The 144179-nt window shown below is 38.7% G+C and overlaps 6 protein-coding genes across 12 annotated transcripts; 3 read left to right on the top strand and 3 right to left on the bottom strand.

The window, feature by feature from the left end:
* Positions 1-35646: 35646 nt before the first annotated feature.
* Positions 35647-38141, top strand: LOC113121769 (C-C chemokine receptor type 1-like). 3 transcript variants are annotated; one of them, XM_026292537.1, is made up of 4 exons: positions 35647-35714; positions 35840-35865; positions 35950-36146; positions 37289-38141. In XM_026292537.1, exons 3-4 carry the CDS (start codon positions 35965-35967, stop codon positions 38139-38141), a joined length of 1035 nt encoding a protein of 344 aa, XP_026148322.1. In that variant the 5' UTR covers positions 35647-35714; positions 35840-35865; positions 35950-35964. The 3 variants fall into 3 exon arrangements, with proteins under 3 accessions (XP_026148322.1, XP_026148320.1, XP_026148321.1); XM_026292535.1 differs by having other exon boundaries at positions 35698-35714; positions 35947-36146; XM_026292536.1 differs by lacking the exon at positions 35647-35714 and having other exon boundaries at positions 35786-35865.
* Positions 38142-46870: 8729 nt separating this feature from the next.
* LOC113121710 (collagen alpha-1(XXI) chain) lies at positions 46871-84598 on the bottom strand. The gene is made up of 28 exons (XM_026292431.1): positions 84478-84598; positions 84096-84232; positions 83665-83784; positions 82400-82516; positions 82099-82285; positions 78784-78949; positions 78481-78703; positions 75886-76059; positions 75538-75615; positions 75417-75428; positions 75223-75309; positions 74573-74602; positions 74449-74484; positions 74098-74142; positions 73722-73775; positions 66740-66784; positions 63343-63387; positions 61413-61466; positions 59797-59841; positions 58347-58418; positions 58090-58125; positions 55132-55176; positions 50986-51018; positions 49946-50092; positions 49665-49719; positions 49103-49297; positions 48469-48546; positions 46871-47968 (listed from the first exon to the last, which is right to left on the bottom strand). Exons 1-28 carry the CDS (start codon positions 84557-84559, stop codon positions 47781-47783), a joined length of 2586 nt encoding a protein of 861 aa, XP_026148216.1. The 5' UTR covers positions 84560-84598; the 3' UTR covers positions 46871-47780.
* Positions 84599-90763: 6165 nt separating this feature from the next.
* Positions 90764-112822, top strand: zcchc2 (zinc finger, CCHC domain containing 2). 4 transcript variants are annotated; one of them, XR_003294718.2, is made up of 15 exons: positions 90764-91759; positions 94767-94887; positions 95357-95427; positions 96210-96269; positions 97915-98009; positions 100540-100643; positions 104302-104364; positions 105629-105689; positions 105905-106031; positions 106790-106857; positions 107120-107187; positions 107878-108012; positions 108167-109792; positions 110517-110686; positions 111427-112822. XR_003294718.2 is itself a non-coding variant. In XM_026291780.2 (14 exons), exons 1-14 carry the CDS (start codon positions 90956-90958, stop codon positions 110576-110578), a joined length of 3426 nt encoding a protein of 1141 aa, XP_026147565.1. In that variant the 5' UTR covers positions 90764-90955; the 3' UTR covers positions 110579-112822. The 4 variants fall into 4 exon arrangements, 2 of the variants coding, with proteins under 2 accessions (XP_026147565.1, XP_026147564.1); XR_003294719.2 differs by having other exon boundaries at positions 108167-110015; positions 110517-112822; XM_026291780.2 differs by having other exon boundaries at positions 107878-107973; positions 110517-112822.
* Positions 112823-114663: 1841 nt separating this feature from the next.
* Positions 114664-126834, bottom strand: ift74 (intraflagellar transport 74). 2 transcript variants are annotated; one of them, XM_026291782.1, is made up of 20 exons: positions 126725-126834; positions 125755-125888; positions 125444-125585; positions 125236-125284; positions 124574-124672; positions 124435-124495; positions 124121-124180; positions 123871-123932; positions 118581-118719; positions 118229-118291; positions 117750-117893; positions 117491-117531; positions 117340-117419; positions 116990-117043; positions 116462-116559; positions 116145-116271; positions 115893-116056; positions 115593-115718; positions 115383-115443; positions 114976-115091 (listed from the first exon to the last, which is right to left on the bottom strand). In XM_026291782.1, the coding sequence occupies exons 2-20, from the start codon at positions 125881-125883 to the stop codon at positions 114976-114978; spliced, it is 1815 nt and encodes a 604-aa protein (XP_026147567.1). In that variant the 5' UTR covers positions 125884-125888; positions 126725-126834. The 2 variants fall into 2 exon arrangements, with proteins under 2 accessions (XP_026147566.1, XP_026147567.1); XM_026291781.1 differs by lacking the exon at positions 126725-126834 and having other exon boundaries at positions 114664-115091; positions 125755-125883.
* On the top strand, positions 119100-123314 carry LOC113121386 (leucine-rich repeat-containing protein 19-like). The gene is made up of 7 exons (XM_026291783.1): positions 119100-119156; positions 119651-119748; positions 119854-120095; positions 120224-120335; positions 120683-120770; positions 121469-121660; positions 122282-123314. Exons 2-7 carry the CDS (start codon positions 119659-119661, stop codon positions 122578-122580), a joined length of 1023 nt encoding a protein of 340 aa, XP_026147568.1. The 5' UTR covers positions 119100-119156; positions 119651-119658; the 3' UTR covers positions 122581-123314.
* Positions 126835-131064: 4230 nt separating the features above from the next.
* palmdb (palmdelphin b) lies at positions 131065-139605 on the bottom strand. Its single transcript, XM_026292846.1, has 4 exons — positions 139570-139605; positions 133355-135707; positions 133147-133238; positions 131065-131586 (listed from the first exon to the last, which is right to left on the bottom strand). Exons 1-4 carry the CDS (start codon positions 139603-139605, stop codon positions 131503-131505), a joined length of 2565 nt encoding a protein of 854 aa, XP_026148631.1. The 3' UTR covers positions 131065-131502.
* Positions 139606-144179: the final 4574 nt, after the last annotated feature.

The following is a 144179-nucleotide window of genomic DNA, read 5'->3' as shown; positions in this document are numbered from 1 at the left end:
ACTTACTTCCTAAGGATATCATTATCTGTGATGTCCATTGTGAATAAATGGCCATGAGCTTAGAAATCTTATGATATGCTGGTGTAGTGAACATAAAAATGTTTGTCTGGTTTATGAATTAAAATAATGTTCATAATTTCAAGGCACCAGATCCCTTGATGATGGATCAACCAATCATTTAATAAATAATAAAGAATATTGATCTTTAATCTGAGTGGCAGTTCTCCAAATCAGTGACGAGTTTACTTTGTGAAATAAACATAATGAGCCAGCTTCAGAGTCCAGGGATTGGGTCATCAAGGCCCCCGCCTTCAACTACTGCCCAATCCACAAAGCACCGGGCCCTTATGGATCCTCCTGCAGGTGGTGGGCCCACAGAAGGGTGGCCCCATGTCACTGTTTCGGGCTTTGCCTAGCTGGGCCTCATCGAGGGAGACCCAGCCACCACGTGCTTTCCTTCGAGCCCCAACCCCAGGCCTGGCTCCAGAGTTGGGGCCCCAGGCTTCACTGTACCGGGCGACGTCACTGTCCTTGTTTTCTTCTTCTTTATAAGGGGACCATTGAACCGCTCTTGGTCTGGTCCTTCACCTAGGAGCTGTTTGCCTTGGCAGACCCTACTAGGGGCATATAGCCCCTGGCATAGCTCCTAAGATCATCAAACTCAGACCCCTCCACCACGATAAGGTGGCGGTTCAGGGAGGGTGCATCGGCAGCATCAATGTACCGGTCCATTGTGATGAAGAAGGAGCTCAGACGAAGCTCTCGATTTACCAGTCAATCTATGTTCCTACAAGATCTTGGACACAAGCGGCTGAAATAAGCCTCCTCCACAGGTTGGCTGGGCGCTCCCTTAGAGATAGGGTGAGGAGCTCCACATCGAGAGGAGTACTACTGGGAGGAGACCCCAGGGAAGACTCAGGACACGCTGGAGGGACTATGTCACTCATCTGGCCTGGGAATGCCAGAAGAGCTGGAGGAAGTGTCTAGGGAGAGGGAAGCTTGGGCATCCCTGCTTAGGCTACTGCCCCTGCGACCCGGCCCTGGATAAGCGGAAGAAGATGGATGGATGGATAAACATAATGATGCCAGTCACAGATGTATGCTAAACATTTTGCAGCGGTGGAAAAAGGGATTTTGAAATCAGTTTATGTTCAGGTTTGAGTCTGAGGTCTAAACAGCGATTTAGGGGGAAGATAAACTAACTGGTAATTAAGGAGACTAACTAAGGTAGGTTTGATACAAGTCACAGTTACTTATATGACCGCCAGGATCAAGTTTACTGAGGACCAGGCTGTTCGGGCTGGTCTGACTGCAGCGTGTCTGAAGTCTTTTTGCTGCAGGACTAGGCCGTCCATTTGCTGCCATTTGTTGCTTCTCTTCTCTATCTGTTTGCTGAGCGTTGGCTCTGTCCCGTGGAGCTCCGCTGATGACTGTCAGCTGTATGAGATTTATATCACAGTCCAGTGCAGGTAAATTAAAATGCTTTAAATGCAACTTGACTAGTGTATTTATTTTCAGACACACACACAATAGCCACAGAAAGGTTTCAGACCCCTTCAGTTTTTGTGCACTTTACTCATCAACCTATGATCATCTTTAAGACAATGACCCCCTGTGGGGCTCCATATTGGAAGAAAACAAGTCTGTGCCTTCACTGGACAGTGAGGCAGTATGAGGCAGACTGATGGCCCAGGTCCACTTTGATCTAAGTGAATAAGTTATTTGACAGAATTTAGACAGAAAACAGATGCAAATGTGTGTCTCATCCCTCCTGCTGAGGCAAAGACATGCAATGGATGTCTCAACACTCCAACATGACCTGTGCCCATTGCCAGCACTCAGAAACCACATGGTGAGCAAAAGATTTTATGTGAGTGTGTATATGCAAGTGCAGGCATGCACCTTTTTCTTACGTTGTACCTTGCTGTCTTTCCACTCCAGCTTCTCAGGGATTACTTGGTATTCCACTTTAATCTTTCCTGTAACATGTCGATCATGAAATTTAAAACAAAACAATGCACACTTACTGTTAATGGCAGGACTCTTCAACTAATATTTTCTTTCTGCTTCCGTAAAACATTTCCCAGTAGATAAATTACTCTTTCAACTGAGCAGATGGATCTTTTTAGAAAGCCTTTCTCAATCATTCCTAAATTGTTATTCCAATCTCACTTAGAGCAGTTGGCATTCACTTGTTAAACACATTTTTTTGTTTTAACCCTGTGGGCCAGCAAACATTGTGACAAATGTCTTAAAGGCTGTATTTGTTCAATTCACAAGGCCATTAATCTTAAATGATTCTCCATTGCAGTCTCTAGCATTTGCTAAAGATTCCGGTATTTTGCAATGCTGAGGGCAATCAGTCTCTCTGTGAAACGTGAGAGTTGTTATTGAAACATACTTTATTACTTCGCACACAAAAATGTCTTTTTTAACTGTTAATAAGAAATGCTAAGAAAACTGAGGAAAGTGAGAATATTTCAGAGGACACAGTCACTTTGGGACCTCCATCTGGTGGAGCAGATGCTCAGTGTGCACCTGTCTGCATGGAAAACAAGCCAGACCACCAAAAAAAAAAAAAGTGCAAGTAATAGTTCGGAAAATATGTTACATTTACATTTACAAAGCCTGCTAAATAAAATCAGGAAAGGCCCTCTGATAAAAGTATGTTACTAAGAGATTTAAAAGATGTCACTTGCTTTGCTGACCTGATTTCCTCAGGCAGTTCATTCAAAGCTTTCGAATCTAACTGCAAATCTCTATCACCTCTACCCAGATATCTAAAATTATAGACAACTAGGATGAGATATATATATATTTATATATATATATATATATATATATATATATGCATGTTCTCCCCGTGCTTGTGTGGGTTTACTCCCACAGTCCAAAAACATGCATGTTAGGTTGATTGGTGAATCTAAATTGCCCGTAGGAGTGAGTGTGAGTGTGTGAGGTTGTTTGTCTCTATGTGGCCGTGTGATTGACTGGTGACCTGTCCAGGGTGTACCCCTGCCTTTCACCCGAGAGAGAGCTGGGATAGGCTCCAGAAGATCCCTGTGACCCTGGCTTTCAGGAAAAAGCGGGTATAGAAGATGGATGGATGGATATATATATATAGCAAGAAAAGAGGCCACAGTGAACTTCAAATATCAACAGTAATATTTTTTTTTCGATTGTAAAACATACTGGGACTCAGTGTTAGGTGGCTAAAGCAGGTGTAATACGGCCACATCTCTTAATCCTAAAAGACTTAAGGCTTTCCAAAGCATTGAATTCTGTACCACAATATACTGAAGCCAATTAATGAAATTTAAACTAATGCAAATGAATAGACTGTTGCAATAATCTATCATGAAGAGGTGAAGGCATGTAGAATGGTCTCGTTTTCTGTAAATAAAATTACATTTATATCAAACTAAACTCCTAAATTCTTTGCAATACACTTCATGTGTTCCAAAAGAGGTAATCAGATGGCAGGATTTGTTTTATCAATTTCAGTTTGACTAGAATTAAGCTGCAGAAAACTTTGAGCCATCCTAACCATATAGAGAATTCAGCATACCATGATCACATGATCACGATCAGCAAACAACTGCATGTCATCAGCATAACGGTGAAAGCAAACATGTCGATGGATGATACGTCAAAAAGGAATCATGTATAGAGAAAACAAAACTGGTCCTAAGACTTATCCCCGAGAGACACTAAACTTTACCATAGAAAAGTCATAGGCCTATAGTTGAAAATGGGAGACATTGTATATACTATACACAAAATACCAATGTATATATTAATATATGTGTGTCATTGTTAGGTATTCTGTAAAAGTGAGTTGGCCAGTTGCAGCCTTGATGAATTTACTTCTGCTGAAACAATCTAAATGTAAATTGGACCACTCTATCTGTGTCTACCAGACTATAATGAGAAGAGAATATAAATGAACTGGTTGCTTTACATCCATTCTGACACAAAGTTGAAATTTCTGTGTAAGCAAAAAGAAATTATGTATTGGAAAGGGAAAACAATTCACCTTTTTTTTACTGAAGATGGTGCAGTATAGATTTGCCTGGATGGTGGTGCATAGAAAGCACCTGATAATAGTTTGAGTAGAGATGTTTATTGGTCAGCTGTCTCTGAAGTTCATGTTTCTCATTCAATGCAGTTTTTTTTTATTATTTTGGTGCCTAAATATAGAGATGTCAGACAGTGTGTCAGTACCTGAGCTGGTATGTTACTCTGGGTGGGGGCACACCGCAGAACTAACTGCGTATTGTAAAATCTTCTGAGGAAAGTCATAATTTCCAAATGATGGATCATTTCCACATTTAGTCCTCTTTAGACTGGCTAAAAATCACAATTTTATTAATAATAATATGTCAGAATGACAATGTGAAAACAATGTGACAGTGTGAAAGAGGTTGCTGGTAGTGATGAACCTTCAGTGAATTATAACCCCTTTATCTGCAGCTCCCCTCACTTTTATGGAGTTCTATAAATTTGTCTGGAGCACAATTTTATTGTTTGGTGCTGAGCAGAAAATGCAGGAGAAAGGGGAGAGTGAACCAAACAGCAGCCAGGTAGTGGGGCATTTAACAGATAGCCAGAAACTCCCTCAAGATTAGGATGGAGACCAAAAAGATAAAAGTGAGCTAATATTAGTCTTACGTTCAGCAGGTGGATGCACACACCATGCCAAGTGGATGCTAAATGCTCTGTAGCTGCTTGACGTGTTAATAAACTGTCACTAATATGTTTGTCATATCATCTTAAAAGCTTTTTTGCACAGTCTCCAAATAGACAAAAAATAATTTAATGCAGGTTAAATGTTTCTGTTGTGCCCTGACCTGAACTCACCACAACTTACACTTCCCTTGACCTTCAGACCCTGAACCCCCTGAACCACTGCTCTATATAAAGCATCTGTTAGGTCCTGTAAAAGCTACAGCCTGTCCTGTTAACAACAGGCCCTTTCTCCCTGCGCTCACTGAAGACAGGAGTTGTGCACCTGCTGCATTTAGGAAGGGATGAATACTTTGTTCAATACATTTTGAACAACATAATTTAGTGATATTTATTTCATATTTTACCTTTTTAAATAATTTCTTCTGATTGATATGAGATTGCATTCCAAGCAAATGTAAAGTTGATTATGTTGCTCATAGTGATGCATCCAAACAGAATTATCACACAATTCCCATGAAAATGTTTCAGCTCTATGAAGCCTTTTAGTAATTTTCATGCCATTAATTGCATTAGTGACAGGTTCAAGAGTTAATTCCATAAGAACCGGTACATGTCCTAAAAAAAAGCTCTTAAGCTTTTGTGGACATGAGATGAGATGGTAATGTGACATCTACAATCAGTATATAAAAAGGCATATCATTTGAAAACATTCTACACCTGCATCTACTGGGTAAATTGTTTATTCTCTGGACAGAATCCATAAAATTTCCTCACGTCATTTCAAAATAAAGTTTCCCAGATATTTGCTTTGCTATTATATACCATGAAAATATGAGCTGGACAAACATATTGCCATCTGTTCAGTGCTTTCTGAATATACTGACCTGTGATTTCCTCAACTGGGGGAACTTCATCCTCACTGTGTAATGGCAAAACCTCCCCATCAGTTCTCTGAGCTCCGTTCAAGGGGTAATGCCTTCAAAACAGATAGTAGCTAATGCCAGGTAAGTCAGATCAGTCTTCTTTGTCACCATTTCTGCACTATTTAGTTATTCTTTCAAGTTTAACTTCAAAGTTAGGTTTAGGGTTTGCCATTTGGTTGAGATGTTTAAGGTTATGGTAAGGATCTAGGAAATAGATAGAAGTACAAGTAAATGTGTGCGTGTAAATGACTGCAATCATTTTTTCTTGATCACTATCATTCCTTGTACTGCTTCAATTAAGGGTAACATTGTATCTCTATCAGTAATCATTAGGGATATTTATTACTTTGGATAGACATTTACATTTTCTTTACCTACTTTCCTTATGTTTTCTAGTTCTTGATTTTCTAAAATCCAGACTAATTCCTATAGGAATGCTTGGGGAAGTTGCTGTCTGCAACTCTTTATTACAGATGAGAGAGGTAACTTGAAGGTACAATTTTCCAAACCAGCTATTTAGACTTCCTTTGTCCTCAAGTCTGTTGTCCTATAAAACAAAAACTACAGCTTGAAAACACTTAATAATATAGCATTAATGTCACATTCTCACTCAAGTAAGTGTGCTGCTTTCTTCACCTCATTGTGGTGTGCCAGATCTTAATGGCTAGAGGGCAGAAAACTCTTTGGTTCTTGCCGGAAAACTACAATTGTGGGTGATAGCTTCTCTCATGAAATTAGTGAATTGGTCTGATGAGTCTGAATCTAAGCTGAGGAGGTCTGTTTCAACCAACAGCTCACACAACAGACACATTGCTCAGGTTGAGGTTCAGCTGGTGGATTTAAAGGTTGGAGGATGTTCATTTAATTTCCCTGAAATCATTCTCTCTACTCTCAGTCTGTGGTTCAGTGATTGAGACAGGCAACCCTCATATTCACTCAATAAAATACGACAGTTGGTATGAGGCTTCCCTTTGACAAGAGAGGCAAATAATGAAAAGGTCGTGGTTATATCAGCTATCTTTTCTAATTTATCCACAGTAAGACTGTCAGATGCCCTTTGAGGTCCAGCATTTTTATTTTATTACATTATATCCCCTTGTATTGATCCTGTAAAACAACTTGAGCTTCTTGACCTCATTTCACAAACAGATGCTGTGACACTAATAGCAAATTAAAATTCAAATCAATCCCCCCTGTGTAAAATGGAAAAAGAGCTAAGAGAGGGAACACAACAGAAAGAGAGCGAAAGACACAGAAGGGGGAGGGAAAGAACAGGAGACCTTAAATAAAAGGTGTCATCCTCCCTAGTGGGAGTTTAATGAACTGAATTCATAGTCTCTTCACACAGAGAAATGAACAGCACTTGCAATTTATCACAAACCCAGAGTCCAACATCATTGGTCAGAGGAGAAAGAGACCTCTCATCAGCGTTTTAAAATTACAGCACAGGGAGTTTTTTTTTTTCCATCTGTCAAAAATGTCACAGGTTGTCATGGTCAACTTGAGGGATTCCTCCTTGCCTCACAATCCCGATTCAGTGTCCAGAAGCGTTCTTGTACAACCAGCCCCAGCCCCAGCCCTGAGTTCTAGTACATTCTGCCTATTCAACACCTGTTCTGCATCATTAGCTGTGCATTTATGTCCATTCTTATGAAGCCAAGTGTTTGGTGAGTAGACTATAGTTCACTTTTCACTTAGTAAAAATTATAATGTTTTGTTGGTGAAGTCTAGCTTTTTTTTGCCTGGCAGTGGTAGCAGGTAAATGATACAATTTCAAGTTAGAGCCATTGGATTTGGGCACCCAAAAATACAGATTGCATTTCTAGTAGGTGATTTTCCTTGCAGTCATGATAGGCAGTAAAAGGTCTATACAGATTACATTTAAAGGTTTTGAACATTTTGAACTGAGTTAAAGTGAGAAATTTAAATAAATCTGTAATAAAACTAGTTTTTTTTTAAATACTGCAATTTGAAAACTCTGAGATGAAGACCTTCCTGTAGTTTATGCTGGATGAAAAAAAAAAATTATCAAGAACTTCCACATATGGCTGTGCTAAAAATTTACATATTTGTAAGATGTGTTGTGGATGAATAAAAAACAAATGAACAAATATTTGTGTGTATATCTTCTAATCAAAGTTTAGAGCTTGCTCAAAGTTTGTTGTCTAGAAATAGAAAATAGAAATAGTCTCCCAAGATGGAAAACTTTCTCCTGTTTGAGTAACACTAAAAACCACAGCGACTTAGAACAGAGCTTTGAGGTATCCCAATAGTAATAATGTGATGATCAGAGACACTGCTATGATTGTGTTGGCGATGGCACAAGTGTTACCAGTTACATAGAAACAGAAGCTTTGTAGTACAGTACCAGTGATGCCAACTTCATTTTCATGTTCATTTTCAATGTGAAAGCAACTCAATAGGGGAAGACTTTTTCACAAAACTAAAGACATATTACTTTCATTTAGGACTTTTCTACCAGTTCATAGCTTGGAAATATAATTCACAAAAACATTTATGTCATAATTATGGTAACAAATTTTCCTGTAAGTTCCAATATGCCAACTTCTGGCTAACTAAAACATGCTATCTCTCTTCAGTGAGGAGAGACACTTTACTTGATCTCTCATATCCCAATCAATAATATGCTCCTGCAGCAAGTGTAACAGACCTTTGCAGTCTGCACTAGTTGCCTATTAATGTTCATATCTTACTGATACATTATCCTCACCAGGTTGACACCTACTGACATGAGTGACAACATAAACACTAGTTGATATACCCATGTTCTGTTGGAAAAATAAAAAAGGTCTGCTATGTTGAGCTTGTGTCTCTGACTCTAAGTTAGTGTTGTGTTCAATATAAGGTTATAAGTTATAGTTATAAGTTAAGGTAATAGAGAACACAACAAAAAGTGGTGACAAGGATTAATGACGTTTGCATGTCCCTATCTGAGTTTGAGTATCACGGAAAATTTCAGACTAGAAAAAGTTGGAAGCTGTCAAGGTAACCAGGTAGCCTTGCTGTTAGGAGATACTAAAAGGCTGCATGGAGGCAAAAAACAAAAGAAGCTGTGAGTAAACTAAGCTAACTGAGCTGCTATTTTGAGATAACCAACTTGTTATAAAACCCAAATGGCAGGAATTATTAGGCGTATTGGTCCCTTTGATGAAAATAATGGAGCTCCTACACTGAGCATTTGCCTTATTTATTTGGAAGCTATTGGCACTGAAATGGAAAAGCTTGTGCCAACTTTCTTCAGCATAATGGGAGCAAAGACTTTTAACCAGGTTCATTTCCTCGTGCAGCCTGACAAGCCGGGAACTAAAACCCTTGAGAAGATGTCGGCTCACTTCTCATCAGAGCTCTTGGTAAGAGTGCCCATAATCCATTTCCTAGGGGTTCACATAGGTTCACTGAGGACTTTGCTGGATAACAAACACCACTGCATGGATGAAAAAAGCACAGCAAGTTGTTTATCCTGAGAACACTGAAAAAAGCTGGATTGTCACAACAACTGCTGGTAATCTTTTACTCGTACTCTATAGGAAGCATCCTGACATACAGCATCTCACTGTAGTATCTCAGTTGCACAGCAGCAGACAGGAGGGCACTTTAACGCGTCATCTCCAGCGCACAAAGGATGCAATGCGCAGCACTGAAGCAAATATACAGCACACGGTGTCTCAGGTGTCACAGATGCCAACTAGCATCTGTGAAGATTCTACACACCCAAGCCATCACCTCCTTGAACTGCTGCCATTAGGCAAGTGTTACAAACCCATCTACTCCTGCACAACCAGACTTAAGAAATGTTTTTTTTTCCCCAGAGCTGTGGCTGCTCTGAATCGAACTTTAACATTATGATCATTATTTCAATTCACAAAGATATGTGCAACCCTCAGCCTGTTTTTATCACTGCTATTTTCACATTACTCTTTATTTGGCTTTTTGCACTACTGTTTATTTAGATCTTTAAAAAAAATAGTAGGCATCTGAAAGAGCTGTTAACTCTGTTTGTTTTGTTCCACTGTGTGAATACAATGACAATAAAAATTCAATTCAATTCAATGATACTATCAGACAGTTTAGTGTGTGGTCTGAGGAGTGAGGCTATCCAAAACTGCCTGTTAACTGAAAGTGCACTTACCTTGGAGAAAGCTACTGAGATAACTGTATCAGTGGAGTGAGCTGTAAAGGAGCTCATCAGCTCAGCACTGGTGGAAAACTGTCCATGGCCTCAACTGAGAAAGGGGTGCAAAATAAATGCTACATGTGAAAAAACTGGACGTCTTGTCGCTGAATGCTGGAGATCTTGATCAGAAAATATAGCCAAGGAAAAAGCGGCATTTTGAAAGTGCTCGTGAAACCAAAAAACTAAGCAAACCCCAAAATGAAAATAGTTTTAAATATAGAATAAAACCTAAGAATTCTATACATAATGTGCAACTGGGCAAAGAAAACCCTGCAAGTACCTGCTACACAACAGTGTAAGGACTCAGTCAGGGCAGTTCCAGAGGGAGACTGGGCTGTACCACTACTGGATGGGACACCTGTACTAATGAAAATGTTGTTGTCTGGTGGTGACACACAGACCAGTTACTGCATGGACCTTCTGTGCCTGTGGACCCTCCAGTGGTTTGTAGTGAATGAGGAGTCCCTTAGTTTAGGGAATACAGAGACTTTGTTTTTATTTGTTTTATTAATGTGAAGACAGTTGAAATTTGTTAGGAAGCAGCTTTGGGTAGTGAGTCCTTCATAAAACAGTAAAGGTTAATCATGATGTTTACATGGTTGTTTACCATAATGTTTTGGTGGCATGTTAACTACGTGCGGAGGAATATGTTATGTATCAGAATTCATAACACATCACAACACAAGTTGAGATAATACATAGAGAATACACCAGCTGTTTTTTTAGTAAGATAAAAGTAAAGGTAAAATAAACCTAAACACGCTCAAATAATAAATACTTTTAGAAAGCAGCTCCCACCCCCTCTTCGTTTGTCCCCAGTGTCCACACTAGGCTAGGCTTCAATTGCTATCACTGAGTGATTGACAAATGTATGATGTAAACATTGAACATATACTTTTCAGATTGTTAACCACAGTGGAGACTGACCTGAACAGGGAAATATCCTGCAGTCTGCTGTTTGATCTTCACAAACCAGAAACAATGTCTTATTTAAATCCAACTACAACCATCACTACTATGTTGGCCAGAACCTTACTGTAGTTAAAAACGTGATCTCTGTCCTGAGGCTGGTGCTACATAAAAGAAACTGGGGTCATTAAAATCAAAAGCTTCACATGAAAGTATGAATATGCCGTGGAAGTGGAACAAGGAAACGACACTAAACACACACAACGGAACAGATTCATGTGCTAATGGAAGAGCTCTGGCATTTGAAAGGCATGAGGATGGATGCAGAGGTTGCTATTTTCTGCTGGACAGGTCAGTAAAGTCTTTTATTGGGGAGGAAACATGCTGTGTGTTGGTCTGAAAAAGATGTTGTGTGCTATGTTCCACTGAAAAACATTATGGCCTGTATGATGTTCATAGATAATATTTGTGGTAACATCATGATGGCAAATTACATTACCTGCATGACATTAGTTCAGTAAATAAACTTCTTCAAGGACATTCATCTAAATTTGCAGAAAACCATAGTGCAATATGCCCTGGGGATTTTAAATGCCCTGCAGCAATACACTTAGTGGAAGCAAAACATTCTCTGGCTACATCGATACAACATATCAGAAACAAATTTGGGCGTAAAATCAAACGCACAACACTCTATCGGCCAGAGTGCAAAGATTTATTTAGAATATGAAGCAGCTTATTAGCTGACGCAGCAGCAGGGTAGAGACCTCACTGGCTGAGGTTCAGGGAACTCTGCTTGGTGAAGTCAGATCTTCTGAAATATACAGGCAGTTAGAATTGATGCAGAATACAATTGGACAGAGATTAATGGGGGTAGATGGCTAGTACACTTAGAGATGAATCCGTTTATTCTGCATGTGAACAGAGAGAAGACTGAGTCACAGACCCACACTGGCACACCATGGAGAGGAGAAAGTCAAGCGACAACACAGAGAAGGGCCTAAATTGCTGAGCCTGGTGGCTGATTGTTTTCTGCAGGGAGAGAGTAGACTGAGAGGTGAACAGAAGAGAGAGGCAGGTATGTGGAGCAGCAGGGGTGAGTGTTTAGGGGTTGAGCAAATCAGAAACTTAATCCCACTCAGGTGTGAGTGTATATCCACTGAAATATACACCCACAGAGTTAAGAAGCAATAGATGGAGATAATTAGCAGCTTCACTTGATGATTTACACTGATAAGGGATACTATTCCACAGAGGAAGAGCTGTAGATTACAGAGCACAGGCAGAGATCGGGCCAATCGGAGTACACATCAGATCTGAGGTTCAACAAACTCTGGCAACTGTACTCATAGGGAGCAGGCTAAACACAATCCAAAAACAGGCAGAGATCAGAATCAAATCACAGCAAAGCAGTCAAGTCAGGTCACAGAGTAGATGGTTGGAAAGAACAGCATGAAGCATGTTACAATCTGGAGCTGAATGAAAGGAAAAGACAGTTTTTACAGCAGGAGCAACAGAACTACAGTAATTGGACGCAGGTCCATCAAATTCAGATAATGATCATCACTTGAAGCCGGACACAAAAACAGGTAAGACCAGAGACAGGAGGTGTATTCCAGAAAGCAGGTTAACAGACTCCAGGATCTTGACATTTCTTCCCCATATACAAAAGGGTGACACTGGAAAATCTCTTCTCCAAAGGGAAGTCTACTGGATTAATAACCTACACGCCAGGGAACCCTCACATTTGAATGTACTCCTCTGTTAAAAGTTTTAAGGGAACACTTTATCCCAGTGGATGTGACTGAGTTGCACCTGCTGTAGTGCAAAATAAGGTCAGAGGGTGACTATCATTCTTGCCTGTTGCTCCGATAACGTGACTGTGTTTAATCCTGCTTGATAAAGGATGAAAATCTAAAGTGACTGAACAAATAAAGTTCTAAAGGCTTGTATCCTCATTGTGCTGTACCTGATTGATCAAACTGAGGACTTTCTGTATGTCTCCTAGACAAAACGCTGTAGAAGACTGGAGTAATCTGAGGTGATGTGATTAAAGTATCTTTCTGTTTTGGAAACCAACCCAGAGGGAAAAAAATTGCTCTACTCTAAGACCAGCATCATGCTTTGATGATTTGTAGGCTTAAACAGCAAAGAGAATAAAATCCTACGTCAGAGAGTTTCTGTAGTATTCCTTTATCATAGGAATCAGGGGTCATTAGTACTATTGGACCTCCTTTATCTGCTGTTTTGTTACTATGCCCGAATTCTATGAGAGCTTTTCTTTCTTGATGGGGATTTAGATTTGTATATAGAGGTTTTTAAAAGGTGTCTGTTCTGTTATCAAACTGTGCATCTGCATGAGATGCAACATTTCTATGGACTGACTGAGCATTAGGTGGGTAGTAGCATGAAAAATATTTGACAGATATTTTATATAAAAACATAAAGGAATCAACTTTAAGAGTGAAGGTTATAAAAAGGAGAAAAGCTAATCCATTGGTACACACAGAAATGTAGAACTTAAACAAAATGATGAAATTTTTATTGCAATATTTTTTTTGCTGTGGTTGCAGTCTGATCTGGTTCCCCTTCTTGTCTTTTTTGAGGACACACATTGCTACAGGAGGTGTCAGAGTCACTGCCAAGTGTATGTGTGTCCTGACAGTCAGGTCAGTTGTCTCTGATGTCTGTGAAAATTAATTTAGCCCTTGTCCTTGGGTCACAGACTTTTAAATAGAAGACAATTAAAAATTAACTTTTTAAAGTTGTAGGTTAAAAATCTTTGTTTATTTCTGTGACATTTAAGTTAGTTTATTATCAGTATGTAACAGGTCAACGTGGCTAATGAATAGTTAGATGGATCAGTCTGTGGAGCTTTTTATAGTGTTTTATAGTGTTCAAAACGTTCAACCACAACAGCTGCCATTCATTGTGAATGAGATCTGGCTTTACAGTCCTGCATGCCCATTGGAGCTTAACAGATTCACTGTTGGGGAAGTCACTCTCAACTTCATGCAGATATCCTCTGATGCAGTGCAGTAACAGACAGTTACTTTGATTCCAGCAGGAACTGAGGCACAGAGTTGTTTCCTACTCCATTTGATGAAGGAATTAAGAAAGAGGTTTTGACATGTTGCTGACATACCACAAGTCTGCAGCTTCAAGATCACAGTGAACAATACCAGCACCTAATCTAAACTCTCAGCTAACCGAGGCAAGGACACCCACACTCACCTTTCTCTTTCTCTAATGTCTAGTGAACCTCCAAACAATGATAAAGGGAAATGCATGTCCTTGTTGTTTTGACAACTGTCTAGCAAGGTACAAGATTTAAATAAGGGTGACATGTCAAGATTGTAAGTTGTGGTGACAGAATAAGACAGACTGCATGGGAAGAAGTGCCTTTGGTACTGAAGTTCCTGTGTGTAGACCCTAAAGGAACATGTGACATTTCCACACTGTACAGATCTCCCCGAGCCAGTAACATGATGTACACGCTGTGGGGTCATTCACTGCCACAGTATCAGAAAAACAAAAAGACATTTGAACAAAAGACACAATGGTCAAATTAATACTTACTCTCCTTGTTGTTGACTACAAAATATGTTTAGTCAACAGCAACCTTTGCAATAAAGGTCACATACAACACCAAAGACATCAACGCTCTCTGCAGCAACAGTGGAGGCAGTTAAATCCTCTAGTGGATTGACTGGATCCATTAAGATTCTTATCCTGTAGATGTTACCTGCAACCTTTTTAAGGCAAAGTTACTTTTATTTAAATGGTCCTCATAGTTGCTTCCTCCTGCATAAATGGTATTGGCAACTTGTAAAAGTTGTTGTAGGATGTAAAAGTTTTATTGGGCCTGGGAACTTTTTTAAGATTTTAAGGAAACGTAGAAGCGACTTTCCTTATCTTTGGCCATGGTGAACCAGACTAAGATTGTGAGGTCTACAATGGTAGGATCAATCGGTTTGCTTAGTAGCTCTGTATATCATCATAATCTGGTGATAGTTTTCTCCAAAGTAAAGATCGCCCTAACACTGTACAAATTTTGCAATTCTTGATACTGTGTTTTCTGACCACCTGCCATGTAGTCTCATTATGGGACATCCATTGGCCTGGTGTGCCCCGATGGCTACATCGTCTGGAGCAGCCAAGAGTATCTAGGTCCTCATATTCTTTATTATATTCTATGTCTGTCTCTCCCATTTTTGCAGAGACAGGCTGTGACAAATGTGGGCTCATCCTGTTTTAATGAGGTATGATAGTTAGGCTTCAATTTTCTGTGTTTTGGTTATGATGACCTCTTAGATTAAATGCCTCATTGCTCCCATTGTAGAATTTTATGAATGGTAGCCTTGGTACTAGGAGGTAGATTGGAGTTGGTATTTGATGAATAGAGTACATATTCAGTGGAATTAATGTGTGATGTGTTCGTTTGAACTAGTGCCATTCTCCCTTAGGCGTAATCGTTTTTTTCTCAAGGAAGTTCAATCTTTATCAGCTGGACTCTACTGTAATTGATGGAGTGAATTGCAAAAGAGGCCTGATTAAAAACCCCAAAATGCAGCGGGTCCACCAGACCCACGGACACTGGCTGAATAACAAAAATATGAAGACCACACAAGGGTTAATTAGCTTTGCTGTGTATATGTGTGTGACTAGCTGTAATGATGTACTATATGTAATTTGTATATATCTATATATGTAATTGGTTCATGGGGCTGTCTATAACTTGATCTCTAATGAAATAAAATATTAAACCAGTAAAGCAGTGCAGCGTCAGAGATGCAGCAGCGTGTCACTGACACTACAGCTAAAAAAATAATAATAATAATAAAAGAAAAGAGTTGAAGAGGCATGTAGACTGGGGTTTCATTGTCCTGTGCTTATGAACTGAACAAAATGATAACACCTGAGAATGACCTTCCTTATTCATAAAACTGCAAACACACCATGATGTTACATTTTTGTTTGAATGTGGTAGCTGCCTGCACCAAACTGTCTCTTTACTGCTTTTGTGTATCCCCTGTTGTATTTGTTTTGTTACTTGGGAATACATTACGTATTCACATTTCTGCGGCAAGAGAATCCTTTGAATATTAGCGAGGCATGGAGCTGTCTGACTTGATCAAATATTACCCTGCAGTTGTTTTTAATACAAGCCAGGGTTTTATTTCAGATTCACTCTGTGTCTTCAAGAGAAGAGCAGAAAGAATATCTGCTGTATGTCTGTGTGTGTGTGTGTACATGTACATATTTGAACTTTAGCAGGGGGTAAATGGAAATCTTTTATCTGGTGAATGTATAATTAATGTTCTGAATGTTTGCAGTAATTATTGTGCCCTGGCTGAAAGTAGATCTATTTGCCCTTCCGTCCAGTGTCTGCTGGTGTAGATGTCTGGCACTTAATGCATTGTCTACATGTTTTGTCACTGTTAAATCAAAGTTGTTATCTCAAATAAATCTCACACCAAATAAGAGGAATGTAGGAATTTATTTTTTTTTTTACATTTCAGCAGCAATATTGGCCCAAAAGGATACTTTCTGTAACATTAGTCAACAGCAGTGACCTGAAAATGTTTTATGTATAGAACGGTACTCATCATCAAATACTTTCTGATGAGTGCAGGAATTTTCCAACCAATGTCACGCAGGTCTACTCCTGGAAAGAACTCAGCAGGCAGCACAATAAGGCATTTCACTACATGCCTCACTATTGGCTCCCCTACAGCAAGGCTACCGGCCAATAAGTATGATAGTTTAATTTAGCCTATTACCAGTCACCCCAAATAGGAAAAGTGAATAGATAAAGTTTAACTAAGTGGCAGAAAATTCAAAGAGTAATGTGCAGAAGCACAAATATTTTTGGAACAAACTCTACATCATGATAAAGTCAACCTGATTTGTAACTATTAGTACTTTAGCACAATCAGGAACAAGTGGGATCCAGTGGAATAATGTCTCCTAATAACATGCATCATTAGTTATTTTTACCAAATAAAGAACTTCATCGTTACAACTGCTGACATTGATGCAGTTTGTATACTACCTTAATGAAAGTTTATAGTGATGTTTTTATCTTCCTTACTTCCAGCAAATTCCTTTTTTCCCCTGGTCATTTTATTTTACTGTTTTGGGACGATGCTATAGGTGGAAAGATTAGGAAGAATATTATCCCCATTTGTTGCAAGCTCCTAAAATCTATCACATTGATAGAATCCAAGATTAATCGTAGTCATAGCAGGTGATCTGTCTTTGCCGCTCCACTTTTTGTCCTTTAATTCCCATTTCGTCTTCCCTACTAGCATTAATGCAGGCCCCTGCTTCTATCTCACATTTAGGGGTTTGTGACTGTGATGTGGAGTCTTGTTAGTGCTTGACCTCAGGGAAGCCATCAACATGAATCAACAGCAACAACAGCAAGCACATACAGTATCTGTATACCTGCTTTCAATTTCCATCTGCTCCCTGTTACTCTCCAAGCCAGGGAACATAATGAGCACAAACAAATGAGAGGAAAATGAGATAAATGAAGGCTACAATTGTGTTTGGTATTGGAATTACTTCTTTCACAGCCTTTTGTCGCAGAGATTTAGTGTATCTAGATGTGTAATTGGGAAAGACTGGCATTGTTTGAGTGGACTGGATCAACACTACCCTGAACTTCCAGCTCTGTCAACTTTGAATTATTGATTTGATTTGACCATTGATCAATCCTGTCTACCAGTCTGCATAAATAGTTTGCGAATTTTGTAAAGATAAAGATGAGAAATGACTTTGGTTTGAATTTACACAGACCTCCATCAAGCTGAATGTCTGCCGCTTTCAAACAGAGACAATTTGATGTGACGGGGCTTGATGTGAAATTAACCAACCTTTGGACAGACATTTTGTCACCCCAAAAAGGGATTAAGATGCCTCGTTGACATAAAGAACAAACAACCTGCCAACTTATGGCCATCAATAGAAACTCCTTTCAAATTAATTTCTTTTCTTCTGAGAATGGAAAAGACGCCTTCAAGATGAAAAACTGCTCCTGCTGCTTTCTGGTTAAAACTGAACACTACACCTATTTGAAGTGATTAAATGAAAGCTTTAAAAGTCACACTAGCCTGTACAAACTCAACTTACTGACAGTATTGCTACCAAAGTATTATATTAGATGTAAGTTCTTGTTGTCTATTACCTTGTGCATATAACAAATTTCTGTCCGTGTGTTTTATTCAAATTAAACTCAGTGATGCTTTTTGCTGTAATGCTGTTCAGTGCTAGAAATCTTGTATTTGTACCTTGTGTATTATAAAAAACACTAGTGTCATATAGTCTAAGAACTTATATTTCTGTGTCACTGAGGTGCAGCCCTCAACTATCACTATGGGTCATATCCCTTTTTTCGCTCCAGCACACTAGAGAGAAAATTGTCTAAGCCCACCTGTGGTGTGTCCCCCTCCGCCAAAATTGAGTGTCTCAATCATGTCTGCAACCCCCACATAGAAGTGGCAGGTCGGATGAGCTCTTCCCATCCCAGATCTTGGGTTACAATATGTAACCCAAGATCTGTCCTTTTCCCCAAAGGTATGAAAAAAAATCCAAATCCAATGTGCCACTGTGGTCAGTCCAATCACACCACTGCTACGGCTAGTTTATTCAGACTAATTTTTCACATACACGGAGAGAAAGGAGAAAGGAGAGAAATAAAAATCTAAATCTATATTAGAGCTGATAGTTCTTAGAAATCTGTTCTCCAAATTATAGTTTGGAAATCAAAACCCAAATTGATTTCAAACCTCTTTTTTTTCCACCAGTGTAAAGTCACCTACTGTTCAGCTCTTGTCCTTACCTGGCTCTGTGTTACTCTTATTCCATTACATCTCCTTTTCCTTTGTAAATACTTTGACTAAATCTCTCCAAGTTGTACAGATTCAGTTTAATATTTCTTTTTCTTGACAAACATCACTGACTTTAAAAACTACTTCTTCATATTATGAAGATTTAATATCAATAATCATTTATCATTTTTGATGGTTCCCATCAAGAGCCAGATGCTCCAAGGTGCTGAAATATTGTTTATGACAAATTAACATTTATAAAGAGACTTTCTTTGTTTCATCAGGGAGTACTGAATAATTTACTCCTTCAGCAAAAAGTCGGACATAAAAATAAAAATGTATCAGTTTTCATTTGTTTGGAGGTGTCAAACTTATGTTATTTCATGGGCCATGTATAACCCATCCATCCATCCATCCATCCATCCATCCATCCATCCATCCATCCATCCATCCATCCATCCATCATCTATACCCCCTTATTCCTTAACCAGGGTCCCAGGGTTCTGCTGGAGCCTATCCCAGCTCTCTTTGGGTCAAAGGCAGGGGTCCACCCTGGACAGGTCACCAGTCCATCACAGGGCCACATAGAGACAAACAACCTCACACACTCACACTCACTCCTATGGGCAATTTAGAGTCACCAATCAACCTGACATACAGGTTTTTGGACTGTGGGAGGAAACCAGAGTACCTGGAGAAAACCCACACAAGCACAGGGAGAACATGCAAACTCCACACAGAAAGGCCCCAGACGGGTTTCAAACCAGGAACCTTCTTGCTGTGAGGCAACAGTGCTAACCACTCAATCACCATGCTGCCCCTGTATAACTCAATTAAATCAAAATTAATGAAGCGTTTATTTGTAAAACAGATGAACAGCCTGAGGTATTTTATAAAAATAATGCAATTTCATCTCAGGAGCTCTTCTTTTCATGACTTTGAAATTTTTTCTCTCCATTACTCTCAGTGTGGGAGGAGGTGTATGCATAAGAAGAAGGTGTAGTTGTATTGTGATACTGAGGTAATTAATCTGTCATCAACTAAGGCTGAGGCTTAAATTTGCTACATTCTGATAGTAATCTGGCATTTAACTCACTATACAGTAAAACCCCAAAATCCACGGGGGTTACATTCCTAGATCACCTGTGAAATGTGAAAAACTGGATGTGGTGCCTATTTTTAAAGCTTAAACCCTAAATATGCTCCCAAAACACTAATTTCATTTCAAAGTCAGCTTAATACACTGTTAGTAAATAGATTAGTGACCTAAATTAGTAAACTATATTGTTCTTAATAATTTAGCATTAAAACGCGTGAAAAATTATATATTGTCATGAAAAACGCCATAAAAATTGCAGAGGATATTTGCAGTTTCCACAAACAATTATCAGTTAGGTTCTAAGGAAAAATTTGCAAATGACTGAGGCCGTGAACTCTGAACCGTGACTTTGTCGGTGTCGACTGTAAGACAAAACAGAGCATTAGTTGAATTACTAAATGGAATTTAATTTTCAATCCTTTATTATTGAAAAAAGTAATTACATTAGTAAAGCATGACCTCCAATACTTCATGTAATGTTAATGTTAATCCATCACTGTCACTGGAGTCTGTGTAGGTGCTTCTCTCCAAATCCAATATTTACCCTAAGCTAAGATAATCACCTCCTGACTGTAGCTTCACATTCAGTAGTACTGATCTTCTCAAAAGAATAATGTTTTCCCCACTATGTGTAACTGTTTAACTCCTGTTTAAGCAGCCTTGATTCATTAATTAAAATGCTTCCACTTGGTATTTAAATTTTCACTGCTGGCCCCAAATGTGACAGAGGCAGACCTAATTAAGCCTTAAGTAAACTTTCTTGTTGTCCTTAAACCTCAAATATTATTCAGGTTTCTTGTCATTTTAAAACTCAAAATGAAATAAAATCAAAGCCCAGCCTAATTAAAGCAGTCATTTAGTTGTCACATAGTGAGCTGCACAACATGAATAATAAGATGATTAATAACATCATAATCTTTGTGTATGAAAATGTAACAAAAGTGCAACAAAAATACAGTTGCCGTCCACAGGATGGAGGGTGTGTATAGCAACTCCCAGCATATGGTCCTGGTACTCACACACTTTACAAAGAGCTGACCCATATCATTAATGAAGCACCGGGAGGAAGAGAATGATTCTCCAGAGATTACAAATTCTCTCTGAAGCTGCTGGGAGGGTCGGCCATCCAACTCCACTAACAGGGTGCCAGAGAGGACCTTTCTGGGTTTTTAATAAAGATCCACCTTTACTACACACACGCATGCACGCACACACACACACACACACACACACACATGCACATACACACTTCCATGACGAAAGCTTTTAGGGAAAATGTTTCATCTCCCTGTGCCTTCAGTCAGGTAGGGAGAACAGGGGTAAAAGTTTGAAGATATCTTTTTGTGAGGTCTGTGTGAAGTGTATGTGTGTGTGTGCGTGTGCGTGTATTTGTCTGGATTCCTGAAGGCCCTGAGCGGCTCCTCACTACAGCATGCATTTCACATACATTTCATTTCCTGCAGTCAGCATCAGTTCAACCCTCCAAGGAATTAACTCTATAGACCTGGTTGTTGTTTTCTCCTGTCACACTACACACACACACACACACACACCGAAACATCCTCCTATTTCTATGTTTGTAAGGACACTGACTGACATAATGCATTCCCTAAACCCTTACACTAAGCCTAACCCTAATCTAACTCTAAAGTTAATCCTAAAACCAAGTCTTAACCCTCAAACTGGAGTCTGAAAAACGTCCTCACTCAGATGGAATAAATACTGAAAATGGCAAAGATATACAAGTACACATACACGGACATTTCCCTCTTCTCAGATGAGAGAAGAGTACTCACTGTGATGGACTGTTTGTACATATTACATTATAGATACATTTATTGAATAATGCCTGACACTTTCCTACTGTATATGTGAGTAGCCACACACACAATCCTGCCTCGTGCCACAGTCACATGCTACCACTAGCAACTGACACTATTTAGCCTCCTAAGGGTTACTATATCATGGTGTTTAAAATAGCTTGGCCGATGTGGGAGTTGCACCCCAGACCCTACAAATCTAAGACCACCTAAGGGTGAGAATCTGATGGCAGTAGAAATGCCCTCTGACACCTCAAAACTTCAGCTCAGCGCTAGTTTTAAAACTCACGAATCAAATATGATTCATATCTCTGACTGAGAATAGTTATGAACATTTAACCAAATCTCAGGCGAATAATATTTATGACAGAGATTTAAAGTCCGGTAAAAGGAACAAAACATAATTCTAACCGGTATTTGCAGCACTCCCCTTTGTCCTTATAACCAGCAATTCTCTGGTTTCAACTGGGCACAGCTTTAGTAAAAATGACTCATGCACTAAATTTCAAATCTACTTGAATTTACATAAAGATTCAAAAGAGATTAAATAATAATCATTGCTTCATACAAACTGTAGGTCATGCATTGAATATTATCTGGTAATTATATTTATTAGGTTCAAACATGTTGTGAACTAACAGATAAAAGATAGATAGATGGATGAGAAAGACCTAATGTTTTTTTTGTTAAATTTAATTAATTTGTGTAATTTATTTTATAGTTGTATCATGTTCATATTTGTAAGTCAGTACGGCATTAAATGTTTTTCAGCCAATTGCTCTTAAGACGAGAGAAGTGTCTGGAGTCAAAGGTCAACCCAGTACAGACTTGTTTCCTCTGTTGGAAGAAATTGCTAATTTCATAGTCTTTGCTGCTGCAGTGATAATGTTTCCTTTCCCACTTAACAACTAGATATTTGAGCATGCAGAGAGAAAGAGTATAGCTGGCATTTCCATTATGAGCACTGTGAGCTGGAAGTAGAACACGACAAGAGGGAAAAGTCTAGGGCCAACACTGCCAGGTTCAAACCAGCTGATTTATCCCCTCTCCTGAAGGGAGAAAGCAAATGGGATTGTGGCGTGTTTGTGACAACAGGGAGGAAGAAACACAGAGTGCGAATGGGTGTGTATGCCACCGAGACGTACTGTAGTTGATGTTGCCTAAATCAGAAGCTCCCAGAGTGGCATCCTGGATTTCCAGGGGTTCTTGCAGAACTGAATTTAAGTTGTTTACGACTTGTATGTGTGTGGAGGGAGGGAAGGATATGTAGCAAACCAAAGCAGAATGATCCCTAATTTTATAACTTTACAATCCAAGGTAACTAAGACAGATCTAAAACAGGACCAGTGACCCACTGTACTCAATGTGAACACCACATGCTGTGCTGTACAGTATTGTGTTGTGTGTCAGTGCACCTGTGTTTATTTCATGTCCTCTGTGTACAACCTTTGGCTGTGTAGAATAAAAGTAAGGTAGCTGACTGTCAGTCTGTATGTTTCAGTCCTTTCTCACTTGCAGTAAATCATAATGAATCCTCAAAAACAAACAATTCAACAGAGAGGTAGAGGGAAGTGTGTGTTACCAAGGCGATGGCTTTCCATCTGAAAGGTGTAAATACCTTTTGACGACTGAATTTAAATATAAATGAAAAGCTCCAGCTTCGTTCTGTTTCCATAGGGGACAACAATATAATAGTCACACAGTCTTAAACATGGCATGACCCTGTTCATCTACTTCAGCTGCTGTCCATAGACCACCATGTTTAAACATACCTGATCTCCCTCTCAGCCTGTCTGGCCCTTGCTTCTTACAATATTCTGATTCACTCATGTCTAACAGCTTGGGCTCTGCTACAATATGATGTCAAGTGATCATGCACAGCTTTTCTGGCAAAAGACATTTTGTTCTGGGTGCACTTTTAACTTGTTCCAGCTCCTGAGCCCAACTGGTCTTGCTAGCCAATTTCATCTGGCTCAATTGCCACTCATCAGTTTATTTATTTGCTGGATGCTGCTGCTTAAGTCTCTCACTGTACTGAGTCAGTTTAGACTGCAAAATCTGAAATCTTATTTTCTGCATCACACAGTGAATAGGTTTTCTTTCTGCAGCTAACTGAGAACTAACTGTTCTCCCTGTACTAACACAGAAGGTCAAACTCTGTCTGCATCTTTCTTTTATCAGCTGTTTTCTCAGATCGTCAACAATTATTGGTAGTTTAAAGCATAGTGTTTTCAACTTGGTCAAACATGTCTGAGGAGGCACACTATTTCTCATGTTCTGTTCTCTGTTATGCACGGTCATCACTTCTGTAACCAACATAGCTTTGTTGGTTACAGACTTCATAGTCATAATGCATGCAATGCACCCACAAAATATTTAAAAAGCTTTTCATGAGAACAGCTGTCTGCTGTGACTAAAAACACCAACATTAGTGAGAATTCACTAAAATGGAAAACTGGACAAAAATCTGCATCTCTATGAAGCCACCACCACTACTACAACAACAACTACTAGATCATGGAAATCAAGTTTTTAATATAAAAGCAAAAAGAAACTTTAAGATAAAAGTCCAATAAACTTGATTTATTGTATATTAAACCTATTGATTATTGCATCTTTGCATTATAAAACACAGGTTGAATGATGAATCGTAATGGATACAATTATGGATATAATTAAAGACAATGCATGTTATTTCCCACCACAACTGACTGACAAGCTTTTTCTAAAGGTATTCTTTGAAAAGTGGAATAGAATCACTGAACAGCAAAGGTCAGTATCAAAGCACATCTTATGCATACATACACATTGTGAATTTCCATTCTGTATGTGCCATCCAAAGCAGGTAATTTATATGTATTCAAACAGAGAGAATGCTGTCTGACAACGGTGCACGAGAGAGAAGCCTGAGACAAATGAAATGAAAGCAGTGAAAGGAATAGAGTTATTTTCTCTGCATTTATTTATAGTAGACAGATGTATATGTTACATAAGTAGAGACACCTGACGAGTCAGTGCTGAAGGGTAGCTGTTATAAAATATGGATTAGAGCCTTGAAACTGTGCAATACATTTACAAGCACTACACCTGCAGTATGACACAGGAGATGTGCATACTGATAACACATACATTTGTTATGTGTCTGCCCAGTGGTACCTAGCTGTGCATGAATAACTGGGTTGTAAGTTGTAAATGAGTAAATTATATTATCAAGATTCAGAACATCAGATAAACAAACTACATTCAGAACTAATATTTACACATGTAAAATGGTTCATCTTTCATTTATATCATTTATACTTGCCTTCTGGATATAAACCACAAGGGCTGGCATACCAACAAATAGGTTAAAGTTTGTTTCCTTAAATACTGTAAAAATAATTCAGGAAACAAGAAATGTTTGTTTATCTGCTCAAGCTAAAATACTAATGGCACTTTAGAGACACCACAGTTTATGCAGTTTGTAATATAGTACACTGCCCTTAGTATTACTGTACCAACACATGAGTAAAAAGATAATTCTTATCTTATCTTATCTTATCTTCCATAATCTTCTATAATAATGTTGACATGTTCTGACAGTGTGTTTTTGAGGTCTGAGAGAATGCCTGTGGACGGGCAGACCAGGATGGGTCCCATATTTAAAAAGGGGCACCAGTGGTCCAACTCTCAGGGTCTCACACTAATCAGCCTCCCAGGGAAAGCTTATTAGGATTGCCCAGAAGGAGCTAGAAAATGTTTCTGGGGAGATGAGTATCTGTAATGTCTGGCTTAATCTGCTGCCATTGGCAAAAAAAACTTAGTTTGTGTCACCTGGGTTAAGATATGGAACAAAAGCTGTAAGACCTTAGCAAAGACCTGAAGGCTCTGATGTCTTTTATGTTAGAGTTTTATGTTAGACTGTCATAATGGTGTATTGTGCAGAGATATTGAGTAGTAAAATATTGTGAATGTGGTGAGTTATGCTTGGTCAAAGATACATTAAAGTCCCAGCTAAATTCAGAAACACAGTAAAAGATTTAAAGTCTGATTATTATCCTGATTTTGCAAAGATTAAGTGTGTGCATTGGTCTTTGTAAAATAGGCTGTGCTATCCTGTCGTGTGATAGAGATTAACATTTAGTTTTTTGACCTCTAACCGTATCAGACTAGCCTTGTTAGTTACTTGAAAATCACAGAAATTCTTAGACCGTATGTGAAATATCCCATATTCCAATTCAGTTCTAATTCAAATCAAACATACATTACATGAGAAACAGCGGAGAGGGGAACATGCTGATCGCTTGAAGCACAAGAGAAAAGAGAAGTGAAGGATATGAAAGAGAAATAAAGTTACAACTTTATCAAGAACCTATAGCAACAGTTCCAATGATATGATCACAGTAGCAGTTACGTATTACAGGGTTCCTTGATTACACAAGTAGTGCACATGCTTGTACACAGCCAACAAAGTCTAATTTCATAACTGGAAAGCTAACTGCTGCTGTGCTTTGACAAAACGTATATTCTAGGAATAAACAGTAAAATGAAAGAAACGATTCTTATATTTTAAAGTGAGATCACTGTCTTGAGAGCGTAACAGCAAAAAAGTGAGACAGAAAAAGCAAGAGCAGCAGCAGGTATAGGTGGGGAGGACAGGGGGATATAAATGAAATGAAAACAAAGTGTGAGAGGAGGAGAGCGTGGATTGATTGTTGCCCTGGAGCTCAGGAAACAATCATGGAGCAGCTGCGTTCATGACCTCCTGCAGAAGGCTTTATTACGGAGCGTTATCAGCTGTAGAGAGGACGTCCTGATGCAGCTGCTGAGGTCACCCTGTTCATTTCTACAGACTGTAGTTGGCTAAATGTAGTACAACCACAATCGAAGTGACAGTTAAAGGAACGATTTGATTTACTTGTAGTGTAGTTGTAGCGCCTGTAGTCCATTAATCAATAGGTATCATTAATGAGTTCACAACTAATAGTATGCCATAAACATTTTCTATTGGATACAGATATGCAATGACCTTTACCCACAGTTTATACATTCACAAACAGTCTGTTCACATCATCTTAATCCAACCAGTCAAAATGTGACAGATCAGGTCTAATTTACACCTCATGTGCCTCGTGCACCATATGAATGAAATCCAAACGTTTACACACAGTCTACACTGGCCAGGTCACAAGCTGTCTTGTTTGTTTTATAAAAAAGGGTTAGTGCAAAATCAGCCCTTGAAATTTGGCAACTTGCATAAAACAGCTCAAGATTAATGTAGTACTTTAGCAGTTACAACACTTTAATTAGCTGGCAACCGTATCAACACAAACACATGAATAACAAACACAATATCAAGCTAAAGCTTAATGTGTCATTAAGAGGTTAAACTGATCAGTTTTAATATGATCAAGTCTCTTCAAATCAGTCGTTGATATTAGGTGATTTTCAACCATACTGAACTATTTATATTCTAATAGGGTCTAATAAATCTATATACAGTATATATATATATATATATATATACTGTATATATTTATATATGTACTCAGTGTAAAGGCTTCTAGAAAACATAACATAAAAACATAAACATGTGAACATAAAAAAATATGAATGTCATTCTTCTGGTATCTTGTGGGGAATGTGATTTACTAGCCAGCCACCATTTCCCGCAAACAACTTAAAAGAGTTTTGGAGTTTGCCTATTTCTTCAGGCACTTTTTCGCAGGTGCAGCAACACTGCTCATCTTTGTGCTTGGCCTTTTCCTTAGGTCAAGTATTTCTGACATTGGGGAAGGAGCAGTGTTGTGCCAACGTGCCACGCATAATAATAGGTTGCATCCCCCTGCCTTTTTCTCTTGCAAACTGTCTTCCACAGAGTAAAATCAGCTCATGGCTGTTAAGTTTGCACTATATGAGTGGGAACACAGCTGGATAGAGCAAAATAGACATTTTTGTGTGGACAGATGAGGAAAATCTGGGTTTTACTCCTGTCAAGACAAGTCATGTCTTTTATTAAGCTTAATCATCTCCTACAGCCCTGGTTCTATAAATATAAAACCAAATGCCTTGTCTCACATCCTCCAGGCAGAGAAACGTTCCAGGGAAGCTAATGAGATTCTGCCATCTTCCTACTTCCACCAGCCATCAGTTCAGAAATTATAAAAAGTGAGAATTTTAATTGTCATTGGACATAATACAGGGATTTTCAGTATTGTCTCTTATGTTTGTTCCTTTCTGAAAAATAAGGATGTTTTAAAAAGCTGTCATTTGTTTTTGCAAGAGGACAATTTTCCCATGCGAACAGGCTTGTCATTCTGGTCTAAAGTAGTGCTGCCCAAACTTTTTCTGCAGATAAAAAAAAAAAAAAAAAAAATCTAATTTATTTTAAACATTATAATTCATTCAAAACTGCAACTTCTTATTGAACAAAACAAAATAAATACATGGGATGATAACTTGTTTACTTTCAAACAGTCAGAAGCTAACATTAATATTTTCAGACACACATCACTGTGGTCTCTCCTCTCCTCATTGCCCATCACTGTATTGATGAAGCTGAGGGCGATATAGTGTCTGCCTCTTCATATTTTATTGTCTTTGCTTTGGAAGCTGTGCTCTGAGTTGATAAAGACTCATTCTGTTTTGTAGCACGATGCTTAGCTCTTAGTTCGGAGTCCTCTCACAAAACTGTCCATGTTAGACTATCAGTGCTAAACCATGGTAGCTCCACAACCCCCACAGGGGTCTGGATCCTCCATCTTATAGACCAGTGGTTTAAAGGATGAGACAAAATCTTCTTTCCTTGCTGCCTTTTTCCTGCACCTACCTGTGTCTGCCTTCACTTACCTTCTCCCTCTATGAACACTGTCTCAACAAGGAGACATCAAGAGTGAAGAACCTTTTTGTATCGATGATAATGAGTCCAACTGCCCTGGTGAGCATGCAAGCACACACAGTCCATGAAATAGCTCACCCCACAGTCAGGGACTACAGATCATATCAGGTCCGTTGGAGCGTCTCCTCGTTCGCTTTCACTGAGAGTTTTCAAATTGAGAGCATTATCTGCTGGTGATGGAGCTGTAATTAACAGAGCCTTAGAAGACACCCCAGAGAAAGGCCCACACTGTTTCATCATGATTACAAGACCAGACACTGCCAAGGTGCATTAGTGCAAAAGAAACAATTACTGTTGAAGCCCTATTGATAGTTGTAGGTCTATACACTCAAATGTAACAATGTAACAAAATACTTACGAAGCAACAGTGAATTATCTTATCTTATCTTAATCTTATCTTATCATATCTTAATCTTATCTTATCTTATCTTATCTTAATCTTATCTTATTGTATCTTAATCTTATCTTATCTTATTTTATCTTATCTTAATCTTATTTTAGCTTATCTTAATCTATCTTTGTGCCATGGAGCTGGAGCATTTGTCCTTCTATGTTTCATAACCTTAGGGGCTACGCTGTCAAGAAGGGATGTTACTGCAGATGAGAGGTCACTAGCGAGCTGTTCAGGAGAACTTATTGCTGTGGCGAATGGGGCTAGAAGAAAATGGCACAGTAGATGGAAGGGGTTTGTGTGCTTTGTAGCTGGACACAGGTGGTTTAGCAGGCTGAACTATTTCTGTCTTAAATTTAATTAGGTAGTGATCTGAGATGACCGTTGATAGTGCAGCAATGTTAACGTTGGAGACAGATAAACACCGAGCTGAGACCATATCTAGGGCAGCGTGTTTCTCTCCTGAACAATCTGTGAGAACATCAATAAGGGCAGAATCAGTCGGTTTATTAATGTTAACGTTAAAATCCCCTATAATAAAATTAGGAATGATAAAAAGTCACTGAAGTCATCCAAAAGCAGCGAGTACAGTCCTGGAGTGTGGTAAAGAACACATAAATACAGAGGAGTTGAGGTATTTACTAAAACTTTGAAAGACGTTCATGAGGAGGAAAGAGTGGGACACATATTAATATAAGAGTTAAACAGCAAGACCACTGCCACATCTAGCAGCCCTAGGAACATGGATAAATGAATAATTTGGGCAGGAAGCTTCAATTAGAGGTTGATCAAAGTCCAGAAAAATCCCGGTCACATCTTTCTTCAGTTTTGCATCATTAAATCAATGGCTTCTGGATTTAACAAGATAAGGATTAGAATAATTTTCTTTTTTATTACACAAAGTCAACAATAACAAAAGGGAGTTTTGCTTCACAATGATTCTGGGTGACTGACTGTGGAAGTACATGGATGCCAGAAAAAACAAAGAAAGCCATAAATTATAAGGTCCATGTTTACCCTGTTTTTGTTGGCACATCATGTAATGATGCAGCACAATAAAAATGCTCCTAGAATAGTAAATATAGGAACAGATCTTTGTTTTACTGCTACTGCTTTACAGCTTTATTTTATTGGTCCTTGGACACTTAATATGAAATGAAACGAGGGTATCATGCTGAATACTGGTCAAAAACATCTTCACTCCACTTTCATGTCTTGGGTTTAAAGCATGAAACCAAAGCAAGTAAAGGTATATTACTTCTGGACACCAAAGCACAGTCATTGTGCTACCTGAATAAGAATCCTTAAACATAGAAATTATACTTGTTGGAAGTTGTATGACCAAAGTGAGCTCTCAGGCATGATTTGGAAATATTGCAGTGGCAGTGATGATATAGTCCTAAGTGCATAAATAAGAGAATAAAACCGTCTAACATTGCATTTGAGCTGGTAATTGCAGGTTTCTGACCAGTGAAAAAAGCTTTCAAGACATACTGTGTGGCAGAAGCAAAATCAATTTTTATAGGCTTGGGTTTATAGATGGCTTGTGCTTTGTGCCAGTAAATGGTGCTCTAAATCTCATCATTGCATGGAAAAAAAAGCAAGTAAACATAAAATCACAACCTGTCCAAAAAAGATTCAGATTGCATAAAAGCATGTTACTTCAGTCACTATTACAGTTCAATTTCTCTCTTCATTTCGCTTGATCTTCCCCACTGGTTGACATCACAATAATTTGTGATGTAACAATTTCCACCTACACTGCACCTGGAACACCACAGTTGTATTATCTAAATCATTGTTTGGGCACTTAGAAAGGACATTGCTCTGAGTTGTTGGATCAGATTCATATACAGTAGAGCCTTCAGAATTTTCTCTAAATACATGAATGCACGATCGAAGAGAAAGCAGTAATGCAATGTGAAGTTTATGTTGTCTGGAATAGCAGCAGCAAAGTAGTTTCAGTTTAGTTGCAGTATTTATTTAGATATTTTCAATAGATTATGTTTGGGTTGGTTCTGTTGGTCATGCAGACAAGAAATATGAACATGTGCCATTCATTAGGTAAGTGTTGAGATGTTTCACAAGAAATGAAAACTGATATCTGAGGAAAATTCTTTCATGTACCGTGAATCATGGATATCAGTATGTACGATAGTCTGTAGCGCCTACCACAGGGGAGGAGTCTGAACAGTTTGTATCCAGGGTGTGAGGGGTCTGTAGTGTAGTCTATGCGGGAGGTTCACGTCAGGTCCCAAGAAATAGTGGATCCCAGAAACCCAAAGGTCTCCACAATAGACACAGTGATGTTGAGGATGATGAGAGGGTGTTCAGGGAGGCTTCTCATGAAATCCATTTCCATCTCTAAAGTCTTGAGCAGGTTCTGCTCCAGATGGTTCTGACTGCAACAGTGGACCAGCTGTTCCACTTTCCGCCTGAAGGGTCTCCTGAAGTGCAGTCATTAGTGTAGAGAGAAAAGAGCAGTGGGAAGAGAACACACCCATGGAGGACATCATTGCTGATGGTCTGGGTCCTGGATGTGATGTTCCCCTTCCACACCTGCTGTCTGGTGTCAGTCAGGAACAGGTGGAGGAACAACTAACAGGTGGAGGTGTGCACTGTGAGCTATAACAGTCTAAAACATTGTGGTTAAATTGTGTTAGGCCCCAAATAATTCCCAGTGACCTCTAGTTTTCAAAGCCAGACTTTTTCAGGTGACCTTATTTCAGCAAAAACAGGTCTCTCTGCATGTAGCTTGTTTCTGGTGGAATTTTCAAAGATAACCACATTTTTGGGGTTTTATTTGTTTCATACAGCTCGATGAACAGAATGTCCCATCATGTCCATGCAGGCAGGCAGAACAGTTTTACCGCCCACCTAAGAGTAACAGAGCTGCACAAGATTAGCAACTCCCCAAATAGAAAACAGTTCTAGATGAAAAAAATTGTTCTAAACACCAGAAATATGCTGTATGCTTGTTTCCTTTCTTTCCTTGTCTTTATACTCCATGCCTCCAACTTCCTTGTTTTCTTTACTACCTTCCTCACAAACTTTTTTCTTATCATTCCCTCATATTTAGCTGTACCGCTGTCAGAACTGTATAGCATACAACTGGGGGATGCAGACAAATCACCTCCTCAGGCACAGTAATTATTTGGTTCCTTTATTGTTGAATGTGCTGCTGTTGGCCTGAGGGGAGTCAAATATCTTTTTCTTGGAGGAAACTCAACACCTGCTTGGGGCTGCCAACACTTTCCAAAATTGTTTCAGGTGCTGGAAGGACACAAGCATTCTGAGATTGTCAAATTCAGAGGACAATGCAAGTTTATATCTATTTTGATGCATTCCTGCAATGTGCAATGAAGAAAGAACTTGAAATCTTCACTCAAGTATTTATGGGTACATGATATGTTTGCAGACAAAAACTGTTACATGACAAAAATGTCTTCATATGTGGTTACAACTACATCATGCTCTGTTAAAAACATTCAAGATATACATACTGCTTGCAAATACTAAATACTATTACTAAGTGTGGTTTTATTTCACTATAACGCAATCTAAATTTATTACAATACATCACAGCACACTGATGTGTGATGAGATTTGTTGGACTGGGCTGATACACATTTTGAATATAATTCACCTTATTCACCTAGCTCCATGTGAAAAACCAAAACAAGGATAGGGATCATGGCATCATGTCCATATTATGTTACAGTTTTATAGTTTTGTGCTTAACATAGTCTAGTTTAACAATGGTTATTATAAACAGACAAAGATCCCCCCTCGTGTTTTCATGTTGTTTTAAGAGCAGGCTAGCCACTGACAGGCTAGCTGGGCTAATTTGAAGTGTTAAAACAATTTCAACCAAATAATGAGAAATATTCCTAAAGGTTTTATAGAAACAGCCAGCCAGGATAGAAAAATATTTACTCAAATGGGGCAGGTACAGTACAATTAAAAATGTAAAACTGAAAACACCAGGTGGAAGCACAACAAAGATTGTACTGTTCTTACACTATTTATTCATTTATTTGCATTAATTGGTCTAATCCAGTATCCAGTTTTTATGTTGTTTTGTTTTTCTTTTGCTAAGCCACTGGGTATGAAGGACCCATTTGGATTTCTGTGTGGAGGTGGTTAAATCGGGGGAGTACTGGATTTTTATGTCATATAGATTTGATGATATGTAAATAAAACAGGCTGTGAGTCACAAAGAAGATTGTGACATAGGTGAATAGGGCGAATGGACAGTGAAGTAGAATTTATTGGCCAAGATGATTTGAAGCTGGACTGCAACTAAAAAAAAATGTAATCGCAGTGAACAGTTACTGTGAAAATGGTCAATATTAATACTTTTTTTTTCCTTGGGAATAGTCGATCCTCGTAAAGATGCCAGAGACTGAACACTGCATGTAAGATCTTTATTGATTGTCCTCCTTTTTAGAGTGTTACACCTCCACAACAAGTAAATTGGTGTCTCCTTTCCAGATACAATCTGAGTGTGTGAAGCTGAGATTGCTGAAGGCCGTGCACCATTCAGCTCTCAGGGTTTTGCATCTCTAGTGAATATGGATGAAGAGGTGTTAAAATACTGAGATATTTTAGTAGCTTCAATACTTTTATTCAGGGGTGAGTCTTGTGTTTCTCTCCACAGTTAGTTAAAGCAAGCTGTATTCCTGTTAGAGGAACAGGTCTAAATGGCATTTTAGGAGGCAGGTCAGGAGACCTAAGGACCTTAAGGAGACCAAGTGAGGTAGGTCTGAGAACATTAGCAAAACCACAGTTACTTATCTGGCCCCCGGGATCGAGTTTACTCAGGTTCAGGCTATCACACTGTGGTCTGGTCCTGGCCGGCAGGTTTCCAGGAGCTGCGACACTGTTCCTCTGACGTCTGTCAACCGAAGGCCTAGTGTGTCCGTTTGTCGTTGAGCTACTCTCGTCATTTGGTTGCTGACCTTTGGCTCTGCTGGATTATTCTGTGGAGCTTCACTGATGTTTCCTCTTGTGGATATTCACGCCAAACTCATAATGTTAAACTTCTCTGCACTGTGAGTGTCAGCTTAAGTTGAGCTATTTACTACAAACTCGAACTTAGCACCTCCACCCTCTTGTGGTTACTCGATTTTTTTCCTCTAAGTGGGAAAACGGGAGCAGGTCTCTGGGTCTGGGTCAGAGCAGATGTGTTAACTCTGCAGGGTCTGTTCATGATCCAGGAGAGCCTGGAAATCCAGCATCTCTAAACCTGAGTGGCCAAGACATGTCATATCAATAGTGATAATATTTATCATTCATTGTTATTGACTTCTAATTTATATAATTATATGTATACCACTCTGAATACATTTGTAGACAGTATATAAAAATGTTTTTTACTAGTAACTCATTCAAGAGCGGTTTGTTGTTGCCTCATCGGGTTCAAACTTTGGTCAACCTGACTCCAGCTTCCTGTCATGGTCTAAACACATGCTCTTTGGTTAATTAGTGACCTTAAATTGTCCATAGGTGTGAACATGAATGTGAGTGTTTGTCTCCTTGTATCAGCCCTGTGATTGACTGGCGAACTAAAAGTTGTTAGCCATGAGGGAAAATGCTGGCAATTGAACTTGCTAGCCGTAGGCTAATGTTAGCTTGAAGCCCCATTGTTTCAAACTGTTTCCTTCTTTTATAGTTAGCTCTGACATTTTTAATTCAACATACTGCATTTTATTAACATTTTGTAATGAATGGACGATGTACATGCCAAGTATCTATATTTTTATGTGTCTGTTCCTTGTAAAAACTGAGTCATCAACACATTTAACTGCAGTGGACTGTGTCATTTCTTACAGCAAATGTTTTTGTAACTCCAATGTGTAAAGAAAAAGGAGGAAGGGATACTCCCTTGTGTTTTGCCAATAAATAACTGAAACTGGAAGATATCACTTACCCTCATACATAAGTAGTTGGTTGTAATTTACACTTCCCAGTAAACATTGTGACATGCATGCACTGTAGTTTAATATCAATGTTAAGTATTCTGCTGATACTGTAGAAACGTATCAACACTGACATCTGTAAGAGTGAGACAAGTATCTTCCTCTTTGTTTAGATAGCCTGACAGATGACTTGATAAATCCTGTTATACTCTTGCTTTATTCATGCTATATGAAGAATAATGCATAGTGATGATAATCATTGTGTTGTAAGTTTGTGTCTTCTGAGTTAACATTGTTTCCACTGTAAATCTGATCTTTTTCTTGTTTTAGTCATCTAACCTTTATTATTTTTTAAAGCAAAGAACATTTTGAATTTGAGATTTAATAAAAAATTTCATTGCACTTTAATCCACACTTTACCTGACAACCCCTTAGAAATAAGATAAAATGATTGGTGCCATGGTATTTTTTTTACAGTTGTAAACTCTTGTCTCAGGCTATTATGAATTGCATTGCAGCATTTTAGCATTTGGCAACCCTTCAACTTCATGGATCTGTCTTTGTGGATCATATTTATTATTTTATTGATGTTCCTGAAGCTACACATCCCCTCTCATTCAACCCTTTTGTTTTTTAAATAGATTGATGTTTTTGTTCTGGACACATTGATTAGTTCAAGTAGAACAATATGTTGGAAATAGCTATGGGAGCATTGCAGAGGAGTTTTTACTACTCAAGTGAGTTTCTTTAGCACTCAGCTGTGTTCCCAAGGCCATAATATCTTCTGGGACACATTTGGACTTATATCATGACTCTTGTAGGTCTTTCTCAGATGCTCATGATAATTGATTAAATATGATTTGCATGTCATATTCACATGTGACAGGTGGTCTGTGATCCAGAGGGAGTGTTCCTATGTGCTGTGGCCTTTTAATGAGCCCATCCCACTTATATGCACACAGACTTCTGTTATTCTTGCTAGATGACTTATAATACAGTGACTTGAACTCACTGTGAGTCAGACGACAAGCAGAAGCCTCTCTGCTGGCCAGACGGTAAGTCAGCTCAAATTAGCAGGATACTCATTCCCAGAAACAGCTGCTTTTATTCATTGGTTCCTCAGAGGTTCACAGTCAAACGTTGTTTAACATTATTTTCTGGCTGTTTGCATGTTTTGCAGGGGAACACTTGCATCATTTAATAGCTGTAAGTGATCATTTTATAATTTCTAATTCTTACTGAGAATATTGTGAATATTTTGTTTATTGACTGCATTTCTGTTTCCAGCAGATTTTCCTGTTGGAGATGAAGATGGCAACTACAACATTTGATTACGACTATAATGACATTAATGAGACGTACACGACAGCCACACTATGTAGCAGGGACAGCGATAACAAATTAGGAGCTCAGCTATCCATCCTTTACTACTTTATGTTTCTCTTCAGTGTCTTTGGCAATGGGCTGGTCCTGGTCATCATCCATCGGTGAGCTGATTAACAAAAACTCTAAGCTTAAAAGTTTAAAGCAGCATGCATGGTTGAACAACATGAACAACACAGTGCCTATTTAGATTTGAGAGATTTATGTTGTACAATGTACTGTACACGATAACCTGCAAGAGGTTTAATAGTACAGAGAACAGTTCTTGTGCAGCTATCCTAAAAGTAGAACAAAAGCTTACACTGCTAAACAAACTACACAACTAGTTGCTCATCAGTGATCTGCCTTTTTTCTATTACTCCATGAGTGATCTATTTTTACAGCGCATACAGCACTGACAATAGATGTCTTGTATTTTGTGGACACATTTTTCATACTCCATCAGTGACAGCAGGTGCCACTACTGCAAAAGTACCACAGTGTAAAGTCCTACAATTAAAAATGTTACTTAAAGGTGCATTGAGTAAAATGTGAATTATTTAAAGAGCAATCTGACCACTGCTGCATATCCCACCCCCCATTTCCAGGTGTGAGGGAGAGTACAGAAGAAGAAGCAGTAGCAGCAGGAGCGGCAAATGAGCTTCACATACATAGATAACATACATATACCTCAAACTTGTACTTGAGTGTAGTGTTTCAATAGTACTTTCCACAGATGTATAAAATAGATGTGGGAGAGTGCACATTAAGCAGTGAGGTTTATATTACCAACAGTAGCAATGAACTACAAGCCTCCATGATTTCCAGCAAGAATGTGAAGACAATTTTAATCCAGTGCAGGGACAGAGCTGAAGCTGGGAATGTGTGACTAATATTTGCTCTTGCCGGTTTGTAGTCTAGAAAAATATTTTTGAGGGGAGTGGTTGGAAATCTGAGATTCCTTTTTACTTTGTTGTACATTTAATTCGAAATAATCTTTTACCCAGTCAAGACCATTTATTACACTGTGAAACAACAAAACCATCTCTAAAGCTAAGTTTCAAAGCAGCTGTACTTTTGTCAACACCCTGTTCATATGGCATGTTACTAAGCTAAGGATCTGCAAATTCACTCCAGTGCCACCAACCAATCTACAGATGCAGAGATTCCACTGAAACAATAAAATAGTGTGAAACGTCATTGTCAAAATGCTTGAACATATAGTTTGTTGTTATCTAATAGTTTTTTTTAAACGACCACCGTCTAGGTTTGAGAAGCTGACCACCGTGACCAACATCTTCCTGCTGAACCTGGTGATGTCCTCCCTGATCTTCATGAGCAGCCTTCCTTTCATGGGAGTTTACATGCAGATCTCCAACTGGATCTTTGGCACAGTTATGTGCAAGATTGTGGGCAGTGTCTACTACCTGGGCTTCTATAGTTCTGTCCTCTTTCTGACTCTTCTGAGCTTTGACCGACACCTTGCGGTCGTGTACTCGTTGGGCGCACCAAGAGTGAGGAACACCAGGTACGCCGTAATCTCCTGCGCTGTTGTGTGGCTGGTCAGTGGCCTTGCATGCATCAAGCCGATGATTCTACACACCACTTTTTTTAATTATCTTGAAAACAAAACGCACTGTCAGGAGTATCCTCGTGAATTAGATTTTATTAATGTGCAACAGCTGAGAAAATCTGGATTTTACATTGAGCTTTTTGTTTTTTTGATCTTCCCTCTGGTCGTTATTATTTGCTGCTATGTTAGGATTGCAGTCACTGTCGTTTCATCCAAGATAATCACTAAGTTTAAGACAGTCCGGCTGATATTCATAATTGTTCTGTTGTTTTTTATTTGCTGGACACCATTTAATATTGTCCTCCTGATACACAATGAAAGCTCTACCTGTGAGGATGCACAGAAAAAAGGTTATGCACTTCAAATCACTCGCATCCTTGCCTACATTTACTTTTGCATCAGTCCGATCTTCTACACATTTGTTGGGAAAAAGTTTCAGAACTATTTCAGACAGCTGCTGGTGAAACACTTCCCGGGGTTAAGAAGGTGCATTTCTACCAGTCAGTGCAACAATATTTCTACAAAAAGTACACCAAATGATTTTTAGGAATTGAAAGTCCTTAGTTTCTTAGGACTGTCATGTGTTAAACAAGCCACAGTTCTACAAACAACTTATTCTGTTTCCTTTAAAGACTTTTGTCATTTAGTGAATCTTTCATTTCTAGTTCTTGTATCACATTATTACATTTTAATAAGTTCTTTTACAAAATAGCTTAGGTGTCTTTCTGTCATCTGCTAATCAATAATGATCTTTTAAACCCCAGATCCTGATCTCTTCATCATAATTAATTTCAGAGAATCATGGTTATTGCAAACAAAATTAAGATATTGCAAAAGGTCACCGATCAAATTAGGGAAAGATGGTGATTACAGTTTGAAAAGGTAAATATTAAGTATTGGATTAGGACAGGATGTAAACTCTGCTCACCAGTCCAAAACCTCTACACCTTTACTTTCATTGATCGTAACCATGTTTATGCTGGACTAAACTGAGTTGTGTTATTTTTTTTTTAATAGTTTCAATCATATCTGTTTATATATAATTGATCTTAATTCAATAATAATATAATTGGATGCTTAGTTGTCTCGTTAGTCAAGTTATATATGGATCACATTTTAGATGGAAGGAAAACAAATAAGTCATGGGCAGTTTTCATTTAGCTTAGCTCTTGTGTTTTTCTTGTGTGAACTGTAGAATTAAATCAACATTTTTAATAAGCAGGTTGCATCTTTCACATACGGGATATTTCAAGAACATGACCTTATAAAAGGGCTAATCCTAGTTGTTGTGGTTGTTTAGATACCATGCTTAAATTCTGAGATATAGCTGAGGGGTCTGTCTTATGTACATGTACAGTGGCATTCTGTGTATTATCAGGAGGAGCAGGATTGTGATTGTGGAGAGAGATGCTGTTTGAGTTTTATGCTTGTGGGTAGTCGACTGTATGAAAGACAGTTGTTCCAACACACTAGAAAAGGATGAAATTGCTTCTAAATTGTATCTCATGAATGAAATATTAACTACTGGACAGACTGTTATATGCAGACATCCATGTTCCTGAGATGTTAGTGAACCCTTGATTTTTCCTCTAGTGCAAGATTGAAGTATATAATGTTTTGGATGAATGGATTGCAATGATATTCAGTACACATGTCACATTCCCCTTAGGATGAACTGAATGTACATATATATTATGTATATGTACTTTTTTATCAGCCAAATAACCTCCAAAACAATTACTGGACTGAAATATCTGAAACACTGCAAAGTGCTTGCAACGTAACAATTACTCCCAATCACACTGCGTACACTGCGTTTTGGTCTTCCTTATGGAAACAATTATCTGGATTATTTCAAAAGGTCTTTCAGTACTTTGCCTGCCATGCACCTTTTTATTATAAAATGGAAGCATGCTTACGTCCTACAACAGCCTTGCACTGACGTCTGTCTTTAGACGTTCATAATGTTCAGTTGTTTTGGCTGTTGTTGGAAATGTGCAAATTCAATTACCCAGGATGTTTATTACTGAGGTCAAAGATGGTGTGGTAGCCTACAGGGCTACATTATAGTGACAAGTGTTTTTAATTTCCCCCTTCCTATTTGCATACACAAGGAAACATAATATTATATTATCCAATTCAAAACCATAAACTTTGAGTTCAGTTCCACATACTGTCATTAAATTCACACCTCTACAACAGTGTCAACAAAATTCAACATTATATGTGTTGAAAGTAAAGTCAGAACAGCTTTTCTGACTTGTATTTGATTGTACAGGTACACCTGTCTGGCTACTGAGTGAATAGCGGGCCTTGATGATAAATCGTTATTCAGGATTAAATTTCTGACATTTTTTTCTGCTGGAAGAGCTCATTGTCAAGAACAAATGGACGCACCAGGATGAAGTGGTGCTGTCACATAAAAGGTCTTTCCTCCATTTTTCTCTGGTATGTCATGAACAAAATCAAGGCCATGGAATAGGTAGAAAAGTCTTCAGTCAGTATTACACTGAAGCTTGTTAAACATGTTTTGCAAATGGGAGGAAAGAGGAAGTGGTTATTGTGCAACAGAAATTCAGTAGAAGCTGGGGGAAATAAGGGATATTTTTAAATGATAAAGAACAAACTACTATAAACACCCTCATGTTGTAGTGTTAGCCTGTCAATTTCATCATATTTACTCAGCAGTAGCTTTTTGCTGATAGCAGGGGTCATGACTGGTAGATTATGATTATGAATAGACAACACTCGAAAGTCACTTAAAAGACAATCAGTGTGTTAGTTTCAGGAGCTGCAGTATTCAGCTTTCAGTGAAGAAGGGACACTATCTTGTAAATATAACAGACACACATACAGGTTAGTGTAACTGGTAACTGTAAATTGGGTGTAGCTGTGAATCTTTGTCTCTATTTGTCGGCCCTGTGAGAATGACTAACCCTAACCCAATGTCAGCTATTTATTTGACTCTTGTTGTTCCATGATCACTTTGTATGTTTAATGCTTGTGTTGAATAAAGACATGAAGGATTGTGACTTTGTTTTGTCAACTTAGAAATATTGTGCTTGTAGATATTTGTGACGCTGGTGAAGATCAGGATCAATTTACACAGAAAACCTGAAAATTGCAAACTGTGCTAATTCTTTTTCTTGCAGTTGTATACAACTCTGTAGTTAAATCTTTTTAATAAAACATCATTTTGTAAAATGTCTTTATTTTGTAAGTAAAATATGTATCAAGAAAATTGTAACCATGAAGTGAAAATATAAAGTAATAAAAATAAAAAAAAATAAAAAAACAGAAGTACTCCTAACTTATCTGCATCAGCCTGTGTGCATCAGTGTGGACAGGGATTTTCCTGGCTATATTAAAATGAGTGAAGCAGATGTGCGTTGTATGTTTTTAATGTGTGGACACAAACTTAACACTAATGACCACGTAAACCTAGAAACACTAAGTGACCAAAGACAAAACAAGAAACACTTTAGAATAACATTTCACACAGGAAGTAGGTGCATGTAACTCTTCACACCAGGAAATAAAATTGTTTCCAATGTTCCAGGATTCAAAACCAAGTGGTGCAAAATAAAAAATAAAAAATTCACATTAAAAGTACATGAACTTACTCATACAGTGTACAAATATGCCATACACAATGGAGTATATATCATTTAGAGCAAAAAGCACAGGGTTTACTTTTTCCCTTTCATGTTTGTTTTACTCCATCTGTACTTACTAACAAAAATGTACATAAAGTGTATTTGACAGTTTCTCTGATTTCCTGCCACAATCTGATTACTGCTGAGAAACAGCCAGCAACCTACTGCTATTTGTTTCCTGATCATCAGTGTGTGTGTGTGTGTGTGTGTGTGTAGTAACTGTTGCATTTACTAACAACAAGGACAAAACTGAACTGCCCCTCCTTTATGCTATTCTCCTGGTACTGCAAAAAAAAAAAAAAAAACTTTATGTATACCTGAGTCTAACTATTTCCCCGCAAGAAAACAAGGAAGTCCGGAAGAAATGAAATTTTTATTATTTTCCAAAAATGGTGTAAAACTTTGCTCTCCTTGGAGATGGACAGAAGAAAGAGATCACTCTTGTTTCATCTTCACACTGTGTTTCAGTTTTACTTTTTTAATAGAAGTGTCAAGAAGCTCTCAGGGGTCCTCCACTTGTGGGGAATGAGAATTAATTGGAGGAATAGAACTACATGCACCCTGCGCCTTATCTTGACTTATAACATGGCTTTAGGGTCTGCAGTACTGCTTCTTCTGACTGCTGTATTAATGTGTGTGTGTGTTTGTGTGTGTGTGGGTGTGCACATATGTGTGTATGGCAGACGGACTAAGAGAGAGACAGAAAAGCACCATTTGTTTCCTGTATATTTGTGAAAATGAACAATTCTCTTATTTGTTGTTAATTTTACAATATTTACATTATTCACGTTACTCTTAAATGACATTACTTCATGTAATCTATCAGAATTTACATGGCTCCTTCTTGTTTCACATAAACCACAAAGTGTTCATTTTGTCAATAACAACTATGACAAATATATTTGTTGATGACTAAAATCTAAATTAGGATAGGTTATAAATTATAGATTATATTAGAAGATAGATCAACCAAATAATACCAACTAAATTCTTGCTACATTCAGTCTTACTCGATCCAGAGTAGTCTTGCTGTTTTTAATGGGAATACCTATTTTATTGGTTTCTTTCATAAATGTGGAACAAAGGTTGTAAATAAAAAGTTGAAACTCAAACATTTAAAGGGCAATTTAACCGAAGATTATTAGACAATTGTTTGCTGTTTGTTTAAAACTTTCATTATATACAGTGCACAAACATAGACCTTGCTATAATTAACAGATGAAAGGAGATAATGAAAACATTCATTTTACCATTAGACAGAGCCCAAATGAAACAAAGATAAATGACCTAAATGACTTCCTTCACAAAATAATGAATAGCTATGATATATTATTCCAGGGACTGTAAATATTAACATGTTAATTTCCATGTGACTACACTTTGCCTGGCAAGGTTGTGCATTAACAGCAATGAAAAACAGCCTCATATGCAATGTGTTTTCATGTGAGACAAACAGCATGAAATCTTTTTAAAATTGTATTTAATTTAGTAATTTTCAAAATTAGCAAACAGGAAGAGAGCCAAAATAGGTCTGTATTTGAATGATTGTAGCATTTAAAGCTGGCCTCGATGAGACTTAGACCCTCTTTATGAACCACTGACCCGTGGACATCTATAATCCTAAAACATCTTGTATTCTCGTTAATTGGATCTTAGCTCATGAGAACTTTTAAAAGTAACTAGAACATAGAGTAGACTGGCTGGCTTCAACCTGTAGACATGAAAAGGTGGGGTGGATACAGAGGGACTGATGATCATCAGGTTGGTGATCTTGGAAATAGGGAACAGACCTATGAAGCGAGCACCTAGCGTCTTGGACTCCAGCCACTAAGTGTTTAATTGGGTCAGTAATGCCATTGCTTTACCATACAGCTCATTCTTTAATTTAAACATTTTGAATCAAAATATTTGATAATAAACTGCCAGTGTGTCAATCTCAGTTGATTCTCCTTGAGTACACAATGGAAATATGTGGATTTATGACAGCAACAGTAGCGATGAACCACTGACTAAAACTCAGCAGGAATTCATGTAACAGAATTATAGAGGCTTCCCCCAGTAAGGTTAGGGAAAGTTAAGGCAGTTGTGTGAAATCAGAGCATTATAATACAGCAACAATACAAAGCAACCAAACAGCTGTGGCTCTAGTAAGCTGATGCTGGAAGGGAAGCAAATGGACAGTATGCAGTGCTCACAGGCTTTAGATTTCTTTTCAGCTTAATATTGATTTTATGAGTTAAGGACCTCAGCTCATTCTTGCAATGTCCCCCAGCTGTCACGTAGTCAGGTAAAGGCAGCACATCCAGGGCAATGGGGCTATTAAACATGCACACAAAGACATTTCACTGCCCTTTGGCAAGAAGTCTAACAGATGCAGGCACACTTAGTAGACACTAAGAAAGACAAATATAGCTGCCACACAGAGACAGTTGCATATTTTTTAGACAAATCTATTTTGAGATTAATGTTGCTGCTCGCACTGATATGACTTTCATTAAGAAGAATCCGCAGAGACCCAAGTACTGCCTGCTGCAAAGCCAGAAGATTGCTCTCAGCATACAGTTTCACAACTCACTGACACTTTACACCTTTGTAACCTGTTAAATGTCATATTATAGATTATTAAAATCACAAGAACATTTTAAAGTCCATATACTACAATTACACCTTGAAGTTTAGACCATGGCTCACTTCATTCCATTCAAGGCTAGTTAGGTTTTAGAAGTGTAGAGAATAAAATAAAGAAATAAATACCCAGGGTGAGGTTTTCTCTAAAACTTGAAAAGATGCAAAAACATGAAGGATGCAACTTTGTAGACCGCATCCTTCGAAGGACGCGGCTCCTGAACTGGGACAGAGCCAATAAGGCAGTGTTTAGAAAACGTTCCCACGGCAACCACTGGGCCAATCAGCAGCGAGCTTGTTGAACATACATGCCCCCTGGAGAGAGCGGCAAAAGCTCCGACTTCAATCTGATCTGGCCTTGGCCATAAGGCTTAGCCTGAGGCTGAATATCAATATCTGTTATGCACTATTCTACATATAAAATGGCGGACGTCAGCGATTTTTCTACACTGTTCTCAAGCTGCGGCAAACCATTCCTCCCATGGAGGAGCAGGTAGCCTAAAGCCATAATTTGTAAGGGTAAAGCAACCTGTCAATCATCCCCACGTAGGGGTGGAACGAGGCGATGTGGATTAAAGGCGGCACCTGATTGGACAGTTATTTACATTTACATATACATATACATAATATCTTTGGCAAATATCGACCTGGAAAAAATTAGGATTAAGAGCATGTTAAAGCAAGGATGACAAAGCCACATTAGTTACTGTGGAAACAATAGTGACTTATTGGCACTGATTTTTCAATGGAAGTCAATGGGAAGCAGGGCTTGTTGGAGCCACTGGTTATTTCCTATATGGATTCAAACCTGGAAGTGTGTTTGCTATGTCCACCCTGTCTACAGTCATTCTACTCCTCCTATTTTCTGATTGCTTCACAGAAAATGGCCATTGGATGTTGAGTATCTTTTTTCTTTTCTTGGTCCATCTTTGGGCCAAGTCTGCTGGGGACAGGCCAGGGCAACAAGGGCAACCACGTGGATCACTGAACTAGCCAACCAATGTGTGACAGTGATGTTTTCAGCATTCAGGACAGAGCAAGCTTTTCACGCTTAAGTTTTACTCCTGCTCCCTGGAGCTGGTAGGGAGGTTCTACATGTGCATGTACTCCACATGCCCTGCTGTTTCAGTACCTGAATGAGTGGAATCTGCTATTTATTATTACACACAATCATATTCTATTAGCATAAATAAATTGATTTACAGCCACAAAAAGTTAATGTAGCTATATTGTTTTCAATAAAAGTCAATAAGAGTCCCAGTAATAGAATGAATTGTAGTTGAAATATAACCAATGACATGTGCTTTATATAATAAGGGTCTAGAGAATTCTTCTAGAAAATGTAATTAGAAATAACAAAATATAGAATATAATTGGTAAATTAATATTTAATAATATGTCATTCTTTATTTCCAAAATCACATACAAAATTATACTATGGCAGCCAATTTACAGTGCAGTGAGAACAAAATATATTTTTTTAATAACTACAAAGTGTATATATATATATATATATATATATAGCAATATTACTATTACAATCTAGAAACATTGTATTTATTATGAAAATCTCCATTTTTTCAATTTCATCAAGTATTCTGAATCATAAATGCATGTTTGGTAATTGCAACAAACCAAACTGCTGGAAAATGGACTGTAAATTCAGTGAGCTATGACGATTTTAATGGATACACTTCAGCCTTCATACACATACATGTGTTATAAAGTTGCAGCATTGCCGTCCCAAAATAGGATTATTGATGTTTTGATGCGAATGAGCCAGTGCAACAACTGCAACAGCAGTGGTTCATTCGGCATCTCCATGTGTATATCTGAAGTACACTCTCTGAACCATTGGGAGACTTTTGTAAATTGTGATATAAATCAGCAGTGCAGGAATTATTATTAAGATTCATTATTCAGCTGGTGGAAAGTTAATCTGGGTCCACAAACAAAGCAATTAGATATAATCAGTGAACAAAAACAGTATTTTTTAGGGAAAAGAAACTCCAGAAATGTGTACGTGCAACTGTATTTGCAGTGATGGAACTTGTGCACACTGCTTTGAATATATCAAGATACCATGTAAACATGGATGAAGTTTTAACAGTTTACTTAACAGAAAATTAAAATGGCAACAAATCAGGAAACTGGAAGGCGTCTATATAAAATATACTTTTAGAAAAGGGGAAAGTAGAAAAAGGGATTTTTAATAATATAAGCCAGCGTAAATCAGCTGTTGAGGTAAATAAAGGTCTGAGATGTTATGGCAATGCAAAATAAGTCTGTATAAGACTACAAAGATGATGGGTAAAACCATCTAATAACCATATCTGTCACAGTGATGAATTAGCACTTACCCTTGGTAGAGAAATGTTTTTTCCTCCAGAAGGATTAGATGTAAAATGCACTAAAAACAGGCTGAGTGAAAGAATGAACTGATAAATAAAAGTTTGTGTAGTTGGAGGGATTTCATTTATGAGAGTTTCTTTTTAGGTTCAAAAGAATTCTACACCTTTCACAAGATAATCTAACAAAATGGTGTCTCCATTTTATTGATTGTGTTGTATCACCATTCAGGAATGTGCTGTACTTTTCATATAATTTCTAGATACAATCACTTTTCTGAGGTAGAGTTGCACTGAAGGCAGATTTAACCTTGATGTATGTAAACCTCAACTCACAAAGCCTATTGAACAGCTCATGGACTCATATAATCTATCAGCTAATTAGGTAACATCCATTTGATGTTATCTAGAAGCTGAGTCATGGCAACTGGACTTCTAGTAGTCGAAACGTTTCACCACCAATCCAAATGGCTTCTTCAGTGTAAGGAAAAGCTGGTAGGAAACTCAAAATTATCCTTCAGGTTGGTTTCACTCCTCCCCTTAGCCTGAATAGGCTCATTAGGTGAACTATGTAACTGGGGTGAGAGTCGTTAGACCAACACTCCTGAGTTGGTTTCACTTCACACCTGGTCTGAATAGGCTCGTTAGGTGAACAGTAGAAGAGAACAGAAGTGAGGGTCATTAGGATCTAATGGTCGACTCTTGTGCTTCCTCTGATCCACAAACTGAGTGTGAAGTGTGTCCTCCCTGCAGGACATGTGAAAAGTTTCTAAACTACCAGGGAACAGATAAAAGGGCAGCCTTGTAGATTGAAGATAAGTTATGTCTGAGCCCAGCACCCCTGTTAAGGGAGGGTTAATTAGATAACGCTGTCTCCCTGAGTTTTATCAGTAAGGGATCTCAGTTTTTTCCACAGTCTATATACAAAAAAAAGGTCAAAGCCTTACTAGTCTTAATTGTAATGCATCATGACTTCTTTTAGTTTCCTTTTTTTAGGTTTTGTTGATTAGATATGTCTGTTTTTTTTTGTGCACACATATGCACACATGTGCACAATCATACATATTAGCATTTTGTCTGTTTAGCAAAGTCTTCCATATCATTAAAGAGTCATTTGGGTGAAAGAGGAGGTAGCTATTTTTAATGTTATCCTGACTCCTGATTCTCTTGCAAGTTACATAAAAAACACCACAAATCAGTTTTATCTCAGACTTGCAGGAATAGAAACTATCATTTTAAACCTGGCGTCAAACTTTGCAAATTTAAAGTATAAAGCAGCCATTTCAGCCTGGTACCTCAGCTGGCTAGGTAGTCTTTATTATTAGTATTAGTCATTGCTTACCGTCTTTGGTAATGAATTCAATATTCATAAATAAACACCGCACCCATTTCACATAATCTCAACTAATGAGGTTGTATCTGCCTCTAATGCAGCTGAACACTCTGTCAAAAATGAGTCAATAGTCACACACATCTTGTAAATCAGTGATACAGTAAATTGTTTCCTCAAAAACATGGGGTGTTGAAATGAAAATCACCCTTTCTCACACTGTGTCATCAGACATGGGGTCCTTTGCTGTAATGTTCCCTGAGGTTGTAGGTCTGGTAACACATGGAAATATCACACACTCCTGGAAGCCCAGGGATGCCCCTTTTACCAGACTCTCCCGGTGGTCCTGGTTTTCCTGGAATTCCCTGGTTGCCTGGAGAGCCGATCCCATCAAAACCACGAGGACCCTGAATCCCTTCAGTGATAAGGAAAAACAAAATAGAAGAAAATGTATCCATCTAAGATAAAACAGAGCTGTATTTTTGCCATTTTTGTCATTTATGAAAATACACGTGAGGGGGAGTTATTAAATGTGATTCAATATTCTCTTTGAATTAAAAATAGCACATACCTAATCATAAATTACAATAATGGGATGAGTTAAGAGGTAATTGTGGCTTCCACAGAGAAATACTGCACTTAGTGTGTAACCTGCCCTCACCTCCCTCACCCCACCTGCTGAGGTGGCACCAAAAGTAGCCATTGAAAATGAAGTACAAGCAGGATCCACCCACATTTGTATTAAAAATGTAAGACTACAAACAGCTTTGATGCATTTTTGTTAAAAGTGCAGTCATGTACAAATCTGAAAGCTCAGAAGACAGAACATCATGGTTAGATGGCTAAAACAGATGCAGCTTCACAAAGTGGCATAATGGATGACATTCCAGAAAACAGGCTGAACTTTTCAGATACCTGGAGGTCCAGGTGGTCCTGCAGGTCCTCGGTAACCTTCTCCTTTGCTGCCTTTGAACCCTCTTGGTCCCACATCACCTAGGGACATAATATGTCTCCTTTAAAGAACACCATTAGAGCTTTTATAAATGAGCTGTCAGGTTCAGAGCAGCAGGAAACTAAAGGCTGTGTTCGCTCTAAGCCAGTTGTGTCCAGTCCTAAGCTTTAGAAGGGTCTGCAGGCTTTTATTAAGGTCACGGTATTTTATTTCACTAATTCTGAACACTATTTTACATCCAAGATATTATTTAACTAAATAACATGAAGGACTTCTGCAGCTTCGGCGTTCCCTGTGGAAACACCGGGACACTGTTGGCTTTACAGCAGTCCACATGACATCACAACACGAACCATCAGACAAGAGTTTAACAAATTAGCAAAACATTTATATGGATGTTTTGTTGTAGAAGGTGAAATCACAGATACAATTCTCTATAGGACACACCACAACATAAAATGTATCCAGGAGATACAGTGCATACAAGTAAACGTTAATGTCTCCCTGCTGTTCGCTGTGTTTTTAACCCAGCTCTAAACTTGCTGTTGATTTTTGTTACAGTTTCAGACAGTGGACCAGACATAGGAGACATTTCACCTTTCAGTCCTGCAGGACCCTGTATTCCCTGAGGTCCTGGGTAACCAGGAGCACCACTCCTGCCAGGGTAGCCTGGAGGTCCCATGGATCCTTTGGATCCGGGTGCTCCTGGCTCGCCTGGAGGTCCCTTCACGCTCTGGCAGGGTTCACACCTAGCTGGAAGGGCCAGGGTCTGGAGCAGTGCTGGAAGTTGATCTGCAGGGCAGAGCCACAATGTGCTGAGTAATCCGTTAGTGTAATAAATGTCCTTCCATAACACACTTTGACCACATAATCCTCCGAGCTGATGTATAAATGTGTCATCTTAGAAGTTCATGACTGAGATGACTGTACAAAACTGGACTGGACTGGATAAATAATGAAAACTCCCCACTACTGTGCATTTTGAGTTATTTTAATAGTAATCACTTAAATTGTCTAGCAGATTAATATCTTTCATTGCATATTGTTATCAACCCTGTAAATCAGTCAGAATGATGAGATGTGAATAATGTGAAATATGAAACTAAAATCCAGACCCTCACTGTTTCATAGTGAAATATAACAGCAAATAGATACTTACTACGCAGAACATCAGTGCAAAGCTTTAAAAGATGTTCATCTGAGGGAGACTTGCCCTGCAATACACAATTACACTTTAATTCCAATGAATCCACCCCAGAAAACAAACAACTGAGTATGCCTGATGACTGATAGCATCTTCTAAGTATTTCATGGTCTGTACCATTACTCCTACAACTCTCCCAACCCAGGCAGGGGATCACTGATTTTATCATTCAGCCCATTTTTTCTCTCTATTTTGTTAATCTGCTAAGAGGACGTGGTTGGCACAGGTTTACTTACAGGTTTCCCTGGATACCCTGGCTGGCCTGGTTGGCCTGGCAACCCATCTTGGCCAGGAAATCCCCGGGGACCAACAGCACCCATGTGGCCCATGTCCCCTTTCTTTCCTTCAGGCCCCCTGGGGCCCACATCACCTGTCACACCTTTCTGAAAAGGCAGCAGGAAGGACAGAAAATCTTACATTATAAGACAGAAAAATGTGAGTGACCACTTTTTCAGTAATTGACCAAATGAGATTGTCTGCTATATAAAGATCGATTGATAGTTTGCTACCTGCTGCCCATAACAATGTCCAAACATGCTTAACGGTAACTGGGCACAGCTCATCTGTAAGACTGAAGTGAAACAGTGATGAAAGATTATAAGCGTTCTAACCATCTTCTACCTTTAGAGTGCTGAAAGGTAAGGGATGAAATAAACACTGTGTTTGTCTGCTTTCATTTACCACAATCAGGAAAATTAGGTTTTGCCCAGCACAAGCAGCTTTAGGCTCATTCATTAAGAAATACATCATGTATGTAGCCATCAAGTGCATAATTAAGACATTGTTGCTTTGCTGGACACAATAAAAGAGCTACATTAGCTTAAATATCTAAATAGCTATAAGAAAAGTTTAACAACAATAACCCAAGGGGCTTAACAATTACAGCAATTAAAACTACAAACACCATCCCAATCTTTTCTACTCATTCGATGGTTTTTATTAGTAATCAAAAAGCATTTTATACAGTGGAGACTTGTATTAAATGATATCCTACGGATGGTACAGCACTGAAACAACCGAGGAAGGCTGTATCTCCACAAATTGTGTTTCTGCAGATAGTACAGTAAGTGTTTGATATTTAAGATGTGTGTGCCTTCAGAAAAGAGTGCTTTGTGATGTATATTTTTGCCTGAGGAAACCAGATTTCCCCAAGCCTGGAGGTATTGGCTCTGTAAGTCTCCTATAGCAGCCATGCAGTCTGACAGGGCTTCTCACTGTGGTGCAGAATAAGACAGAATGGATTATATCTAATACCGCAAAGTCTAATTCGACAAACCTCTCCTTTCCTTCCCCTGGGTCCCTCTTCGCCCTGATGGAAGAAAGAAAAGAGCAAGAAGGGTGGGGAGGAAAGAGAAGAGGGAGGAATATAGAGACAGTTAGAAACTTCTGCTTACATATCAAAGGCAGACAGTATGTCAGAAGAGCTGTGCTCGCTGCTCTGCATTGCTGATGCAGAACCACTCTCTTTTCTGTCAAAACCAGTGACTTACAAAACACTTTGGATTGATTAATGTACTGCATTTCTAAAGCTTTTGTTTGGTTAGTTGTTGTAATATGATGAAAAATCCATCTGGTAGACCACTGGTAACACCAGTTCTATAAGGCTTTCCTGTAGCATCAAGTACAATATAGATATACTTAAGGCTCTATGTGCATTCTGTTTTTCTTAAAATCCTCTCCAGTTATCATTAACCTGGTACCTCACACAAATAAGTGGCCTTAAGAAGCTTTGTTGAAAGCCATACCAGTCATGTCAGGAAGTATTGTTCTGACTCAAAACTCTCAGGTGATATTCTTATACAACAAGGTTTACATAAGAGTGGAGGTCAGGGTGGATAGATGGGTCAACAAAAACATAAATATCTAGCTTAAAGAGTTGTTTCCAGTGAAGAAGTTCTGCAAAAATTATTAGAATCGTGGGCATTTTCCATCAACTTCCCTTAAAATTTAAGCAGAGATCCTCATGAAGATACAAGTTATTCATGAAGCATCTTAACCCTTAACAGAGCTCTTAGGGTGGAAAAGTGTTAGAAGTAGAGAGGAGGACTTTAAAGATGCGTCAGAGTTTTAAGATCCAGAAGAGAAACTGGCAAAGAGGGGGATGAAATGTGCTTGAAACTCTGAATGGCAGTGAGTTAATCAAACATTGCAGACTTTTTCAAATGCACCAAGGATGGCAAAGTACTGTCTACTTTTACTTCTTACTACTTTCACTACAAGAATACCTGAATTTTCCTTCAGGGATTCCTGCAACACCAGGAATGAAAGTCAACAACTCAGAGATATTTGGCGACTTGGAAAATGCAGCAATGCAGCAGAGTGATCCCCAAAATCAATTAGTACAACAGTCACACAGCCTCATTTTGATTCCACTGGACATTCACACTTTGCAGGCTCTCAGAAAAGCATATATGGACTTCCCTGGTGTTGGACTCAATGATGGATCTCAGATTATTGTTACTGCACCATCAGAAAACGAAGTAGTTTATGTAATTAGAAAGAGGCATCAACTTTTAAGTTGTTTGCATTGAGGACTATAAACCATTTTCTTCAGTTATTTTAAAATAGATTTAGCACATGTGTTTGGTTGGGGGTAAATATATTTATACATTTTGTCTTTTCCTGGCCTAAGTCACTGAAGGCTAAAGGTTTTTAAGTTAGGTTACTCTCTGCTATTATTAGAAGCTTAATGACATTTAAAAGCATGTTAATGAATATCACACTTTGCATTACGATTATGCCTCAACCACAGTATCACTGGAGCTGTTGCTATGCTGCTTTAGAAAACACCTTAAACTGAAGAAAGGCTCACGTTATCCATGATGCATGTAAACATTTAGTGTATAATTAATAAACAGCTGTTCACCTCTGCCTCACTCATTCACTGTCCTACCTTTCATTCCTTGTTCCTTCCACGGTACGTTGTCGTCACGTCATTATAAGAAAACAGGTATTGCACTTTACTGTGCATTTGGAATTGACTTATTTTTTGCCATTATGCACCAAAACTTTGAAACTGTTGTTGTACAAATCACTGTGCAGAAAAACCTGCCTTTATTTTGTGCTACATCTTAATGCCACATTATTAAGATGGTGGCAGTGGGTGTGAGAATGAAAACAACTTAAACAGAGCACACCTTTTTCTTCTGTGGTGCAGAGTGATATTTATTTTGCCCAGGCAGAATTAGGAAGTCTGTCTGAAGACAAAATGATGTCATATTTATTTCAGTGGAGACAAACTTATGATTCACTGCTGATGCGTTTAGCCTTGACAGAATGTCACATAGAAGTTGGACTGCTCTCAACACTGTGAAATTTCAGTGTGAACAATAAGCAGCATACAGTGAAATAAAATTGTTTTATCTTTCACAGACAAGAGGGATGCCACATGATGCAATGCAGATCCTGTTGCACACACACACACACACCTGACTGCACTGTATAATTCCTACCTAGGGAAGTGAAAAATCAATGCCCCAGTAATCAGTTCTTACCAATCAATTCTTAAAAGCTACTCATTTGGTATTTCTATTAAGTTCATATTAAAACGTATCAAATAAAAACCTTGGCTAGAAAGCAGGAAATCGTCGGTCGCACAGCAATTTATATCATTTTGTTCATATCTAGATGATGATGCTAGATGATGAAGATAATGCTCCTCTCACCTTATGAAACCCTATTTTACCTTTTACACCATTCGGTGTGGTAAAGCCTGATCTAAATGTGTTTTCTTTGCTGACTTGTTAATGTTTGTTACATGCACATCTACATCTGGCGTTCGCATAACTATTGTATATATAAAGTTAGTGTGTGGAATCTCGTTAAACTATAATATCTGGTTTTATTTCTCTTTGTGTGTTAAATACAAGATGAGTGTTGTGGAGGATTGGGACTTGTATAAAGGCACCTGAAGGAGCTGCTGTGAGTAACTTACATGAACTTACTTCATGTATGATTAATAAACTCATGTGATTACGTTTTCAATGACCTAAACACAATAAGTAATTTATTGTGGTTTACAAATAACCTGCCCACCACTGGTATTTTTCACTGTGACACTTAAACTTATCAATCACGTCATCAGCAACACCTGGACTGTTTCTGCTTCGGCAAGCCAAAATGTCTGCAGTGAAATTTATCATGCTCACAGATTGAAATTAACTCTGTTATCACACTTATTAGTTTATTTAAGACACATTTTTATCTGTCATAATAATAATGCCACACCACAGGTGGATTCCTCCATGTTAGATACTAATATGTTTTAACAAGAAGTGTTGAGATAGCTTGTTATTGGTTAACAGTGTAAATTTGTGTGACAAAGTTGAACTAGATGTAAAACATTTGCATGGATTTGCTGCTCACAGTGATTCCACTGAAATGAATAGATTTGGCTGTTTTAGTTGCTGGTGTGACTACACTCCTAGACCAGCTGCCTGCCTCTGATCTGCCTTCCTACCTTCACCTGCCTAGATTTGTTTTCTTGCTCCGACTGGCCAGACGTTGACAAACCATTAGCCTCTAAGGTGACCGGTGATTTTTAGTTAAATGCATATAATTGTTCAGTCCACTTTACTGTTGCCAGGAATTTGAACCGTGACACTATGATCCTCATGTGGTTGGTTGTTGAGCCTAAACACCAAAGCAGGCAGTAGCTTTGCCATGAGGGCCCTGAGACTGTGGAACAACTCTGCTAAACAGATTACCTTGGCTAAGTCACTAACCTGGTTCTGATTCCCTGCTGAAAGTTAACTTTTTCAAACTACATTTTATTTGACTTTATGATTTTATATTACCATCTGCAGCACCCATGTCATTATTCAGTCTCGTGGTTTATTTTTCCTGCTCAGTGGCAGTGTTTGTTTGTACTCTATTTGGTCTTTTATTGCATTTTTATGTGGTGTCTGATTTTAATCTTGTAAACTACCTTGAGTTTCAGATGGGTGTTATATTAGCAGGATAAATTACTACCATTTTATTTTTTTTTATGTTTTTTTATGGGGATTAAATTAAGTGATTTATATTATTAACTACAACAAACAAACAATCCAAAATCACAAGCTTATATATACTATAGCCTTATTTTTGTGTAAATGTTCTAATGATACTGGTAATCTGTTCTTCAATTTATTTCAAAATTTTTATATTGTCTATATAACATTAATAATCCTAATCCCACCTGTATCCCAAACTAATCTCATTAACATCCAGAAATTTAAACTCTAACATAAATTAGCTCATTGTAAATAATGAGTGGTAACGATATTGTTCCTCATCCAAATGCCCTTGTGGGGATATTTGTTCCTTGTAAATGTGCACATATACACACACACACACACACACACACACACACACACACTGGAACATTTGGAAACCAAAGCTTTGCTGCCACCCAGTGGAACCATAATAATGCAACACTCACTGGTACACCGGGGGTCCCTGGATCTCCATCTATGCCTCGCTCCCCCTGGAAAAATATACATCACAATTAACTGAAGGTTAATGTGTTTGTCCACATACATGGCCTCATGTGGCTCGTGTCTGTTTCTATCTTTGTGATTTTGGGCATGGGCAGCACAGACTGTTAGTGGTTAGCACTGTTGCCTCGCAGCAAGAAGGTTCCTGGTTTGAAACCCATCAGGGGCCTTTCTGTGTGGAGTTTGCATGTTCCCCCTGTGCTTGCGTGGGTTTTCTCCAGGTACTCTGGTTTCCTCCCACAGTCCAAAAACATGTATGTCAGGTTGATTGGTGACTCTAAATTGCCCATAGGAGTGAGTGTGAGTGTGTGAGGTTGTTTGTCTCTATGTGGCCCTGTGACGGACTGGTGACCTGTCCAGGGTGTACCTCTGCCTTTCACCCAAAGAGAGCTGGGATAGGCTCCAGCAGATCCCTGGGACCCTGGTTAGGAATAAGGGGGTATAGATAATGGATGGATGGATGTTGAGCATGATTCTGTGGGAGTGAGGACACTTTAGCCTTTCCTCACTTTTTCAGACTCTTGTTTGAAGGTTAAGACTTGATTTTAGGCTCAAGGTTAAAATTAGATTCACACTAGGGTTAGGGTAAGAGTTGAGGTTAGACAGCTGTGATGGTTAACCTTAGAGTAAGGGTCAAGGGAATGCCTTAAGTGAATGAGTGTCCCCACAAAGAGAGGAAGTATGTCTCTCTGTGTGTGTGTGGTTAGGTTAGGGTGAGATTGAATGTGTATAATGACAGAGTGTGTATGCGGTCATGTGTGTGTACTACACTACTGCTTAACGTCTTCATTCTCTGTGTGTGAGTGGAGAAAAGGTCATGATTAGCACTAGCAGCCACAGAGGGATAGGAATTGGCTAGCAGTGACCTTTAACAAACCTGACTTTATATCTCATGTGGTTTTCCAACTGCATCCTGCAGGGATATAACACACTGCTCTTCTTACTTTGCTCCTCTGGGCCATCAGACTCTTTTCAGGCCACAGCTAAATCAGAGCATCCATTACATACTTTGTTTGCTCAGTTTGTGAGGGACACTGTTAATAATAGTTAAGTCTGGTGGCATCTTGATGAATGTGGAGATGTTTACGTGCTCATGCTGGGATCAACCCCAGGTTCCTGCTGAGTGAGCAAATATAGGTGACGGACAATTTACACAACATAGACATGATGTGTCTATACAAAGTGAATCTAATCATTAGTATAAATTATCATCCAGCTTTTAATCATTACTAAGAAAATGACAAGTCATAACAGATTTTTCTGGGCAGCCTCACTTTTCTCCATTAGTTTCGCTGTTTATTTGTTTTATTTTGTTTGAAATATAATAATGGAAACAACGACAGGGTCAAGTGTCAGCTTTAGTATATTTAGGTAATTTTACATTTGGCTATTAAGTTTCTCTAGAGTGGTTGTGCGATGATTAAGTCTTAGTTTAATCACAAAAGAGCTCACAAGTGGCTCTGAGCTGATTGACAGTAAAGAGCTGCCATTTAGCTTAAGATGGAGTTTTGTTTTAATGAGTAAACATGTGTCCATTCAGGTAAAGAAAGCAAAAATCTGTCACATACCTATCAAAGTAGGCACAGGTTAGGGTGGTGCTGATGGTGCTGCAGCACGCCCTGTTGGCTCAGACTGCAACTAAGACTTGTGTTTGAGTTAAATGTGCGTTACTTGACTGTTGTAGAATAACTTCAGGATGCTTGTTGCTGTTTAACATTATGAATCTGGACAATGATGAGAGATTTCAATAGTTTGTGACTCTTTGTTGTGGCCACATTTTTGGCAGCGCTGTGATATGTTGCCATGCCTCTGCGGTAATAGGTTTTCCAAAATTATGCAGTAAAATAATATGGTAGATCAATGACAACAAGTAGAAGAGTGGAAAATAATTAGCCTAGTAAAGTCTTTAGGTGTACAGTACATGTTTCCTTGTCATTGATCACAAAAAGACTTCATGACCAGGATTCACCATAAGATGCAAATGAATTATTGCACTTTAAAACAGAAAAAACAGGTTGTAGTTAATAGAAACATACAAAAGGAAAGAAAACCACTTTAGTTCTGTAATAAAGCTCTGGAGAGACAAACATTATTCTCTACTAATATGAAAAAAGTGTGGAGAAAAAAAATGGAAAAGCTCACAGTCCAAAGCACACCACCTCATCTGGGGCTGGTAGTGCGATGGCTTGGGCGACTATGGCTGGTACTTGGAAAGAGCACACAGGCATTTATTGATGGTTTTACTGCTGAATACGTAAACTGAATTCCACTTGCTGAAGACCAGTCTAAAGGCAGAGAGACCCCACATCAAGCAAGAGCTGTATGAGGTTGCAGTGAAGGAGTCGGCTGTCTGGTGATGTCTATGGGTTAAAAACCTGAGGCAGTCATCCACTGTGAAGGTTCTTCCATGCAATACTGAGTATGATCATTTTGTTTGATACTATGAGTATCTCTCTGATCACTGCTGTACCTTTTTGACTGCTATGAAATGCATCCACCAGTGTTTATGTGCAGTTTTAATTTACACATATAAAAATAAAAAAAACACCACAAATTACAGTGGCTGTATTACAGTGTAACAGGGGAGACAAATTGATTAAGAATTCATTAAATTCATCAGATATATTTTCTGAAATGTTTTTTTTTTTTTTTCATAGCAATTAATGATTTTTTTTTTCTATCGGGACACAGAATCTACCTGATGATCTCTGAGATCTCTCACTCCCTGTGGTGATGAGTCTGCTTTATTCACAGTGATAAAATCATTTGCACAAAATTAGTGATGTTTATTAATTCACAGTACAGGTTTTTATTTCAGTATAAGTTGTATGATAAAACTCTAATTTAAACTTTTTCTTGACCCGGTGACTTTCCAGTAGATGTGTGAAGGAAAAGTACAATACCTGGATTCCTTTAGGGCCAGCCTCTCCTGTCTCCCCCTAAAATATAACACTGAACATTAGAAATGTCCAACTTATATTCACATTTTTACCAAGACTGACCTGGGTTAGTATTATTTGTATTTTTGTGTCTGGGCACAAACTGAGTGTGAAACACAAACTTCAGTATCATTGAAGTGAATCATGTCATCAAACCAAAACCATGCAGATCATTTATTTGTTTTTTTGTGTAAGCATTGACTCCTTATAGGCTTCCTCACCTTGTGACCTTTGAACCCTGGCAGTCCCATGCCACCTGGCAGCCCTGGAAAACCTGACTGCCCCACTGAGCCCTGGAAAGGCGGTTATTGAAAACAGTTATTGATCTTTGTGAATCGATGGATGGCAACAAAAGGTGTAAAAGAAAAGGTTTGCAGAAAGTAGTATCCCTCCGTTATTTCACAGAGGGAAAACTGTGATATACATCATGTCTTTGTTTGGTATTCCAACAAAGCAGCATCTTAATCTTAAAGGGAGAGAGCTAAAACAAAAACATTTTAAAAAGTGGTCAAATTATAAAACTTGAGCAGGTTTCTGAGCTGACAGTGTTTGTGTGTCTGGTGATTAAATGCTTTGTGCCAACTTCCCAGACTGCTGCAGTGAAAAGGAAAATGTTCTTATGCAGTAATCAAGGCTGAATAAATATGGGTTATAAAAATTTTTCAAGCTTTCCATAAAATCCTAATTTCCTAAAAGCTAATGCAACATCTGCTTTGAAGGATGGCACCTACAAAATAACCAAGGTTACCTGACATTAAGTAGCACAACAGAGACCACTTAGAGTCTGCTTTGACATGACAATGGTTGACAATTTCTGCGAAACGTGTAAAAAAACATAGATGCCATCAGCAGCATTCAAACCGGAGAGTGGTGAAATAAGAACTGGCTGGCAGGATGGGAGGAAAGAAAGAGTAGGTGTTCTCTGTTAGTTTAGAAAAGAGAAAAGGCAAAAGCTTTCACCCTGATCACACCCTGATCCCTTGAGGGAGAATTAATGGTGCCTTCACTTATCCCACTGTCATGCTGAACTCTCTCAAACTCAAGCTTTTATGAGGGCGGCATTGCAGACTTGCTCAGCTTGGGGAATAGGTATAAAACGTGTACATTACAATAGGAAATGAATGCTAGGGGACATTTATGACAACCATGGCAGAGTCAAAATAATCTCTGTGAGCAATAAACATTTCAAGGGTTGTAAATCTGTTGTTGCTGGTGGTCGTCTGAACATCAGGAAGAGGGGAGTTGCATGTTGTGTCAGGGTTTCCCAAAGCCAGGGCATAACATATTGTATAATACTCTAATGTAAATTTTTATTAGGTGGGTTACAAAGTATATACTAAGATTACGTGTCATATAATCTAGAACCTCTTTTTAAAAGGAGGCATAAATGAATATTTAACCATAATATGTTGGTTTTGTAGTATATACAATGTACTGTATTAGCAGTTATTATTATCTATATCTCAAATCCTATTTTTATTTTGCATTGCTCCATATGTTTTGCACACCTAAGTGTATGTGTTGGGCAACACCTTTAAACAAGACACCAGATAGGAAAACAGTCAGAGGCAAAGAATAAAGAAACACAAAGGAAAGGAAAGTGCAGTGATGGATGGAAAGCACTGACAACATACACAGTGAAAGAAAGTGATAGTCAGCTGCTTCACCAACCTTCTGGCCAGGTGGACCAGCAGCCCCTGGATCTCCACAGTTGCCCTAGATAAAACGCACACACACCACTTTAGTCTGACAGCCCCCTTCAATGACTACATGCATTTCTACAATAAATCTAAATGTTAACATACGTCTTAAGGCTCCATTTATACAGATCATAACACAAGTGACAAAGGGTATATCAGAGTGCAGCTGATATTTGCCTTTGTAGGTGCAGCACAGCATGCACCAAAAGGTGGAGAGAAGAGGACTATAAATCACAGTATGTGGCGATTAATCACAATGCTCTCAGCCAGTCTGGTCTCTTCCCTTTTAAACAGCGATGGCAATCACAGCAGCACATCAGACTAATGGCTCAACAAATTTAGAGGATAGATGGCTTTTCTAAGTCACAACAAATTGTACTGATGTCCCAGTACACTTAAATAAAAGTAGCAATAAAACTGTACTGTACTGAGTGAATGGCAGCTGTACAAATTGTGTGTCTAATGATGTCTTTGTAAACATGGTTCCTACTTCTTAACCAGTCTGATATAAACAGAAGCATAGACCTTTGTGTGGTTATTTTGCAGCACCTTATTATTTGTGTTGCCTAATCAAGGTAACCACTATGGGTTACTTTGTGTTCACACATTGTACGTCCCACTTGCAATTAGCAGGTTGAGCTTCTGTGGGATTCAATCTGTTGATGGGGATGTTTCCATATAGTTGTAAAAGCAGGTGTGTATTGTAATAATTTAGTAATAATCATGTACGAATCCATATATCAGTACAGACTGCGTCACAATTAACAGGACCCACTTTAAATTCCCTAAATCAATGAACTAGTTGGCATGTATAATTAGAAGTGTTTACTTATTTATTTATTTACTATTTATTTACACTGTGAGCTTACTTACTAATGAAATCATCAAATTACCACACACCATAGTGCTAAAAAGTGTCCTGATCCCCATGTTACGCACGGTGTAAAAGAAACAATTTTCAGCTTCCTATTCATGAATCTCCCATTTTCCACTTCTGCCTCTCTTTGCATCTTTGTGCTGTGCAGGCTGTGTCGAGTATACAAGCTCCAAAGGGACAGGAAATGAGCATTTCAAGGTCAGGGAAATATGAATGTCTTCTCATGCCACTTTTGCTGAGCCCTTAAAAGGGACACTCCACTGAATTTACGCATAAAGGTCAGAGAGAGAATATCAGTCTCTGCTGTTTTAAATGGTCTCTTACAAATAATTTGACCTCATAGAAGAACAGTAACAAATCAACAGAATAGCCCTTGAATCTTTAACTAGCTGTATCAGTAGAGAATGTAAAGCTTCTGTTTGCATAATCGCAAAATTTAAAATTGTTTTTGTCTTCTGAGAAAGAGAGAGAATGCAAATCCAAATGTGAGCCATCTTTGGCAGGATGGCATTTATCACTTATTCAGAAACACCTACAATTTGACAACAAACACGCTGACTCCCTCACAGCAAAATGCTGTTTTCTCCACGGGAATATCAAAAGAACAGGATAGGGAGGGGACAACATTACAACACGCTGAGAATAGCCGAGCGGCTGGGGAACAGCAGGCCATTAGCATAATAACTAATTATAACGTTCAATGCACAGACCTTGGGACCATCTTGGCCAATCTCTCCGGGCGGCCCCTGGGGTCCCTGGATTCCCTGGACAGAGAGAGATATTGGAGGAAAGATGGAAAAGGAGAGGGAGGAGAAGGAAAGGATGAGAGGGGAAGAGAATGACAGGGAGAGAGAGAATGAGATGAAAGCGGCAGACAGTGCTTTGGGCTGAATATGGCAGTGCATGACAGCTTAGTCGAGATGCGCTGAGGGAGAAATGAGATGGCTCAGGTCCATGCACACATACACACATGTTGGTCTTACTATAGCTGGGAGGACACTGCCATATTGCATTTCCTAGCCCATCACACTAACCTTAACCATCACAGCTAAATGCCTAAAGTCAAAACTTACCCGAACCTTAACTTTAACTCTTAAGTCATAACCTTCGCAAGGACGTTTGAAGTTGTCAAGACTGGTCAACATGCCCCACAGTGCCAGTTACTCCATACGCTCACAGAAAGACATCTACATGCATGTCAACATTTGAACACATGCAAATCCACATTGTGTTTTTGTATTAAAGAAAGTATTCTGTTGTAACAGGAGCTTAGCATCAAGCCACTCTATCTTTACCCATGCCTTCAGTGTAGGCATGAGTCTAATTATGAATGTCTAATATCAAATCAATTATTTGTTACTTGGAGGATATTAGTTACCATGGAGCTGATTATGCACATACCAACATTTCATTTGATGTGTCATCAGAAAGGCACAATATTAGGATAAAATGCACCCACACACTGAGTAATACTCCCCCAAAAGATCTAGTCTATAGATGGATCTTTATGGTCACATGTGGCAAATGAGATGCTAATGGCAAAACTTGCAAGTGGAACTCCTCTTTCTTTGATCATGATTCATATTTTCAGATTTTTCAATTTGGATGAATATTAAACTTGATAGATTGTTATGGAAATGCTGAAATGATCCTGATTGCACTATGAAATACATAATTTCAAGCAATAAGACACACTACTGTATATCAATTAATTAACAAGAAGCCAGAACAGGAGCAGGCATATTGGAAATTTGACTGCGGTTGGCTGGGTCACCTGACAGTTTGACTCAAAGGCATATTAAAAATAACACAATTGGAAGTGATGCACCTTTTGACTCTATGTAAATGTGTAAACGTCTGTATGAGTCAGATAATTCAGAGGCCCACTGCCAGCTTAAGTTTGCATTTGTTTAAAGGTGACTTAGGTTCATTTCAGTGTTTTTAGAAGGCTACACCAAAGTTTGGCTTTGTTACACATACAACATTATATAGATATATCTATATAGATATATCTACATGTGTCTATATATATATATATATATATATATTCACTCTATCTGTATTGTCACTTTTTGACCACAGGAGGGGAGCAGAGCTATGAACATTGTGTATCTGGTCATCAGCATGGAGGAGTGTCACAGTGTTCGGCTGTAATTGCCTTTGGCCTTGTGCAATGTTGTTTACCTGAGGGAGGTGCCCTTAATGGGTGTACAGCCACAGCCCCACACACACTGATGTGACGTTGGGTCTAAATTAACAACCACTCAATGTTTTAATGGCAAGGCTAAATAAATCAAATGGACTCATATGGTGCCTTGGCCAAATTAATGATCTCATTAGAGCGCACTGCTGAGATGGTAATATGAGCTGTTTTTTGTGTGTAATTTTAGGAGTAAAGATTTCTGTACGATTGAGCAAAGTACAAAGACACATAACAGCAAAAGTCTTGGTACTGGTTCAAAATGGTCATGCCATGTCAGTTTTCAGTAACCTTCTTGATAATTGTAAATAGGTGTTGTCATGCAGAATGTTTACTTAAGAAAAACTGCTTTTTAAGTTTAAAAGGTTTTGATATATGAGGCAGTAAATAAACTGCAGATGACGTTAAGTCACTGACAAGTTTTTCAGGCCAGATATTACCGGAGGTCCCTTTGGGCCAACTACACCTGGAGGTCCAAGGATACCCTGTGGACAAAGACAGAAGGACAAAATTACATACTGTTGCATCACGTTTTTATGTCAGCATCAGTGATATAAAGCACCAGTTCAATGTCAATGCATCTCTAGAAGAGTTTTGAGCAGCACAGGGGACTGTTTTGGCTCCATTCCTGTCCACACTGTACACAGCAGATGTGACATACAATTCTGCGTAGTTGTCATATTCAGTACTCTGATACTCTGATTGTTACATGTATCAGGTGTACTGGAGTCACATAAACTGCCTCCTACTGAACAGTGGTAGTGACTTTCAATGAAGGCCTATGCCCCCTCCTTATCCTATTAATATCTGTGGTGTGGACATTGAAGTGGTCCCAACTCACAAATATCTAGGTGTGCACCTGGACTGGTCACTGAACAAAGATCCATCCATCCATCCATTTTCTATACCCACTTATTCCTTAACCAGGGTCACAGGGATCTGCTGGAGCCTATCCCAGCACTCTTTGGGTGGAAGGCAGGGGTACACCCTGGACAGGTCCCTGAACAAAGATGTTTTATATTTAAAAAAGCAGATACAATTTTTCCTCCTAAAGCGGCTTAGGTCCTTAGACATCTGCAGGAAGATACTGCACACGTTTTTATCATACTATGGCAGTAAGTGTGCTGTTTTATGATGCAGTCTGCTGGGGAGGCACCATAAATTAGAGACCATCCTGGAATACACTGACCATCCCCTTCACAACATCCTCATGGAGCAGAGACGCAGCTGCAGTGGACGACTCACCTCACTGAGCTGCAGGACTGAACCATACAGGAGATCCTTCATCCACACTGCCATCAGGCTCTACTACACCTTGACCATGACTAACCAACATGACTGTTACTGACTAATCTTACTACTCACTATTTATTACTTCCACTACAAGACTACCTGGGATTAAGTTTATCTTATTTTACCTATATCTTGGAAGATGTTCTTCCTTGTTAGTACCACTTACCAGCATTTTGTTGCCTCTGTCCAAACTTTTTTGAGACGTGTTGCTGCCATCAATTTCAAAATTACCTTATTTTTCCTTAAAATGGTCAATTTTCTCAAACATCTGATATGCTTTCTATGTTATATGGGTTTATGAGATTTACAAATTATTGCCCATAATATAATTGGAATTGGGGTTGTATATATGAATAGGGGTTACATTATGCAGTGACCTGTTATGTCTTGTATTATGTGCTTGTGATTTATGAATAGGTAAAAGCTTTGGAAAACAAGTTTTGTCAAAGCCCTGAATGCACCTCCTGTCACGCAAACACAAATGGACCATACTGAGGAATCGGAGTGCTTTGGACTGAGACTGTGTGAACCCGCATTGATGATTCTATTATAGATAAGTTTGCTGGGTATGATAATGACTAGGTGTAATCCTTAAATATGTCTAATGGATCCTGGTATCGGCAGATGTCTGACATGGTGGCTTTACGTTGGTAACAACATCGGGGCTCTTGAGCATCAGAAAGACATACTATGTGCTTTCTGTCTTCTTCTAATCTTTCTATCTAAAAAAGATTTTGTGAAAGTCATATTTCAGTGTTGTATCAACAAAATAGTTTCTAATTAAATTCAGACTGTGAAGGAAGGAAACATTGAATTAAATATTGAATGAAAAATGAGATGCACCAGTTTTCTGTTGAAAAACATGAGCAACGATCAAAGAGACAACCAATATTTTACCCTTAAAAAAATTCACAAACACAATAAAGTGAAACGGATCCTGCATCATAACTTTCATGTTACTCATCCATCTTTCAGCAGCTTGCCCCTAAGTCAGTGGATGGATGATAAATGATATGTTTTTGGATACGGTAACAACATTGTACCTTTAAGCAGATGTGAGCAGAAGGGCAGAACAGCGACAGGTAAGATGACAGACAAACTGCGAGGAATGGAGGAGACAATAACAAAGACCAAGCAAGAGCTTTAGCTAATGTGAACATTTTGCATCAGAAACATTTGGTCTGCATTAGACTGGGACTGTCAGAACAAATCAAAATAAGAAAAACACCCCTTACAGTAAAACCTTTCTTTTAGTAAAGAGTCATACAAGTAGCAAGAATAACGATACTTTGCAGTCCACATCTGTTAACAAGAGAGAAAGGATGTTTTGGACTGATCCACTCTTGGAGAGGAAAAAAACTGAGTTTCACTGAGGGATGTAAGATCTCCAATCATTTCTGTTTCAGTCCATTTATAAGAAGGACTCTGACTGTGGTGATGATTCAGATCTTGAACTAGATGGGTTGAGAAATACTGACTGGTTTTACAAGTGGTATTTAGGTATAAATAACAATTACTTGTTTATGGCCTTTCAGGGTGGCTACTCTCTGTTTTCTCTGTCAGATTCATAGGCAAATATTTAATGTTTAAACTGATTCATGTGAACATTATGTTTTTTTGTGGTGTTGTGCCAATGTGTTCTCATCCCAGAGCATCAAATATTGATGCTTTGTCAGGTGTCTCACTCTGACATCAAAGAACAGCTACCAACATATCTAACATGGCACCAGTAAATGAATGGGCTTAGGTTTCGGGGAAAACTACATGGATCGGTTTAGGAGAAGATCATGGCTTGGGTTAAAACAGTCATTGTTTCACAGTGGAACTACATGTCTCTCTTCTCTGGGAAAGTCTAGTATAGACAGATATGCTCAAACTATCTCAGTGAGGACCATTTTCAGTATAATACTAGGGTGAAGACATTTTACCCAAGGGAGGATATTTTGGCTAGTTCTCACTTTTTCACACCGCTGTTTGATGGTTAAGAATAAAATCAGGTTTGTTCTAGGATTAGGCATAGGTGGCCGAATAGGTATGCATTATGTCAATGAGTGTCCTCACAAAGATAGAAGTATGTATGTGTGTGTGTTAGGGAAATGAATGTAAATCAGTCCCCACAGGGAACAGAAACAAACAAGTTTGCGTGTGCATGTGGGCAGACAGTTTACTAGCACACAGCAGTGTGTAAAAGCAGCAATAAATCTACGCTCTTGTGTTTATGTCCTGATGACTTTTTCCTTTAAATCTTTATAGGACCACTTAAAAACTGCTTGCTTGTTGTATCCACAGAATGCTGAGTTAACATGGAAATACTTTTTGTAAGCAGTCTCCACATCCATAAGTTCTGTATCAGTTACTATATATTATACTTGTTGAACATATTGACAGGTGCATATTTTAAGGTACATTATTGGCTGTGTGTGCTTCAGTACCAAATAACTAGAGTCTTCAACAGCCGACAGATATCACATGCTTACACAGTAAAATCATTTCATACAACCATACACCTAGCAAGTATATTATATATCATCAATATCAACTCACCGGGGCACCTGGAGCACCGGCCAAACCAGGATCACCCTTCTCTCCCTGGAGAAACAACAGTCAGTAGCTTTCAGTTCACAAACTTTAAAAACAAATTGACACTTAAATTGTAATTTGAATGAGTTGAGATAATTATAAATCACTAATGTTTGCATGAAATTGAATACAAAAGTCAGTGGTCCCAGGCAATATCATGTGAGGTCCAGCAAAATATCAGAGTGGATGAATGTTGCATGAATCCTTTTGGTCTTGGTCGTCCTCTGACATTTAGACTATCACCACCATGAGGTTGACATTTGTGGCTTTGAGTGAAATGTTCAAACAACTGAACAGACTGACTAGATTACCATGAAATGACAGACATTTGTGTTCCTTGGATGAATTTTAACAACCTTGATGACTCCCTATGTTTTAAATTGTCTAGTCCATCGATTTACAGTGCCGAACAGTGCTTTTTGTTTAGTGCTAATTAGCAAATGTGCTGTACAAACATGCAAAGTGATGGCTAAATAAATATTATCCCTGCCAAGCATCAGAATGTTAATCATTACTAACTCATTGATCAAAGTGGATCAGAATTGGGTTGAGTTGAGTTAAAAATGTATTAAAGTGTTTGAGATCCATGTTTTAAAAAAAAAGCAAAGATTGTATTTGTGTCTCTGGTATTGATATAGTTCTGACAAAGGGCCACAGACTGTGGTGTGGCGAGACATGTGGTCAGATATCTTCCAGTGAGCCAGAAACTTGTTAAAATAAAAATAAACGGCAACAAATTTAAAATATTTTAAGCCACAACACAACATGCAAATAAAGTTTAAACCATCCACAAGAGCTCTCTATACTGTTTAACTATGTTTGTTGAATGCATTACAGTGCAAGTATGTGAACCAATGTTCCACTGTAATGCACTGGCATGGTAATGAAACTGTGAAACAAGCTATAAAAAATTTTGCTACTGCAGACCTTTCGTTTGCAACATTGTGTGAGGTTCTCTGCAGAGCTCTTAAGGATCCTAAACAACAATCACAGTCAAAAGGCAATATTAAATCAAGGCTAGATTGAAGTTTTAGAAACACCCATAATAAAATCCTAAAATCAATTTTCAAACTCATAAATTAGCATAATGTGATTGTGCCTCTTAAAGTTTGCTTGAGAATTGCAGCAACATTGCACGCAAGCTGCAGACAGGAGATACATGGTGCCAAATAAATTGGATTACAACAGTCAATTTGTATTTTATTTAGAGGGGGTTCTGTCTCAGCTATAGAAAACCTAATGTCACAACCTTCATCAGTGGAGTTATTATCCAGATTCATTACTTCGCTAATTGATTAAACGATTTAATCAGGCTGTCTGTCCACATCATGACGAAACCCTTGCACACATGCCAAGGACCTAATACTGGTTGACGAACTAGACTGAAGATATATTAGTTAATGACACTGACATTTATTAGTCATTCCCGAAACAGTCTCAGGTGTCAGACATAACTAGGGGCTTTAAAGGCTGAGCACAGAGGCTTTGAAGCGTCTGTTGAGTAGTTGGGGAAGGGAAGATCTTTGTGTCGAAGTTTCTATCAGTCAGATAATGTGGCGTCACTACTGACGTGTGAAGAGTCATCTGGGATACTGGGAAGCTTCAAAACTTGAGAGATAATTAAAACATAGGGAGCAGCAGTGAGGATCGCAGAGTTTGATGCTCTGTGTTAGAGATTGCTGCAGTTTGTTTGTATTACACTGACATGGCATTAGTGATGTTATCCCTCCACACACATTCACTGTCTTCTCAGACATGCATTTTGACAGGCATGCAGATTAAGCTTATTTAGTTTATATTAGCAAGAACATTCAATTAATTGCCACTGAAAACACATTCATTCATTGTGATTAGATTTCTAAAGGTAAAGACATACTAATAGACAGCCATGCAGCTGTTAATTTTTCAAGTCAATTATTTGTGTAATACAAAAAGAGCAACAGGATTTAAAGTCATGCCTCAAACATTAGGATGCCTCTGTGAGCACTGTTTCATGCATGGCTATAAACTCCCACTCCTTTAAGATTTTATTTATTTTGAGGATAGTAGTAGGTTATTTACTCAAATATATTTAAAAAAAACAATTAGACAACTATACATTGTTAAATAATAATAATATGTACATTGTAAATATGAATGAAAATCTGATCATGTCTTTGACATATTCAAACAAGTACTCAAGTTAAGACCTGGATGTGTCTGTATGTGTATGGTCCCAAGATATCTTTAATTTTATTTGGTTCATTTAAGGCAAAATGCTGTGAGTTAATGTAGCCTGACTGGTTTTCAACACTTTTCATTTCTTTGTACCTGCTCTATATTTAAATCTGGTCATCATCCTAACCTGAACTCCTGGTTCAGCACTTTAAGTAAGACACTGACACTTATACATCAATGATGTATAAAGCACTTTTGTTCAAGCTCTGTGCAGACATAGAGGTTACAGGGTCTTACAAGCTTATACTTGTGTAGATCTTTGCATGTTGGCAGTGAGGAAATAACTAAATTAACTCTCCCCTGTGTCTGTTTTCTTTTGAAGTGTCTCACTGCGCTAAACCCATAAGAGCAGCAGACCTCATAATTATATAACCAAGACGCCCACCACAGCCCAATAAATGGCAAGATGACATAAATCTCTGGATGTCTAGAACAAGAAAAAACAGAAGTGCTCTGACACTGACCTGTTACTTTGTCCTGTCGCATACTGCTAAAGACTGGAAAGACTGTACTATAACTGAACAGTGTCTTTAAGTCAAAATACACTTGGATGAAATCCATCTATCCATCCATCATCTATACCCACTTATTCCTATTTAGGGTCACAGGGATCTGCTGGAGCCTATCCCAGCTTTCTTTGGGTGAAAGGCAGGGGTACACCCTGGACAGGTCACCAGTCCATCACAGGGCCAATGAAATCCAGTTTGAAGGAAAATAAATAAAAGATACAGACAGCAAGAAGAAAATAGAAGAACCTTCAACAGAGTGTACAGCTGACCTTAATAACAGAGGATGAAAATGAACAGTGGATTGCTCATTCTGGGCTGGAGACAGTTGCTCTCCCAAGTAAGGGAGTTCAAGTGTCTCTGGGGTTGTTTCAGGTTTTAGGCAAGAAAGAATATGATGGTGCAGTGTTAACAGATTGTTGAGAAATATACCTGACTGCTGTGGTGAAGAAAAGTGACAAGCATTGGTCAAACAGTGAGCATTTTATTTTCTGAGCACTGCTAACAAACTCTATTGGTGTTATGTCTGAAAACTCCATAACAGCCGGAGCAATGTGGAAGTTGTAGCTTACATGTGTAGCCGCTGAACATGCTCCTACAACCCAGTACCATTCATTCATTCCCACAGTTACCACCCGTAGTGGCTTCTTTATGGACACAACAGACACTACTACAGACGTGTGTGCTTATTTCAGCAACGTACTTTAACACATCCAACCATTCCTCTACCCCTGATTATATATTACCAAATGTTTGCTTACAGGTACAGTTATTGTGTGACATACAGTATCTTCAAAATTTGTGACATGAAAACTTCACACAGATGCATCTGAGGATACACAATTTTGGGCGTAGGGTGTAGAAACCTCAATGCCTGATAATGAGAGACCTACAACCACCAGAAAGCTGCTAATTTTTAACTTCACTTTAACTTCACAGATTCAAATAAGCCGAAAAGCTGATGTATGTTGCTGAAAGACAGCCACGTGGGAATATGTGTGTGTATGGTGTGATTAAAGACCATGCTGACAGCCTGAGGCCTTACAGAGTGTATCTAAGTTTAGGCCTCATTACCATTCAGTGGAGCTGTCACGGCTGGGCGGACAGAAATTCTTTACAGTTGGACAGAGATGTTTCCTCAGGCAGTGACCACACCGAAGCAAGTTTGACTCTGTAGTTGCTGTCACTATCGAGCAGTGCCCACTCTGTGTTAGTTAATATGGGAATCGATATATTGCTGTGTTTGCTCAGACTGGGCATATTCAAAGGCCCTATTCAGAGGAGACAGTTATCACAACATTGACACCTGTAATTTTAAAAAATTCACAAATAGCAAATAGCACAAATAGTAAGTAACATGTTGGTGAGAATGATTTTCAAAGAACCACCATGTGGTAACAATTGAATTTAAACTCCTTCTCAGGTCATTAAAAATTCCCAGAAACAATACTGAGGACATGGTCTCTGTGTCTCTATTAGTACTGTGGCCCGGGTCCTGACTCACAGGATTTACAGTCAGGCTGAAAAGAGTCTAAACAAATATCAGAAAATGCAAATCTTGTGAACAAACAACTCTAAGAAAAAAAAAAACATTACAGGAAAGAGCTGAAAGCTCCAAATTATTGGCAACTGTATCTTTGACCTTTGATCCTTGTCACTATATTTTGGCAGACATTATCAGCTCTGAGGTCTTGACTATGTTCCTCCTGTATTATCCAGTGAAGCTGGAGTTATATTTAGGTGTGCATAAGGTAAGGTCACCTTGAGTGCCTCAAAACTATAAACAAAAAAACAAAAACAAAAAAAATCTAGAAATGACCTTATCTAAAACTGATCAAACACATATGACATCACTTTCTCAGTTTTTCTTATTGTGCTAGCACAGTCAGCAGTGAGCCAAAAACTCCAAGAAGAGTCCAGCAGACAAGACAAACTCACATTTACAAACATAGCTGAGACAGAACACAGCCAGTGGTCCTATCTTAGCAATAGGTACTTCAGATTTGTCTCACTATGGCAGGAGACATACAAAACCACTGAGCTCAGTTGATTTCTTGTACTGGAGCTAAAGTGAAACCTTGTTAGACTCATGACACTTTCAGCTCAACTGTGGTTTTGCATCCAGGCTACTCCAAAGTAAATGTCCTTATTAGACGTCAACGAACATTAGAGAAAAACAAATATGTTCACCAAAAATACTTCAAGCAAAGGAGAGACTTCTGCTATAGGGCTAAAGCTAATCTCTAAGCAGTTCAACTTCATATGACTGAGCTCATCTCCAGTTTTATCCTCGATATCATGTTTGATTAGCTTTGAATGTCACAGGATAGTTTTGCATGTGAGATGTGGAAACTTTAAAGGGCAGCACCTGAAAGCTACTCCAGTCCAGAAGCCTATGCAGTAAATGGTCAGGCCGTAGTAACAGTCTTTTAGTGATTATTATCACTGTGAGAAAAACAGTAAAATACACAAAGTAAATATTCAACATGGAGAATGTTCAACGTTCAATATGTTAATTCAAAAACTAATCTGGGATCCTGTTTTTGCTAAGATCCAGCCTATTTAAAGTAATAGTTTGTATAAACATTTGTACTACTGTCAAAGTGTTAGCTCTAGTGACGATGTATGTTCAGTGAGAGGCTAAGACATGAGAATGGTGCCCGACTTCCCGACCTGAAAGCAAATAGGAAGTAAATAATAATGATGATGTTGATGGATGAATAAACATCATGAGGACACTGTTGGGTCCACAGATCTTTAGCAGTTCAGGTAACTCAATAGTAACTCAAAACCTGGCTGCTTACTGTATCTCCTAAAAACGTTTAGCTCACATGGAGACCATCTGTGTGGAGTTTCAGCTTCCTGTGTACCACCACCCTTGAGTTAGTGTAAAACACTTCCAGATTCTTGGGGAAAGTAGTTTATTATGATAACAGAAAGAGTCCAAAATTACTGAGCAGTGTGGCTGTGAGTTAAACTGGTAGAGCGCTCAAAGGACCTCAGAGCACACTTGAAATAGCATCACATACTTGTAGCTGGTGGGTGTGCTCGCATGCTAGCAGATGTGTGCATGTGCTCTTTCATTTAGCCACTTGCTCTTTTCATGTTACCACAAGGAAACATCCCATGTACACATGCGACCTACGCTCACACAGTGGTGTTAATTTTCTTAACTGACAGAAATGTTTTCAGGCCTAGAGTGTGATGAGAAACATGGGGACATGCTGTCTAAGAAACTACTTGGTTTGCTTTCTCACAAGAAGCTACTCACTTTCTCTTTGTGGTGTCAGTGTAAAAATATCTCTCTTACAGTTTCAGACACACTTTAGGATTCCTCCGTTTTTTAAGACTTCATTACACAGCAGGGAATGAGATTTTGTTGTTTTAAGACTAGAATTTAGCTCATTTTGTGGCCTTTAATTTTTTCATTGTCTTATGTGGAACAATTTATATTTTTGCAAATATGCCCCATAACAAAAAGTTTTACGGCCACACCAAAGTTTTTGCATGTCAGAGTCAATTTACTGCAAATTACTGCTGATCATTTTTTACAACATGGCACCAAAATTATAAGGTTGTGCATTCTGAGTGGTTTCAAGATGCTGGCCTTTAAAGTTTTCACATCTTACACAGCAAAACTGATTCACAATAAAGCTTCTCTAAAGCTCTTTTTTGCATCTGCAGCTCAAATTGAACCACATCTTCCTAATGCCTAAAATTAACCAGGTAGCTGTTGTCTCTAAACCCAACCACAAACCAAACTAACCACATAGTTTTGGAGCTTAAACCGAACCACACTACTTCTGTTGAGTGGCCGATTGTGTCTCATGCTGACGCAAAAGGTTACCGTTTTTGTCAAGTACTGACACTTTAAGTTTTTTCCAGCAGCGTCAATATGTGATGCTGAGACCCATATCTGTTTGTTTCCCTTGAGCACATGACCTTCCAACGCTGTGTGCTCCCATTTTTATTTTCCTCATTTCCTTTTGTCCTCATGTTGCTCTCTCTCTGTGTTCCCTTCTACGTGTCTGAATGATGTGCTTGGGTTTGCCTCATATATGTTTGTGTAGTCTATCCTTCCCATCCAGGCCTGGAGGGGAAGTTGTGTGGCTTGGGTTTGTTGGAGGCACTCGAAAGATGCTCATCCTCTTAGATCATATTCTTCATACAAATGCAATACACAATTTTGTCATTCAGAATGTCCACATGCAGTCCACACTGACCTTTGGTCCTGGGGGCCCGACCGGTCCACTGGTGCCTGGTAATCCTGGCTCGCCCTGGATGGACAAGAGACACTCTATTATACTATTATTTATTATAGTTAGTAGTATTAGTAGATATCAGTCTCACGCCAAACACATTTGAGCATAAGTAGGAGTCCAAGCACCAGAACTGGGGTTTTGTTCAGTTTACTGCACTTCTACCCCCAGCTGCATTAGTTAATGTACATCCAGCTTCATGCAGTTAAGTTGTTCAGTTTGGTATGGTGTGACAGTTTCATTACATAACAGCTTACATTTCCTTTCAGTATCAGTTAAGATCATTTAGGTTTAATGCTTATTTTAAACATGTCACTGTTAAACAAAAACAAGATCTTACCACTGATCCAGCCTTTCCATTTGGTCCTGGTTTGCCTCTCTCACCCTATATAAAAACATAAAAATGAAAATGAAAACAATTGCCTGCTCACTGGGTCCCTATTGCCACTATGAAGGGTTACCATTAGCATTAGTACTGTTGGTTTGCTGGGTAATTAGACCACTAGTTCTTCACAAAACACCTTTATGGGGACAGGCTGGGGCACTAACCATAACCAGTCAAACACAGTACATATGTTTTAGGGGATATGCTCGACCTAGTTCGTAATTAGGTGCTGAATCTGCAGACTCAGTGACTAATTTTGTATTAAATCATATTAATTTTTATAAAGAGACAAGCAAAAAGTCTTACCTTGGGTCCTGGGGGTCCTGGTTCCCCTCTCTCTCCCTGAGTAACACGAGCAAAATAAAATAATTTTTATATTTGTGATTAGAAAATCTGCATCACTGATACAACTGCTTCTTCGAGGACTTACCTTGTTGCCTTGTAGACCATGACTTTCACCCTATCCAGCCAAGGGAAGACATGCAATCAAATTCAGAAATAAGCAGCATCAGCAAATATCAGTCCTATAAATACTGGTCAGCGGGGACCTACTACACCTATTTGTGGACTGAGGAAGCTGTTATTGCCCTTTCATTTCATTTATCCAGTTCCCAGTGCTTTGACAGCTGATTAGGGTGTTGTACGCCATTCGACGGCATTATCAGACATGAATGTGGTTGTTATTGTTGATTAATGTGTGTCCATGGTATATGGGTGACCTGTGGAGGTTATAGACAGCTTTACTGGAAGTCGGTGTTTTCCTAAACCTGCGGAAAAGTCAACCACCACATATATAGTATTGACTCTTGCTGGAACACTGTTACAGCAAGAAGAAAGGAAAACAATAAATAAATTAAAATATTAAATACAGTTTGTGTGTAAGCAAGTAGTGTATTCTACTGTATGCAGTGTGTATTAACTTCTGGGTTCACATGTTTTTGAACTGTTACTGTGTAACTGAATAAACATATTAACTGAGTTTGCAACATCATTGCTCATACACACACACACACACACACACACACACACACAAACACACATTATATTTGATAAATGGGATCCTGTGTGTCTGCACGTTACCATGCGTCCTGGTAGATGCTGCTGTGGTGGTGCAGTTACACAGTTACAGTCTTCCTCCTCCACTGTGGCTACTCTATTCAGAGGACACTGAAGAAACATAAACATGTGTTATCATTACCCTTGCGGTGCCTCAATGGCTAAATAGCTTTAATCACAATCTGATTAGAAATGTGTGAGATAGAAACTGGACTTACCCTTTCATCATGCTAGATACCAGACAGGAGAAGAGAAACAGTTCGTTATTTCTATTGTAGCCTCATACATGCAGCAATATATGACATTTGTTGTGGAGATTACAGTCGATACAGGTCTTACCACAGAGTAGATCTCACAAGCTGTTTCTCTCTCACTCTGATGAGGATCACAGTACAGACGCAGCTTCTGAAGCTCAACCTGTTCAAAAAAATATTAAAAAAAACATCCTCACAAAGATTAATTAACTGTCATTTCATAAAATAGTAAAACTAAACGTTTGGTTGACATACTGCTCTGACATTTCACTCATTTTGCCACAGACAAATGTAACTTCTATATTTTTAGACAAAACATGATAAAACCACAGTTTCTTTCACTGGGAAAACAGCTATATGCAGTATCTAAATAAATTCAGGGCATTTGGACCACTAAGTTACGGTGCTATTTAGGGATTTGGTATGTACTCACAGGCACAGAAATGTCGGTTCCTCTGGTTTTAGCCACCTGTGTCTCCCCGTTGATGTAAATGGGCTCCACTGGTTCCAGCATGACTTTGCGGATGTGTTGATCATCAAGAAAACTTGCGACCTGATGTGGTCTGACCAGGATTTTGAGTTGATGCCATTTTCCATCATACAGAGTCTAAAAGAAAGCAACAAATAAGAATTTCATTACATTTAGTTTTTTTTAAGGTTTTCTCAATTATAATGATATATTAAATGAGAATGGATTGGCATTCACGAAATTATTTCTGATAAAGTTGAAAGGACAACTTGAGACTGTTGAAGTCTGACCACAATCCTTACAAATCTGCAATTATAGACCTTAATCAGCTACTATTATATCTGGTGAAAGAAGAAAAGTGATAATTCTAACATTTTCAGTTCAGATATTCATTCATTCAATATTCATTCAATATTCAAATGTTTAACTGATACAAATAATCTGAACGGCATGTCATAACTGAGCATTTATTCCTTTTTGGGACTGAAACACACAAGTTTCCATTTAATATATTGGATGTAAAAACAAAATCTATCCCTTCTATTGATTGGCTAAAGTTTTCTATACTTTTTTTCAGTAAGACCAAAAATGTGTCTTCCTTACATGCTTTAAAAAAATGTTAAAGAACTCCTATTTCCAACACCAACTTTTTCTTAAAGCCTCAAACCATACACACATCTGCTATTGTTGGGCCACAGCCATCTTTTCCAAATGACAAATCACAGGCACCTACCTTGTTCCACATCAAACCACGTCAAATCAAACATGTGCAAACATAAATTCAACATAATTACAACCCTTTTCTTGTCTAGATGTGTGTCAGGATGGAGGGAGGTGGGCTCTCTCTGGAAAAAACAACCTGGCACTTCTAAGAGGATATATTATTACCTTGACACACATGCATTTTCTCAAAGAAATATATGTTCATCTGTTAGTTTCCACAGGGGAAATACTGTTTTAGAGCATTAAACATTTTCTTTGAGCCTCCTCCTGACTTCTATCACATTACATCTTCATCAGTTCAGCTGTGTACTGAGCAGAACTGGGACAATTGGCTCTTTGCTTGCCATCCCGGTCAGGTTCATTAACAGCAACCAACATGAAGTGAAAACCAAGACTGCGTGAGACTTTTACAACACAATTTGTTATTTCAGTGGGAAAATAGCAGGAAAATAGCAAATGGTGCCAATTGTTTTAATAACAATTAAAGAATAATTTTTATTTAATCATTTTGACCTCTGGGGTACTTGCATACATAGTATTGTGCTTGACTGTTAGTTGCTGTGGATAGCTAGCAGAGTATTATTATTATTGTCAGTATTAGATTTTAGCAGGTAAAATGTTGTATCAAAAAGAAGCAAACGATCTAGGCCTTTTTGGACTTTGGCTGTGGACTTTGTGTCAGTGTTTGTGCTTGTGTTATTTCACTGTTGTTTGTACTGTCATCATGTTTTCCCTCACCTGTCCTCACTCCCTGTCCCTATAGTCCCCTGTCCCCTAAGTGTTCTGCCATCCTGCCTCTCTGGTTTGGGTCCACACCTGTTGCCAACTCAGGCCTGAGACTTATTCAGTGATCACAGTGTGCTCACACTAGTCAAAGTGGACTTTGGGGATCCCAGGCATGGTACAAACGGCATAATGTGAGTACACCCTAAGTCTGAATGTTTATCTCCATATCATGCTGAAATCACTAATTAATGCGTTGGTCTCAGCTTGAAATATCCTACTGACTTAACTGATTCAACTACAATGATTATATTTTACAAAAATAGATTTAGGATTCACAAATGTGTATCTCATACCTGTCAATACTCCTGTTTTTCCATGGAGTCTCCTGTTTTTCCACACCAGAAGGATTTATTCTCATATCTTGAAATCAAATTGACAATGTCCCCATGAAAGCTGATGTTAAAATACTTTACTAAACTACTAATACTAAAATGGGACTCACTCAGCTTCTCCCAAACACCATAAGACATATTTTGTTTTTCTCCTTATTCCTTTTTCATTTTGTGCTTTCAGTGACCAGAAGAAAAACAGCTATCCACCCGTCCAACATATGATCTTTGGCTTGTACAGTAGTTATCATTGGCATCATTATTATAAATGTCAGAAGAAAAACAAACCAAAAAAAAATCAAGGTGGAGTCACACGATGATGCTTAGTTGAGTAGACGTATGGGTTTTCAATAGAAACACATATTGCACATATAAGAAACACACATGCATATATCATGACCCTTCATAAGTTAAAACACTCATTCTGCAAATATCTTTCATCATGAACCATCACACATTTTAGGTTATTTGCTGCTTTCACAATGGAAGATGCGAGTTGCTCAAAAAAGCACAAAATAAGTAATAATGTTCTGTTTTGCCTCTGTCCTCAGTCCCATTTCCTCTCTACTGTAGTAACTACTGTATATTGACAAATTGACAGTATTTTGGAAAACAAACATTTTCTGTCCTTGAAAGTCAGATCCCAGCCAAAGGGCCAGAGTCTGAGGGATTTGTCCCACACTGATCTGGTATGGGCATCAAACCTAATGCTAATACCAACCTGAAAGCCATCTCTAAAGATGAGTCTTTGCTCTTTTTCTGTTATACTGGTGGTTGTGAAGGTTACAGTTTTGTCCTTTCCATTTAGGGTCACTGCTGCCTGGATCTCCTTATCCTTTGATAGTACCCTCCAAAGGTCAAAGGTCAGCCTGCTAGAAGACCCCTTTAGACGCAGAGTGGCTACAAACACATAGGATGGAGGGAGGCCTTCTGGGAAAATCTCCCTGGTATAAAGAATTAGGTAAATTAATGAAGTAGGAACAATATTTGCAAGAACCATTTCCCTCTCCAAATAGTATGCTACCTGGTATTCTCAGTAATGTCCGTGGAAGCAGTTAGGGTGTAGGCTGTCTCAGAAATCAGAGAGCCCTGGATCTTCTTGGCCTTTCTCTGAATGTTCATGCCCATAATCAGCTCAAAGCCCTTTTCATCACGAGATGCCACTGGGATTCGTGTTGGACATACAGACTCTAGAAAGAAGAGAGTATTTTATTCAACTAAAAAAAACATGCAAAAAAACAATTTAAATAGATGGTCCTTCATGTGACCCAGCCATGGATGATCAAACCCCAGCTTGTGTCCAATAGGAATATTAACTACTCTGACCGTAATGCTCTCCTATCTTTGGTGTTGTCATGGCTCCTTTTCCTCCTCACTTCTTTTCTCAGGCAACAGGCTTCAAGAAATCTACAGCCAATTCATTAGCAGAGACCTGGCACTCCACCTTCTTGCTAGCATTGGTTAAGCAGCCCTGTATTTTTCGAGCTTCTTCTCAAATGCTTCCTCAATCTCCTCTTCCCATGCGACTGTCTGCTCCAGAAGTGCAACCTGCTTGGACCAGAAAACAATAACTGTTCCTCAATTGGTGACAACAGTGTAGTTGGGGGAACTTACACAGTTTCTGAAAGTCCACAAACATCTTCCAGATGTTTACAGAGGCCACAATACCTGCTGATTTTGTGGTTGTGGATTTTGATTGCTCATCTGCTCTACTGAGCATCATAGAGGACTTGGCCTGTCAGAAATGCTGAGCCCCTGTTATTTCCAAACTGATGGCCTCAGCTATAACCTTCGGTAAGTGGTCATGTCTTGATCTGTATTGCTCTTCTCCTAGTGTTTTGGGAATATGCTTCAGAACTGAGAATATGCTTTAGAGCTCCTCATTTCAACAACAGTCACACTGGAAGTGTACAGAGTGGAAACTGTAATTTACTCCAGAATTTGGAAGTGCAACAAAGACAGGATGGATGAGAATATCATGTCTAAGTCCTTCACCTCACCTTCCTCTTCACTGCATGCTTCCAGTTAGTTCAATCTTATTGCTGCTTTAAAGGAACTTTCTTTCTTAAGTATTGTTATCACCTCCTGCTTAACTACATCATCCTTTTCTCTCCTCTTGGCAGTTTTGATGTGAGCAGTAGTAAAAAAAAAAAAAAGCCTTGCCCACCATGGCCTTGAGTCACCACTACAACAGACCTCTTGTGATGTAGCCCCACCTCTGCTAGTTGAACATCATCCTCTGTCATCCATTTCTAATTATTTTTAACTGTTTTCCCCTCTGTGGCTAACGTTGGACCTTTAAAAGTCATGTGCACCATCACCTCTGTTCTTGCTAATTTAAATTCCTGGCTCGGCTTTGCTATTTGGTAGTCACAGCCACTTCCTGAGGTGGATTCTGACCTTTCTCCTCAAGTTTTATTATTGGAACTTCATAGACAAGAAAGGACCAGAAAAATCTGGGAAGAACACCATATTTGTATGGTTGCAGTATCCTCACTTAGCAGTGAAACATCTTTCCCAAGCTTTTGACTAGCTTCTGCAAAAGACCAGAGGTAGTTGTTTCTTATATCATGAAGAAGACGTTACCTGCACTTTTCCCTTCTTTAACATCTGAGAGCATGAAATGGGCCAAGTAGAGCTGCATTTAAGCTCCCTACATGAGCTTTGAGGGCCCTTGGAGAATCCATCAGCAACCCAAGACTGACTCTTTGAGATAAGATCTTCCATCAAGAAATGCTCATCCTTCACATTTCTGTAATAATCAATGATGAGATCTTACTGTGCTAGGGACATGCTAATATGACAGTTTGATGTGCACTAATTGATGTAGAATTCCATATGCATTTGCTAGGTTATGCCCCAGTACTGGCAAGATGCCCTTCCTCTTTCTGGCATCCCTAATAGGCTGTGCGTCAACATCCACGTGCTCCTGGCATCCATGAAATGCCACCTTTCTCCACTGTTGCATTGTTTCACTCAAGATATGTGTAGATCCAGTTAAAGAAAACACTGAAGAAGATCTTCCATTAATCTATCTGGTGGAATTCCCCCTCTTTAAGGACCCACAACCCTTCTGCAATTTTCCACTAATCCAAAATCCTGTGTCTTCTACACAATCTTCCAGAGTTTAGTGCAGCACTTATACACCTGTATGAAACCCTGAGATCCTGGAGAGAAGCTTCATGCTTAATATAACTGTTTGCAAAACCTGGGGGTTCTCAGTACTATGATATAGCTCTGTGGTCTGCTTAGATACATGTGCATTGTGTTGCTTCTTTTCTTGTTGAACGCTGTATCCTATCCTAGCTTGGTGGATCTTCAATCTTTGTTCATTCTTGCAGATTTTGTCCCATGCATCATTTATTCATATGATTCAATATATTAAGAAAATTGACAGGGACATTGCAGATTGTAGTCAGTTATGAATGACTTATTATTTGATTAGCTAGCAGTCCAAAGTGTTTCATGGTCCTTGAGGGTAACTCCTTCACTGGTGGAGTCATTGCAAAGTTATGACATAGCTATGGGTATTTTGATGGTAAAGCCTAACTAGATAGTGATTGCTGAGTGATGCTGTATATTTCATTTAGAAATGTGTGTGAAATATATGTGAAATGACTTTTTAAACACTGTAACACTAACTATATGTCCGTGTTGTGTTGAAAACTGTTTCCTAGTTAATTTGTGATTCACTGTAACCAAATATGAACCAAACCTAATCCCTAATCTCAGACCCTTAAAATAATTAAAGGCTCTGTTTGCTGATAACGTATAAAATGTAAGTCTTCCCTATCAGTTCCCCTTATTAGGAGCTAATGACAGACAGCTCCCCCACCCAGCTGTGGGATTAGACGGCACTCGCTGCAAACAAAAACTTCCTTCCCTTTTCTGTCAGTGATACCATATGCAATTCAAGATGAGTTTCATAGACAGAGATAGGAGAGGGAGTTCATCATAACTCAGTGCAGGTTTGACCCTAATGCAAACCTAACCCCAACCAGTTTTTGTTGCCACACTTAATGAAAACATAATCAAGCCCCAACCACAGAGGGGGCATCACAAGAAAAAATATTGGGAGGAAAACACTATTCATAGCAGGAGCAGTCTTCCAAACAAAAACCTGTGTCTAGGCTACCAGATTTATGTGCTTTAAGAGTAGCTGACCAGTCACAATGGCAGACAGCTAATGTTATAGTCATAGCCACAGAATTGCTACAGCTGTGGCACTGAACATGCCCACTTCTGCTTTGGTCCAATAGCTATGCCTAAAGTTTGGCCTCCCTCCAGTAGTGGTGAGAAAACACTGGATAAACAACACAGGTTAACTCAGTATTCTAACCTTCACAAAGTCTCTGCTCCATGGAGTCTCGGATACGGTCTATGGTGGTGTAATCTTCAGCATACAGAACATAGGTGGATGATGGTTTATTGGCGATGGATACCAGCTCCGATGTGGCGATTTCATTGCCAACTCCAACTGCGAATAGTGTGATGCCCTGGCTTCGTGCCTCTATACTGGCATCCACCTAAAAAGTTTAGGCTATGATTAAAATGAGCCTTCAGTGTCAAAGCTTTCTGTCATACATTAATTAATACATGATTAAAAGCTTTACACTTGAATCTGGTAATGTGACATTTACCACATCATCCTGAGATTTGCCATCAGTGACCACCACAGCAATACGGTTCTTGACTTGAGTGGTGCGCAGGGATGAGGAGAAAACATGGTTCACAGCAAACCTGATGGCCCGTCCCGTCTGTGAAACAGTCACAAACAGCAATGACAAATTGGCGTGGATAAAGAATGTTAGGGAAAGTGTCGACGGGACTGCTGACCAGCTCACTGGCCACTGCATCACAAACTGAAAATTAAATGATATAAACTAGGGCTGTCAACATTGTGTTAATGCATGAGATTAATGTAGAAATTTAATGCATTTCTGTTCTCTGTTTTTTTTTTTTTTTACACAGCTTTATCATGATTAAGTTTAATCTTGAACTGTCCTACCACCAAGTTTGAAGTACCTACGTGGTCCACAAGTACCTGGTGATGTTAGCAAAGATGCTGAGACAAGCCATGCTCACCAAACAACAATGGAAGAGCGCAGCCACGCAAGTTTGTTAACAATGACAGTAACAACTCTAACCAATGCAATTGCCACAGACTGCAGGCCATCCAACACTGCACATTTTTATAATATAATAATATGGAAAGCAATTAGGCCCCTAAGTACATTTACTCACATAGCCTGCTGTACTTAAATACCATTTTAAGCTGTCTGTACTGAAGTATTTCTGTTTTCTGCTACTACATACTTTGACTTCAGTACATTTCGGACTGCAATTAATCATTAGTCATTAACTTCATTACATTTTTTAATTGATTGACAGCCCTAATATAATATAGCCCTCTGGGATATAGAGCAAGAAGAAGAAAGGCTGAAGAAAGGTGATAGCAGTGGTACCAGGTACATCTTTGAGGATAACCTGCACCCACTGCTCATGCCTGGAGTGCAGTGCAGTTTCTGTGACTTTCCGTGGAGGAGTTCTGTTAATGGGTGGAGTTCCTTCTCCCTCTGTGCCGGCAGATTGGGGAGGTATACCCTCTAATTCAATTCATAACTGTGTGTCAGCTGCCGCTGTAGTCATATTGCTACAGATGCAATGAGTGTAATGAGTGACTGTTCACACCCCTATAGACTGCCTCTCCATAACCAGTTTCTGCTTGTTCCACTTAGTTTCTTCACACCAGTGGTGGATTTAATATATGAAACTTTTTATGTTCATGTAAATCATAAAACATCTTAAATGTGAGCATATGCATAAACAGTGATATTATACAGTATGTTATCCTACTGACTACATGCAAATGATAGGTCTGTAAGGAGAAAACATGCTGTCCTGCCTGTGTGTTTCCTCCCAGATAAGTGATGCTCTGTATGGCCTCAATGAGCTCTGCTCCACCCTGTTGTTTTCCCAGAGGAATCTCCAAACGAGGTGTGTCACTGTATTGAATCACAGCCACCTACAGGACAAAATACAAGAACAAAAGGGTTTTTACTCTTCAAATTTTATAGAAAATGCAGCTAAATCTTAACAGAAATTTTAGAAATCTCAAAGTGTGAATTGAAAATGCAGTCTGAAGTAAGTTTATTGCCAGGTGTGTTGGACACACAAGGAATTTGACTCCGGTACAGTGGCTCTCAGTGTGCTTGGCACAACAGTTCCCACATTATATACATAATTAAATACAAGTGGCACAATACAGGGATAGTACAGGCATGATATGTGCTCTGAAACATACACTCAGTACAGTGCGATTCTGGTTTAACGTACCTGTGTGTAGTGGGAACTGATGTCAAACCAGCTGGTGATGTTGATAAGCCACTGCTTGGCTGTGTCGAAGTCAGAGAACCCAACACTCCATGAACCATCAACAATATACACCAGGTCATTTACAGCAGTGCTGCAGCCTGTTTACATATAGATACATACACGCACATACACTCACAAAGTGATCAAATAGAACTATTCTAAACTAAAACTGATCAAATCTACAGTATATCCCCATTAATTTGCAGACTGATGTAATTAATCCTGCGGTGATCACATTTATATAATGGCATCCCTAATCATAATGGTGGTATGTAATATGTAACCAACTGCATTAGTTTTCACAAGGTTTGATTTATTTGTGCTATAAATGTATCATCCTTACCTGCCCGTACATCACCATCCTCCTCTGCTGCCTCCAGTGTGCTCAGTAGTAATACTGCACTCCATATTGACCAAAGCAACATGGCTCCGTATGAGAGCTTTCCAACTCTGACCAGTCCAACCTGGCTAAATTTAGGTTGAACAACAATTCAAACGTGTAGCATATGACAAGAAGCGCATGCATTGTATGATGCTGCTTTGCCAATTGCAAAACTTTTGAATGAGCAAAGCAATGATATTCATTCAAAAAGCAATATGCACTGAGAGGTAAAAGTGTATGTTCATACATGTTTATGTTCACTGCAAAACGTCAAGGTATAAAAAGAAGAGATGTTTTTGCCCCATCGACATTCATTACAAGTGAATGCACCTTGAACTTGAATGCAACATCATTTGTCACAAGCAGATTAGAAGATTGAAATGAAACATATAAAGGACACACACCAAAATTTTCACATTAGACAAAGTTAAGCACATCCATGTTTACAAGAGGATAAACACCTCTGACCCCACTGATCCATAATCTTTCCTTTAGCACCACTGAAATCTGGCTCAATGCAGTTTGCAAACTACCACTGAAATAAACTATAAATCATTCAGATGATGAGGCACATCTTGTCCTGGAGTACACCAGTACAATGGTCGGTAGCCAGACATGTTAAGATGCCACTGGGATATTTTATATTTCAGACACAAAGAGAAACCAATTAATGTCTTCAAGAGAAAAGTAACCTGACAGGTCCAACAGCCTCACCTTTAATAAAATAGCATTTCTACCTTAAAATGCTCATCTCACTTCCTACAAAGAGGCTACAGAGTTGCCCAGTTTAAAAAGTCGATGAAACAAACAGTCAGCAAATTAAAGGCTATTACTTTGTCAAACACCAATATGGTGTTAATACAAAACTAATCCTCTCCACTGTCCTGATTGTTCTCTGTCATCTTACCCGTAAAATGTAGGTGAGGTTTTTTTCTTGTGTGTGTGTAATGCAACACATGGTCTAGTTGGTGTTTTCTGTGGTGCTGTCCCCATGTTCATTTTGTAGAGCAAACATGGTTCCACCAACCACAAGGCTGGGCTGGAACAAAATAACGATGTGAACGCTATGCTGGGATGGGAAAACAGAAACATAAACATAGCAGTGAGGGCTGCAGCATGTTGGCAGAGCCTTTAGAGGCAGGGCAGGATCAGCTGCCTGAAGAGAGTTGAGCTACCACAACTTTTCTTTTACAGCTTCTCCCAGCTCTGATAACTTTCATTCTGTTTCTGAATGATTTGCTATTATAGAAATACATAACAATATACTTTGACTTGTGACATTGTATTCCACCTTGAAACAATAAGTTGAGGTATTAAACACACAGCAATGTGCAGAAGGTTTAATAAAAAATATATATAACGTAGCCACTTTGGCAAGTATATAATAACAAATGGGCCAGGGCTTAAAATGGAGGACAAGGGATAAACATTGACTGTGTGCCCCACAAGAGACATGGGCCCATGTGGACTGACAGTATGTGCCTCCACTGGGTTTAATGTCTCTTCTGAGGACTGTGTGGACATGTACATTGTTTGATTGACATCTGTCTGACCCTCTTTAGGTTGTCATGGTAAGGTGCTGTCAGACCAAAAACTGCAATTCATTTGTGGCAAGAAATACTAGTTTTGTAAAAGCAACCTGCAGGGGAAACCATGCAGACTGATGTAATTAATCCTCTCCTTAACCACAGACACAGTCCTCACAGCCAATGCAGCTAAACATTATCTTTTCTTGTCCGTTCCTTGTATCAGTTCACTGTCCTAAATGTACTAAAGCATACAGTTCACAGGGGTTCCTGTGGGCTGCAGCTCCATGAATCCAGCATGAATCTCTGCTGTGGTTGCTGCCTCTGTGTCAGCCAGGGCTGGTCCTAACATAGCTTCCCTATTTGAGAGCAAGCAGCTATTCTTTGGATCAGGTTCGTGATGATTTTGATAATGAGTCTGACCAAAAGACCTGTAGCTCTCACTCTAGCTGCTGGGTCCATGGCAGATTAAGGGCCAGTGACTGAGGGAACCAGGCTGAGGCCTGGACTAAGCTGCTGAATCATGGGGTAGGGCCTAGCAGTCTGGAAGATGGCAGCTCAGAAAAAAACTAGGGAAATGGGAGAGGGGAGCAAAGTATGCTTGTTGGGTCTACTTGTTGGTTGGTTCGTATTGTCAAGGTTTGTGTTGGAAACAGGTGTGGACACAAACACAGACAGACCCAGAGAGATGAAATAGACAGAAACACAGGGGATAAGGACAGGCAAGGGTGAAACACAAAAACCTCCAAAAAATACACAGGGAGCAAGAGGAAGGGACCTGATACGACGTGACTGATACATGACTGATTTGTAACACTTCTGAAAGGCATTGATAAACAATGAAGGTTTAGTTCTGCCAATATGAAAATCAGATTAAATCATTATTAGAAGTTTTTAACACAATTATTTGTGATTTGTTAAACTAAAAAAGAACATGCACAGCTCTAAAAAAGCTAATTAGTTTATAGCCCCTGAATGAATGGAGGGAGACCAGACTTTACCGCAGCTCCTAACACTGCAGCTTCCCATCAGATACTGTGTAGTTGTGTGTGTTTTTGAAAAGGCAGCTGTGTCTGTGGAGCATTGATAGAAAGCAAGAAAATATGTGAGTTTTTTTTTAATGTAATGCGCACAATGTTATTAAAAGAAAACTCCAGGTAGAGAAATTTTTCAAAACAAAAATGGCAAAAAGTCAAAAGGCTTCCACTGGATAATGTTTCATGTTTCACTACTTCTAAAAATGGCACCCTCAAAAAGACAAAAACACACACACATACACTGTTTCTCCTTTAGAACATCTATGTATGTCCTTCTCAATGCCTCACTCTTTCATTTTAAAGCACATTGGTCATTACAGACATGGTATGGATAGGGGGGCACTAAGTCTAAATTTCTCCAAACCACACTCCATATTTGGCAAACCAGAAGTGCATTATGCAAACCACATCAACCACCTCCATGGGCTTCAGCATCACAGATCATCCCTTGTGTACAGATGTTGTTGGGATTGCTCAGGATCTTTACTTGATTTACAACATAAATTCCAGTGCAGTCATATATCCCTAATATATCTATTACGTCTCTGACTGAGACGGCTGTTAATTTTATTTGGTCACTGCAATTAAATTATGAGCTGTAGGGTCTGGCAGGATATTATTTTGTCAGTGTAGTGAATAACAGACTTTATATTAATGGCACACTTTAAAAAGATGGTTTACAGTGTATTTTTTGCTCAGTTAGTGACAAAGAATCTATTTAGACTTTTCTCATATTAGTTAATATTGCAACTATTAGCTAATGGCTGTACCAAAGACAGAGTAATTAGCGATGGAAGACAAAGTTTTCTCAAGCTACATACTCATCATTTCTCTCTGCTCTATCCACTCACCCCAACTGGTCGAGGCAGATGGCCGCCCAAACTGAGCCTGGTTCTGCTGGAGGTTTTTATTTCCATTAAAGGGAGTTTTTCCTCTCCACTGTCGCCAAGTGCTTGCTCATAAGGGATTTGTTGGGTTTTTTGTAAAGTACCTTGAGATGATTATATTGTGATTTGGCGCTATACAAATAAAATGTAATTGAAATGAATTGAATCACAACTCTGAAATAACAAGAAATAGAGAGAGAGAGAGAGACTGGCGCCTCGCACCAAAGCAGAGGACCTTGCTGACCCATAATCACAGACGCTGTATGCAGCTATACTGTATATTTAGCTTGTCTTCTCATTGTCCTGATGGCCGGTCACTTGTGGCCAAACCAAGCCTATGGTAACATCAAGTTTGAAAAGAACTACTAAAAAATATTGATGATACATGGACGCATAGACACCATACTGTAACAAACACCAAAATGAACAGAGCTTATATATTAACTCATTAACTACTTGATGGTTTATAACACTTTGTCCATGTCTTCAGCTTTGACATTAATAAATAAAAAGTACACTCAACAAAAAGAGATCTCAGCCTCAACAGAAACATCAAGCACCTTTACTACGCAGGTTTACCCTTCATAAAATCATTCCACATAACAGCACATGTAGTAATTAAAAATGATGACAGAGCCTTACCTTTCTCTTTCAGCTGCAATAAGACAGGAGCTAGAAGAGAAAATGAAGAGTGAAGTCCTGTTTTGTCAGTGACAGTCTTCCCTCTGGTTGGCACAGGGAGTGGTGGGAGTGTCAGGGCAGCCTTTGTAAACCGTGGCTAGCTTCACCACAGACTAGCACTACAGAGACTGATGTGGCTCCAACATGAATTTACACATACACACACACTGTGTGATATTAGTTTGTGTGAACTGACCACTGTGTGAAGTGCAAGTGTTTATTATACCAGCTACCATTTACTAAATATCAACAATTCAACATAAATTTTAGAAAAAATACAGACAGAGTATAGAGTTTTAGAGGATTTCGCGTCATTTTCTGCTTTATAAAGAAACAGCTTTATTCTATAAGTTACAGCATCAGGTTTACAACTTAGAGGTTGTCACCTTAAACCTGTAACTAAGCAACTCCAAAAGCATGAAGCCATATTCAATAGTCATCATCTCATAAACTGTGGCAGCAGTGTAGTGAAACTGTTACAGCAGATATGCATCTCATCGTTGTTTCTGATATTTGTAATTGTCACCTTTTTTCTCTAGAGGGCAGTATTGACTAAATTAAAGACCAGTTATAGCCAAGTCTTTGCAAAAACAAAGCAAAACATAACATGACAAATCCATAACAAAAGACAAAAGGTTAAATGTAGCGAAAACAAATAAATGCTGCACTTTAGTTCAGTTTTAAGGCAGGCTAGTTTTCTTGACTGTTTCAGTTTTCTGGTACTTCAAACTTAAAACCATTGTGAGGGAGTTATTGTACTGATTTGATAACTTTAGGTAGAGTTTTTTTGCAGATTGAGACAGAGGTAGACTGACAATAAAAAACACACTGGGAATTTAGTGTCAAATGGACATATTAAATTAATAAAATACACAGGATGAAGTCATTTTTACACATTTTTTACTAATTGTAATAGTTTATGTGAAATGCTCACTTTCTGAGGTTTTCCTAATAATATTTGTCTGTTATATGTGTGTCTGTGTGCAGTAAACAAAAATGTGAAATAGAGCAATGATTACCTGATCTGATTTCTACCTCCACAGTTCCCCTGCCTGCTTCAAGTTCACCTGATTGTTAAAAGTACATAAAACTAACATCAGCTGGACTGGAAGATAAATATTATATTATTATTATTATTATTAGGCTAACACACACACAGACACACACAAACTTTACAAAGTTGTTTTTGCAAATTGTGCAAATTCGCAAAGCAACTAGAGAACAAAATGGCCTATATCAGTCTGTTGTCTATCTACTGCTTTTGAAATGAGAAGGAGTTTGCAGTTCTACATTGAACATATCATCGCCCCATGTATTTAACGAAAAACTAGAGTATTTTTTTTATTTAGAGTATTTATTAGCCTACTCCTGTATGGCCCCTGATGAAATCATAAGCCAAAACATTTGACTTTGATGTTTAAATACAGAAAAAGAAAGGAGCAAGTCTGTGTCTGGTCTTTCTTTCATCAGTGCAAGTCTGACAGGTGAGGAGTTGGATCATTAAAATAAAAAACAAAAGTAGTAGCCTTTAGCCTCATTAGTTTTATTTTATAGCCTAATTGCATCAAGAGTTGCAGCAAAGCGCTAAAAACTCTGCCTGAAGTTTGGGCAGAGTCAGAGAGGAAGGTGTGTTATTTGATTAGAGGAGGACTAGGCTAATAATAGTAATAATAATATAGAATACGGGGTGGCACGGTGAATAGTGGTTGGCACTGTTGCCTCACAGCAATAAGGTTTCCTTCCTCACTTGCTTCAGTTGAAAGCCCAAAATGACAGTGAGGCTGAAAGTATTGATGGCATCTTCACTGAGAGGAGAAGGTAATTTAATTTAATGTCTCAGACACTAACAGGGAACTAGGAAATAGTCTGTAGAGGTTGGAGTTGAGTTCCCTAAAATATATATAACCTTGATGACTCTAAATTGCCCATAGGAGTGAGTGTGAGTGAAGAGAGCTGGGATAGGCTCCAGCAGATTCCTGTGATCCTGGTTAGGACTAAGTGGGTATAGATGGATGGACTATGGAATAGGACGGTGGTGTAAAACAGCCTGTAGACATTAGGTGGCAGTAATGCAGTAATGACAGTAATGTAAAACAACAACAAAGAAGAAGAAGAAGCAGAAGAAGACCAAGCAGACGAAGAAGAAGAAGAAGAAAGACGTAGGCTAATGGATGCGGTTCTGTCTCGGCGTCGGATGATTATTTATTAGAAACACTTCTCAGCCTTTCAAAGCAGTAACACTATAAGTTATCGATCATGTATATCGGTCCGGTATCCGCACTTTAAGGCCTGTCTCGTTGCCCGGATAATGGTAGAAGTCAAGCTGACGATGAAAGCGGGCGAGGAAGGAGCAAAGAAAACGGCCGAGGACGATTGTTTAGACCAGTCGGAGTCCCAGCACATACCCAGGGTCGTGCCCCCCTTCTCGGTGTCTGACAGACTGGAGGACTCGCCCCGGTCCCACATGTATCCCTCGCAGCTGGACAAGGAAGCTGTTTTTGAGTGGTTCGGCCTACATCTGAACCCCGCTCAGCGGATCGAGTTCATGTGCGGGCTCCTACATATGTGCCAAGCCCTGGAGCTCCGCTTTTTGGGGTCTTACTTAGAGGATCTGGCTAGGAAAGATTACCATGTTTTACGGGACTTCGAGTTCAGGGCTAATAGTCCGAGTGATTTGGGCGTTTTGACGGACGTGATGGACCCGGTGGTTCGGTCCAAACTCATAGTCTGTCTGTCCCTTCTCGGGTCTTACAGCAGGGAATGTGCTGGAATAATCTTTCGGATACTGAGCCATGTGGACCCGGCCTTGTTCTGCAAAGACGACGACTACTCCCCTCCTCCATCCAGGGATCCTCACCACCACCACCCGCTCGATCCGTCGTGCCAGGACGGGGATGTGTGCGGGCGGTCGGAGCAGACCTGCGGCTCCTCCACTAACGAAACCCCGGCGGGACCTCTGGAGCAGTTGGCGCTGCTTTTCACCATGGCCTCCCTACACCCAGCTTTCCGTTTCTACCAACGAGAGACGATCCGAGAGCAGCTCGACAAAATAGAGATGTTCATGGAGGAGGAGGCTCGTCACAGTCGGATTAAAACAAACGCCCAGACGACGGTAACTTAACGACCAACAGCAAACCAACACTTCCACCATTAAACGCTAAGCTAACTCCAGGTTTGTTGAAAACCTGGAGGGTCTAAGCCTCCAACATATTTGGCAGATGGTACAAATAAAATGAAACACAGCTAAAGTCAAGCTTTATGAGAGATAATGTTAACGATAGTAACGTTAGCTAACCTGCAGCTTAGAGACTTGTCTAGTCCAAGTCTGCCCCTGGTGTTTGGAAAAAACCCAGAAAGGGTGGTTGTGATAATATTTGCAGACTGCCAGGAGACTCATGCAAACACCTGCAAGAGAAATCTTTCGTCTGTAGCACAAGTACAAATATTTTTAACCCGTTTTCCAAGTTTTAGTGGTTAAATTAATGCAAGGAGGGATTAGTGGTTAGCCTTGTTGCCTCACAGCAAGAAGGTTCCTGGTTTGAAACCCAGCAGGGGCCTTTCTGTGTGGAGTTTGCATGTTCTCCCTGTGCTTGTGTGGGTTTTCTCCAGGTACTCTGGTTTCCTCCCACAGTCCAAAAACCTGTATGTCAGGTTGATTGGTGACTCTAAATTGCCCATAGGAGTGAGTGTGAGTGTGTGAGGTTGTTTGTCTCTATGTGGCCCTGTGATGGACTGGTGACCTGTCCAGGGTGTACCCCTGCCTTTCACCTAAAGAGAGCTGGGATAGGCTCCAGCAGATCCCTGTGACCCTGGTTAGGACTAAGGGGGTATAGATGATGGATGGATGTTTACTTAAGCACTAACCTAAAGACAAATTAGATAGTTTTCACAATTTAATGAAAAAAGATGAAATTTTCATGAGAATCACTTTCTCTTTTGCTGTTCTGATCAGTTTTCATATTAATATTTTAAAAATGGCAGCACTATTTTTACTCAGGCACAAATATTTTGATCTAGCCTGTCTTTACTGAAATATAGTACAAAAAACAAAATATGGTCAGCACACTCTTGGTATTGTTCTTGTGGTTTCATGTGTTTCCACATTTGTTGTTTTTAACCGTCTTCTTAATTATCTGGTGATGTGACCATCTTCTGTAGATTAATATTAAACCACAGTGGCATACCAATAGGTCAGTGGTATATGTTGGTACAAGTGAGTGCCACAAGTGAACTGGCATATGCTACTGAAACAGAATTGGTGGAATATCAGCTGTGGAATATTATCTACCAGACTGCAGCTCCAGATTGCCTTTCCTAGCTGGTCTGTACTGTAAGTCTGGCAGGTGTTTGACAGACTACAGGGTTTCACTTTAACTGAACATGAACCCCAAACTGCAACACATGTTATCAATCTGGGGAAAAAACATTCTGGGATATTAATGACAGTCAACAGCAGTATTTGAGGTCACTTCACCAACGCTGCATATCTAGATGATGTTACCTTTCTCCATTTACTTGCTGGATGCTTGATTGTATTTATTTGGGCGTCTCTGACAAAGTCCTGTTATGTTTTGTGAGTTAAAAAAAAATATTTTCAGTTATGTCACACTGGAGAAAATGAGTTATACTTTGAGAAGCTTCTAAAACAGGTTCAGCTGCTTTCTTTACTTTTCAGTACACTAGTTTACTTGTATGTAGATTTAAAGGGTATTTTCTGGCGACTATACAAACTAATGACAACATATTTATGAATACTATATTTTACATCAGATGATATGATTCCCCTGGATTAAATCAGATTAGATCAGTTAACAGGAGTTTACTGAATCACTGAGGTCTCTGACCACAGACAGGCCAAAAATAATTTTAACCAAGTGGGTAATAGTGTCTTGTTGATTGTTTCATCAGTTGTGAAATGTACTTACACTTACTAATGAAAAAAAATCACTTTCCTCATCTGAAATCATGTTAGCAATGGAAAAGTGTTCTGAATCTTTGGTGTCACAGCACCCCATCAGCACATGAAAAAAAAACACCTCACCCCTTTAAATTCATCAGTGTAAATTAATCTCACTTTTTACTTCTCAATCCACACGTCAGGGGTGCTCAGAGGTAGTTTATCTGTGTGACCCCACGCAGTAGTTTCTTTATGTTGTAGAAGTGCAACCATCACCAGTTGCAGTACTTTTTTTTTTAACACTGTAGGGTACCTAAAAACAGCCTCTGCCTGTCTCTGTTCTAGATTAATCCACAAGGTTAACTTTGTTGTAAGTCAAGGCCTGGCCTGGTGAAGATACACTGCTCTTAATAAAATCACAACCAATTATAGAAGCTTGTACTGTCTCTGGACTGTAGCACTGTCAAATGCGGTAGAAGAAAGGGAAAGAGAAACAGTGAGCGAGAGGAGGTTTAGAAACAAACAGTGGTAACTGATGTTTCGTTTTGCTTTTGTAATGTCTGTGTTTTTTAACTGTTTGTTTTAGTTACCTTTTCTAAATCCCACAGGCTGTGCTTACAGGGGTGATGTAGGCTATACTGCAGTGCTGTTCACTGTCTAAAGCTAGTCAACATTTACAGTGGATTTGTGTTGATATAATTATACATTTTTCTATTGGATTGAAATTTGTCAGAGGCTTTACTTTGGATTATTCAGTTCTAGTCACTGTTTTATGACAAAACTAACTAAACCATAAATGTTTGGGCAAATATCGACTCGGCCTCAGTTGTTCCCAATCATCCTGTTCGAACAAATTTTTACTTATTTTATGAGATATGTTTACATTATAAAAGTATTCATTCTCAGTCGGTCCATGACAGTCACTGCTCTGAGACTTAAGTCTACACACAATAATTAGTCCACAAAATAACATGCAGCTCATGAGCGATGAGGTTTTAGTCTCTACTGACAAGTCAGTGTGGCTGCTGTTACTCATACCAAGCAGTGCAGGGAGTAGAGAGGATATGATCCACTCTGAGGGTGTGTGATTTCACGTTAAATACATGCAGTGCCATAAATTTGAAACTGTATAGCCTCACAGCTTAAGCGCAGTACTTAAATAAATGTACTATTTTCTACCAGTGGTCGAAACTAACTAATGTTGTGTATTTTTGGTTTCCAGGAGCTACCAGGTCAAAAGGCAGACTACCTACCTTCCACAGCGATGGGTTTGCGAGAGTGTGCAACCTCCCATCCTACTTGCCAGAGTCAGAGCTCCAATCACTGGGTAAAACCAAGAAAAGGTAAATAGAAGCAGCACATCTCATGTACATAATATTTACCATTTACGTAATGCAGGTACAACGGAAATTGGGCAACATTTTGATTTGGATGTAGCCAGGTTTTATCAGCATGCTCGATTTATTCTGCCATGGTCATCTTAATAATAATGGGAGGGACAAATATGTGCCAACATAAATTTTTACCTTCAGAAAGCAGAGACATTTATCATTACTGGAAATGTGTTATTTTTTTTCTGTATTTGCATTTGTAATGTGTTTGTGTTATTTTATGTTGAGTTTTTACAGTAACAGTAGTGTTTCTGATAACATTATAATGTTAAATTGTAAACAAATTGTTTACAAATGTAAATTGTCTGCACACATAGAGTAGAAAGTAATGATTGATTTATAGCAGGTCCTATAACAGCCCAGGAAATTAGCCTAAAACATTTGAATTATAAAAGTTTATAACTGGTCTTTGTTGTTGCAGTGATGCATATAGAGGGAATTGTGCTCAAGGGCATATCACGGACAAGAGCAGACAAGGAATACAACTTTGAGGTAGGTAAGGTCACCAGAGACAAACAAACACACACTGCTCTGCTTCAAAATAGAAGAGAGAGAAAAATCTACTAAAAGCTTATGTAAGAGAGACAATGTAAAATATACTTTTTTCCAAATTGGGATTATAACCTGGATTGCAAAATGATTAAACAATTCTACCTGGGAATGTTAAATATTTATTATTTCTCATTTAAAAAGTAATGTACTTACTGGAAGCCCCACAGACAAGTACTAAAAAAAAACAGCCCAGTTTAGACATCTTTACTAAAGCATAACCAAGCATAACCATGCAAGACATTATAGCTTGCCTTGTGTGTATATATAAACTGATGTGGTGTTATGATAGTAATGCATCACCACGGTTGTTGTATGTTTAATCATAGTTTGCTGTTTTTGTAATACAACACTGAACAAAATGCACTGTAATAACACGTGATGATCTACAGCTGATTATATTACCCCTTATCTACTACAGGCAGGTAATACTGTACTGTGCAGTACTGTAAGAAAGACCTGTAAACAGAAAAAAAACCTAAATTAAGTCAGAATTTAGTGTGATCACACCTTTGCCTTCAAAACAACACTAGTTTTCCTTTGCTACACTTGGACACAGTTTTTTGAGATACTTGTCAGATTGGTTGGATTTAGGCTGTCTGCCTCTTGTTTACGTAAGCCTGAAATGACACTTAGATGTTGAGATCGTGGCATGTCTTTGCTGTTCTCACATTTCTCCTTGTATTCCAAGTAATGACGAAGATTTTCCTCTGCTGTGTTTTCAGGTGAAGTGGTCAAGCAGTGTGACCAAAACCCATCTGGAACTGGAGAACTTCCTTCTTAAGGTACCCAGTGTTGTTAAAGATATAAATGAGCTGTCACCCAGCCAGTGGCGTGACTAAGAAATGTTATGGGTCCAGGCTGTCTCACAGTGTCAACATATAATAGCAAGAATAGGGAAAACACCTCTTATTACAACTTAGGAGTGTTCATTCATTACTCCAGTCAGACCACAGTCAGACCAGATAAACAGGAACTGGGTACTTTTGATGTGTTATGTATTTGTAGTGGTTCATAACCAACTTTTGCTTATGCTTAATAAAAAGTCTATGCTTCCTCTTCTTTTTTTTCTTTTTTTTTTTTTTTTTTTACTTGGCTGCTTATAAATGTGGTTGAAATGAACACAGTATAAATGAATTTAGGGTTTATGTTGCTGTTATCAGCATCCATGCTCTGTTGGTTAATAAACACAAAGAAACAAAGTGATTTCATGAAAAAAAAAATTTGCATATAAACTATAAAACGTATTTTTTGATGCAGGCAAAACTGTTGTATCTAAGGGTTTTTACACTTTATCAGCTCTGGTCTAAATTATTTGATGAGTTTGTAAACTTGTAGCATTTCCCTCTTGGTTAAAGGCACTAAAAATACACAGGGGATGCTTTTGATATAAATGACATAAATTGTGTTTTCGTTTATAAAGTAACTTGTTACCAAATGCAGCAAAGGGAACCAAACCTAAATCTAATCAGTATCTGCAGCTCTGCCCTTAAACCAGCAGCAGTTCTCTCTGCTTTGACCTACACACAGTTTCTCCTGGTACTTTGCAGCACCTTGGAGAAGCTGCTGCAGTTCTTCTGTAGATTCAGGCTGTCCCAGAGTTTCTTTCTCTTCATATGATCCCAGACTGACTCCACACTGCCCAGATCTGGGCTCTGTGGGGGTCAGACCATCTGCTGCAGGACTGCTTGTCCTTGTTTTGCTTCTGAAAATTGTTCATCAACCCTAGTGGGTTCTTTATGGACTTGTTGTCCTCCACAGTGGGCTGCACAGTGAACCTGGGATCAGTCAGACCCCTGATGGGGGATCAATCAGACCCCTGATGGGGGATCAATCAGACCCCTGATGGGGGATCAATCAGACCGCTGATGGGGGATCAATCAGACCCCTGATGGTGTTGTGTGATAAGAGTCTAAAACAAGTACCTAAAACTTCTGCACAGTACTGTATGTTATGTGTGGGGATTCTTGTAATTACTATGTCAGCACCATGGACAATGCCAGAGTGTGATAGTAGTCAGTCATAGCAATAACAGTCAAGTGAAAGTGGTAAAAGTTGAACAGTTGAATTCCATTTAGCTGCTTGTATTTCAGGGTCCTGGCATTATGCATGCTGACTCAGACGGTGATATCAGCTTTTGAAATACTGTATTTAGGCAGTGAAGATAAGGAGGAGAAGATTTAGTAAAAAAATTACAGTTGAAGTCAGAATTGAATTACATGAACTAATTCTCAAGCCGTTCTCAGGTGTATTTTCTCTCTGCAGTACAGTGACCTATGTGAATACCCTTTATTGATACACTTTTTAAAAATATTAGTGTTGAGAATAACTTTAGATCTAACTTATTTAATTACAGTTGACAGATGACTACAGCTTTATGTGTTTGTTCTATGTATTTTGCCTGTTTACCTTCCCTTATTCTTTGTACAGCTTCCTAAGGATCAGTGTACTGAGCCTTTTGACAAGAGTGTCCTGAGGCTTCTCAACCAGGAAGGCCAATACGAGAGAGTAGAGAGGAACCTCAGGTACATTACATTACAACCCATATTTGGTGTGTCAGATAGGAATATTGCATGATTGATTGATTTATTCATTTATTGTAGCACAGTAATATTCTTTTACTTGTCAATATTATTGTTTATTGTTTTTAGTATTTGAATATTTTCAAAATGACTGTAACAACATTGGTTTATTTTTCTGAGTCTACATCTATCCCCATGTGTTTTCATGGCTAGAATGAGTTAAAACAGATTAAATTTCACTTTTGTCAGCTACACATGAGAGACCTTTTGGATTCTACGCTGATTGGTATTCACAGCATATAATACCACTTGACAGTTACAAAGAAAAACTTACTGTTCCACTTTAATGGCCTCCTGCACACAGTACAAATGTATCCCATGCTTTGACTGATCTGCAAATATTCAAAAAGGGGATAATTCTACATGTTACAGGAAGTTAAGTGGAGACACCCTTTCTGGCCTTTAAACATAACTTCATGGACTTGCAGAAATATCAGCATGTAAAGAACAACTACAGAACGCAGTTGAGGATGTTGATGCCATATAGACAAACCCTCCAAAACCCATATCCCACTTTAGAAACAATGGTCATGCAAACGTCTATCTCCTCTTAGTTGTTGTCCAGAGCATTTTCCACCTCTGCTTTGCTTAGCTCTCTAGGGAAATCTGTGAGGAAGGTCAATGGGTAAAAGTTCATTGTACTGCTTTTGGAATAACAGAAGGGGAAAATACTTCTTCAAAAAGTACTAACACTAATATCAACAGTTTTTTTGCCTATAAATACCACCAAACTTCAGTGCCATCCCATTATTTACACTCTGCAGCTGTGGGAAAATTCACATAGTCGGTTATAAAGCAAGGGAGTTTACTTGGAGTATTTTTGTGGGACCTTTTTAAATTATTGCCAGCTTGTTTTTTAATGGAGCCAGGAAGAGGAGACATAAATGAAAGAGATCTCTACTGCTGGACTTGAAATTTACCTTGGGTTGAAGCTGCGAGACAGACTCTAAATACTTCAGGAGTTGTCATGGGACAAACAATGAAGCTGCGTTCATTTGAAAGATGGCATCTTAATTAAAAATAGTAACCCATCAAAGGAAAGTGCACAAAGTAAGTAGTTAGGTATGAGCCTTTATGTGGATGTAAGGCTGTTTATACATAGTGTTTATCAGTTATGTATATTTTCATTGACTGATTTTACTTTATCCATGGATTTGCACAATTACTTTGATACATGAAAACATTTATTCATCATGGACAGCAGTTGAAATAATATCATTGGAAAGTTTGAAATGGAAAAAACAAAAGTGAAAAATTATGATACAGAAGAGAAGAGCAATTTGTGATGCAAATTGAAGGTTTTACTGTATCTAAGTGTCTTAATTTTCTCAACAAGCTGCATGTTATAGTCACAGTAGAGTGTTTTAAGTGGGCCAGATAAGCGGGGCAAACTAAAATAACTGACTTCCAGCTGTATTGAGAACACTTGCCCTTGTCCCTTTCATCACATGCTGTACTTTTTGCCTCATGTCTCTCCTGCTGCATGTCCACTTACCTGAGCCCCCCTGGGGATGCCCAATGTACAGTTAGAAAATCTGTCATCTATACAGATTCACTGCAGATTATATGGTTTCCAAACAGGACCAAATGTTACACACAATTTGTTTTCCAGCTTTTGCAGCTCCCAATGTATACACTCCTCAGATGTTAGACAAGGGACTATTTTATGTGCATGTCATGGTTGAATGGGTAGGCAGCCGCTGAGACGAGGTAAGACCTATTTTCAGAGCCAGCTACGCCCTCTTCTGATACACAGATTGTACACACACACACACACACACACACACTCATTCAGTTTCATTTAGCTTGAAGTGAAACTAGAAATGAAGTATGTCTCCATGAACCCAAACTTATCATCAGCCTGGTTCAGTATTGCAGTCATCTTAGCTGCCTGCATCTGAAAGTCACTTTATCTTTTCTCAGTCCTGGCTTTATTTGTGTCAGTGGAAAACCTTTTGATTTATGGTTTTAACTACAATATGTATAACCACTATATAATGGCATTGTAAGAGAGCTGCATATTTAGTTTAAAAATGTGTTGTCAAAATGAATGATTTATATGTTCAGGAATAGTATGTTGTGGTTTGATTAGTCAGACAAAGCTCAGTGCTATGAAAAAATGTGCTGCTGTTTGCTGTGAGGTTGAAAATGTGGTTTTTGAAGTGATTTTCACAGGATTCCTTCCTTCACAAAAATAAATATACTATAAACGTAACTGAACATTTTCCTTTTACACTTCAAATTACAATACAGTGTGTCTCAGACATACAGATTCCAGTCAGGTCCAAAATAAACTAACCCTTGCTTTGCTTTTAAGAAGATATAAGTTAAGTGTTTGGGTGGAAATATATTAGTGGGTGTATATGGGAATTAAACCGGCTTATTCTACCTGTATTTGCTGTGTGAGAGAAAAGAAATCACAACCAGCCCGATTTTCCTTATTCTGTGCCTCTTCCCTTCTGCCCTCCTTTAGGGAAAAGTTCCTGTCTGCTCCTCCAGCCTTCAGACAGGCCAGAAAGGTCTGCAGCTTCTTCAGTTGTGACTCCAGTTACTCTGCTAAACCTACTTGTTGCACATGTGAGTGTCAGACTAAGAAGTGATTGTCCATGAAGTTCAGATCACAAGAAATGTTTTCCCTTTAAAACCTGCTCCTTTTCCTTATATTTTAAGTGTCATGAATGCTTTAGCACATTTTAGCTTATAAGCAGCTCTTGGGATGGGTAACATTTGAGCTGTTCTGTGGACCTGTGGTGAAACCTGGACAGAACAGGAAGCATCTAAAACTGTAAATGTAGACATACTTTCTCAGCTCAATCAAAGTTCAATATATATGGAAGGAAATCATTTTCATTTGGTGATGTAGTAAAGAAAAACTCCAGTCAACTGCTGTAAGTAAAGTATCAAAATGTTTAAGAAATTTACAATTTCATACCTCGTGAAGATTAAGTAAATAGTTCGGTAAATGCATAAATTGTACAAACGCCACACGTCAGATAGCTCTTATATAGGCAGCCAACTACTCCATAAGATACGGTGCAATAATAGAAAAACATCACAAAGTCCCACAGTGACAGTCCCAAAAATAGAAAAGCAACAAATGAACCAGCCTTGACCTCATTAAAATAATTGAATGAATTAAATCAAGTCATCACTAAGGTATTTGGGAGACAAAAGACACAGATATTTACAGTACTGTAAATATCCAGAAGGCTTCTCCACCTAGGTGGCATAGGCTGTACCTGCCCAGTGCCACAAAAAACTGCACTTTGTGTTATAGACTTAACTTTGATGGATAAACCTGACATTTTCACCCACCAATCTACACTTAGTAACTTTCAGATTCACTGAAAATCATAAAAAGAACTGAACTCAAGTGCATTTACTTTAGCTGTAACTACAGCTTGACTCAAATCCACCTGTGATGAACTACACTTGACTGTATATAGTTTTGAAAGACGCATTCTGTAGACCTCTATGATAAAATTTTGCTTGGGTGTATATAAAATAATTTCAGTGTATCCAGAAGCACAGTGACTCCAATTGTGACATAAGAGAAGTTTCATAGAGTTGGCTGTCCAGCCAAACTGAGTGACCAGGTAAGAACGTCTTTGGTCGGGGGAGGTGGCAAAGAACCCACTCTAGCAGAGATTCTGCTGGTAAGGCGGCAATATAAGAAGTACTCTTATCAATCAGGACTAGATGCAAGATGGAAAATACTCATTAAAAGACATACAACAGCTTACTTGAAGTTTGTCAAGCAGCATTTAAAGGACTCTGAGAACAGGAGGAAAAAGATTCGCTGGTCTGATGAAGCAAAAATTGAATTCATTGGGCAGATCTCCAAGCATTGTGTAGTAAACACCGGGCATCACCTATTAACGCCATCCCTATGGTGAAGCACGGTGGTGGCAACATCATGCGGTGGTGGTGATTCTCAGTTGCAGGGACAGGGAGATTCATCAGAACTGAGGGAAGGATGAATGCAGCCAAATACAGAGAGGTCCGTAAAGGAATCCTGCTCCAGAGTTCATGTGAATTGACAATGGGCTGAAGCATAAAACCAAGAGAGCACTGCAGTGGCTTCAGGACAAGGCTCTGAAAGTGCTTGAGTTGCCCTGCCAAAGCCTAGAGCCGTAAAGAAACCTGATCGCTCACAGACACTTCAATTTCAATCTGACAGAGCTTGAGTGGATCTGCCAGGAAGATTGGGATAAACTGTCCAAATCCAAAGCAGTGCTGAGATCGAAAAATAGCTGATGGCCTCCTACTTCTGTTCCAGTGCCATATGCCGATTTTGAAGTGGTATGCCACTCATCTCCACCGACGTTTTCCTTTTTTATAATGGCAGATGGTGCTTAAAACTGATATGCGACATCTACAAAGTAGTGAATTTGGGGTCTGAATACTTAAAATGTAGATTTTATTGATTTATAATTTAATCTACAAAGTATAGAAAAAGGGCTCCAAATACTGTCACAGTAATTTTTATTTCACTACAACAAAGCCTGTACCTTTTTATTTAATATATAAGTATTTATCTTAGCGGTCAGTAGTGAAGGATAATAATTACAAGGTCCTTAAAAAGTCTAAAATCCAATTATTTGATTTTTAGGCCTTAAAAGTCCTAATTACAATTTTGGTTTATCTTATTTTATTATTATTTTAATATTAACCTTCCATCTGTAATGTCGCAATGACTTCAGTCATGATTTTATGTATTTTTGGGAAAGTGTTTGTGGTGATCTTGTAGCATCTTTGAACCCATAACATTTGCAAACTTTTCATTGAGCTAGTATGTTGTGGTCATCGACGTATTAAGCAGAACTGCATACTGGATCACAGGATGGTGCCAAGTTCATTCCTCTGAGTTGTTCTAAGTTGTTTGTTGTGCATACTCTGGAAAGGTTCTTTATGATCCTGATACCTGGACGTTCCACTCGTTTTGGGGCCTTTAGACCAAGTGCACTTGGCTCAAGCCGAGACTAACCCAGGTCAAGCCAGCTGATTTTGAGTAGGCTCCCTGGGCACATGAAGGAGATAAAATAAAAATATTATCTGACTCTAGTAAAAATTGTAATTAGGACTTTTAAGGCCTAAAAATCAAATAATTGGATTTTAGACTTTTTAAGGACCTGTTGCAACCCTGTAATTATTATGCGTCACTACTGACCGCTAAGATAAATAGTAGACTCTAGTAGAGCTTCCCAATGATATTGGACCCTGTGGATTAAATTTTGATAATAAAAATGTGACACTCTGAAAATGTATTCACTGTTTGTTGGCCAGTCCTTTTGCATTGATTCACTATTAGAAAAAGCTTTTTTGAGTTATTGTGTGTCATGTGATGAATGCAGGAGGTCTAGTAATGAAGTTTGGTCACTGGGCCAAATGTACTTCACAGTCAACTGGTATTTCCTGAGCATTGGTTGTGGAGTGTCAGATAATCTAGTATGACTTGTGTCATACTTGTTTCTGTTCTTTCTAGCAACCTAAAATGAGTTTTATGAGGGATGAATGGATTGAAAATGGCACATTCAGTGCTCAGCTGATGTCTGTTGGACACTAAGAAATTAAAACTTGCTTCACCAAAATTAAAAATAAACAGGGATTTTAAGTATAAAAGCATTGGACTTGGTAATGGTAATTCCAAAAAATACACATCTCTGTTAAAAGCCTCCAGAAATCTCCAGACATCATACATTGTTTTCTATTATATTGGGTGTGTCAGCAAGACCTGGTCCCAGCACAACCCACACTGTACTAACTCCTGCAGCACTAGTAAGAGACCTCCAGACTTCATTAGGATCTAATGCGACATTTAAAGCAAAGGTGCTGCAGATTTTACATGCAAAAAATAAATAAATTGAAGTACTTGCAAAGTATGTAGGCCTATAGTCTAATTAAAACTCAACTTATTTATTTCTATATCCAGTATATTTCTTTGTCTAGGAAATATATATAAAATTACATTTAAAGTGGTCTAGAAATCATCTTAAATAGTCTTATATTTAACTGAAACCTACAGAAACCCTGTAATTAGCATTACTTACTATTATTCACTATGTTTCTAAGCCATTGATGTTAAAACACTGTATTGTAATCTAAAGTTGTTACACCTGTAGATGTCAAACAATGACCTGTACTCTGAACCTGCACAATGAATTTCCAGCAAGATTTGTTTTTTTCTTATCTGAATATATTGTTTTAATAAACCAATTCATATTTTTGTTTATAGGCAACTGCCAGCTGGGGACGGCCTTCCAAGGAGGTTGCTCTGATACTTCCAGTCAAGATGAAGGTGAGAAAAATTGAAAAGATTTTAGAAATGATTTGTCGCTGTGATATTCTTATGACAGGTGTTTTCTTCTGTCAAGAGCAGTGGTGGCAGGGAGAGGGCAACAAAACAAATTCACTTGAGCATGTATAAGCAATGAATGAACCCTGATTGTGTTTACAGACAAAGCAAATATGTGTTCGCTAACCACGGCTGCAGTTATAGCTTGGTAAAATTTATTTCTGGAAGTCAACTGGAAAGGCGGAGGCTGTTATAAATCCTCATGTTTCAGGGCTATATTTGTATAATCATGTGTTGGACTGAGTTCAGCTTGAGCAGCAGTAACCACCGCATGGTCTGACTTATACTTCATATCTGAATTGATAATGCTTTTACATCTGCTCTGTTGGAATAATGTTATAAGGTACAAATAGGGCTTTCACTTATAGGCCAGAAACATTAGGTGAATATGTGTTTGTGTCTAGGTAGATGTATTAGTCAAAGCTACAGCAACTGGCTTTTTGAATATTTTCAGACTAAATATGCACAGGCCACATTCAGCTCAGCTTTGCACAAACACTGATAACACTGCCAAATTAAAAGTAGTTAGATATATCTCCCAACAACACCTAATTTATATTGTATATGTAATCTTTTGGACTAGTCTAAGGCTGTTCAGCTGTACTTTATATTTAAACATATAGGGGACAAATGTAAACATTTTTTTTTTATACTTATTGATGACATGAGAATTTTTTCAAATGTGCCCCTGTCACAATAAAAGTACAGCGGAACAGCTATAACAGCAAACAGTTAAATTTGAGTTGTTTTCCTGTTTAATGTTTTAATATATTTTTTACATCTCCTTTTATTATGAGATAAAATAGGAAATAAAGAAGACATCTTTGATTTTATAGATTTTAATACTTATTTCCTGATGTGGTCCTTTGTATAATATTATATAATAATATCTCACTTTACTGCTGCACATCGTGGTGTAGCTTGTTTTGTATAAAGGTTTCATTGGGCGCTTTTGGTTTTTAACCAAGATTTAGCAATAACAGCTAAAATTAAGATCAGTAATTGCACTAATATGATTACCTTTTTTTTTTTTCTGCATCTTAAAATGTGCTCAGATCCGTTACCTTCAAACTTATCAGTGTTCATCACAAAGTGATTCCCAGCGGGTCTGTTTCCAGGTCACAGTGGATAATCATTTAAGCATTGTACATGACATTTTCTTTCTTGAATAGTGATGAAAAGTGATTTTTAATGATTTCTCTTTAAGATTTAGAGTCATATGTTCAGGGACACAAGAAAAAACATGGGACCAAGACTCAATGTCAAGGGTGAGTACACAGTCGTGCACAGCAGTTAAATATTAAGAACACATACAAACATTTTTGCTTATGTTCATACCAGGATGCATGAAGGAAAATTTAGACATCATGGCATCATGTGGTACTATGATATGATATGACTTACTGGGACGACATTTTAGAAACATTTTATGACTCATGTAAACACATGTAAAAGGACAGAGCTTATATTCCTCTTTTCTCAGTCTCCCCAGTGCCAAAACTTCCCAGGGTGACAGTTGGAGGGGGGGTGCAGCTGGAGACCCCCTCATTGGTCCAGCAGAGAGAAGGAAGAAAAGCTGTGCAATGAGGAGCAGTCAGGTGGCTGAACAGGTGAGGGTAGAAGGCTATCATACACAACATCTTCAGCTCGCATTTTGAACTCTAGCCTGCAACCTTGGTTTTAAGTTGGACAACAATAGCAGATCACTGGTTAGTTGCGGAGCCAGTAGATCTCCTGTGCAGGTGTTCCTCCAGTGACATTCTTGAAAATAAGAAGAGGAAACACCAGGATTAGAAACGCAGGCACACATTTAAAGTTCCAGTTAAAGAAGCAACAGCTCACAATTTAAAAAATTAATTTCTTTGAAGGAAGATGGTTGCTCAGTCTGTTGCATTATAAACCTTGCCCCCATGTTACAGCAGCAGAGGTTTAACAGTGCTGGTATAATTATTAACTTAGCTGCAAAGTTCATCAGCATGGCCGTAGCCAGCATACCCAGCCAGGAAAGTTTAATAAAAATGAATCATTATCGGATATAGTTACATGAAAGCCTGTATTTCAACATGGCAAATCTGAACTGCACCAGTAACACACATGTGCATATTAGGTTGCATTACTCATTTCTAAGTGAATGGGAGTTCTTAGTACTATTGTGATATAGGTCTACGCTAAATATATGTGAGTGGAAAGTTGTACCTTTGTAATAATCCTACTTTGGAGCTTTCACCACACTAGACAGAGGTAATAAGCAAATAAAAATATGTCACAGATTGCCATGGTAGTGACAAGGTTCACCTAATCATCAGAGGAATTTGTTGAAAATTGAATTCTGAATGAAACCTGAAGCTACTCTGAAATTTTCTTACAGCACCAAGACACTGAGAAGAGAAGCCACTCAGTCACTAAAATCAAGAGCAGAGTCCTACCCACAGACAGGTAGGTCTGCAATGGCTTATCAGAATTTTACGATGGTCTTACAGTGTCTTTGCAACTTGCCTGGAGCTGAGGAAAGTGAAAATGTCTCATTGCTTTACAAAAATCATGACCCTGTGTGTCATACGAAAGCCATAAGCTGAGTGTGTTATCACTGACAATACAGCCAATTTTACTCAGTCTATTTACATTTGTATCCATAGTTTTTTTGTTACTCTGCTGACATTGCTCTGTCCTCTTGTCTTCCATGTCAACCTCTTTTCAGGGACAAGAGTAAAAGGAAAGGATCTGCCTTTGTGACCAATGGAAATTTAAAACCAGCTCTGTCAAAAGGTGAGCAGCTGGGTTGCTGTTGTGATGGTTGGTTGTAATAGACTAACAGAAGGCAAGAACTTCTGCCAGTATTTAGAAAAAGTTTGTGAACCCTTGGAATTAAGTTTGTTTTTTTTGTTGTTGTTGTTTTTGCATTAATTTGCAACAAAATGTATTTTGGTCTTTATCTAAGTCAAAGCAACAGACAAAACACAATGTGCTTAAGCTGAAACACAATGGAGTGGTCCAGTCAGAGCCCAGACATTACCCCATAGAGAGATGCTGTGGAATGACAGACATACACTTCAGACATCCTTCAAACGTGTCTGAGCTGAAGCAGTTCTATAAAGAGGAATGGCCAAAAATTCCTCCTGAACATTATCCAGGTCTGATCCAGAATTGTTTGCTTAAGCACATTGTGTTTGTCTATTGTTGTGACTTTCTGGCAAATTAAGGCAGAAAACCTGAAAGAAGAAGATTTGTTTTTTTTTTTTCCCCCACAGCTTTTTTTGACATACATATCAAATGACTTATAGTAATTTCACACAGTTCAGTGCTGCTGAACACAACACACATGCACAACTGTAGCTCCACTTACTGTGAATGATCATATTTTGAACAGGTACATGCTTCAACATTGCATCAAATGCTGTAGTTTTATTCTGGGTAGCTTCTTCTTCTTCTTCTGTTTAACAAAAGATGTCGTTTCAGATGGTGGTTCTGGTCCATATACCTTTGGTGAAACATCATCAGAAAGCTACAGCGCTCCATCCAGCCCTCAACACCAAGGACCAGAGAGCCTGGATAGTGAGGACAATAACAACAAACGTGAAACACAAAGATTATGTATAGATTACACTTGAGTTTTTTTATTTATTTTTTTCCTTTAAATGAAACACACACCTTTAGTGTCTATAATCTTCAGTTATTGTCCTCTGTCATGAGGATCTTAGTGTAACGTGACAACATCAGTTCTGACCTGCTCTTGTTTTTCTTTTAGACACAGACAGCCACTCTGATGACTCCGGTAAAGGTCTGGGCCCTGACATCTTTTTCACACACCAGAATGATCTATCTGTGCTGGGGGAGGAGTCCTCTGTTCATCCACAATCTTCCAGCAACCAACAGACACAGATGGAGCCTCTTTGCTCAGAGATCAGGGCAGAGTTTCCCCCACTTCCTTTTATGCATTCTCTGCCCTATGTGATTCCCAATGGGGCCACTGACTGCCCACTTCCACTGGTCCCCACTCCCAATCAAAGCATTGTTCCTGGTGGGAAGTCATCTGGGACATTGATGATGCCTCCGGCTGTCCCAGGTCCTGGAATTATTGACGACCCAGAGAAGAGGGACATGCTCCCAACCTTTGGGATTCAGCCAATTGGCCTTCACCCTCCGGGTAGTCCTACTGTGCAGCCTCTGGTTACCAGGTTCAAAACAGTTCTGCCTCACAGTCAAGGTGGCACTGATGGAGCCTCAGGGAGTGATTCTACACCTGCTGTCTCACAGACTTCAAACCAGGCCCCTGTTAGAGCCATCAGTGTCATGACTCCTCTACCCACACCCTTCTCCTCTGCTCTTCAGCAGTCTCTACCCTGCCGAGACCTGACCAGCGTCAGTCCAGGTCTGGCCTCGTCGCATCCACACGTGGAGGCTTCACATACCAAGCATCCTTGCTTAACCTTACCATCTGGCCTGCCTTCTCCCTACACCCTCCCCCCTGTCCCAACTCCTATCATGCCTACTGTAGCAGCACCTGCAGCCACTGGAACAGCTCCATCTCCTGAAAATTTGCAAGCTGTTGTTCCTCCAGCTGTGCCTACCCACACCCCAGGACCTGCTCCCAGCCCCAGCCCAGCCCTTACTCACAGTACGGCACACAGTGATTATACGTCCTACAGCAACAGCAGTGCTTCCTGTGGAACTGCCACTTTTGACACTGCCAGCGCTGTTACTCCTCAGCAATCCCAGCAGCAACATGTGCCCCCCCAGCAGTCCACATCCCCACAGCAACACCACCAACCACAGCAGCAGCCACTGGGCTGTGGGATTTGTGGCTGTCATAATAAGTGTGGTAGTCGAACCAGTGTCAGCAACAACAGTGTGAGCAGTGCCTCCAGCGGCCAAGCCCCTTTATTCTTCCCTGCTCACCAAATAGCAGCAGCACGGCAGGTTTTTAGCCTTCCTCCTCCTCTTTTCCATGTAACAAGCCTGTGCAGTAACAGCTACCTCACCCAGGCCCAGCCTCCGCACCAGGCCAACGGTGCTGCTACCCTGCCCACTTTCTTCCCTAAAACTCCACCTCCTGTGCACCCGTCCCCCTACGGCCCCATGCACACTCACTCTCATAGCCATGCGGATGTGCCATCTCAAATCCTGGGCTCACAGGCAGCGGCAGCAGCTGCGGCTGCAAACTACAACCTGCGGCAGCAGATGGCACCAGCAGCATCGTTCTGTCAGCGTGTCTACCAGCATGTGTACCCGAATGCTCTGGGGATTCTGCCTCCTGTCACACTGGGGCCGGGAGTCAATAAGAAGAACAGCAATGTGTCCTGTTATAACTGCGGCGTGAGTGGCCACTACGCTCAAAACTGTAACCAGCCCTCCATAGACTCTACACAACAAGGTAATACAGCTACATGGAAAAAGGAGAAACACAGGACCCCTTAGTTTTCCTTTCCCAGAACCCCGTACAGTCATCAGATATGATAAGTTAGGGTTAATTTTCATTAGGAAGTCTTCAGCTGTTTGGTCAGAAGAAAGCTGTATCACTGGAACATTCAAATGAACCAAACAGCAGCACTATGAGGTTTGAAAATGGAAGTGCACTTCAGATAAGTGCTGCAAAGGTGAGATTTAGAAGTATATTTTCAGATTTTATCTTTATATGTGCAAGATGGTGATTGAACATGTGGTTTACTTTGCCATCACCAATAAAGAGCAGTGCACAGTCACTTTGCTTAGCTTTTCTATGGCAAACATCTGAGGCTAATGGGGCTGGGTAAGTGCCAGTGTCTGCACTGTCCTATAATGTAAATGCAGGTGTTGCCTGTAGATGGTGAGTTTTGCCAGTGTAAACTGATTAAAAATCACTTTGCAGATTTGGAACTAGTTCAAATGTAGTAGTTTGAAATATTGTCATGCAAACCACCGATTTAACTCTAGCACTAGCAATGTAACTGTAACATTTAGTGGTTGGCTTTCATTAATCAAGACACAGCCTGACAGCAATCAAGAACCGCATTTGACCCTAAAGTAATGTTAATATAATTTCCTCAGCTGGCTGTTTATGTTTTGTGTGTTTGAGCGCATCTACATTGGCTGTTTATCTGTTGGTGTTATCACTGCAGGTGGCTTCCAATTAAAGTACGCAGCGTCCCACATTTCAGAAGTGCTCGACAGCGAGGACTGAGTACAGAGAGATGAAGGGTTCCTCTGGTCTTGATCCTGTAGTGACAGGTCTCTGTTCAGCCCCAGACACTGTGCCGGAGCAGCACACAGATGCTTCTGAGTACGTCAGGTAAAAAAAAAAAAAAAAAAGAAAATTCCTCAGAAAGAGAGTGAACTGCCAAGGGCTCAGTGGACAAAGCCTAAGTACTTGTACCTGCGAGAATCTTGTTCGCCTGGTGATGATTCACTGTTTAACAGACACCATCAGTCATGTCTCTTCCTTTTGTTTCTGTTTTTGATATTTTTGCACTGCAGGTTGTAAACAGTTAATTTATTACTTAATTCATCCATTTATTATTAAGAAGGGGAAATTTGATTTGTGGAGCGTAGTCTTGACTTGTAAGGGTTCTTGTACACTTAATTGTAAAACAGCATATTTATGTGCTTCCCTCACTATTACTGTTTCCCTGGGATTTTATTGTTTGACAGAATTGAACGGCAGTTTTCAAAGACTAAAACAAAGAACCTAAGCAAAATGTTTGTTGTTTTCGTTAATTTCACTGTAAAGATATTGAATGTAGACTTAATTTAATGAGGCTGACAACACCACCTTTTTGCCACTTGATAATTGTGTTGGGGAAAGGTTATTACTGCTTTCTTAATTTTATTTTTTGTTTATGCTTTTGTTGGGTAAAATGCAGTATAGTGATACAAGAATGTATGTTCACTAAAAGAAATTCGCAACCAAAACTCATCGAATGATTCATTTTGACTATGAACTATCAAAATAACAAAACAGCATTTTAACTGTTTTGGTACTCTTTAGTATTTCAGGTGTGAAACAGTTTTTTTTTTTTTTTTTTTTTACAGCTAACCTTTTAGTGTGAAGTCTGTTGTAGAAATACAACACAAATGAAGAATCATTCTACCTTCTACCCCAATTGACTGAACTCTACCCACTTCTCTCTCTGTCATCCCATTTGATCCAGAGCATTGACAGCTGAGTGCAGTGGGGTTAATTGCTTGTGAAGAAATAATTCTTAATCTAAAGTCAAAATTCCCACCTCTGCATATAAAATACTAAAATCTGTCGGGTGGAGTCATGCACTTCTGAAGATGAAGCTCTTCTATTTATAAACTTTGGACTTCAGACAGGACCCAAGGTTTTTAACTACTAATACTAGAAGAATTATAGAAAGGCCTCGGTTTGCTTCAAACTACAGAGTGTTGTTAAGTCGTGCTTAAAAGGAAAAAAGTTTTATACCTGTTCTGATTGGTCATTCTCAAAGACTCCTCCTGGCTTTACTCCACTGCCATGCCAACTTTTCTCCAAAGATATTTTCAAACCAGTCAAAAATGACTCATACCTGCCCTGAAGTTTAGTATGTTCTTTGGGTAAATTCACATCATCCAGGCTTAATGTCGTTTTCTGTCACTGACCTTAAGGATGTAGCAAGATAATGACCCTAATGACAGACTAATTTTTACTGAATTGTGGCCACAAGTGTCTTTCGGGATGTTAAATGCTAGAAAATGGTAAAGAGTTGGTTTTCTTTTTTCCAACTGATGGACCTGAAAAACAGGACTGTTACTATGGCTCTTCACAAAGATATTATACCTGAGATATTCACTAGATATGGCTGATTGTGCCTTGGCAGCAATTGGCAACACCACTTGTCATCTGGACATCAACAGGCGTAAACAATCTAAAAAGCACCCTGTTTGAAGCACACAGTGTTGCCTTCAAGTACAACAGTTTGGTATTGTTGTTAGAGAGGATTTAGACTGTCAAGCTTGTATTTTTTTTTTGTACACTTTTTGAATGTAGTACATTTGGCTACAAAACGTTCAGCTGTTGCCTTTATAAGCACACAAAGTTCAACTTTGTGTGGAGCCAGCTTTGAAATATTTGGTGGACCAACTTGTCAACCTGATACACTGAACTTACATTTTGTTCCCATATGATGTGCAGATTGAAAGACTGCAACAGAATAGAGAGTGGAATTTGACTTTATCAAGTCACTACTTAAAAATGTTCATAGTTAACAGCTGGTTGTGGTTATTTTAAGTCTATATGAGAGAGCAGAGTGTAAGAGTTCATTGAGGCCTGTACGCAGGATGGCAATAACTGACTTCTTCTGTACTTGTTGATTGAATGAAGAGGATGGTTGAACTAATGGCAGAACTATCTAATCTGATTCGAAGCATTGAACTCATTAATATCCGAGAGTTTCATAAAGGTGTTTTGAGAAATGTGAAATAATTACTGGAGGCATGTCAGTATGTGTGAATGTGAAAATATGGAGCCCTAAAGTGTTAGTGTAGTTTGTAAGTTATGAAAAAAATGAAAGTGTTTTTTTTTTTAAATAAAAAAAATCAATTTATTATTAGATGTTATTTCATCAATCTCCTTTCTTGTGAGTTTAGTTTTATTTTAATTTGAAAATGTAGGTTTTTTTTTTGCATTCTTGTGATAATGGCTTGTCCCCACATTGTGAGTTGACTTTATTTCATGCCACTTTTCTTGATAGTGGTGCTGTCACTGTTGAGAAAACAAACATCTGCTGCCAGTTAGCACCTGTAAGCCTGAGCAAGGACAAAGTAGCCAAATTAATTCTGAATCGTTTACTTTAGATGCTACTTTTAATAAACTGAAATATCTTCTTTCCGCTATTTAGCTTGATGCGTTTTGAGTCTAAAGATGTTCTTCAGAAAAAGACATTTCAGTGAAGAGAAAAAGTCAGACTTTGCCAAGCTGCTAACACTGGCTCTTCACTCAAGTGAATCCAGACTCACAAACTGGCCTACAGGGAAAGCATTTTTTTTTTTTTTTTTTTTTTTTTTTTTTTTATGCCTACAGGTGAAGAAGTCAGTTAATCTGTTTATTTATAACGACAGACACAGATTTGATGACATTATGTTGAGAGTGTTAAATTCATTGACCTGGTAGCTGCTTTATAGCTGAAGATGTAAACTTTTAACATTGAAATTTCTATTGTGGGGAAAAAAAGTGATACATTTTGTTTTTTCATTATTTCACATATTGTTTCATTTCTATATTTTACACAAAATATTTCCTATTTTAATTCTGAAAACTTAGGAGAGTGTGATTGATGTTAACAGTTCTCATGTTTTGTAACAACTGAGACATTGAACATCTCATAGCCTGCTGATAGTGAAGTGTGTCTATATAAGAATCTCAGATATTCCTTCTGTTACTGAAGCAGCAGTACTTCATTTAAACCACTGTATTTTTTTCCAGTGATGCTCTCAATTGTTAAGTGTAGTTTCTCCTAATTATATGAAACGGATTCTCAGGCTGCTCTTTGGTTGTTTTCAGGGTTTGTGGACATTCTGCTTAATCTTAGAGCAGTGCATGAGTAAATAATACATTTATGTATACACACCTGTTTTTCCTGGATGCTTAAAGTGACTGTGACAAGATGTCAGTGGTGGAGACTATGAGATATTTAATGTAAACCTGTAAACACCCTCAAACACACTGCTGTTAGCACAGACTTCATCCAGTTTCACTTTGAAGATCCCAAACCGTTTCCTAGAAAGTTGTTTGTCTTGTTTGAGGCTTAAAGTGGATCAGAAGACGCCCAGTGACTATAAGCAGTGGACCTGTCCGACCACAGCTGATGGACAGGGAATTCCAGTGTAAATACCTGAGGCTGCACCAAACAACCCAAATGTGGTTTTGTTGACCTGGATGCTGTACTGTATGGTTGCAAGGGGTCACTCTGCTGCCACCCCAAGTTGCAATGTTTACTCTTTGATATCTATGTACTGGTAAGGTCAAATATATTTCTAGAGTGGAATTTGGATTTTATGCAAAACTGTTGATTGTTTTCTGTAATTAAAAGCAATAAATATAACAATGGATTTGTTAAGATTATTTCACTGGACATGAGCTGCATTTTAACTGTTTTCCCATTTTTCAGTTTCAAATGTAAAAGCTTTGACATTTTATCAGTATCAGTTGAAGTAGGGGAGAACGGGATTGGTCACTTTTTGTTTTCATACAGATCCTGAAAACCATCAAAATAATTTTCCATCTTTTTGGAAAGATGTGAATAATTGAGTGATCGATTACTTTTGACATAATTTTATCAATATTTTAATTTCCTGTATTCTTACATACAAACTGCAGTAGATAAATGTGTCTAAACTTTGAGATATTGAAATATGTTCAGGCAAAACAAGCAGCTACAAAACCAAAAAAAAAAAAAAAAGCCACTTTCACAAACTGAAGCATAAGCTGTACAACTAATTTAATATACTGGGCCCAAACTCACTTCCTGATGAATCTGAGAGTTACTAGAAGCAAAAAGACAAGTTGCATTGTTTTCTAACCAATGTCATTGACATTTGTGTTCTCAGCCTGTGTTAAATCTAACAAATGTTCACATGTGATTAACTCCTGTTGTTTTGTTGCGAGTCTATGAGATTCTTGTTGGACTCGGCCACTTGTTGGAAGACGTTCTTAGCAACTGAGGCGTAGTCACTCTCCTGGGATTTAGAAGCGATGACTGATGCTGCAGTAAAGGAAAGATCCCAGTGGTTCAGGGTAAAACACAACCACTGAAAGAACATTTCCAGAAGCTACGATTTGTATAACTAACAGTATGACAGTGAAAGCACAGATGTTAATGGAAATGTGCTCTGAATACAGAAACGCCATAATTCAATTTACATGCAGCACATGAAAGCAGAGGTTCTCTGGGACTCCAGCTACTTTGAGCACTGGTGTAATTAATGAAGGGCTTTTATAGTTCACTTAGCTGTCCTCCTTGGAGGTGATGAACATTTCTAAAGGATACACTCTTTCATTAAAAAGTTGTTCTGCTCCAAATGCTGCCATTTCCTCTCCAGGTTAGCCAGCTAAAACATTAAGCACACAGGAACATTAAAAAGAGGATTAGCACATATATAAAATGGTACAAATGTCTTGTCATTAAAGAACTAAAGGAGGAATGAGTGCCTTTATAATTCTAGTACATTTCTGAAAGTAAAACGTGAAATGTTCTAACCTGAGCATGAGTCTCGTTTTCTTGCAGTTTGGTCTTCAAAGCTTCATATTTCTGGTTCATCTCCTCTAGCAGCTGTCTGAACGAATCCCGACACTGAGTCAAGGTTACCTGGTCCCCCTGCAGTCTCTGCACCAGAAGAAGAACCATATGGGTTGACTATAGATTGTCATATATGTAGTTCATATTGTTGTCTCAGTAATCTGATGGGACTGGGAATGTACATACAATGCGACACACTTTAATGTCTATTTCTCTGTGATCTCTTGAGATCATCTCTGTCTGCAGCGTGGTCTGTATTACCTTCTTCTTCTCCTCAGCTGTCTTTCTAAGGGTGTCCAGGTCTCTGTAGGTATGCAGTTCGGACTCCATGGTACTGACACGCTCCTTCAGGGTATTGAGCTCTCCTGTGATCTTCCCCTCCAGCTGCTGCACCTTATCCAGGTCGTGCTGCAGACGCTGAGACTCTGGATGGTGAAAGTCAACAAGTACTTGCTAGTTTGCCTTGTTTCTATAGTAGGTACCCTTAACTGGGGTTGTGTATGTGTTACTGACCTGTTGCCAGTCCCCTAGCAGTACTTTCTGATTGGACCATTTCTGTCTCTTTGCTGACCAGCACCTCCTGCATGTTCCTGAGCTCACTGGCTGTCACTGTATCCACCTGACGCAGCCGCAACATGTTCTACATACACAGACACACACACTTAGTCTTTCATGCATTGTCTTTTTCCCTGATATTTCTTTTTTTTTTTTTTGGCCTGTCACCAGCTACTCCATCCCTGTATTCCTTCTTGTCCTTATACCTCCTCATTTTTGATTTATATCCCTTCCTTCCTTCTCACTATGAATAACTCTCCTGGTCCCTTCCTCACCCGGCTACAGTGTTCCAGGAGGGAGATGATGTCCTCCTGGCTCTGTGTCATCTTCTCTTGCTCCTGAGTCCTGGACTCCTCAAACGACTCCAGGAAACCTAAAACAAAGGATGAAAGTTCATGTCACCTAATAAAGGCGGCATATATTTATATGTAAATCAATATTCTAACTTCAGTGACTCCTAGTGGCCGTACCCAAAAAGGCCCTGTGTATACTGTGTACATTGATGGTGCCATATTCGTACAGTATTTTTTAATAGTACCAAACCAAACAGAACTTCCACCAAACCGGCCACCTCCACAAAAGAAGCCCCCAAACTGCTCATGTGCTGTAGAACCAATAGTTTAAACAGTCCATAGTTCAACCATTGCCATTACTATGATGTCTATATTTACTAAATGAAAGCCTGACCTGTCAACATGACATTACAGTACATTTTAAATATGACGTTATTAAAAATAATATATTCTGATATTGGAGATTGCCAATACTGCCTCTATCTAGTTCTACTCAAAACTCCAACTTACGGTCAATTTCTTCCTCTTTCCTCTTCAGCTCCTTGTATTTCTGTTGACACTCCCCTAACAGAAAAATAGAGTCTTATTGTCGTTACGTTTATCAGGAAGCATTCATTGTTCATAGGAGTTCACTAAAAAGCCAAAGCAGAGACAAACTAAAATAATTTGAAGGCTCCAATAGCTGAAATTTATAAAGAGGTGGAATCCTGTAATTTTATTTGTGTATGTGAAATTAAAGTGGATAAATGCCAACAAAACTGCAGTGTTAAAATGTGAAATTGCATCAACATAAGATGCTAAATTACAATAAAATTTAAAAAGAGAAATGTGAAGTGTAAGGGGTTCATCCAGTGTATTACCATGAGCTTCCTCCGAGTCCTCTTCAAGGTGTTGGATCTCCTCTGTGACTTTTCTGGTCCTGTCTCTGATCTCTGTAAGCCTGAACACACACACAGATCATTACACTGAACCAAGTTTACAAACAACTTAATAATTAATAGAAATACATACTGTCTGTCCATGCTAGCAATTTCCTGGTTGTCCTCTTTCACCTGAAAACAGAAGATCGTAAATCTTAAACCTATTGTCAAATTTGTGAATTTAAATCAATGTTTACTCTGGGTTGTCATTAAAACTCATCATTTTCAGCCTTATCATGTGTCCCTTTATAGGGACTGTTATATTATTAACCTGTTAAATTTTATTATTAAATTCGTTAATGTCATATGTTTGCGATGTCTCACATTCTTTAGCTGTTTATGGAGCTAACCTGTTTGAATAATTTCTCTCTCTCCTCCTGGGGTGAGCCTAGGCTCTTGTGCTCAGCCTCCATGATGTCACGCTTTGCCTCCAGTGCAGACAGTGTCTCATGGAGCCGTACCACTTCCTGTTTTATTTGCGAGTGGGCCAGCTCCTGCACAGAGGAAATTGCCAGATAAAACATTTGAACAAATGCTACAGCTGCTAGAAATGTTACTGTTGTTCCAGAGCTTTGACCTTATGTAAATTTGTTATTTTTGGAGAGTGGATCGATTCATATCAAGCCATTTTCTACTGTTTATCCAGCTCCCAGCCATGTTTAATGATCAACTAATAATAACATTTGTGTTGACTGTTATACACTGCCTAAATGTAATGACAAATATATTGCTGCAATGCAATATATTTATCATCCCTACTGTTTTTGTATATCTTTCATATTTTGGTTGGCATGACTATGTAACAGGTAACAAACTGCCCACAACTCACTGCTTCATAGTCCTCCTTCCTGGTTATCAGGATGTCCAGTTCTTCCTGGAGAACAGTTAGCTCCTGATAAATAAAAAGCAAAGATTACATGGAAAATATGAAAAGCACATTAAATAGATTTAATTTGTAAGGTGTCACAGATAGTGACAATGTTAAACTAAATGTTAGTAATATAATATTAATATTATTATGAATAGTTTTATCACCTCTCTGCCCTGAAACTGCATCCACCACTCAGTTTTCTCTGAGGATAATATTCCTTAATTTAATTCTGAATAATGACTAATGTAATTAATTAATATTAAGCAAAATAGTAATATTAAACAGGTTTAGAGTAAAACTACAGCTATACCTGTAGCAGTTCCTCATTGGCTGTTGCCATGTTGAAATACTTCTCTTGCTTTGCAGCTGGCATTGACTGGACAACCTCATCGGCAACTTGCTTTTGCCTTCTGATCTCCTCTTCAATCGCCCTGATCGCCTCCTCTCTTCTGCACAGCAAACACAAAACAGGGCAGAGAGAGGTTTTTCATTTTTACTTTGCCTTAAATAGATCATGGTGCAAGATGGAGAAATGTGGGAGAGAACAAATTAGAGAAGACAGATTAGATAAGATAGCTACAAAGATGAAGCACCTCCAACCAAATTCCACACTGAGTAAAAGTTTCTGATCCCAAAATTATAAATTCTTCTACCCTATGTTGTTTATTCCCTCCCTTCAACCCTAATTTTCTCTCAAACAGGCTGCCTTTTGAAAAACAGCTTCTAACCAAAGCAAGACAGAATGGACAAGGTAAGGCCAGACTTCATTTATAAATAGTTTCTAGATAAGTCAGCCTTCAGGTTTTACAACAAGGAACAAAGGTCATTTGCTCCGCTTGCTGTTCACAACTGAATAAAAGTTCACCTTAGTGCTCGTAGAGTGCAGGTAAGTGTTCTCAGTTACTTTTCATAATTATGGAATAGGAAATTCTGAGAGCAGAAATACTAAAACAGCAGTAAGGTCATGAACAGATGATGAGGATTGTTTTGTATAAATGTTACTCAGCTGACACATATACTGGTACCTATATGGGTTCAAAGAAACGTGCACATGCACTGCTATCCATAAGATATCACGACCAAAAAAAGACTGCCTGGATGTGTATACAGCAAAACAGATTAGTCAAACATGGACTTGGTTAGTAAAGTGGTGTTTTACCATAAAGATTAACTCAAAAGCTGGAAGAAAACTCAGTCAAGTTGCTGTTTTTCTTTTGTTAGTGGTTTTTTTTTTTTTGGTGAGTGATTTCTGGACTGCTGGTCAGAACTTAAAACTAACTAGGCACAGGCAGGCTGATCTCAACATCCAATGCAAAACAGAGCCCATTTCCCAAATAAAGTATTAGCTACCCATAGTGTTTTCAATTGTCTCTTTTCCAGATAGGATAATGGAAAAGTGCCTGCAACCTCTCCCACTGCTGTGTTTGACTGCATTGATAGTCATGAATATAATTGAGGCTGTGGAAGTGGATGCACCGGTATGAAACATTATATTCTTTTGCATTTTTGATAATGTATTTTACTGTGTCTCTTGTGCGATAAGTGTCAGATACAATTTTTTTTAATAACTGTCCATCCATCAGGAGAAGACCAACCAGCTTCTAAAAGCCATTCCTTATTGTGGCAACTGCTCCTCTGTTACTAAGCTGATGATTGAGAAGAACCTGATTACTCTGGATGAGACTGACCGACTAGCCCTGGCTAGTTATCCCACCCTGGTAGAACTCCATTTGGATGGAAACTTGGTGACTTCTATACCAGCCAGATACTTCTCTGTGATTCCACACCTCCGAGTGCTATCTCTTTCCAGAAACACTATAAGCAGGTGAATACAAAATAAAATAAAAACAAACATGATTGATGTTTTGTTCTAGATTTATACATGAAAGTACTGTGACATTTTGCTTACAGCAATTAGTACAGTTGTTTCTGCTCCTCTCTGTGTTGTTGCAGCCTGCATCCTGAGGCTTTTTCTGACCTATATGCCCTGAAAAAACTGGATCTGTCCCACAACCTGCTGACAAGTCTTCCTGCACAGCTTTTCAGAGGACTAAGCCATCTACAGGTGGAATTAACATTGTCCATGTTCAACAAAAATCTATCATATTCTTGTAGATACAATATACATAATTTATATTTGTTACATACCATTACTGTATGTACACACAGCAAAACACTGAAAACAGCTAACATATTTATATGTGTCAGTCTGTTTACTACTTGAGTTTAGCTGAGCATTGAGTAAATACACCAGATTTTATGGCATTTTCTTCTGCTAAGTTCTATAAGTTGTGTTATTCAACCTTACCTATTAGTATTGTATTGTAACTAACACATTAACATGGCCTAGTCAGTGTAAATCAGATAATTATTCATGAATTAATAATTTTTAATCTTTTCTGGTCCCATTAGACACTGCACCTCCAAGAAAACCCCTGGAATTGTTCCTGTCCACTGCTAAACAGCATTGCAGAGATCAAAGCACAACATGTCACCACTGGTAATAATTTTCATTAGACAGTTTTCAACTTCATGTATTGTTTTGAAGCCAAATTATCAAGGCTGGTTTAGGAAATAAACTCCTTAGGTGTAGGCCTCATTAAAATATCCATTGGTAGTAAAAATACTAAGGCTGATTGAAAATATTGATTGATCATCCACAGAATTTATTTAAAAAAAACAAAAAAAACACTTCCACCGTCCTGAGCAGTTACAGAGACTTTAGACCTGTCAATGAGATAAAACCAGGCTGCCTTTTTCAGTTTCTCCTCCTCACTTCAGTGACGTTCAAGTCACTTCAGTCCAAATTTATTTGTATAGCAGCAAATCACAATTAAAAAAAATCATATCAAGGGACTTTAGCTATTAACCCAACAGATATGTCCTGAGCAAGCACCACCAGAACAGAAAGTGCAGAATTGCTGTTTTTGTTTCCATTTTGCAAGCCCCAGTCAGCACTGAGTCCTGTAAAAGCATAGCAACTATCAACTCAACCACCTAGCTGAGCTCAATGGGACTAGAAAAAGACATAACCCCAAATGATTCAATGGAATGACTAAATCTTTTACCAATACTACTAAAAGTAAATAACAACTTTATTGCCCACCCCAAACAATGTAGTATCAGCAATCTCCTGCAGCTTGTGAGCTCAATAAAATGAGCACATGTTTTTTCTACATGTGATGTGCGGCTCCAAAGGGGGACCACCAGCCACATGCGTTTCACCAGAAAAGCAGGATGGAAATGATCTTTTGAATGCTACAGCTGTATGTTACCCATCACCACCATACACCGTTACTACAGAACCACAAAAACCAGTTGACTCTCAAGAGCTTTTCAGCACATCCACTACTCTGAAGACCACGATCCAGAACCACAACATCACCAAAGGTGGGTCAAAAAGAGATGTAGATATTTTTCATATTTTCTTTTACTTCATTGGTTCTGTTACATGCTGTACCAATCAAAAGACTGAAAACACATTCTCATTGAATGTTTATCTCAAGACAGAAAGATCAGGGTTGTCTCCACATAACAACACTTGTTCAAGGCCAACAGAAAATTTTCCGTAACTACTGCTGATGACATTAGGGAATAATACTGAAATTAAAACATTAAAACTATGAAAAAAACTCATTATGTAGTAAGTGTTGAACACAGTATATTTTTGTACTGTACATATAGAGTTTCTGTTTTTTTTCCAATACAGAATTCTTTAGTTAAAAAAAAAACTTTAAAAAAACTTGTCAATCAATAAAATAGGTTGACAACTAGTCTCCAAAGCTGGCATCAAGGCCAACACTGGGTACATTAAGGAAACTAAGTTGTGGTTACAACATTTCCAAAGTTCCAAAGGTGTGGTGTTATAGTTTTATGTCATCAGTGCTAATCTACAAAGAAAAGTCATTGAATGGGAAGGTGTTTTCAAACCTTTGACTGATACTGTATGTGAATTTTCACATTGAATATAACAAGCCACACAGAATGATCTTGCCTCCTTATCTTCCCCAGACCATATCCTTGTGCTTGGAAACACATGGAAGTTTACAGTATGTGTTGCAGCCTTGGCACTAACTACCTTCATACTCATTGTATGTGCCATCAAAGGCCCTTCTTGGTATAAGCTCTTACATAACTATCGCCATCAGCAGCTTAACCAAGAGAACGATGAGGAGAAGGACATTGCGTCAAAAGCTCTCTCAAAGACAGGGACCCATCAAACATTTACCTTCAGACAAATAGAACAAATAGAGGAAGAAGACGAGGAGGATGAGTATTTTGAGGATCCATACATCAAGAGAAAAGAGTGACATACAAGAGAGGGTAAAAGCACACTGCAACCTGAGTAACAAGGAAATTGTCAATCAACAAATCATAATATATATATATTTTTACCTAGTATATATGGCTACCTAATAATAGAGTTATAGTATCATAATAATATAACTGAGATTACAGGTCATGCTCGCCTTGCTGACAAAACAAAGGTAATGTAGGTATAACAGCAAAAACTGTTCGATGTTTATTCTGTACCCCACTCCAATGATCCACACACACTGTGTGTGTGTGTGTACTTGTATGGCAAGCAATTTGGGTTTAATACCATAAGAGTGAGGACATTTTGGTCCTTTTTCATAGTAGAAGGTCTGTTTGAGGTCAGCATGTATTTTGGGTTAAGGTTAGAATTAGGGTTAGGCTTAGGGTAAGGACTGTAGTTAGGCTATCTGTTGTGATGTTAAGGTTAAGGTAAGGGGTTTGAGTTCATTAATTAATATATGTCCCCACAAAGACAACAGTACAACATGTGGTGTGTGTGTGTGTGTGTGTGTGTGTGTGTGTGTGTGTGTGTGTGTGTGTGTGTGTGTGTGTGCGTGTGTGTGTGTGTGCGAAGGCAGCACTGAAGCAACAAACTGTCTGTGCGTTATTGAACATATCTGCACATAACATTCTTTTACTGTTTAAGCATCAGATCAGACTCAGTTTCAGCCAAAATCTTGATCAGAACATTACTAATTATGCATCAATTACATCATATCATGTTGTAAAATGCTATAGTTCCAAATGTTTACTTTCAACCTAAAAAGTACCAATTAAAACTTGTGTTCATAATAGTCTTTGACCAAAACATTATGGTTTTGCTCTGTCATTTCTGACACATAAAATAAACATATACTTTTGACATGGGAATAGCCTCTTTGCTACTTTGTCTGTGTCTGGGTAGTTTTTCTATTAATGGTTTCTGTGAACCATTAGTTGAATGCTGGCCAGTATAACTGAATAATCATTAAAAGCATAAAAATACACAACACACAAATTTTTTACATTTTTTATCCTTTTAAAATTCTTATGTAAAAATTAGAACTGAATCTATTTCAATCAAACCACCAGTTATTTTTCAGAGGAGCCAAGGTTTAATATCCATCCATCCATTATCTATATATAAATAATTCTTATTATTGGGGATCTGCTAGAGCATATCCCAGCTCTCTTCGGCCGAAAGGCAGGGGCACTCGCTGGACATATAGATGAAAAACCACACACACTCACACTCACTCCTATGGGCAATTTCGAATCACAAAAGTTATGAGACATTAAATTACCTTCTCCTCTCAGTGAAGATGCCATCAATACTTTCAGCCTCACTGTCATTTTGGGCTTTCAGCTGAAGCAAGAGAGGAAGGAACATGGAAGCAATGATGAAGTATTTCTAACATACTTTCAGTCAGAAACAGTTTATCAACTGTTTACCTAAAATTAACCTGCTAAATCATATCTTTGACTAATCATCTATTTTAGCTTTAGGTAAAAAATGTCAGTAAAGCTGTCATATTGCTTACACAGTATACTTACAATGTTGTAGTCATTGATCATTTCCTCCATTTCTGTGTTAGTGTTGAGTTTGTCCACAAGCTGGAAATACAAATTACACAAAATTCATTTGAATCTAGAGCTGATATCAACAGGACTCATTATGTGTTTGATAAGGGTGGCACAGTCTGTTGTAACCTAGACCCTAAACTATAATTAATCAGTTGGTGTTACCATAATTGGCGATCCCACTGTGAATTCTTAAGGCTAAATACCTAAAGTATAAAATATTTCCTCTTTACAAACTAAAGATTTTAGCCATTATAGCAATACCTGTTTCGTTTTTAACTATTTACCATGTTATAGTCAGCAAGCTGGCCTTGTAAATCCTTAATCTCTGCAGCCAGGCCTTCAGCTCTGAAGGGGAGAGAAAACAGAAGCTTAATAATCTGACTTTTTTTTTTTTTCATGCAAAGTAATAAAAATACCACTCACCTCTTCTCATAGGAGAGATAGACAGAGTTCTCCTGGTTGTAATTATCAATCTCTTTGTGCAGTTTGCTTGTCTCTGTGGACAACTCATTAATCTTACTCCTGAAGCAAAAGAACAAAACTCACTTCCATATGGTAAAATGAATCATGTAACAACAGGACGTTTAATAGTGGACATGCTGGAAACAACTGCTGTAATACTAAAAAGGTCTGTGATGTCTCACTCAACATTTTTCTCCCTTTGTGGTACCTAATTGTAACACACCCCTTAAAACATCTTTCTTCACAGTACTGTATTCAAAGGTTACAACAACCAAATCCACATCAGTATTATCACCCAGATCAACTCACTTTCTTGTTTTGTCTTGAACAAAAATATATACTGAGTAATTTATAGTCCATCTGGATTCATATATGTTAACTATAATATTACTATGTTCATTGTAATTATAACATTTTGCAGATTGTAAATGGAAAAGTTGTGATTTTGAGCTAAGTAAATGACTTGGCCTAATTATAGTATCACAATATAGGACCACATATTCATATTTTAATCAATTTTGCTCTGAAAACCCTGATATTGGAAAACAAATTTCCCAATCTTCTTCATGCCTACTAATCATCGTGTACATGACCTGATGCCATAACTTAATCTATGAAGTTACCTGAGGAGGCCCAGGTAGTAGGACTTATCCAGAATCTGTCTCTGAGGTCCTTTTGGGGATGAAAGGAGGAAGAATGGGGTAGCAAGAAGTGGAACGAGAGACTTGTAACAATGTGATATCTGGTTTAACATGTGACTAGCACTATTGATTATAATAATGAAATTACAAGTCTTTCCATTTGAAAAGAACAAGCTTACGTCAAACCTACCTTTCATTCCAGTCTTCATTCCACTGAGACCCTGCTGGGTGACAGGTCTGTCAGTCACTTTGATCTGTGCTAACAGGACTCCAGGGGTGCCGATGGGGATACCACTCCTCATACCAGGATGCCCACTTGTACCTGGTACCATCTGTATTCAAAATGAAAGAATAAAATGCCACTTGATAATTTATAGAAAACTAGTTACCAACATTGCAAGATTTAAGGACAGTTCCATTTACTGATTGTGTAATGAAATGCTGCCTGGAAATAATAAGTCTATTAAATAATAACATCCTTCCAAACTGTGGTGGACTTACCCCTGTTGTGACACGTATAGCTGTAGCAGGCGGCCGGGCGGCTGTTGGGGGTCTTCCAAGACCATGGACTGCAGATCCACTACGGCTCACTGGCCGTCCCATGCTAGAAGGAGGCCGATGGCTCGCCATGATGACTAAAACATAGTAACAACACGGACATATTAGCAGTAAGAAAAAGCAGTAACTGGTCAATTGTGGAGCTGCCTTGTGAGTCGAAATTTGCTGCTTTAGTCAAGCAGAAAACTCAAAAATATCGTCTCTGACAAATGAGTAACTTTTAATTTACTGAACACACCAGGTCCAGCTAATGCAGCAGAGTATGGCAGGGAAAAACAGGATATATGGGATATGTCTGGGCACAACAGTCTGACTGCATATCCCTGAGAATCGAAAACTATGCACACCGACAGAACCTCCTTTTCTTTCATAAGTGTCATTTCTCTACTTCAGGGTTCTGTTCATTTTGGCATAACTTTTAATACTAACGTTATCTTTTAAGCGTTCAAGATCTTTCACGGCTGAGGAGAGTTTTAAATTATTTTAAACGACGCACAATTTGCGTGAGTCCAACACACAACAATTACATTTGCACCACCAATTCCTATCACCGTGTTTTGCTAAGAAAATGCTCGTTAGATGACGACGCCTGTTAAAACGATCGTCATTTTAATCACCAGGCAGCGTTATATGAAAATGTTTGCCAAAACATCAGCTGCCACAAACCTTGCTCGGTTAATATACTGTCACCGCACCTATGTGGCATCTCCACAGAGATAACTTTGTCTAAAACAAATACTATCGTTACTAAACTCAACTGTTTTCAATCCGTGATGTTAGCGCACCGTTAGCATTAGCTTTAGTGTTAGCTTATAGCTTCTATAAGTGTTTCGTACCTTAATCTAATATCGTTAGCGGTCGACAGTATAGGCGTATAAAGTAAGAATATATATTAACTGTTTAGTTAGTTTACCTCAGAGAAACATGTCAACAACAAACAAAAAGAAACGTCCAGAGAAGCTCAGCAACTAGCTAGACGTGATGTTACCGTTACCCTAGTAACCATCTTCTTCTTCTATGATGGTTACAACGTGTGCTGCTGCCCCTACCGTCCAACAGAGGAAAAACATGCAGACTAAACTGACTGTGGACGTAAACCACATGTCACGGGGAAAGGGTCTTGTGAGACTGTTTCCACTACACTAGATATCTATGATTACATTTTAGATGCACTGTGGTTAAATTACTTCATTGATTGAAAATACAGGCAACCCGACAAGGTGGCTGTAGGTGAATTAAAGTTCTTGAATATAGAAAAGGAGAATGGGATTTCTTGACAAGCCTGTAATTATGGTTTATTTTTATAGACTGGCTTCATATAGTGACTTCAAGCAATATGTGTGCACCTGGGTGCTGCCCAGCAGGTGGTGCTATCACCCAATCAGACCTGCTGCTACTAATCATTTGACTCAAAATGCACTGATGTTAAAATCCAGTGTGAGTAGGCACTAACACATACACGTAACACATACTAGAGATACTAGTACAGGTAAGTGTTAGTGTGGCAACTGAAAATGATTTATAAATCCAAAGTCTGATTGTCTGAAAGTTTATCTACAGTCAAAGTTAGTGTGAAAGATTTGAGCAGCCTACTTTAATGAGCAAATTGGTGATAATAATGATTTGACTGTAATGCACTAATGTTGTTAAAAGTCAGTAGGCAATAAGCAATAACACATGATGATGATAAGACCCTGTACCCACCTTGAGCAGCCAGTAGTACTCCCTAGTGCAAAAAAACACCCCCAACTATGTGCATCTAATGCTGGTGCACTCTTCATTATATACTTTTACTTTTCTTTCCTGTTAGTTGGGATTAGTTCTTAATGCTTGGAGTAAACAGCTGCAATTCATAATTTCTTTTAATTACCAGTGAGTGCTGTTGCTGCTACCAGATAATCATTTGCTATGTTCCATTGCATTATGACTGAAATTAAAAATGATGATGTGGGGTGGTATTAGCCATGTTGTGGAGACATGAATGTGTTCATACAGTTGCAGATTCAGTTTTCTTTTAGGGATAAAAATGTCCTCAAATGTTAATCACTGGATGTGATTGGAAGTGATGATTTGGTTTAAGGTTAGGGTAAGGGTTAGTGTTAGACAAGTAGTATTGTTAAAGTTGTCTGTAAATTAATATAAGTTAATGTAGAAGCCATGAAGTGATGGAACATTACTCAATGCATTTTAAGTTTTCCAAAGATGGTGTGTTAGTAGTGTTTAACAGTTACTGAGGTGTTGGCTGGTTGCATCTATAAAAGCTATTATCATTTATGGGAATGTCTTGTAGTTAATTCTATCTGTCTGTCTATTCTATTCTGTCCAGTTTGTCTACACACAGGCATATGTTTCAATTGAATATTGAATTGTGCAGTGATGTACTAATTCTTCATCTAGTTTCACATGTACATAAATTGAGCACTAATTTAAATAGATTAAGATAAAATAAGTCTCTGAACTTGGTCTGTTCTATTTGTGGGCTATTATTCTGACCATTGTTTTTTTCAGGAATCTTTGAATGGACGTGACTGGACACATAAATGTTAAATAAGAGAGCTTTACTAAGCAGTAGCATAATCCAACTGGTTTGAACCTTTTGACCTTTCATTTTATATAAACATATAATGACTAGACTATCCTAGAATTAATTTAGAATTAAATTTGGATGTTCACATTCCCAGATGATCCATGAGAAATCATAATGTTTTTAAAAACCTTATGACCTAGCAGACATCAGACCATTTCACTTTTATACAAAAGTAATATCCAAACATGAGCCAGATTCTAGTGAAATGTTTTACTAAGCACACTTGTACTCCACAGAAGATAAGCTATTTACATTTTGGACAGTTTGGATAGCAGCTTTTCTTTAGTGTCACCCTTAAGCTAAACAGTCATCTTTGCAGACAAATAATGTTGAAAGAGGGGAGCAAACCTGACAAATAAGGCTTGAGACATTATTCACATACATCTTTTATTGTTGCACTAATCTCTTCAGTACAAAGTGAAAGCCACTTCATATTTAGTCATAAAGAGTCCAGTAAGCCCCAAGCAGCCATTGCAGGGGCTTTTCACAGAATGTTTAAACATCAGCAAGCAATTCTTGAGATTTGTAAGTTACACTTTAACAATGAAGCATACAAACATGAAATGTAAAACATTGCTGTGTATGGTCAGTTAAATCTTAAGTCAAGAGTGTATCAAGCTCATATAACCTGCTTTTGTATAAGCTGCCTTTGTAAATAATGACAAGCATTTCTTTCTTACAATCAGCAGATACCAAAGGTTATACCGTATTTTCCGGACTAAGTCACACCGGATTATAAGCCACTTTTAGCACTTGTTAAACTAGTAGTTTAGTAGTTGCTTCGAAGTATAAGTCACATTTCTAATTGTACTAATTATAGTCTTAATTAGCCTATGAAGAATGTCGGCTAGGCACAACAAGCAGAAGTGCATTACAGAATTCATTCATTTTCTCAAGTAACTTTAAACAGTTCCAGCTTTGGGGGGATAGATGAAGCAGCATGTCTCCTCCTCCTCTCTCAGGTTGTCTGAATGCTGACACTCACTCCAAACTCTGTTTCATCTGCAGGATTTATTACCTGCACAGTGAAGTCTGCAGTATAGCTCTTTGTTTTGGAAGGCATTTTCACTTTTGTTACACTAGGAGTTAGAGTTTAACATGAACATAAGCATTTTTACATTTTCAGCTCTATTATCTGCAGTTGAGTCAAGAGCGCCATCCAACACTAGTGACTACTCTACAAAATTACTGTATATACACATAAAAGTTAGGTTGCTATACAAGTCACACTACATACCAGGGTAGTAAAAAAAAAAGTGCGACTTATAGTCCGTAAAATACGGTACCTTTTGAAAATGTTTTGTTTGTGCTTTAAAAATATCACTGGCTGACAAATATCCTGTTATATAAAAATTTCAAGAGTTAGTGAATGTTGGAAGTTTAACTCAGAATTTGATTAATCATTTACAATAGATCTATATAAATACATTTTAACATAGATCTAAAGGTCAACATTCATTTATAGTGCTATTGTATAATGAATACCATTGGTCCTCTGGTTGTGATTGCTGTGACAGCATAAATGCCTGCATTCCTGGATTGTCCTTTTCTGTCATAGAGAATAATCTTTCTTTAGTGCTAATTTAGGCAGAGAACTCAAACGGATTTATGTCTTGACGTATCATTCATAGTCATGGAACTGTACAATTAGATTTATTCTCACTAAATTCATGTTCAAATATCTTGAACTGTATTTATCCAGTGAGAGTATGAATATACTTTGTATATTGTGCTATGATGTCCATTGAGCTCACCCTGAAATATCATGTGCAGCTAATGCAATTATGAAAATACAATTAATACATACACTGGAATGTAGCATTTGCTTCATCAAGACATAGAATAACATCAAAATATTTTTTTTTTCAAATCTGATATACATTTATAATGTCAAGAAAGGGTTTAGTAAAGAGTGGACTCTATAACGCAGTTGTGTAACATTCAGGCAACTAAGCAAAAGCTGTAAAGCAAATATTGGTTTACTGTGAGCTAATTATTTTCTTTTATATAAAGTCTAGGTACAGATTTTTTCAAGTTGATCTTAATGCAACAATCACATGTCACATGTAAGTGAAAGCAGTTTTTTTGTCCATACTGGCCCTGAAGAGGTCTTTCTGTGGAACAAAAAGTGGGAAATTTATCTAAAATAGATTGTAGCCATATAATATATTGACTCAAATTGCCTCTGTGGGCTTTACAGCTTCACGTGAGCCTTGGGTGACCATTTTTGCACAGCACAAGGGCGGTTTATTTTGGCCCTCATTTGTAGTGAAACCCCACATGAAACCCTTCAGCGTCAGCATGGAAAATAGGAACAGTAAAAGCAACTAAGACCTACAGTATAGTCACACATATGGGTACATCAATATTTTTTAAGACTAACTTGAAAAATCACAAACCTATTCTTTTGGTTTGTAATAAACACCAAATCAGGAATCAGAGTACCTTTTAAAGGTGTTTTTCTTCCAATCTTTTCAGCTTCTGTGGTTCTGGATTGGATAACTGAAACCATTTTTCAACAGTGAAGGGATAATCTAAAAGTAGACATTCAGTTGTCAAATATTATTGCATGACACAAACTGATAAGCCGGGGTTTCCTCTGCAGAAGGCATTTTTTTATACCTGCGCTTACAAAGGAATATCCCATTTACACCATGAGTGGCCACTTGTCACAGTTCAAAATATTAGTTTTAGGTTTTCTTTCATTCATTATTTGATTTCAAATGAAATGGTATCCTCTCAGTCTTTGCCAATTATGTAATAAACATTAATACTTCAACAAGTAGAAGCCTTGTAAGAAGTAAAAACAATAAACTCTCAGCTGAGTATGGATTCAGGTATGTCAGACCTGGGGAAGTATCTGAAAATAATCTGGCCAGAATCAAATGTTGTCCATGTCCATGGTTTTATACTTGGTGTGTATCTTCTCTTTGGACATTGACCACATTGATTTTACCATGAACATTCTTACTGTCTTGCTATTTTTGCCTGAAGCATCATAGAAGCGGAACATTTAAGATTTTTCAGAACATAAAACAAACAGTTGCAACACTATATTTAACTTGAAGGACTTTAGGTTAGGGTTAGAGTTGACTTGTTCCTCTTCAGTCATTTTTTGTAAACTCGCCCGCCTCCCAGCGCAGAGCCATGGCACTCTTATGTCTTCCTCCTGTGTAGACCTCTGGAAACTGAGAAAGACAACCGATTGTTTACCTCTTCAGATAAGACAAGTCAAAATACAGAGAATGTCGTGATGACTTATCACACACTGAGACCCACTGTACCAGAGTCAAGTTCCTTGTGTGTCCAACATACTTGGCAATTAAGATGTTTCTGATTCTGATGGTTGTTGGCAACTTCCTGGTTCAGACTTTTACTTTGTTGCGTTTCCCATTCTCTGTCTGACCCGTTTCCAGCTGTACCATACTCAATAGCTACTCTGAGTACTCTCACTTGTTTCCCATTAGTCTTACCAAGTGATTCTGCATTAAAGCCAGCAGCTCACCTCCATCAGTTGCCAGATCGGCATCAGTGAAATCATCAGTGTAACCTACCTGAGTAGTAGCCCTGTTTAGTTTGATCACCTTAGTGTTTGTTCACAGTCATACCTACCAATAACATCAGGCTATCCTAGTCTGTGTTTTGTGTTTAGTTTCTCTTCAGTTTGTGATAGTGGTCACTGTGCTTATGTGCCAACCCTCACATTTGAATCAGAAAATCTCCTATTGGGCACTACATGTGTGAAAAGGCACATTTGGAAAAACTCTCTTGCTGTCTTTGCATTTTAGACCTAATGTTTTAACTAAACACTAGACTTGACAGAACAATCTGGACAACTAAGGACCCAGCAACCAGCGCAAGAGAGGTGCTGGTTATTATTAATGTTCTGTAGGTTGTGGCTCAAGAGACGCAGCAGGTGATCCACTGACTGAAGTGTCAGTAGTTTGATTGCCGGATTCTCTGGTCCACATGTTGAAGTGTTCTTTCATGAGACACTAAACCCCAAATTATTCCATTGCTGTATGAGTGTGTGAACAATCGTGTTTGCAGCTGCCCGATGATCAGGACAGCTTCTTGCATTGCAGCACCGGCATCAGTGTTTTAGTGAGTGTGAATGGAAAAAGTGTGGAAAAGAGCCATATGAGACCATTACAATAACTATTAATATCATCACTGATCCAGTGGAGGGAATAGGCACCTGCTTCCTCATAGTAAGACTTCCATGCATGTGCAATAATTGTTCCTGGCATCCATCAGATGGTGGTGGACATGACTTCCTTTTGACTGGTTTCATGAAAATTCAGGAAACTATTAAAAATATGGTTTGGCCTTTGTGATTTTACCTTTTCTGTTGGTTTCCCATATTAGCTCTAAAATGATTGATTTAACTAACACACCCACTGATAACCACAAAGTATCATAGCCAATGTTCACTTTGTTTGGTGTCTAGTTTCTGTATATTCTGCATCACCTCCATAGCTGGTTTTGTCTTAGTCCTGTCATTACTAGTAAAGACCCATTGTTCTCCACTATGTCCTTTTTGCTCTTTGCTTTTGGGTCCAAAATTAATATTTTACATGAATACTACACTCAAACCAGTGTGTTTTTTTAATTAAGACAATGTACAGTTGATAGATAGGCTACACATATACATATAATGCAACTACTTTTAGCTATGACATAAAACAAAAAGCACATATGTGATTAGAAAATGAGAATTTTAATAAAAAGTTTGAAGTAGAGCTTACTCTGTGATCACAGGATAAAGCTGAACGATCCATCTTGTAGGTTGTTTTCATTGGTGATGATGGAGAGGACTTACACTTCACTGGTACATCAACTAAAAAGACCAACGATCAACATTAGCTTACATATACACACACATACAGAGGTAAATGTAGAAAGATGTGAGTATACGCTGTAAATTATGTATTGTTCTATGGTCAGTAGACATACCTGAATTGTCAAATGCCAAAGTTTCCATGTGATTTGATAACGTCCTTTCGGTATTAAACCTGTCTTTGCCATATAGGTTTGCCCTCTCTTTCCTCAGCTCCTCTTCCCTCTGCTTCACCATCTTAATCTCTTCATCCACCAGTGATATTGAGCTTCTTGAGCGCAGCTTAAAAAAGGGGTTGTTAAGGAACATTTTTTCCTGAGGCTGCTCACAGGCTTTGTTGAGAGAGAACTCTGAGGCACTGCGAATAATCAGATTTGATGTCTCAAGGATAATGAGGTTGGAGCTGTTGTCCTCAGAACACCACTCACTGGACTGAGCTGGTATGTTGTCTATGCCATGTTTGGGATTGGAGGTGAAATCATTGCTGGGGTCAAGTATGATAACATTGTTTGCTGATACTTCATGTTTCAGTGGCTCCTTAGTGGGTGAGGAGGTGATGATGAAAGATGGTGTCAGCGGAGTGCTTATAGATCTGGGCATACTTCGGGATGGAGCACAGTCTGTTGATTTGCCCATCCTGGAGAGGCCTCTCTCTTTCCTGAAGTTTTCCTCCCTCTCCATCGATATACGAATCTCTCTTTCAATGGGTGTTTCTGGGTCTTCACAAGTAGATCTGTAACTGGAATCATCAAGACCAGAATCCTCAGAGCAAGGGCTGAATTGTGTGTGAAAAACATCCCCAACCAGATTCAGATTCTCCAGATCATGTGCTTTCTTCTGAGTTCTGTCAATGTTGCGAACTGGTGTGTACATGAAGCTGTGGCTGCTGTGGAAGCTGGATTGCTTGGTTGTAGGTAAGACAACCTTGTTCTTAGTTTGCTCTTCCATTTCCCGCCACTGTTTACGAGCCAGCTGAAAGTCCACATGTTCAGTGCTAACGTTTTCGCTCTTGGTCTCCTGAATCACACAGAAGTCTTTAGGTAACCTCTTGTTTGAATTTGCATTGACGTGCTGTTGGTGGGTGCTGTGGTTATGACTGGCATCTTTGCCATTTTCACTATCATCTTCAGAGATTTTGGACAAACCTTGATGACCTATAGGGTTATATGTAACCTCTTGTGGAGGACTAGGAAAGTAAATAATATCCTCGGGCTGTTCCAGCAGTTCATCCACTTGAGGAACCTCAAAGCTGACCTCTTGAAAGTCATTCTCTTGTTCTTCAAAGTCTGTGACCTCAACTTTCTGTACAAAGAGCTCCTGGGCACTCAGCTGAAGACTGTCCAAATACGAATCATCATCTTCTTTATTTATAGAAGAGGAGAATATTGTTCTCCATTTTTCATCAGTGTCACTATCTGAGGAAGCTGCTGCAATTTCAACTCTCAGGCATTCTTCCATTTCATCAGGGTCAAGGTCATGGCAGGATTCACTGGATGCATTTGACATTACCTCTTCTCTAATACACTCACCCAACAATGTCTCCTCTGTAATATGTGGCTCAAATAGGATTTCATGGGCGTCTGGGTCTTCCTCAGTTGCCAGGTCTTTATAGCTGTCATCTTCAGGATTAAGCTGATTATCCTCAGCCTCAAACTCTGGATCATGGTACAGTTCTAGTTCACTGTCTTGCTCTGGCTCAAGGTATAGCCCTGGCTCAAGGTTGTTGTGGGGCTCAGGATATTGCTGTGTTTCAGGCTCTTGTTCTGGCTCAGAGTATTGCTCAGGTTCAAGCTCAGGGTCTGTTTCTGTCTCAGGGTCTTGTTTTTCCTCAGGATATTGCCCTGGTGCAGGGTCTTGATCTTGCTCAGGATATTGCTGTGGTTCAGGGTCTTGTTCTTTCTCAGTATATTGCTCTGGTTCAGTTTCTTGTTCTGGCTCAGGGTATTTCTCTGATTCAAGGACCTGTTGTGGCTCAGGATTGTGACCCGATGTGTCCTGCCTCTTAAGATTGGTCTCATTCTCATAAACACTCTCCGGACTGGACAGTGTATCAGAAACGGATGAAGTGATTGACTCATTCCTGTTGAGTTCTTTGTGTGATGGTTCTAATATCAATACTTCCTTTTGGTCCTGGCAAAGAATTTCAGTGCAATCACTGGTTCCAGAGCAGTCAGGCTGGTCAGTCTCAATTGTTCCAGTTGGCAAGTCGGTCAATAACGTGCCAAGCATCACCTTTTCCCCTGGGAAATTGGATGAGTCTGTCTCTAAACAAACTTGCTCACCATCTGCACTGAAATCCTTCCTCTGCTCAGGTGAATCAGCCTCAGTGACCTCCACTTCACAGTCCATCAGCAGCTCTGATTGTTCAGTGGTTTCCATGGTGACAGAGTAGGAGATGTGATTCTCAGTTTTACTGCAGCTTTTGTTCAGTTCTTTTCCATCAGCCTCTCGGTCCACCAAGGTAGCTTTCTGAGAAAAGAGAAGACAAGGAAAAAAGAGATTTTTTTATGGGTGTACTTTTTCCAAATGCATAGATGAGATGGTGAAGTACTGCTACTTCACTCTAGCAGTATCTTTAAGCTTATCTTCCTCAAATGTCCCTATTGAACCTACCTAATGCCAAGTCTGTTCTGTATGAGTAGCCCATATATAAATAGCCAAACTATTGCGGGAAGAGACAGAAGCCATATTATTTGAAGATTTGTTCAGTAATCTAGTCTTTGTAATCTAGAACACTAGAGGAATCAGTCTATCTTGATGGATTAGAACAATAATTTTTGCCAATGAAGAACCTATCACAGTCATCATCATTGTCATTATCTACTGTACAGAAAAGAACATGGGATTGGTTTAATAACACATGACATAGGATGTCATCATGACCGTGATCACAGCAATGTGACTTTGGCAAATTTTCCAGAAACAGTTTTGAAATGGCAGTAAACACACTAAAGTTGTCCAGTGGTGACATTTAAATATTCTGACAAAGGAACACTCTCTTGCTGTGTGCTTGCTGTTGCTATGTTGAGTGTTTCCTTAAGTGGGATTGGTGCAGAAAGAGAGGAATCTTATCAAAAGCATATGCATTAGATGGCATTATATCTGTTCTTATGTAAGACTGTAGGACTGGGTTTACCTCCTACACACTGCTCAAGTGTCCCTGCAAGATGATTAGCTGTGCCCCACAATCCTTGCTTTCACATTTGCACACACACTGTCACCAACATTAGTTACTATTACTTGTCACTGTGAGAACTCTCTCTGAATACATTCGATCATTGACTTTTAATAATTGATTTGTTTTTAATTTCAATATACACTCCCAGAATTCCACTCTCTTTTCACATGTCACCATGTGGGTAGTTCTAGACATACGATGTAAAGTCCCTAGGCATTTCCCCCGAGCACATCTTTGGTTGAGTTGAAATTTGGGCATTTGCAGGTGCTATTAGTTGCTATTACAAAGTGCAATAGTGTGTTTAAACCTAAGTGAGTATCGTATCTCACAGTATCTCACAACTCAAAAATATGTGTCACAGTTCCAATAACATTGCAGCCTCCACAGACAGTGTTCCTCATCTTGCAAAAGGTGTTTGTTTTCCTTGCAATGTTTGTGTTACAGCTGTTTTATTCATTTCTTTGGATGTGGGTGGATACACCTCACAATGAACCCTCATGGAGGCAATAGAGGAAAAACAAAGTGGCAGATTTTAATTTCTGAAATGAAATTCTGGATAAATACAATTCATTAAATAAGAAAATAAAAAGAAACCAAATTAATTAACAAACACAAACATTAGCAAATATTGTTTTAGAAAACATGATGATTAACTGATATTTTCTTAAAAAGTTTCTTCAGGTGTCAGTCCTGTTAACTGACACTCTCATTCACACATATGGACAAGTCACCAGTCAACCCGGCCTGCATGTATTTGAACTGTGAGAGGAAGTAGAGTAACCTGGCTTGACTAAATTGCATTGAGGCATTGAGCCTGCTTGACTTAGAGGATTTTAATGTCTCTTGGCATCTTGCTGTGCTTAAGCGTGAAGAATGTTTTCCTTCTTTTGGTGTGATTAGTTGTTTATCTTCAAAAGAAACGCTAGGCTTTCTAGATAAATTAGTAGTCTAACACAGTGAACATGAGACTTTGGTTATTTGTCTTTAGAAACTTTTCTTCCCCAAGCAGTGAACTTGAAAGTCACACCATGACTTGATGATTTATGCAATCAACACAATCATGATAAACATATTCAAGAAAGTCATGAGCCAAGATTACAATGGAATTTTGACTGTAATCAATCAGGAGCAGCACTAACTCCACAGACGAGTACATTCATTTAAAAAGGTTAAGGAGGACATGTTATGCAAAATTGACTTTTTAGTCATATTTGGACAAAAATAAGGCTCTCCACTGTCTGTAGACAAATAATAATGTCCCCTTTTCACTTCTTCCTTCTCTGTAGAAACCTGTGCTGAAAAGTCTCGTTCAGATTTGCTTGCTCAAGAAAGGTCATATGAAATTTGAAAATCTTAACCCCCCCCCCCCAGAGGAACAACGCACAGGAGTTCCACATCACAGCTGTTGCTTTGTCGGCCATTAAGATACTGTAGCTAAAGTAGACCAGATGATACAAATCATTTTGCAGGCTCATCAACTACAAATACTAAACTCTACACAATGCTGGTAACCTGGAAGGGCATTTTATTAATGTGCAAATTTATTGTATTTTTAAAAATATTCTTGTTTGTCTTTGGCCTTTTAAAACAACTGGGGCATTTGCAGTTGTGGCTGATGCTTTCTATTTATTCAGACCTTAACAATTACTATATATATTTAGAAATTTGCAGAACAAGGTCACTTTACAGTATCATAATTAAACATGGCAGATGTACGGTGTTTTGTGGAAATTGCATTCTGTGCTACTAAACTGTTTTCCTATAATGATTGCTGACATTTTTTTTGAAGAATATTACATTTATGTTGCAGCAGGGACACATGAAAGTGGTTAGAGTGGGTAGTAGCTGTACAAAGCACAAAATTGCAACATCGTTGTCTGTGGTTGATCACCAGTCTCATAACCAAGTGCTAACTGTGCCTAAACATACAATAAACCATAACAAAAGTTTGATATGACTGTGTAATCACTATGAGTGGATACTACAATGTTGGACATTTAAGCCAAGAAAATAAGGAAAACTCAGCAAAGAAAACCAACTTGTGATAAATACTAAATATTCTTATATCACAAAAATTAGGTGTTGGAAATTTGTGACTCTGCCACTGTCCCACCATGCCTGGCTCCTGTTAACACGACATCGTATTGCACCTGCCGTCAGCCATGTGTCTGGTCAGCAGCTCACCAGGGCCTGTGGTCTCTTTTCAAATCAAAACTATTCTTCTCAAAAAAATTAGAGGAACACTTAAATCACACATTATATCTTGATGATCGAATTACTCAAGTTGAAAATCTTGACTAATGTGCATTTTAAATCAGAGGGAAAAATTTAAATCACAGACTAATCCAATCTGCATCAGTTTTATCAGAGCAACTCATAGAATTGGTCTTTGTCCCTGTATTCACTCCCAACAACGTCTGGAGATGCTCCTAATGAGTCGGCAGATGGTGTCCTAGTGGGTGAGCTCCTGGACAGTCTATGGTGGTCCCATAGTCACGTGGATGTAGGCCAGGGGAATGTGGGCCAATCAAGACCATACATGCCTTCATCATCCAGGAACTGCCTTCACACTCTGGCCACATGAGGCCGGACATTGTCCTGCACCAGGAGAAACCCAGGGCCCACTTCACCAGTGTTAGGTCTGACAATTACTCAGTACAGTACAGATAATTACAATTATCCCAGTACCCCAAAGCAGTCAGGGTACTATTGGCTATGACATGGAGGTCTGTGTGACCCTCCAAGGATATGTCTCCCCAGACCATCACTGACCCACCACCAAACCAGTCATGTCTGACAGCAACAAAGGGTTCACAGTACCTCCAGACTCTTCCATAACTGTCACATGCTCAGTGTGAACCTGGTCTCATCTGTGAAGAGAACATGGGGACCAGTAGTGGACCTGCCAGTATTGCTGTTCTTTGGTGAACGTCAATCGAGCTGCATGGTGTTGGGCTGTGAGCACAGGTGATCCTATAGGATACCAGCCCTCATGCCACCCTCATGGAGCCTGTTTCTGACAATTTAGTCAGAATCATGCACACCAGTAGCTGCTGGAGGTCATTTTGTTGGGTTCCTGTTCCTCCTTGCACAGAGGAGTAGATAGTGGTCCTGCTCTGGGTTCTTGTCCCTCTATACCCCTGTCCAGCTCACCTTGTGTAACAGCCAGTCTCCTGGTATCTCCTCCATGCTCTTGAGACAGTCCTGGGAAACATAGCAAACCTTCCTGCAACTCCATGTATAGATGTTCATGGACTACCTGTGCAACCTGATTGAGCTGCAGGTAAAGCCTCATGCTACCAGTAATGAAAAGGACACCAGCAAACACAAACCTGAGAAGAGTCAGGCAGGAAGGATAAGTAGAGAGTATATGTCTGTGGCCACCACATGAAAAGCCATTCCCTTTTCGGGGGTTGTCTTGCTTTTGCCTCTCCATTGGACCTGTTTTCACTTTCATTTGTACTAAAGCAGGTCAAACTCAGGAAATTCAGAATCACTTGTGCTTTCTAAATGGACAGATTGATATCCCAGAAATTGAACTTGGTGTTATATTGTGATAATTAACTTCCCTTAATTTTTTTAGTTTATTCATGAGGTTACATTTTAATATTGACACCAGATACTGCCAGTACCTGGCTTTAGTGACAATGCATGAATCACCCACATCAATATAATTGTCTTATTGTATGAACAATGCCAGCAAGAAAAAACAATACAGACTGACTTCACAGCTGGAATGACAGAGAGGGGAAAATAAGAGCCTCATTGCCAGGAAAATATTGTAGATCTTCCTAATCAAGCATAAAAAATAGCATTAGCAGAGAAGCAGAAGCCATGTTAGATGACCCAGAACAATGACAAAATACTAATAATGCTACAGCTGCCAATGACATGTCACCACAACAGGCCTGTACGGTCAGAAATAAAGAGGAACATTAAGTTAGTGCTATGCCACAGAAAACTTTTCAAAGTGAAACAATCCATGACTAATGTAGGAGCTGGCCATTTGGCAGTCAATGGAGACATTAGACAGGAGAATATTATAGCCTACAGGAGTTGATCTTTTCTCTTTTTTTCTCCTGTGGAGAGAGAGAAAGCTTTCTGTACATGCTTTATATCAGTGGTTCCCAACCCTGGTCCTCAAGGACCCCTGCCCTGCTTGTTTTCCCTGGTGTATCCACAGCTGATTACCTGGATCAGGTGTGTTCAGCCAGTCAGAAGCAGGAAGTGCAGGGATAGTTAGAAAACAAGCAGGGCAGGGGCCCTGACAGGTCTGGGTTACTTCTACTTTAGAGAAGGTTAAGATCAGACTGAGAAATTTAATGATTCATAGATTATATTAAGTCATAGCTACTTGCTTCTATGGGTTTTTCTTCCATTAGGCTCAGTGTTGCCCTTTAGCCCCAAAATTTTAGCAAACTAAACATGTATTCCCAAATTAAGAGACAGGCTCCCCTTGGGGGACATGGAGCCATTAGGGGCATGAACATGACCAGAGGGGAATATGTAGAGTGCAGTAATCTGGTGAAACCAGATTAAATACTCTTACGTATATAGTCTTTTATGAAGTATTACCTTAGGATGCAAATGGGCTTCAGTCTGGAGACTGTCAACCTCTTAAATATGTAGTTGGCCTGGCTTGATACAAGGAGACCACCCTCCCTTAAAAAAGCAACCTCATAGGTTATTTGTGGAATGAGCTTATTACAACCTATAGTTAGGAAAAGTGGACAAAAACTTATTTGTGTGTTAGTGTATGCTAACAAATAAATGCTGCATTATTGACATAATTATCATTTAATGGTAAAAAATAAGTTACGCTGCAGTTTAGTAGAAATTTTGAGGTAAATGTTTTATGTAACATCAAAAAACAAACTTCTGACTAACGACATTAAAGATTAACATTGTTCTTACCTGCAGTTAGTTCAGACACGTAGTGGCAACAAACCTCCTCATTTACTCTGTCAGTGATAATATGTTTGACTTTATTGACGTTTTCCTCCAAATACACAACTGTCCTTGTTCTAACAGCAAAAAACAAGTCATTCTGGATCACCTGCTCCAGGCAGGTGGCCTGTTGTGGACTTTATACAAAAGCACGTCACAGAAGTCTTCATCAGACAACCAATTTGATCATGTACCTTTAATAAGAGTGTGGCACTGATTCTGTAAACTTCATTCTTGCTCAGGTTTAAGACGACTCAACGTGATATGTTTAATGCCGGGTGTTTATTTCCCTTATTTACAGATGAAAAGAATTGTTTTCTCCATCTCTTTTCAGCCACAGACTCCCTTCAATTGCAGGGAAAGTTTAAATACCACACACATACACACAGATCTCCAAGGACACGTGCATGCGACAGACTGAGTGCCATGGTAACCATCAACAGGCCTGACACTTAGTGCACTGTTCAGCTGTCACCTCCTCCACCTCCTCCTCACCACCTCATCGACAGACTGTTAAATGTGATATGAAGATATGTAGGAAAAGTGGTAAATATAAATGTTTTAATTCAGCTTGTTGTGTTGGATGTTTAACACACTAGAGTGACCACATACAATACAGTTATATTTATGTATACATGTAGGATATAGACATGACAACCTGTAGCATTAACTTTTTGCAAGCAGCTATGACTGTTTGTGGAAACAGAAGATCACACTGTGCTCTGAGGGAAACACATTTCATTCATACATGTGAATATGGTATATGGTACTGCCACTGTCTTCGTAAAGTTTAGCCTTAAATTCTTTCATTTGAGAGATAACTCTGGTGATATTCTAAGTTTCCTTATTGTCAACAAATTACATTGAAGAGTCAAACAAAGACTTCAGCCGATAACACATCTACTAACAAGTGTATCCAAAAAAGTGTTAAAAACACATCACTGAGTCACACTGCTGCACTTGGTGACATGTTCATTATCATCAACTCATGCTGTACTGTAGTTTATTTTGACTCAGTGCCCCTGAGTCTGTACTGCTGATCTAAATTTTCACTAGTGCACCAATTGTGTAAAAACAGTCCTGTTAATACCTTTTCCTGAGTAACATTTGTTAAAAGCTATAGTGACAACATGTATTTTCATTGTGCCTACTATAAAAAATATAAAATACCATCAGCTTATTTCATAGTTGTTTATATCGTGTCCTGTACAGTAGTTCTACTAAAGCTCATTCCAGCCAAACTCTACAGAAACGACAATTTAGCTAAGCTATTCCTACACTCAAAATTACATAGCCCATGTAGAAATAATATCCATAGAACAGTTTTCAAATAACAGAGATGTAAAGAAACTACACAAACACTTCTGCTTTATCCACAAGGTAACACTTTGGTGGACTGGTATCTTAATGAAGTCAGGTTATGATGGGCTCTTTATGACAGCTGTATATAAGAGACACCCACACTGTATTGGCAGAACTGTCATAAAACTAGACAGAGCACAACCATTACACAGTGGGTGGAGACACAAAACACAGTTTCCTACATGTAGCTTTAAAAAGACTCACAGACTCTGTTGCATGTTCTGTCTAAGTACATCTGTCCAGCTGTGTGAAGGTTTTTGAGAAATGTATTGCTTGGCCTTTCAGTACACTTTGTTCTGCTGACTTTGTTCTGCTGACATTCACACTGTGAGGGAAAGCCAGGCTACAACTATTATAGCTGTTTTCTCATAGCACTGTCAGTCTACCAACACTAGAGTTAAATTCAGTAAGCCACACATCCACAATAAGGTCAGAGGCTAAGGAGAAATCTGATTACAAATTTACAGTAACACATTAATTGCTCTGTTCTCGCTGAGCAGCTTGTAACATGAACACCAAGCTGACATTTATCTGATTTATCTGTGGAGACTTTGGAAAAACTCAGTGAAAGTTGTCAGAGACTGACATCCCTTCATGCACCAGTGACATTATCAGTGTTACCCCTCATATCTTTGCTCTTCACTCACACATTTATAATTTACTTGGCTGCAGAAGGTATGTTGTCAGGAAAATTTAAATGGGCTGTATAAGTGTTTGAATAAGCAACAGATGCTGTTGTTTTTCTGGTGATGTGAATTTCTTCACATAGAAAGAAGAAAGAAATATCAAAATAATTATCTAAGCGAGGGTGTCACTAAATTGAGCAAGTGAATTGTCACGAATGCCAACTTCTGTGGAAACGTATAATCTCCGATCTTAGTGCGGAGTCGTGGACACTTTGTTCCCTATAAAATGTCACACTGAAATTGTGAGATTGCCAGCATTATCAGCAGCGTTTTCATCCTCCCATCAAATGCAGAGTAATTATTTGAAATCTTGGCGAAAGAAGGACCTTAAAACGAAGTGCCTCATCCATTAGTGGTATAGAGTTGATGTATCAGCAGGGGGAGCGTGAAATGTGCAACATTTTAAATTACACTTGAAATGGCTTCTTTCAGACTTTTTATATCTACTGATGTGAAAAGCCTCTAACCAGTGATGTAGTGGCACGCCGTCAAGCCTGTGGACAAAAGGCATCAGAACATCACTGATTTCTGCTCTGAATTTACTCCATTAAGATTTAGACGAGAAAGGTGGTGAATTGTATTTCACCAGTAAAATTGATTCACAGTGTGTTTACATGCCATTATGACACACTTCATGTTCTCCCCTAAATATATTTCAACCTGTCAGCACTAAATGAAAAGAGGTCTTCTTTGTCTTCAAAGCAGCAGAAAGTAAGAAATATTATTCCTTTCCTTTCATTATAATACTCTAATTTATGCAACAACATG

Source organism: Mastacembelus armatus, chromosome 20, assembly GCF_900324485.2.
Source record: "Mastacembelus armatus chromosome 20, fMasArm1.2, whole genome shotgun sequence".
NCBI lineage: Eukaryota > Metazoa > Chordata > Actinopteri > Synbranchiformes > Mastacembelidae > Mastacembelus > Mastacembelus armatus.
The sequence above is the reverse complement of the archived record's forward strand: the minus strand, read 5'-3'. Positions and strand labels throughout refer to the sequence as shown.

Excerpts from the sequence above, each read along its gene's own strand:
- LOC113121769 (XM_026292537.1), top strand. The coding sequence starts at position 35,965 with ATGAAGATGGCAACTACAACATTTGATTACGACTATAATGACATTAAT. Across the intron at positions 36,147-37,288 it reads GTCCTGGTCATCATCCATCG|GTTTGAGAAGCTGACCACCG; the intron begins GTGAGCTGATTA and ends ACCACCGTCTAG.
- LOC113121710 (XM_026292431.1), bottom strand. The coding sequence starts at position 84,559 with ATGTTGCTTTGGTCAATATGGAGTGCAGTATTACTACTGAGCACACTG. Across the intron at positions 82,517-83,664 it reads ATCTGGGAGGAAACACACAG|ACGGGACGGGCCATCAGGTT; the intron begins GCAGGACAGCAT and ends ACTGTTTCACAG. Across the intron at positions 66,785-73,721 it reads TCGGGCCCCCAGGACCAAAG|GGAGAGAAGGGTGATCCTGG; the intron begins GTCAGTGTGGAC and ends TTGTTTCTCCAG.
- zcchc2 (XM_026291779.2), top strand. The coding sequence starts at position 90,956 with ATGGTAGAAGTCAAGCTGACGATGAAAGCGGGCGAGGAAGGAGCAAAG. Across the intron at positions 106,858-107,119 it reads AGAGTCCTACCCACAGACAG|GGACAAGAGTAAAAGGAAAG; the intron begins GTAGGTCTGCAA and ends ACCTCTTTTCAG. Across the intron at positions 108,013-108,166 it reads ACGTGAAACACAAAGATTAT|ACACAGACAGCCACTCTGAT; the intron begins GTATAGATTACA and ends TTTTTCTTTTAG.
- LOC113121386 (XM_026291783.1), top strand. The coding sequence starts at position 119,659 with ATGGAAAAGTGCCTGCAACCTCTCCCACTGCTGTGTTTGACTGCATTG. Across the intron at positions 119,749-119,853 it reads CTGTGGAAGTGGATGCACCG|GAGAAGACCAACCAGCTTCT; the intron begins GTATGAAACATT and ends TCCATCCATCAG. Across the intron at positions 120,336-120,682 it reads GAGGACTAAGCCATCTACAG|ACACTGCACCTCCAAGAAAA; the intron begins GTGGAATTAACA and ends TGGTCCCATTAG.
- ift74 (XM_026291782.1), bottom strand. The coding sequence starts at position 125,883 with ATGGCGAGCCATCGGCCTCCTTCTAGCATGGGACGGCCAGTGAGCCGT. Across the intron at positions 124,181-124,434 it reads AGCTTGCTGACTATAACATG|CTTGTGGACAAACTCAACAC; the intron begins GTAAATAGTTAA and ends TTGTATTTCCAG. Across the intron at positions 116,560-116,989 it reads GAAAGAGGAAGAAATTGACC|GTTTCCTGGAGTCGTTTGAG; the intron begins GTAAGTTGGAGT and ends CCTTTGTTTTAG.
- palmdb (XM_026292846.1), bottom strand. The coding sequence starts at position 139,605 with ATGGAGGAGATACCAGGAGACTGGCTGTTACACAAG. Across the intron at positions 135,708-139,569 it reads GAGACTGGCTGTTACACAAG|AAAGCTACCTTGGTGGACCG; the intron begins GTGAGCTGGACA and ends CTCTTTTCTCAG. Across the intron at positions 131,587-133,146 it reads CTTTATCCTGTGATCACAGA|TTTCCAGAGGTCTACACAGG; the intron begins GTAAGCTCTACT and ends TGTCTTTCTCAG.